Below are 139,672 nucleotides of genomic sequence, written 5' to 3'. Positions count from 1 at the left end.
TCACTCCTCTCTCCTTTCTTTTTCCCCTCTCTACACATCCTTTTTGGCATTCTCTTACTTTCAAGCCTCCTCCCCTCCTCTCTCCTTTGCTCTCCGGCTTGCTGCCACTGCTGATTTGAATAATTCAGCACAAGCCGGTATTCTCCAGGGCCCCATTGTCTGTGCACGGCAGGAGAATGAGAAGGAGAGATAGGGGGAGAGAGGAGAGAGAGGTGCGGGTGAGGGGTGGAGGTGGTGTGGGGGTCGGTCCTGCTTGCCTTCACCTAGCTGTGGCGTAAATCAGTGCTAATGAGGCAGAGGAGGAATACCTAGGCCCCAGTACAAAAGCTTTGACTTGCACACAGGTAGACATGCACATTAGCAGTCGGCACACGCACGGCACCTTTATAACCTTCAGTGCACGCCAGTGTTTTGGTTATTGACTTGTTGCTAACCCTGACTCCCAAGTGTGCCTGCAACCAAGCGTATGTTCAATGTCATTGGAAAGAGGAAGAGGGATATTGGCAAAAAGAGCAACAAATACAGGAAAACAATCAGTGTAGCTAATCGATAATGTTGTGGCTAAGGTCACAGCGAATGGTCAGTATGCATATGCAATGGATTTACACTCAAAGAGTGTGTTATTAAAAGAACTTGGAGCTAGAAGCTACTGCATGTATGTACGTATTTACGATTTGGAATAACAACAAAACATGCATGAGGGTCCTAATAGAAAATCCCCAGTGTACTGTAGTATGCAGTCTGCAGTCAAGAGGACATAACAAGTCTGAAAGTTACAGTCCGACACCTGACGCTGTTGCTGACTAAACTTTACTATTTATCTGGGCTTGGGACCAGCACACAAACAGTGAATTGCTATCACGTGAATTGATTTTTTTATATTCATGGTTTCCTCCAAAATCTCTTCTCTAAAACATCCATAAGCACAACCAGCCTTTGCCTCTTTCAGACGAGAAACTACAACATGTCCTGTCCTCACACTATGGGAATCTCCTGAAACAACAAACTGGACGGTGATCAGCTGTTGTGACTAAATTCCCAGGACTCCGCAGTCCCACTCGCCCCGCCGGTGATTTGTTCCCATAAGAAAAGGTGTCAGTAAAAACTACACCTTCATGAATATGGACCAATGCCAGAGCTTTGTACTGTCTTCAGTGTGACTTCAGTCAAGTAGCTCTCTCTTAGGAGATGACATACTAGGCCGTCAGATCTGGGCTCTTTACTTTCTCGTACCAAAAAAGAAACATACAATGTCTAGACATCAAAGGAATGATGCAAATGTTGTGAAAGGACGTTCTTTTGTGCGTCTTGTGAACTGGCTGTCAGGCATGGGTAAAATGCCTTTTAAATCGTTTGGAAGTGGAGACTCAGAACTAACTATTGCAGATTATTTCGATCAGCGCTGCCTGAGTTCTATATTTGGCTCCAGTGGGTGAAGAACTCAATAAAAAAAACAATGAGTACGGGGGAGGCAAGAGTTCTTATAGAGAAAGCGTTTCCCTGGGCACATTTTACAACTGTAATAATGTAATCGAGGGAACGTTTATTGGGTTGTTTATATGAAATAACAAGCTAATAACCTGTTAGACGGGCTCAATTAAGCAGCAAATCATTGCAAACCCATGGAATGTCGAGGCCTTCTCTTTATTTGCTTAGTTTTTTGGTCTTTGCCTCTTATTACCAGCTTTTCAAATATACAATTGGGGACTCCTTGAACTGAGAAATGATGTAGAACTAGAAGTATGTACAAAGATATTTGAACTTGTGTACTTTGGAACTTATAACCACATTAGGAAAAGATACCGCCGCCTGATACCTGGTACGAGAGAGCAATGAGAGAAACATAGAAATCTGACATCTGTTTTGCAGCTGAGAAGAATTATGGAGGGTGCTTTTAGACTTACACACAGGTAGCCAGTAAAGGTTTGATGTCTGAAGAGAGGATAACTATGAATTCAAAATGGCTGGAGTGGACTAAAGGAAGAACATCAAAGAATTAACCATCGGAAATCTGTAGTCAATTTAATCACTGAGGCTAAGTTAATACAATGGTGAAAGAGACTACATACACCTAGTAAGAGACATAATAATAATAGTAACAAAAGTGCTAATAAAAGTAGTTATTGATCAAATATCTTTATAATCTCAACTAGTTAGATAATTTATTTGTCTGAGGATAGGAGACAGTTCTTTGAAAGTGGGAAGTTGCTCAAAACATCACGACATACAACCATTTCAATGATTTCGCAATCACCAACCAAAACACCAGGCCAGGTCATAGTGAAACACTGAAATGTTCAAAACTCATAAACACAGCAATTATCTTCTCCTCAGTTTGATCTCCAGTTCATCGTTTATAAATTTCACCAAAACAGGAACAAACACATTAGTTATCTGTGTGCCCCAACATAAGTCATTATCCACATGCACTCTGACATATTTAAAACATGTGGCTTGTTGGTAATGGTCACCGGGCGGCAGTTTCAGACAGAACCCGGGTAAATAAACATTTACTTTTGTTGACTAATCAAATCCAGTCAGAAATTGGCCATAAGCCAATATTCTGTGTGTGCTAGACCCAAGCTTAAAGGTATGCACAAAACGATAATCTGTGGTGAGTATAAAGCCTCGGGACACATGTGTCTACATGCAAAGTGAATGAATAATTAAACAAATGACACATTTCAGAATAGCACTGATAAAAGATTATGAGTGTTAATAAATACTTGGTTAAAATATTTTAACATGTAGCATACAAAGAAACACATGTTCTAACTATGTTCTATAAAACCTATATACTTATAAATGAAAATGAAATTTCCATCTTTTAACATTTACTTTCTAAATTTGATCTGAATTTAAACAGAATAACGAGTTTTGTCACCACCAGAGCAGCTCCAAACATTGAGTCAAGCCTCAGCTGCGTGGCAACTGCATTTTCCAATTAGACGTATCACCTCTTGTTACTGTAAAGGTGAGACACGGATTTGCACCTTGTATAGATTTGAAGGAGCAGATTTACACCATGTCAGGGTTAATGTAACAGCAATCAGCAGCTGCAGAATCGGGTGCAATCAAAGTCCTCCTCCTTATCCTGCTCCTGGTTACAACTCCGAGCAGCTGTGGCAGAGAGGGCCCGCACACAGGGGTGATGTGGACCGTGCCAATGTGAGCTTGTCCCAACTGTATAACTGCTACTGGCCTGACAGTAATCAGCCACACAAGTGAGTGTGAGGAAGTGTCACCAGAAACAAGCCCCTGTGCTTTGTTTAGGCCCAGACTGAACTGATAGCTCATTGCTGGTGACATAATTTAGATGAATAGGGGGGCAATCCATCAGAGAGGTACGGCTGGAGCTGGAGAGAAAGAGGGAAGGGGGTCCAAACCTCTGTGTGTGTACTGCCAATAGGGATCCCATTACCCCACACCTGTTAACAACACCAATCCCCTTGTATAAATAGTAAAGTGAGCTTACCGCAAGACACTGCAATGGAGAGAGACAGATGCAAAGCTACTGAGAACGTAAGAGGGAAAAAGCAAAGAGAAGAGTGAGGCTAGACAAATAAAGAAATGTTTGTTGTTTGGTTTTAGGAGGACTTGCACCTCTGGACATGATGGATGAACCTGGAGACCGAGGAGACAGAGCACGGACAGTCGGAGGGAAGACGCTTCAGCCACGACACTGAGCCTGACTGACGCAAGAGAGGCATCTAGTGGTGAGAACGACTTCCCCTCAGAGCCACTGGGAACATTTTGACACTATGAAGAATTAACAGAAAAACAAGCTCATCTAGGTCTTAGTAAATGAAGCAAACGTTTTTCTGAAAAAAGTGACGTGCTGTAACTTTTACTTAATTTCTTTTACTTTTTCAGTTAAAGCACAGGTTAAATTACACATGACTTGTTAAGTTCCATCAATTCTCCCTTATAGATTTGACTAGATTTTATTATGTATCAGAACAGATACACTATTATGTTGCTAATTGTGGGGGGAAAAAAATGTTATATATGTTCAAAACCATTATAATATCAATAATAAAATAGCCAATATTCATAGGCTCCATGAGAATCAATGGCCAAAATGAACAGATTTATATTCTCAAAATTTAAATGCTGTAATTTGCTAATGTTTATAATAATCTTGTTCATTTCATGCTGTGCTAAATGGTGCAGTCCACCTCCACACATCTACAGAAAGCCTGTCTGATTCCTCCCTCCCATTTCTGCCCACTTGCCTGATTTTTTTTTTTTTTTCGTATTATGTCTGTGACGTCCATCCAGCAATTATTATGAAATTAAAGCTATTTTCCATGGCCCGGTGTTTGCCCTGGTAATAACCACCACACGAGATAGGCTGCTTCATTCATTTAACATTTTAGTTCGGCTCAATTCCTGTCGCATTAGCCAAAGGAGTCAAAATCACAGTGTCACTCAGATATTCTGCTTAATGGTTCGGTGATGGCCTGGCGCTTTTTTCCCTCGTCTTCCTTTCGTGATCCTCCTAACCCTATCTCGCTGCCAATTACGCTGTTTAATCTATATGTAGATAATGGTGTCCGGGACCTCCCTGTTGAAATGTCAGGTGTGAAGAGGTTATTAGCTAACTTTTAATTACTGTCCATCATTCAGGAGGCGCTTGGACAGATTGGCCCTCCACAACTGTCTGCTTATCTGGACCTAAACGCTGGAGAGAGGAGGAGGAGGGACAGAAAGACATTTGGAGACTCTACAGGTCTGAAGACTCAATTTTGTAATTTTCACACCATTAATCTAGATGAAGACAATTTGAGAAGAGAATGGTTTAATTAAGGAGAGATGTATGAGAAGTACTCCAAATTTGAGAAAATATTATAAGGAGGGAAATGTAAAGCGGAATGCAAAACTTTTTATTAAACTCCTATTTATGGCATTTACAGTCAATGTATTTATTTTTTTTATTTACTACAGCAAAGTGGGCTGTTTAAATGCTAGATAATGTCAAAACAAAACTTTTATTTTGTTGTTTAGGTCATTAAAAAGTCCAAGTATTATGACTACTGTTACTAAAAGTTGCAATTTCACTACAACTATTGCTTGTACAGTTCCAAATGCGGATATGACTATTCTTTTTTTTTTATTTCAGATTCAAATATATGTTATTATTTTCTTCAAATATTACTGCTACCATTACTTTTACTTAGCAACAAGCTGATTTAGAAATCTCTAGAAATCTAAAGCGAAACGTTTCCTACAAATTTTTCACAAGTTAAGTAAAGAACATTTATAGGTGATAGAGGACTGGCTCTTGTCCCACAACAATTAAGTTTAAAAACTGCATGGAAAATAGTTGGGCATATTAAATGTGGAAGCAGAAGGCCAGAGATGATGTTTTTCCTGCATTGTGGTCTTAAATGTTGCTTCAGACAGACACGCAGACTGTTAGGGCGGATTAGCTTAGATTTTCCCCTCTCCACAAATGTTTTAAAAGTCTGCAAACCATTTCAGTGAACTCCCCCTGCCCTGGAGTTAAAGCCCCTATTGTACCATTTTTAAAGAGTTGCACCCCTCACCCCAATCCTGCCGCAGGAACAAGGCTCTCCTCACTTGTACTGGGGCCCACAAAAACACACGTCCTGGCCTCAGTCCCCCGGTCCGGCATCTGCAATGAAATAAAATACACTTAAACAAAACAAAAGAAATAAAGATGATCAAGACAGTGAAATTCTGTTTCTCAAAGTTTAGTATAGTTTAAATATTGCAAAACTTAAAAAATATTGTTGCTGCTTAATAAAAACTAAAACCTACACCGCAGATTTAAGAGCAGAATGAGTGGACTGCTGCTTTCTTCCCTCTGATGGGACTTTAGATTACATTTACTATATCTAATGTTGCACTGAATTTATGGTTTGTCTTTATATAACACAAACATGGGAAATAAACTCATCTCATTTAGCCTTGAAAAAGCATGCACAAATCAAATGAGCAATTAGTTTATGAAGAATCACTCATAATCATCATGTTCCACACAGAAACATAGGCAGGATTGTGCTGCAGCTTTATGTTTCATTCAGCAGTTTGTTACGACCACTGATTAAACCTTTTATTCTATTGATATTACTTAAATATTTGTAATCTGTAACATTTGCTTTATTCACTCAGTGTGTTAACAAATCTGACATTTTACAGAATTGACTGAAATGAATTAAGAAATTATCCTTGTTTCATAAAAAAAAAAAACTTTATTAAAATGTATTGTGTGCGTGTGTGTGTGGGGGGGGGGGGTGCGTGGGTGTGTGTGTGGGGGGGTGTATGTATGTGTGTGTGTATGTGTGTGCATGTGTGTATAAACAAAACTAAAAACTGTGGATTTGTTCATTTCCCTCTGTATTGGTAGAACATGGTGTGCTTTTGCAGGAGGGGTGAGAGGCTCTGGTTACAGGCGCTGCTCCTACAGGTCACGCACACATTCCTTATTTTACTCTCAAATAGATAATTGCTCAAAATGACCAGAAATGCTACAACCATGAGATAATGGAACTTCTCCTCAACGGCCTTGTTTGTCTTTTGCCTCCTCTCTGCACTATTCAAACACCTTGTTTTTACAAAGTAACCACTCAGTTGAGGACATCATTAAACCGATTAATGTTTTTTTTCATTCAATGTGCCTTTGAACTGCAGTTTGTGTGATATTTAAGACGTTAAGTGGAGTGCGGCTGTTCTGTGAGGGGTAGTGTGTGTTAAGACTAGGACTCTGTGGTGAATTAGACCTGACCCATGGAGACCCTGGGCCCCTGCCGCTCCTACCTTTGCAAACCCCTGTCATCTGGATCACATCGGAGTCTTAAGGGGGGTGGGAGCAAGAGTATACCCAGGCCACGAGTCCATGCAGGGGGCTTTGAGTGTATGTGTGTGTATGTGTGTGTCTGTGTGTGTGTGCGTCTCCCAGACAGATGACACCAAACATTATGACTTCCATTACAAGTTACTGCAGACTACATCACCAGGTGTTTTTGTTTTGGGGGTTGAAGAGAAAAAAAAAAAAAAAAAAAAGATTGGTGAGTCTTGGTAGAATTTTGTATCACGTTTATTGTTGTTTCAGTGTTCCATAATTGAGAACAAATTACAAAAAAATAAATAATAGTATGTAAAATAGCCTATGTATAAAAAGTTACATGCCAAGTAGCACTTAAGAAATCAAATTTTAGGCTACATTAATATCAGCTGTGAAATCTGCTCAAATAAGAATAAGTAGACCTGATTTAGACAAACTGTGAGGGGAAACAACGTGGAAGCACTGCCCCCTGCTGTCCAACTGTGGCTATAGCAGTCAAGGGAAATTAAATTGAATATAAACCTAACAAATGTCAATGTAAATAGGTTTATATTAGAAACAGAAAATATCAGTGTGTGTTTTGTTTTTGTTTGTTTGTTTTTTTCTTATGGGCTACGCTGTGGAGTCCCAGAATATGGCAGCACTGATAATATATATAATAAATAATGATAGAGAAAGAATTTGTTAATTTGCATTTATGGTAAGTTAAATTATTGTTAGTAAATTTTGTTTAAAAAAATTCAGCAGATGGGTTAGTCGGTCGTTAGTGGGTTAGTGAATTAGTTTTTTGTGTTAGATTTTTTTTTTTTTTTTTTTTTTTTTATTAAAAAATGTATATAAAAAAAAAAGTTAAAAATAAAAGTAAAAAATAAATAAATAAAACAGAAACCTGTAGCTTCCGAGTCTTTGCCAGTGCTATGCTTCAGTGGTTCTAAACTGGTTCAAAAGTGGTTAACAGTTTTATCAAAAAGGTTTCTATCCATTGTGCCATTAAATGTAATCAAAATATTACAAAAAAATGACATTTGACACCAGTTGAAAATCACTATTAGCATGGCATTCAGTGCTCGTAAGGCTTTGTTGTGGGTAAGATAATTGTCAGTATTTCTCATATTAAAATGTTGCATAGGACAAAACACAGACAATACATATGAAGTATTGGCAAGAAGAACATCAGAACATGTTAGTTTTCTGGGCAGTGGTTGACTACTCAGCAAGCACAAGCCAGGCACTATTTAGCACAGGCTGACCACACAGTGCTTTTTTTTATTTTTTTTACAATAGACTGAGAAGGTCAGTGTGGTTTCTGGATAAATATCATTTTAAAAGTGTTAAAGATAAAAGTCATTTTCACTGATTAAATGCAACATGTGGTCATCCTGTAATTTTACATAGCTTTGGTGGCTTATATCCCAATCCTGCAACCATTTCACTGTCATTGCTTATTCAATACATCTTATTTTAACTTTATCTTTACTCTACAGTAATTTGAAGACAGACGTTTAATGAGCTGTAGGATGCTGGGAGAGCAGAAAAAACTGGTTAGACAGCAGCTGATAGCGTTGAAGCGTTGAATCATGTTAGTGTCACTGTTAGGGAGCATTAGTAATTTTGTTAGATATTAGTAAGATTCAGTTAGTATCTTCCAGGCAAGGGCAAAGGGGCTAATTGTAAAGGTACATTCGTTTTTTTAAAGAAGTCTAAAATCTTATGAAATATCACCAGTATAATCAAGCATAGAATCAAACCTAAATGAGGCTAAAAGATGGAAATGGATATAATGACAACAACAAAAAACCTTTTCAAATAGCCGGTCCTTTTGCTGGTACCTTTAAACTCGGAAGAAACAGCTTCAGGCATTTTAATATTTGTGAGGCAGGTTATGGCTCAGGATCATTGTAAAACATGCACACACAAATGTAGCATAAACCCATACCATGCACTTCAGACGCACAAAAAACACTGGACAAATGTTAAAAGTTTGTTACTTTGAGACATAATTCACTGACTGTGGTGGTGAACAACCAGTACAGCCCAGTGTTCTCCTTGTGCCAGTCTTAAACATGGACAAATCAAGGGTTTCAGAAAGTGTTAGTGTTAGAAAGTTGTTAGAAAATCTGTTGTTAAATCAAACAAGGCGGTGGTATTGATCTAGCAACACCAAAGTAAATGAAGTATGCCAATAAGGTTGACTCCAAAAGTATGCAATTATCACTGTTTTTTCATATAAACTGTGTCAAATTTGGATATTATTTTTTGTGACACTGTAAATCCTCAATCTGTGTATGTAAAAAGATTACCATATATTTTGTTAGTCATGTGGAAAATAATGGCAGCATGTGTGTTGTCTCTAAATCATTGGACCTTATTCCACATTGACTATTGTGACCTGATAAACAGGCCAATACAAGCCTGGAAACCTGTGGGGTTTTGCCATGCAAAATATATAACTTCAGTAAGAGGATTATTTTGAACTGTGTGTCTTCTATTTATGTGCGAAGTAACATAAAAGTGTGAAGAGTAAACGGCCTATAGGAGACACATGGGGGATGCATGCGTCACACCTGCTAACTTGGAAAGCAAAGGAGTTGATGCAGCTACTTCTCACAGAGAGCACACATCTGTTTAGAAATCTATGCTTTAAATTATTCTCATCTCAAAACAACACCTGCTAGAAACAAGCTTTACAGCTGCTGCTCACTAAATCACTAAATCTCAGTGTTTTCTCAGTCAAAGTGGATGTTCTTCCCGGTCTTCATCTGGATTCATGGCCTCAACCTGCAAGGAAAATAATATGTAGATTAGAAAAAGCTTCTTGTCTGTGTAGTGCTCAGTAGACTGCAATAAATTATTATAACATATAATACTGGTTCACATAGTGCATCAACACATGCATAAGAAAACACAATAGCTATAAAAAATAAATAAATAAATAAATAATCTATTCAAAATTCAAAGTTGTTGAAGTGAAGACATTTCACTGCTCATCCAATCCGCTTCTTCACTTCAGGTCAGATTACTGGTGGACACTGCCTTATATCTATCTGACAGGAGGACTAAAACTGTACGCTAAAACTGTATTGAACTACACTCATATATTTAGCATAATCATTCAGGCCCCTAATGGCTACTCTCACACCTATTAGCATACTGGCTAGCACTATTGTTTTCCTTGTTTAGATTTAGGTCTGAGGATGGAGTTATAGATGAGGGAAAGATGATGTCTAAGGCCTCCATTCCTGTTCAAAGAAGGATTGTCTTTCCTAACAAAAATGGCCTCTTTAACTCCCCTCTCAAACCATTTATTTTCTCTGGCTTGGATCTGCACCTCACTATCTTCAAAGAAGTGCTTAGTGGCTTTGAGATGGAGATAAATAAAATAGCTATAAAACATAAAAATACAATGTTAATATGTTGTGTAATAAAGTGGGGGAAACTACCTGAATTAAGTGTTTCAATGAAATAAAAAAAAATACATAAAAAAAGAAAATGACACTGTTGTTCATTAATGCCATTGTAATTCTGGTGACCAAAAACCTGGAGACTAGAGCTCTTATCTCTCCAGAATTCTCTCATGTTACATATTTGCACAGCCTGTGAAAATGTGGAAATTCATCCAGGTTGTTGGCAATAAGCTTCTATACTGACAAGTGTGTAAACTGAATATGAGGAGCATAAAAGTCTTGTGCAGTGTAAATCATCAGAGAGAGAGGGGGTGTACCATTCTGAGAGCAGCAGGAGCAGCAGCACAGGGGAGGGCGAGGTGGCCAGGAGTACAATGAGGTCCACTCTGAGCCTGTTCATCAGTGAAACTGGAGAAGAAGGCACAAGACAAAGAAGGCAGAATGGGGAAGCTAGCTCACTGTACCAACACTTCTTTTTGATTATTTAGGTCATGATCGACTAAATCTCATCATTTTCTTTTTGATATTATGTGATGAAGACATAATTAAAAACATTATAATTTAAAAAAAGACTCCACATGACCTGTTTTGTTGGCCTCCGAGGGCATCCTTGGTATCCCACTTTCCAGAGCAAAGGACATAATAATCCATTGACTCAATAGACTAATAACCTACAAAATAAAACATTTCACTTGTTTTAGTGTCATGTTTATCAGTTCATTAGCAATTAACACACAATGCTGCAACTTGCCTCCATGTGTGTGTGTAAAATGATACAGGCCTACTAGCTTATATAAATAATATAATAGGCCTATATAAAACTAAAATAACTAACAGAATAGACTAAATGTTTGGAGGAAACACTGGACGTATAGCAGTTTACTGTAAATGTGTTGTATTTTCAGACAGATTGAGATGTGAGCTTGAGATCCATATTTACCTGTCCTCTCGCAGTATCAGAATCTGTGTCGTCGTCCTAATTGTTTCTTTTCCACCAAAAAATCTGCTGTTTCACGTGACGAAACCAACCTGGCGTGGTAATAAAGCAAATCCACGGGCGCGCTGGTGTGGACTCACGGGAGAGATGCGCGTAAACACCGTCTTTTATGGCTCTAGACCTGAGACCGCAGATGTGGGAGTGTTCACCACAGCTGCGCAAAAAAAAAACTGGGATCCGGTCCGAGGACTACAGGACGTCGATACAACCCTTTACACAAAGAATGGAGCAGCGGTATTAACAAAACGGTGGTGTTTAGAGCAGACGTGCGCTAATGGGCGTCTCGGTCTCCAGCTGCTGCCACAGGTTTGCGCTCTTTTGTGCGCGCTTCGTCCACCATCTGTGTTTCCAAGGCAACCCTCAGCCTGCGGGCATCAGCACCGGCCCCTGCCCCTCCAATCTCTCCATCTCTCCACTGGCCTTTAACAACAGCTTTAACATTTTATTATTCCATTTTCTACCTTTTGAATTGAAAACAGATTTATCCCCCCCCCCCCCCCCCCCAAAAAAAAAAATCAGATTATGTTCCTTGCTTTTTTATTCAAGCCCCAACGTTTCTTGTGTTCCGTTTGAAATATGCAAATAAAAGTGAATGTCTCAATAGACCAGGCATGCCCAAACTGTGGCCCAGGGGCTAAATGCAGCCCTCAGACCAATTTTTCTTGGCCCTCAAGCTTCCAGGTGAATTGGCCCATATTACTTTTTACTATACATTTTTGAAAATCTACTTAAACAAGCCCATATCAAATATTTAACGTGTCCCATCGAGGATGTAAGCATGAATAAAGGTCAAGTGGTTCAGTCTAACTTGTAATAATAACGCAGATTTGAAGTATTCACTGTATTCGCGACCAGTCTATGGCCCTCAATCGGCCCTTAGCTTTGTCTGTGTTTTTATATGTGGCCCTCAAGGAGAAAAGTTTGATTGTTCCATTGATATGATGTGTATATATACAATGAACACTCCCACATTACATACAATAAAACCCTTCATTGTTATAGAATAATAAGCACAGGGATCAGTAATGGCCCTAGAATATTGGACCTAGACTGGACTGGCTCTAAACATGAGCTTAAACAGGTTTTAAAGAATAGTCAGACATATAATCAATGATAAACCATCAGTGAGTGTATAGAACAGAACCCCAGAACATATTTTACTTCACTCCGCTCATTGTAGTTCCATCTCCTGGCAATGTAATACTCCAAACACCAGGGGGCGCTGGTGTTTAAGCCTTTTTTCCTCTATGCTGTGGACGTGGTTGGTTTGAAACAGGAAACAAGAGGAATTCGTTGCAAAAGACTTTTTCTTGCTAAAGCTTTTTACCTGAAATGCATAAATCCGGTTCCTTTGGTCTTTCTGGTCTTTGTCAAATTACGGAGAACCTTTTCCTCAGTAATGCAGCCGCAGCTAATGACGCCTGCCAGGTGTCCAAGAACAACATCACGTGTATCATCAATGTTTCGGAGACAAAACACAGGACAACCCCGCCTATATGTGTGGAATATATTCACATCCCCATTCCGGACTCACCCACATCTCCCCTGAGCGAGTTTTTTGATAAAGTGGCTGATAAAATACAGTTTTACGCGAGCCACAATGGGCGCACTCTGGTACATTGTAATGCAGGTGTGAGTCGCTCCACTGCTTTGTGCATGGTGTACCTCATGAAATATCACGATGTCACTCTGCTGGAGGCGCACACATGGATTAAGAAATGTCGACCTTTGACGAGACCAAACTCTGGCTTTTGGCAACAGTTAATCTGGTACGAGACGGAGCTTCGTGGGAGTGCCTCTGTCCAAATGGTGTCTTCATCCATAGGAGACATACCAGACATTTACGAAGACGAAACCAGAAACATGACACCACTGTGAAAAAAAACAGACAAAAGAAAACAAAGAAAGACAGTTTTGTATCGGAAATAAATTGATTATTTTATTCATGACTTCTGTCAGTCAGACAAAAATAAACAGGCTTCTGAGATTACACACACACCGACGCAGGCTTTGACGTGCATCTATGGTACACAAAACAATGACCGTTTATCAAAAAGCTTTAATTTTGAGACAGTAGCGTACTAAAACTTAAACAGTCCAAGTCACAGTATGGTACATATTACATCATGCACAATTTACAGAACATGTATCAGCATAAATGGTTTATCTAAGGTAATGTGAACATTCACACCTCTTATTACCCCTCCTATTTTATTGACATACTGGTGCATCTTAGTTCAGAATGTTTAAAAGCATTTGGCAATCACTAAAAGTGAGGCTACACCAATACATTCTTTGGGCAGTATGGAGCAAATAGAAACAACAGCAACAGAAATTGGAATATCGCTGAAGTTAAAATAATTTATATTCTAAACATATCATTACAGATACACTACACATCATCCAAATATTTACATTTTAAATGGCTTATTTAAGGAACAGTGCAAACACACTGCTCCAAAGTCTGTATACAAAGGCAGGGCTCCAAACAGACTTTTCCTTTCTTAAACAAATATCCTGAGTCAGGACCTTTGACAGGCCAGTTATAGAAGATTGCCAAAAGGTGATCAACACTAGTGCAAAATATGCATGCTTTCTTCAAATGAACTGCATTTCACTTAAAGCCCAATAAGGCAAGAGTGTCATATGCATAGTTATCCATAAAGCATCTAAAAAGAAAATTTAAACATTTATTTAACACCTGCTAAACACGAACCAAAATCCACAGTGCACTGGGCTTCCAGAAAGAATGGGGTCATTGTCACGGCTGTAAACAGCACATAAATTTCAACAAATTAATAAAAGTATACATTTAAATCAATAATGATGTGTAATATGTTAATTTGGCTAACCTGCTGTTCCAGTCTTTGGTATTCTGCAGATGTGGGTCGACGTGTGGATCTTGTTCTCTTCCCTTCCAAAACAAATGCAATGATCTAAAATACATTAAACATATGCTTTAATGTCTCTTACATAAAGAGTAACGGAGCTAATTAAATTGAGAATCTTGGTCAATTACAAGAAGTGCAATTGCACAAAAACAAAACCAATAAAATGGGTCACTAGAGTCATGACAGGAAGCATGAAATTACCTTGCGTTTGTTGTGGTAAGTGATGTATAGCACAGCCACAAGCACTGCAGTGGAAACTAGGTAGGCAAAGAAGTGGCTGCTTTCCGCTGCATGCTTTAAACCAGACAGGTCAAGCATCACTTTTTCTTTTTCAACAGTTTTCTTTTCCACTGTCTGATCCACATCCTCCGGTTTAGCGTCAGACTCCTCTGGTGCAGGGGTAGTCTTAGCCTGGTTCTCATCTAATGTTTGCACATTTTCTTTATTTTGATCTGCATTGTCTGTGTTGGGCTCAGACTTCTTCCTATCACCCAAATCCACTGCTACATTCGTGTCAGCTTGGTTTAGTTTAGGTACTTTGGGCTGTGTTCCTATATTTTGATTTTTTGTTTCAACATCACTAACATCATCCTGTGAATTTCTATTACTTTTCAAGATAGGTTTGGCCAGTTGGGGCTTATCAAGTTCCTTAGTTACTGGTTTGGCAGTCGTCTTTGTAGTGGTTGCCTTCCCATGGCTAGGTTTAGCTCTAGTAATTTGTTTTTGTTCTGAGTCTGACAGGCTTCCTGCAAATAAAAACAGAATGAAATGTAATATATGGACCATAACTTTTTTTTTTTTTTTTTTTTTTTTTTTAGAATTTACTGCAACTTGAACATATTTAGGAGCTATAAGACACGAAGATAGTACACACTATCACATTAGTGTTCCATCAAACCATTCTTAATCTTTTAGAAATCTGATAGTAAAGTGCCAAATTGGGGCTGTAAAAAGGAAGGAAAAGTTAAGATGAGGAAGCAGCATGATGGGAGCCCATCTCTAACATCTCAGACAGCATCGGCTTTTTTGTTTGTCTTGCATAAGATGTTTATCCGGCAACAAGGTCAGAATAAACAATATAAGAGTATGAAATTGAAACGGAGAGCTTCATACCTTTGAACAAGAAGCAAAGCACACACAGGGTCAGCAGGACAAACGTGGTCCTCATGGTGGTAACTCGTATAAAAACAATGTGTCTTTATTAATGGGAGATAAGTAGCTTGTTTGTCCTCACGATTATCCGCTGGGTTAACAAACACTTTGGTCAGATAGATGCATATTTGCAGTGTCTGAAGAGAGTTGTCAAACCAACTTCCGCATTTGTTCTTACTCTGCCCAAGTAAGTAACAAGCCCCGTTTTGCTCTCTACTGCCGCGCACTGGTCGAGCAAATACACTACACCAATCCTGGAGCTTTGAAAGAACACACGTAAACACAGCACATGCAGTAAACTGGTAAATAAAAATACAAGTACTGCTGTTTTGTTTGTTGGGTTTTTTTTGTTGTTTTTTTTGTTTGTTTTTGTTTTTTACAGAGAGAGCTACAGTATCACCTGACACAAATGGGCAAGCTGGTTACAATGTAAAGTGAGCTATTAGTTTCGCTCGACAGCAGGTGGCAGCATTGATGTATTTGTTGTATTTATCCTGTCAAACGATGGCCTGGTCCTTCACACAAGGATCACTCTATATAACACCCTACATAACACCCTTTAAGCACGCAAACAGGCCTACGTGTAGTAGTATTGGGGGCCAGTTTTTTAATCAAATCATTTAATGACATTTTTAACATTTAGACTCTTGTTATTCTTGACACCCATCTGCATTTCCACCAGGTCCAGGTCAAATGAGGATGAATAATAGATGGAGGGGGTTCTTAAAGCGCACAGCCCGTTGTACCTGCCTCCAGAAAGGCACCAGCTGAGTTTAAGATAAGCTCAGCCCCATCTCCTCTAAACATTCAATTAATATCACACTGGGCAAACCATATGTCAAGAGGTCAGCATGTGAAAAGTCATGCATCAGATGTGCAAATATGCAGGCTTTGTCTAAATGGTTGCACTCCTCACTTGTTTTTGCACAAAATATTAAAATGTGATGATCAGGAGTATCACAGGTGCTATTTGGGTCAGCTCATGTAGCTGAATGTGTACACATGAGGAGAATCAAAGGGTTAACCTGGAATACATTCAGGATCAAAGACCTGCGGAAGAAGCCTAGCAAGAGACAGGAGTGATTTAATGAGCAAAATGAACATGATTAACTCTGACCTTGTGCTTATCACAGAAGAAGAAAAAAACTAACACAAATCACAAGCGCACTGGCCTACTAGGCCATGCAATACCAAAACCTTGTTACTGACAACTATATGACAGCTATACCAGGAAATAGTATTACTAATAATAATAATTTAAAAACTAATGCAGCTGCAGCTGCCCTGTGTTAGGGTAAAAATATTTGTATATTCTATGTGTTAAATGTGTATGCACATTTGAAAAATAGGCTAGTAAATAATTATATGAGTAAAAAAGTTGCTTTGCACCTCTTGCCTACATGGCAGATTTTGAGTTAAGAGTTGTGACAGTAATGTCTTCATCCAATTTAAACTTTCAAAACCTCTTTCGTGGTAAAAGATAAAATTATGTACAAGAAAGAGCTTCTGATTTAAAAAGGTACAAAAACAAAACAGTTTTTAAAAAGTCATACAATTACCTATTATAAGTAGCACATTTAAGTGACTGGCTAGAAGGTTGAGTTTTATAATAATGCACTGTCTGTTGGAAAGGTGAACATTGCTCAGGATGTATGGCCTTGAGGAGACAGATTTGCTGGCTGTTTTGACAACTCATTACCTGTAATTTCTGTGACGGATCGGTGAGGTGGCTGTGAGTAGGCAGGCCACTGTGGTTTGTGTCTCAAATGATGTAAGGTAAAACAACGAGGAACGAAAAAAATGACTTATTATTGCTAATGATAGCTTAAATTCAGAGAGAAGGAGAGTGACATTTCTGCTTCCTTGCTGAAGGGCAAAAATGTAAATACATTCTCAGTCCATCCCATTTTTAGACCACTGCTTGAAAGACAAGCAAGGTTTTTACTTTGATTTCCAGTTTTCCAGGTTCTATGGTCAATAATAAACAGCCCCAATTCAATATGCACTATTATGAGTTTAATAATGGGAGTAATAAGGATCTTGGTAATATAAAAGTAGCAGTATCCTCAACTGTGAAAAGTGAGATGCCCATACTCCTGGTTCTCCAGTTTGTTTGTAATTGGTCCTTCTCTTTCAGTTCCTTCACTCCTCCAAAGCCACCAAAAATTGTAACCTATCTTGTGTATTTTCCGCTAATTGAAATGCCTAATGAGGTCCCATGGGCTCCATCCCATTACCTCTCAGTTAATTAAACCCTGAGCCGTTTGCCAAATGGTGAATCCAAATGCACTAAAACCAAACGCTGCACAGAACCTGTGCCGCGAAGGGTCTGACCTGCTTTTTGTCATTGTAATGGGACTCTCTTTACAATGAAGTGGCAGATGTCTATTGTTTTATTTGTATTTATTTTGAGCATACAGATTTGTGGTCTTGGTTGGTGCAAGCTCATATTTTCCAGTGTGGGTAGCCTAACTCCTTTTTATTAAGCATTAAATTCCTGTCTCCCATCAGCAAAGTTTTATGAAGATGTGGAATTACTGAGTTTAAGAGGTAGAAATAAAATGACTTTTGTATGTCACTGGAGTGTAGTATAAATATCTACATAAAATCAAACAAAGAATGTTACATTTATATAAAAAAGAAGACATTTTAAGAAACAATTTCAAATGTTTATTTAACATGTCAAAGAAGGGGCACACACTTGAATTAAAAAGAGGGCAGCAATTATTGGCCTAGGACTTCAACTTAATACTAACATTAATTCAGTTTTGGCTAAAAAGAAAAACATGTTTTTCTTCCTTTTTGTTTTTATAAAGAAATGTTATGTACATTGGATATTTTATACAAGAGAGTCATTGGATAAATGCATCAAAAAGAAACCAGTTCTGCAGTAAAACTTTACAAAAAATACATTTGTTTCATTGAGAGATGTAGAAAAGGAAACAGTCAAATATTGACCAATAATATTCCTTCCTTTTCTATTATTAAAAACAGTTGTTCTAAAACTATTTAAAAGAAAAGCAATATACAACACAATAAATGGGACAGATTTACTCAGTTGGTTTAGTGACCAGCGAGAGGGGCTGCGACTGGAACAGGGCATGATGGGAGTGCAGGGCAGCCTGGTGGAAGGGAGAGGGGGGAGAGAGCATGGAGTGGGGAAGAGAGGTGAACGGGATAGGCCTGGTGAGGATGGGTGTCGTGGGCTGGCTGCTACCTGAAGAACCAGTGGAGTGAGCGAGTTGGGACGAGGAGGAGCCCGACGCCTTCCCCGGGAGAGAGAAGTGATGCTGCATGCGCCCCTCTGGTTTGGTGGTTAGTGACAGCGGTTGGGCCTGCTCTGAGTGGGTGGCAGCGGGGGCAGCGGGGGAGGCCAGAGCAGCCGAAGGGGTGGCAGGAGAGTCCAACATGCTGCCGTGGGATGAGGCTGGACTGTCGCACATCTTCTCCGATGGCAGGTACTGAACACACTGCTTCTTGTTTCTTATGGAGAAGTCTGGGGTACACACAAACACAACAAGACAGTGAATTATAAATGTGGCGCTAAGTTAAAATCTGGTCCATGTCCCCCAGTGATGTTAGTGACAGAAGTGAGAAGATGGATAGAGAACAATGAAGCCCTCAGACACAACTTGAAACAGATTGAAACCACTACACAATTCAACCAAAGCAACACACCTAGATGCTAGACAGATCTGATGTTTAATGCAAAATAATAAACTCTGAATCAATGAGCCACAGATGTATTGCAGACAAATGTCATTGTTTTTCTATGTATTGATGTACAGCAGACATACCTGCCCCTACTAGCACTGAACTTCATAGGCTGGTTATTAGAGCATCGTGGGAAAAGATGTTAATAATGTTAGAGAATGACTTAAGCAAAGGATAATTAATATATTTAGAAAGAGAATGTTGAGTCTTTAAGTAAATAAAATCTTCCACATCGTAAGAACCGTTACCTTCTGGTTTGGAATCAGGTTTATTGTCTCTCTTCCTCTTTTTCCTCTTTCCCTGCAAGGATAAAAATATTGTATTCAACAAAATATGAAATACTATGATGGCTTAAAATAGGTCACTGAATTTTTAGGCAGCTGGGAAAACATTTGGCAACCAACAACAAATAAATATACAAAAATCTTACATTAAACATTGCATTAAATGTAGGTAACTAAGCTAATTTCAATTAAAAAACATAATTATAAGATTGCTCAAATGACAAAAGTGAAGCATTATTTTGTTCCCTTTCTACTAAACATTTCTTGTCCCGTTGTACTCTACTGAAACATTTAGTGGTGTCTCATTTCCATGACAGAAGCAATGAACTTACATAGTTATCTCGTGCTGACCATCCCGGGTAAAGCTGAGAGTGGAGCTGCCTCTCTTTTCTGGCCAGCTCATAGTATTTGGCTTGCTCCTCTCTGGACAGGGAATGCCACTGTGGACAAAGGTAGAAGATGTATCAAAGCACTGATAAAAAGCTTTCACACAAATGCAGGTGGATAGTAGCTGAGATGTATTTTTGTGCACTATTTACCCGACGTCCAAGGATCTGGTTGATAGCAGCGCTCTCTTTTAGGGTGCACTCTGCCACTACTTTGGCTCTCATCTCCTTCATATACAGCATGAAAGCATTCAGGGGCTTTTTGATATGTGGTTTCTTGTCCTCTTCTTTCTTAGGCGGCACAGGCGATTTTCTGCTAATCCAAAATATTTAAAAGATGTTGTTAACAAATTGTGACCAGCACACTAACACTGGAAAACAATAGCAGTGTTGTGTTGCTATTAACATGGTTTAAAGCTATTTTAATTGAGCTTACGCATGCATTGAAGGGCTGATGTTGTCGCTACTTGGTTCTTGTTTTATGGCGGGTGAGACGATTGCGGGATGGGGAATGCCGGTCTGGTGCAGACTGTGCGGAGGTGGGGTCACCATGTGAGGGGAGAATCGACTGGACACCAAACTGAGAGCACACAGGATGTAACACTTTAATCTATGTAATGAACAAACCAAAACTAACCTCAAACTTTAGTTACTATGAATCAGACTGAGATCATCTGAGAGATTACACAGACATCTGCAGGAACTGGCTCGTGATGAAAAAGAGCTGGTCATGGTTCAAAATTTATCAAGTTATTCACTGATAGGCTGAGATCACATAGGTCCAAGTTGTAGAGTCTTTGTAGACTTAATTAAGTGGCACAATAAGGTACCTGTTTATTTTTAGGGCAAATAAAGACTTTTGAAAATTTTCCCTGAGCATGTCTGTAACACACATTTTCAAAATATCTTGACCAGAATGCTCTGATTCATGTAATAGAGGGTTAAGACTCACTTTCAGTAGTATAGCATATGCTATTGACTTTTGAAAGACAAAAATATGTGAGCTTCAAAGTACTTGGGTCATATTGTAAATTCTTATTAGTATTAGATAATTTAAATGCCTGTGGATCACAAATTATAATATTTCACACTTTTTGTCACCTTTAATTTTTGTTAACTTTAAGTGTTGTGTTTTAAAGTAAAAATTGTTTATTTGAATTCAGATAATTAGGGCTTCGTCTTGCGGCAGACTGTGTCTATTATTGATCAGAAAGGACCTTGTGAATATTTGATTTCATACCAGCACCGGAAAGCTTAATACAAATCTGTACGGTTCTTACAGGGGTCAGAGTTTAGAGTGAAGTGCTGATGCTTTGATTGGTCATAATCGATTCTCAAGTCTTTAATCTTCATGCACTATGCACTTACAATGTGAATGTGGGCATTTAAGTTAAAGTTTTTTTTCTCTTTCATATCACAAGTTAGCGTGACTAGAAAAAATACCCTCTTAAAGATATATGCTATGGGTTTTTTTCATAAACTGTGTTGCACAAACGTCTCAACAAAGCGCACAATAGGCCTCTAAAACTGCACACCAGCTATTTGTTTAACCTATTGTTTAAGAAGGAGAGTGAAGAAAAGCTGGGGAAATGTGATTACAGCTTGTCATAGAAGCAGCAGATATTAAATGACCCCCTTTGGGAAGATGGGGGTGTTGTTGAACATGATCCCCTCACCTGGACATAGAGGCATTCATGGCGAGTGCTGGATACGGGTGACGAAACCCTCCCGGAGGGATGGAGTACATGTGCTGGCCCTGCCTGAAACACAAGAGCACAAAGTCAGGAACAAAACACAGTCACAGGGGTAAACACTGCTAACTCATCAACTCAACAGGCAGCTCAACCAGTGGGGTTATGTTTATGGGTAATCACTTAAAATAACTCAAATTAGGTAATAGGCATGTAACGTTCTTTTGTATTCTCACTTATTTTTGGAACCTAGTAACTTCCAGATACAAATACAGACATTATTATGATGTAAATTATTATATTGTTCAAAACCAACATGCTAATTAGGACATGCAACATCACACATTTACAATGCAACTCCACATTGTACAAGAGCAGAGAGGGCTCTTCCTGGTTGGTGGATACTTACTGTGGCATGAGCCATCCTAGCGGGTGTGCTATAGAGCCAACAGCCCCAGGCGACAGAGGGTAATACGGGGAGAGCTCCGATGGGTGCGGGGTCCGGGGGATACCTTCAAGAGACAAAGACACACTTTGAAAAAAAGAAAAGACGGTCACTGCAAAAGTGTGTGTTTTCATTATGAGCATAACAGAACATTTATGATCTTTCTCAGTGTAAAAGATACTATTCTTGTTTTTTTGAGTTGTTTTCTTTAAGATGTTAATTAGCCCTGCTTTAATAACCTACATCCTACAATTTAAGTTCTTTATGTCGCAGTCGACTGTGGTCAGTTAAAAGTGCTGCATAGTTGCAGAGTAACCGGTTTTCACGGTGGAAAAATAGAAACCTCTAAAACCAAACAAGCTCCACTCAGCCATACACTCAGTATATTTTTAGTGGTTGGACTTTAAATTATGGCTGAACACATTTCCTATGGCTTCATACTTGACTCGTAAGAAAAGAGTGAGACCAGGGTACAGTTATACAGTGATGATTCATAACAGTCTTTCTAGTATTGCTAAAAACAATAGTAACCTATATATATATAATAGTGGTTTTACCTGTTTTGGGGTCTAGTATTTCTGGTGAGAGGTGGGAAGGTGGTGTGCCGGGTGAGAAGTGTTCGTTGCTGTAGGTGATAAGTGGCGTCAGAGGATGGACGTGGTGGGCATGCTGGACCACTGGGACTTTATTGGACTGAAAAATAAAACAAGAAAAAAAAAAATACATTAAAATCTAATGTTATCGGTATAGACTTCCTTCATTTGAACAAGACTGGATACACGGTCCAATGTCGGCCATTGTTCCAGAGATCTGCATTTAGTAAACAGGAGTCGTCATGTGTGAGTGGCCTGCATGGTAAACATCGTGTGACTAGCCCTGTGATGCAATCTGGAAGAGCACCAAGGAACACTAAAAAGCCTTGCAGACACATGCCAAGTGCATTACGGCTATTTAGCGGAGGAGAGAACTGTTTGTTCAGTCCAAACCAGAAAAACAGCAGTTGCATCAAGTCCAAAAAGTCACATCTATGACCCACATACACAAAGATTAAGGCACATCAAAAGTGGAGGGACTATTTTATAACATTATATGACAAACAATTTGACATCCTCTAACACAAGAATGTACATAATTAGCCCAAAACATTATGATTATGAAAAAGCTCTAGATCAAACATGATATTAATAGTAAAATAAACCTGCAAAAGGGTTGAAAACTACTTTAATGTGAATAGAGTAGAGCCAATATGTATACAAACACGCACATACCTATGAACAAAACAGTGATCCAGCCAGGCATAATGTCCTAAAGGCAAACACAAAAAAGTACACAACACTACACACTGCAAAACTTGTTCATTTAAAGTCTATTCATTTCTATTAAGAGTGTGATTCATTTGTCCAATCTGTGTTACATTACGATTATGAAGGAACGCTGAAGACAATCATAATAATAGGCAGCGTCTCTACTTTCATTAGCAGCACTTCGTTCAGCAGTAATTTCCCCTGACTGCCTGGCTGAATGGGGCACTTGTTGGCTCAACTTGTCACATGGGAGGGTCGAGGGATGAGGGGGGAGAAAGGAGTCTTGTTCCTCTAGGCTAACCTTTCTTCAATATCCCCTTCCCCACCCCCCAGTCCAAACCTCTCCAGCGTGGTCTGCAGTGAAACAAGGTTCGCTTTCAGACTTCTGTACACTCTCCTGCTGCACCACTCTGAGGATTGTTCCAAATTTTAGCAATGGTCTTTTTCTGATACTTGTTTAAAAAGGGTGCAGTCTTTTCCTCTTTTAAATGTCGGGGAAAATTGGTCCTAAGCACTCTTTGATTCAGGGCAAGAGAAGAAAATATTTACTTGTGTTAAACATGGACACATGGACAAACACTTTGCTTAAGATATGTTAGATATGTTGGCATAGGACCACAAGTAATCAGACAAATGAAAATACGCATTTATTGTGCAATAATGTATTTTTGTAGTAAATATTTCCTGGTGTACCTACTGTAATACGCTTGATTATACAAAGGTCCAACAAGGGAGAATAACAGCGATAGCTTCTTTAAATAGTGTATGTGTAAGTAGCAGTGCATTTGTAGTGTAGGTCTGTCTAAGATTTGATCATAACGTTAAAATAACAAATGACATAAAAAATATTAGGTCTCTCATCAAACTGTCTAAATTATTTGATGTTCTCATGAGGTCATTGTAAAAGATGTGCATATTTCACATAAACAAGAATGCTTTGTGTCACTGCCATAATTGTTCATACCAGAGAACAAACCCCTCTACCACACGCCATGTATATTTAAACATCTGTGGATTTGTTGTCCTACTTCATGTGCAATATGCATGATTTTCATGACTTTGAAGGCTGCTGGAGACCTTCCGACCTTGGCCAACACATTTTGGAAAACATTTCTGTGAGAATTGAAAATGATGTATTTTCATAATTCATGCATTGGAATACAATAATACAAACAGCGAAGAGGCATTTACTGCACAGCAAGTTTGAGATCAGAACCTTGCATTTTAAGAACCCAAAGTCAATATTTAACCCACACAGAAACACAAATTGGTCTAAGAGTAAAAATATAATGTCAAATCTAACCAGGACTAATGGCCTGATCATGTTGAAAACCAAACATGAGCGAATCAATTCTACCATTCACATGCTCCACGTGCAGCAGTTATATTTCTGCTCAGCCCTGGACAGCTTCATACGACTGGTGCAATGAGGAAAACCACTCAGAACATGAGCTGTGTTTTAAACATAAACAACATTTACTAGGGATGGAGCGAGATCTTGTGCCACAAGATCCTGCAAGATCAAATTGCTACGAGACTGTGCACATATGAGAAAAACGATCAAGTGAGATTTTATCCTCCGTCTTTACATTTGACTGGGGCATGAAAGAGTTACGCCTTTCTCAACCTCTGGAAAGTTGCAGATCTTTGAGCAGCTGTAGCTAAAAGACTCCACATAAAGACTTCTAGTTCACATATTCGGACAATACTTTAAACTCCGTCCCAGTTTATTTCTAAGTGATAGGACCTATATTGACAAAAATAATCAGTGCTAAAGTTAAAAAAAATTAATATAATATAATCAAATATATCTGCATCTAAATCACCTACGAACACCGCGGAACATGCAATGTTTTCCACACTTAAACATTGTTTGAAAAAGATCAACAAAGAGATATTTAGGCATTCTTCAGCCATAACTTAACTTAAAGTAGGAAAGGAGAGAGCAGTGCTCCTCCTCCTCTGTGTCTTTCACAGCAACAGAGGGGGAGAGGGGGGAGGCGCTAGAGCGACAGAGAGAACACAAGAGCAGATCCAGTTTTAGTCTAATCATTTAAATAATAAAAATGAAGTGTAACAGACATATTGGAGATTGACTATATTGTAATAATCAGTAGTGATGCATGTGGGGATTTACACTGCAAAATGGATGTTTAAAGCATAAAGGCTAATAAGAGTATATGATGAAAATGATTTAATTTGGTCATTCTTATAACTCCATCAACACATAATGAAACCGATTCACAAGAAAATGTATTAAAAAAATTAACTAATAAAAAATCATGTGACCAAAATTGTGAATTGATCCGATTATTGTAAATTAGTTCAAAATCTCTTCTCATGCTCATGGACCCTATCTCGTATTTGGTTGCGTGAAATTCTGGTCCCATCTCTAACATGTATGTGATGGGACAGATAAAGAAACACTTTGCTGTACGCACAGACATTAAGATTAATATAATAATGGACAGAGGTGTTATTTGGGAAACAAAATAATATTAAAAGGATCATTAATGTAATGAAATAATTCAGTGAACATTATTACTATTTATTTTAGTTGCTCATTGCATCATATTTCATCTTCAGAAATGTGCATATATTTTCAAAGTTTTTGTTCATATTCCAACAAAACAGAGTCAGTATACAACTTCCAAACACCAAAAGATTCTCCCCTGAAACCACTTATGAATACATCAGTGATGTAACTGACTAAAAACTCACAGAGAATTAAAAAACTGCAGAGCCATGGGCAGAGGAGGTGTATATAATGACAAACTAAAAAAGCAGAGGTGGCAGTACCTCGACTGTCCAACTTGGAACACAGCTAAGAAAAGCACAGTGCTTGGTCAAAGTGGGTGGAGGGGTGGATTTCATTCAAGCAAACATGTTTTTGGATCCTGCACATCTGAATTGAATTACTAGGCAAACAGCCGATGGGGAAGAGAGCTTAGAACAAACTGAATAACCCCACAGCTTTGTGTGTCTTTATGCCTGGCCATTCTGGGTGGGAGGCTCAGAGGTCTTTCAAAACTTCAGGAAAGACAGGCAGAAAAGAATGCCCGGCATGCTGCGAAATCCAAGCCTTGTTTGTCAACGCCAACAGGAAGCGGACGTGAGAGGGTACTGACCGTGTCCTATGCTTTTTAAATGGGCCGCGTTCAACAACTGTCATTCATCACAAAGGACAGCATGGCCACTTTTACAAAAAGTCAATAACTGAAATAATCTACGTTGAAATGATATTTTAGTTACAATAGAGAAAAAACCTTGGGACTGAAACAACACATTATAACTTCACAGTGTGGTTTAATATTCAGAATACTACCTCCAGTAGTATTTTAAACATCAAACCACATTACATAAATATGTCAGAATTTGTGCTATTTTGCTCATTTAAAGCCTTACTATCCTAGTACGATTATGCATGAGGCGACAGTGGCTCAGTGGTTAGAGTGTTGGTCCCCCAACCCGAAGGTCGTTGTGTCCTTAGGCAAGACACTTCACCCACATTGCCTAGTATGAAAGTGGTGTGTGCTCGAATGATAGGTGGTGGTTGGAGGGGCCGATGGCGCAGATCCGTCAGTCTGCCCCAGGGCAGCTGTGGCTACAATAGTAGCTTACCATCACCAAGTGTGGAAATGAATGAATAATGACTATAGTGTAGCGCTTTGAGGGGCTTTGAAAAAGCGCATTACAAGTGTAAGCCATTATTATAATGAGAAAGAGAAATTATTTATTTTCAAAATAATTCAATATAAATGGAAAAAATAAAAAAAAATCATATGACTAAAATTGTAGATTGATCTATTTGTTTATTTTCAGAGCTTGAGCAAGGCATAACCATTTCAAGCACCTGCCAAATGTTAAGACTGAGGAGAAAATCTTGTTTTTCCATGTTTTCCCTTGTACGCACAGTCTCGAGGCAATTTGAGTTCATGAGATCTCGTGGCGCAAGATTTCATCCCATCCCTACAAATACTACATAATGATGCTTTATTGAATAATGAAGTAATAATCTTCAGAGGGTAAATCTCAAAATGGTATACATGAAATTATTCTAAAAAGAATATTTTAGCTTGACATATTTTTGTCACATTTTTGTTACAATTTCTGTATGGGCTGATCCAATCGACATTGTACCGTGGTCTTATTTCTTTATTCAGTACAGAAGAGGAACCTCTGCATTGGCCCAGCGGGGCTACAGCCCGTAAGATCAGTATTCACTTCAGACTTCCCAAAGCCTTTGATTTCATGATGGATCTCACTTGTTCAATGATGCCTGGCGTAAAACGTGAAAATCTCACTGGACTAAGACCAGTCAGAGATCTGGAGAAAAAATTTAAGTGTACACACCACTTTGAACCAAAAAGCCCACAGTCTCATTTAACTACTAAGCCAAGTTAAAGAGTCATTGTTAAACCAGGCACCAGACAAAAGGCATGTGTGGAATGCCTCTCCAGCTCCTGTCACTTCAATTCACTTAAACAATTTGGTGACTAAGTGACTTATGACATGCTGACAAGGCCCAGTCTCAAGCTCACTTCATGACTTGAGATGCTAACACAATATTAGCACAAAGAGGTTACATAGTGTGTCTCTGTCAAGCGCACACCAGCCCATATTTGAGCAATGAATAAGTAGTCTTTGAGCGATGACCAGTTGCTCCTTGTTAAAGATTCAGTCTTCATCTAATGCAGTGGTTCTCTACTGGAGGCTCAGGGCTTAAATGTGGACCACTGGCAGGATGCATTGAATGTCGTGTTATACTTATGACAAGTACTTATTTACTTATTTCACAAAATACAAAAATGCAATACAAAATAATATGCGTATGTAAAAGTGGGTCAACTGTGAGAGCAGATGAAGAACACTGCCTTAACAGTGCAGCATTCCATGTGAGTGAGTGCATGTCAAAGTCTTATGAGCAGGTCATATTGCAAGTCACACGATGACCTCAGTGTGGGGGGTCTACACAGTGCTAATGATGTGCTACAGAAATACAAAGCTGAAAAGTAGCTCTCTTCCCTTTAAAAGATCTAAACCCAACAAGAGTATGTGTGTGTGTCCAGCTTGGCCACTCGTGATGCTCTGACAGGTCCACCATCCTGCTCACCTGGCCTGCAGCATCTTTGATGTATAATTCATAGCGAAGCTGCACTCTGAACACCCAGATGAAATCAGGGTTTTGGGGTGCTGCATATTTGTGTGTTAGTAGGGTACGGTGTGCTACCACTCCTCCCATCACATCAGCAGCATCATATCACTACCAAAACCCATACCAAGTGAATGCTAAACAAACCTGTCTGCTGAATAATTGAAGATCTCAGGCCAGAGTAAGCTGTGATTAGCATACAGGCCTTATGGGCCCAATCTGCACTGTGGCAGGCTGCTGCTCTACCCCAATTTCTCTTATGTGCCTCAGACTTACAGAGACTCAACACTCCTCACACTTGTTCTACATAGTACAGCGTAATCAAAAACAGACAGTTAAAAATATACTATTGACAAAAATAAAAGCAGAAAGCTTGTGATTATATATTTCAGTATTGTTTATATGTAAGTAAAATATTGAAATGATTGGGGATATAATATTTGAATATTGAGTATAATACAAATATGTTTAAAAGCTGCATAACACGCTGCAAATTATAAATAAAGCAAACTTGCAATGTAATTTTCAAGAATATAAGTTATATTTCTACTCTCATGTTTATGTTTACTAATCATTCATTATTTGTGGGGTACTTGAACCTCATAAACCTACATAAACAAGCGCACTGTAGCAATTTTTGAATTGATTGCTAAATAGTGATATCAATAAATATGATTGTGATTAAAATACTATGATACTGCCGTACACTAATTACTAAGAACTCATTTAAGGATCTACAAATCATTATCTGGAAGATATGCAGACTCTTTCATGTGAGAGTTACTATTTTTTTTTAAATCAAGTCAATAATCATTACTTGCATCCCTCCTCGTCAGTGCCTCCCTTATTTGTCCCTAGTTGTGTAGGCCCTGGGCAGTAATCCTTGGCCCCACATGTGCACCCCTCTCCCCCTGCTCTCATTAGTGCAGTGTGGGCTCTGGGAGGAGGCAGACCTGGGGAGGCAGCCTGCTGCTCGCTCACTCCCACTGCACTGGGCTGGAGTAATGAGCACATAATCAGGCTGGCTCCCTGTCAGCAGCCCGCACAGAGGACCAGTGGGCGCCCAGCCCGGAGTGGGGGTAAGGGCACAGCGGGCACACACTCTCACTCCTCTGTCTACCTCATATTAAAGCTCTTCTCGTCACATGACCTTTTGAATGCAGGTCAACAGATCAAGCACTCGCTGTGTGGCTTCCTCCTTAGTTCACTTGAGTAAAGTGATATTTAATAGTACTAATAGTACTAATAGTATGTGTTAATCACGTTCACATTTTCTTTTTCTTTAAGAATATTAGTGATTGTGCAGCTTGTACTAACAAGAATCTGACTACTAACATCTAATGTAGAATAAAAGCACAATAATTTTATTTAATCTTTAAATTCTACTTTGACTTAAAGTGATGAAGGCAATAAGTGGAAACAATAGACTGTAGTCTTTATACACATTAAATGCTTGATACAGCTGTTTTATATTGTTTCTTGCAGGTCAATAGATGTATAATAATTCCTGTCTGCAGCAGTCTCAGACAATGCATTGTGTGGCCCCATCCGTATAAATGGGCAAGGTCACATTGAGTTCAGCTTATTTTCTTATAAAATGTGTAATTGGTTCTCATTGAGACAGAAGTCAGCCTTACATTCCCACGAGCAAACTCTATTGCCTTCACAACAGCTTCCCTTTGACTGTGGTCAATGAGCACTTTGTCATGTGCATCACAGCGATTATGAGATCCAGCGGATCTGCCACAGGCTCAACAAGCGTGTCTGTCATGTCAGGTCAGGAGGCTGAGCCCGAATGACTCCTTTAGCTAAAGTAAGGGACAGTTGCTCCACACTTCTTGTGTGACTTAACACCATAACAACCAGGAAGTGCCCTCAATAAACCCAACAAATGAAATAGACTCCTCAGAAAGTACAACACCATGACTAGATCTTATCTGAACACACCTCTCAGAAAACCACAAGCCAAACAGGTCTGTGAGGTCCTGCATGGACTAACTCCAGTGAGACGCCAACAGGACAAGTTCACACCTGAGTCTGAACAGCTACACAAATGCTCCTCGCAGTGGACTGTATACAAACGGTCAGACATGCACAGACTGTGACACTGGGACTTGTGGGAAAAGCTGGATGGAAACACGAACTTTTAAATGCACACTATAATGTTGTTATTGTGAATAACCACATTACACTGATAGTTTGATTACAGCATGATGCTTTGCAGTAAATGGATTCCCCAAAATAAGCAAGATTTCTTGATAATTAGGTTAATGCCTTGATGCCTGAAGGAAACATCCCATTAGCTGGTAAGTACTATAATGGTTCCATTCACAAATGCAAACCCACCAGTATATTATTGCTGCCTGCTTTATGTATGAAAAATGAAATGTAACTACATATATGTATATATCTAAATGTTCATTTTATATATATATATATATATATATATATATATATATATATATATATATATATATATATATATATATATATATATATATATATATATATATATATATATATATACATATATACATATATACATACATACATACATACATACATACACACACACACCCCCACACGCACACACACACACACCCCCACACCCCTACACACACATATATACACAACAATTTTTGTTTACTTACTAAATGTCCAGGAGTTGGTGACCGAGAGTCTTTTAAGGCTGCAGATCCAGGGACATCTAAAAGAGGCCATTTCATCTGCAAATACTGTGGAGGAGAAATTAAGGAAACATTTGAGATTATAGAATAAGCAATGTTGTACTGAAAATTAAAAAACAAGTATTAGTAATGCGATTTACACTGAATGTAAATATTAATGGTGTAGAGATCTGTAGTTGAAGCTGAACAGAGCTGGGTCTGACACCTGTATGAGTGTCCTCTGTAAACTGGGATGTGACTCTGGTCTGAGTGTGAACACAGAGCAGCGGTGGACGAATGTGAAACTGCCGTTTGTCAGAGAAAAACAAGAGGCCAGCTGTGGGCGCCTGTCGAGGGCCAGGGAACAGACAGCTGGGAGGAAGCCCCATTTCCAGAACAGCCAAGGAAGAGACGCAAGCGATTGTTTTCACCTTTTGACCTGGAGTTAAATCATTCTAATGAATATTAAATAAATAAACATTTAGACAGAATTTGTGGTAATTGTCTTTTATTTCCTCTTTTTTTTTTAGTTCTGTGGATATATTGTAAAAAAGACCCAAAACAAGCTTAGCCTCTACTTTTTGCTGTAGAGCATTCCTGTGGTCCAAAAGCATGGCGAAGGTATCTTTTTTGTCAGTCATTTGGGAAATTTTCACATTACGTCTTCTTCTGGACAGAAGAATACGGAATTACATGTTTAGTCAAAAATGTGTTTACCATTTTGGCTGGTTAAAACATTACAAGAGAGAGTTGATGTCCAAGTGAGTCAATTTTTAAACGACATCACTAAGAGTTTGTAAAGAGGAAGGAAGCTTGGATGGTCTGTGGGTTAAAAATGGAAAAGACATTATAGGAGGAGGGAAAGGGAGAGAAGCAGGAATGAGTTTGTGGAGCAGACCGAGGTATTGTTTCCTGACAGCTGGGGTCCAACAGAGCAGCGACGCAGGGGGAAGGGGACCCTTTCCCTTCCAAAAGGGGAAATTCTTGGAGTTGACATCAGCCCTCTTCATTTTCACTACAGGCCCACTGCTCAAGGCTGAATCGTATGGTTCCAACTAATGGGCCCAAGTCCATACAACTGTCAGGAGGCAGTTGCTTTTAGAGGCTGCTAGGCCCTATTGAAACTTTACTGAGCTGTGTGCATGGCGCCTAATGAATGCTACTCTCTGGAGAGAAACCCAAAACAATGCAGTTTCCTCTGTCTAATCTATGTCAATCATGAGTTCTTCCACAAATGAAACAAGCCCCATTGTGAGCGCTTGGTGCAGGGTGGCTATGCCCACCTTAGCTCTCCCACCACATCCATCCCACATTTGACAGCTTCTGCCAGGACGAGGAACATGCCCCAGGCTCTTCTCTGAGCACCTACTTTTCTTTTAATTACAGCGCTCTGAGCCACACACACACACACACACACACACACACACACACACACAGAAATATCCAGGTAAAGCACTGTCACAAGTTTCCTACATTCACACTGATACAGCACCCTTACACACAAGAGGCATGGGGGGCTGTAAGCTTCAAGAAACAAAAGCAAGGGATAGTGGGTCAACAGTAACTTTGAGCTTTAAAAGCGTAGCACATATTATTTAAACAATAAAAAAACACCACAAACTGAAATAATTGTCTAACTGAGAAAAGTTTGTGTGGTCCAGTTTCACAGTTCTTTAAGTGTCTTCCAGCCTTCCTAGCAGTTTCCAGCTCTCAGAATAAACATCACAGAATGTGCTACTTTTACAGGAAGCAGATGCGACAAAGGTGGCAATGTTGCCACTAAAATATTCCAAAAAGCTACACTGGAGCCCTTTGGTTTTTGAAGTGAAGAATACAGCATATGCTCTGGGGCTCATGTCCTGCCAGAGCTGCTTCTAATTGTTACATGGCCCTCACAGAAACAAGAAAACACAGCCAACTGTCTTTGTCACTGTGAAGTGTCTGGTGCCACACTGCATGCCAACATCAGAGCGCACAGAGGAGACAGATGTCCGGACATTTGCTGTCAAACTAAGTCACACTGACTGCCAGAAATACAGAAATATCCCAAACTTTGGTACCAAGTATATCAATATGTCTATTTCTAAGCAAACATGTACCCAGCACAAGATCACTGCTGTTACAGAGAGTACAAGAAACTCAACCAACTTTGATCGACTCAAAGTAGTTAATCATAGTTTTCAACTTGAACTTTGTGGAATAGCAGTAAACACAGTGTCAGTGCTGAAGTCTGTGGTGAAAGCAGCAAGAGGAATGCCTGCATGGATTACTGCTACAGATAATGTCAATCACCTACTGAGTGGAGGACCCCTCCCCATTGTTTTCTTTTACCCCCAACAGAAAACAAATGGGCCACACAGCGTGCTGGTGGCAGAGGTGTTAATTATGCTCTCCTGCCCCGTATGGACAGCAGCCTCAGACAATAGGCCTGTCAGAACGATACAAACTCACACTGCTCTGCCACAATCACCTGCTCAGGCCAGTGACACCTAACCCCATCCATGCATGCAACACAACTAATGCCTCACACACAAAGGCCTGATAAGAAAACCCCACCCTCAGGCAAAGTTTGCATTAACTCTCATTGTTTGGCGACATTAGAGGCAATTACAGTAACAACTCTAAAGCAAAGCTCTGCAGTCATTGTGCTAATTACTGTGTAATTGACGGGGAAATAACAAGCCCCCAGCAAACAGTGGGCCAATGTCACAGTAGAAAACGTGATTTAACGTGATTTAAGAGGCCATAGTGAAAACAAATAGTTACCAGATACAGATTTTTAAACTTTTTTTTAATGAGTGCACTCAAACATGTTATATTTCAAGATATTTTATCAAGGAGTGTATTTTTATGAGCAATGAGAATTTGTGAGACCAGACCTTAGCAGGCTGGATGTTAACCCTGAGAGCGCCGTGCCGCTGCAGTGGAGATAGTGCCACTAATGGCTGCACATTTGAAGTGTCCATTAGTCCATAGAGGAATGAAGTTAAGTGACTATGACAGGGCACTCCCTGAGTTTGCTGGGCCTCCATTGTGACCTGGTTGGTCGTCCTGCACTCTTATTCATAGCCAGTAAAAAAATGGGTCAAAGGTCAGACATCCAGAGTGCTGTGGTTTCTATGGCAACGTGGCCTATTAAGGCCAGGCTCATTGGCCTCTTAACATGCTCTTGTACACAAAAGAACTATTAGTGCAAAGAGAGAGGGGAACCCGCACCAGGGGGGTCTCACAACACCACACAAGATTTAAGTAACATTTTCAAGTTGGCTACACTTGTTTGCAGCAGTAACTACTATACCCCAAATCTGATGCACACCTCACATAGTTCAGGAGATAGCCTTAGTATCTATATTAATATGTTTGGAACTATACCTGTGCAAACTCATGACAACAAAGAACCACTGACTAAAAGTTTTCTCATTTAATTTTAGGAATTCTTTGAACATGTTCCTGAATGTCAACATTAAGTGTGGAGTGGCTTCAGTTGAGGATATCCCCAACTCTGTCTCTAATACCAAATAACAAAATCCATGACCATAAAACATAATTAATAGACATTTTAACTTTCTGTCCAAGTGGCTGCGCCACCACTTTAGCAGTAGCTTAAATATTTGCAACTCAGGGTCGAGTTTGCATGACACAAGCCTAAGTTATTACTTCCTGTGTGCAGACAGTGTTGAACGTTTAAAAAAAGCCATTGTCCCTGTTGACTTTCAGGTAATTTTAATCAGAGGTAGTTAAAACAGAGGTCTGGCCCGAGGTTAAAGTTATAGGAATAAGTGAGTAGCTCAGATCATATAAACTTACTGTATAATTACCCACAGCAGAGAATGATTACGCATCTGGGAGAGAGAGGCCATCCCATAAAGACGAGGGAGGAGGGTGTGAGGCTATTCAAGTCAATTATGTGAAGTGAAGTTTGTGGTTTTCTTTACCTGCAAGTAAGAGAGCTACTGCTAATTGTCACAGAGTGCTCCACTTAATGTCAATGTGGTCTTATGTCAAGACAGACTTCATCTTTCTATGTCAAGGTCACCATATTTTAACTCCCCTGCTGTTTGTCACTCCACATGCACTTTTACTGTTAAGGGAGTGGCCTGTTATTGCATTGAAATTCAGTCATAAAAGTCAGTATAATTAAGTCCAGAATTCAGAATGGTTGCCATCACTGGTTTATAGTAAATCTCAGCTTAGTAAGATGATGTGTGATTCATGCTTATACAAACCATACACAAACATCAATTTATTTACAAAGTGAGCACACAGGAAGCTATAGTAAGTCACCATTCTATCTTCTGACCTATCTCTAAACAACTCAGATATGAAATAAATACAACAGCAAATATTTACCCCTAACCCCAAGAGTAAATCTACTCCATCTGCTAAAAGTGCCTCTTAGGCTGGGGCACAGAGGGCGATTGTTTCTTTTTTTGAGCTCACTGCAGCTGACTGAGGCAAAAAAGGCAGTGAAGGAGGATCTTGAAGGAAAAAGTCAGTTCTTCAAATCTGAGGTGGGCATAAGTGGGTGTAGTGGAGAGATGAGGAGGGGAGAGAAAGAAAAAAAGGCCCTAAATTAAACACATTTGTTTCTGCTCTCACATACCACAAGTCTTATGAAAACAGAGGGCTGATTGTGTTCACTCTAGGACTTCCCCCCTCCCTCACCACCCAACACCACCCAACTCCACACCCCTCGCCCCCCGCCTGCCTGGCCCCTCCCCCCGCACACAGCTGCCTGCAGATGCCTCCTGTGTTTGCCTGCTCCGTGTGTGAGCCCAAATGTCCAGGCCCTGTCTCATCTCACTTTTTACTACCTGACATGGCTATCACCTCAACGCTAACCCGACGCCCTGTCCCGCCACTGACGGCCCCCAGCTCTGCCCTATACAAACTCATATGCACCACAGGTATGCAGGGCAAAGCATATCTGCTGATGCAAGCAATTTGACCTGGTACACACGTTAATACATTTCTCAAGAAAAAGCTTGATATTACGGTAGTTTGTTGATTTTCCCTAAAATGTGTGTTTTACAGTCCACAGTGGATACCATGTCAGTCTCCTTACATTCGTTCTACTCTGTCTCCAGTCTGCAGGGAGGTCTGGACTCCAGCCAAAAACTTTATACCTAAAACATATGTAAAAGTCATTTCCTGCTATCTAGAGCCTGCACATGGTCCTGCTCAGCTCTTAAGGACCAACATTTATGGATCCAACATTCACATCCTGAGCTTAAAACTTTATAGTGTGTCAATTAATCAATACAGCATTGAAAAATATTTTTTAACGGTCACAAGGAGACTAAAGCATTTCAGGAGGACAACATTCAGGTTGAGTGTGTTTCCTAAAAGTGATACAATGATATTTTTGTGAAGATTAAGTCAAAAAGCTTTATGAATGACTGACTCAACTACATTTATATTTTTCTGAAAAGATCTTCCAGACATTAAGCAGAGCAGTCATGGTTATACATGCTTTTAAATAAATACAACATGCAGCTGCTGCTATCTTTCAGTTCCAATACAATCTAATGAGAATGGCAAGGTGATTACGATCAGGAGCTGCTGTAAATATCAGATTCCCAGGGACAAGGTTTAGGAGAGGCCCCTTACAATTACACAGTATTCAGGAATGCAGAGCATGAACTACAGTAGACAAATGCTCTGTGCTGCGTTTGGGATGTTTTCGGCACAACACAAGTTAGGTATACAACAAAGTAAAGCCAGTTTATCTTCCACAACTAGCTGTTTGCCCAACCAAACTGGGACCGCAACTCAACAAACTTTTATTCAATTTGAACTGCACACTACTGCAAACAATTAGTGTTAACCCAAGAACTGTAAGCTGCTCAGCGTATAAAGAGGGAGGTGGGGAGCGAGTGGAGAAAGAGAGGGCCTGCTTGTGCACAATTACAGCAGGGATTTATGGCCTGAGAAACAATTTATAAATCACAGCGCCTGGGCTAATGTGCTCCAGATTGTTCTCCATGCAGCTGCAATTTTGGTCTGCGTGAAACGGCATAATAAACCTGGCCATGGGACATGTTTGGGTGGTGGTGGGGCAGAGGAGAGTTGGAGGTTCAGGGTGTAGGCTGTCAAGGGGTCTAGAAAGTTTTTTCTAGAAGGTTTTTAGAGGTGTTTCAAACAATGAAACAGAGCTTTTTCAACAGCTAAGAGGCTGTTTGTTGTATAGTGAACAACAAAAATGGTGCAGGCAAACCAAATAGCCGGACAATATGGCGGCTGTGCCAAAACAAAAGCTGTAACCATGTAATTGCACAAGTTTCCACTGAAGTAATAAAGTGAAAGCTGGCAGCCAAACTCTAAGCCACTTTAGCTCATTGTGAAACATTTGATAATTTGAAACATTGGTACAATTATAACCTTGACATGAGAGAATATTAATGTTAGCTAGCAAGGCAATCTGTTAAATAAGAGATAAACATTACAATCTGAACTGATGTTGTCATTGTGGCCTGCGGGCTAGTGTGGACGAATGGATCGGATGTGCTGAGGGAACCCTGGGCTTTTGTGACCACTCAGCCAACTGGCCCTGAACCTTGACCTCTAACCCTTCACCCTGGGGGGCAAACAAAGCTCTGAGTGACATTCTGAAACTAGACACTCTGTGGGGAGAGAGTGTCTGGACTGGACTCCAATAACCCCATTAACTCTGCAGCAAAGATTTATGGCTTTTTTTCTGACACCGCAAATCTGAAACTGAAGAGTAGCATGGATATTTCAGACATAATTGATTGACCTGAAGTGAGATGGGTGCAGCAATTACAGCTTGATAACATGTTCTTTCTGCAGGGAAACTCAGAAAGTTCTGTATTTTTCAATTATGTATGCTTAGTGAAAGGTGTATCAATAGAAATTCAACTTAATCTTGAGTGATGATCATTGTCCAGTTTTAGAGTGATTTATACAATGCAAAGTTTTGTGTGAATTAAAAGAGACAGAAAAGTCAATACCAAAAGCTAAGTTGTGAACGCGAGACTAGGTGATCAGAACGCTGAAAGCCACTGTAGTATTTAAATGAGTGAAGGAGGGAAGAAGACTGGGCCAAGCATTCTGTAGCTCAGCTGTGAGGCTCTAAGCCGTGGCCCTGGGGTCTTTGTCCTGCCTTTCAGGGCAAGTCTGAGGTAGTCAAAGACCCTATTCATGACCGCCGCTCCCCCTGCCAACACACCCATACAGCCTCAGTCAAGTCAGCCCAGAGCTATAGAGCCTGCCCATTTCACACGAGAATCAGACCTGCCCCTAAAGCCTGCTTCAGGGATTTCCAATAGGCAGCCCCTCCGACCCATGTACCAATCACACAAAAGGCTTCCCCGGCCCACTCTCTGTCATATACAGGACTGATTAGATCCTGCTTTCTAATGTAGCTACTCCAAATTTGTCGCAAATAAGCCAGTGACATTTGTCAGGATTTGGTATCCAGCCATGTAAAAGGATGATGGATTATGTCAGGAGAGGTGTGGAGTTGCCACGCACTCCTCCCATATCTGTCATTATTAACCAAGACAGGGTCAAACCCATGCTAATGCTCATTTTATTCAATGGGAAAAAAAACTAAAACACAACTTGTCAACTTGAGTATATCAAATGAAAAAGTAACAAAGAAAGATCTCAAAAGAAGAATGTGCACATAAATATCCCACAAGAAGTAAGAACTGTCTTATGTCTGCTAGCACAAGGCGCAGTATACCATGGCCATTACTCATAACTAATCAGGAACATTACCTCATCATTTTAAATTGGACAGACGAGGTCGCCACACAGTGACATCCTGTGGACCGAGCTCATAAAAATATCAACTCATCAAAAGTTTCTGCAGTTTATTTTAACAGGATCCACAAGTCTGGTTGGAGATAAGGAGGCTACACATTTTAGATGACTTAGGCCTTTGCTTCAGCTTTAATTCGATTTGAGACTCTGTGGAACATTGTGACTCTTTAACAAGAGTAATTGGTTTATGAGAGTAACAAGGGGAAGTAAGGGGCACCTAGGGGTGAAATTATGACCATTATTAGGCAATAAATTAAATATCATGAGAATATGGAGACGAAAATATTGATTTATGTCATATTCTATGATTCAGCAGGGACATAACTCAACAGGCTACAAATATGAGTAACACCACGCACACATTGAAACTTTTCATCTTAGCATGTGGATTTTAATTTGGCAATAACTTTAAACCAAATACCTTCCTGACAACTCTCTCCTTTTTACCACACTTGCTGGCAGAGTTCCCTGTCTTGTGACACCAGGAGACTGGAATAAACAGACTGTGGTAAAATATCATTTATGTCCCATAGCTATTACTGCCATCCATACGAGGCCTGACCTTTTGACCTATAGCTCAATCCTCTTTGCAGATGGCTCTTCCTTCTTGTTTACAGGTTGATGTGATAATATGACATGGGTCTGCCCGGGCTTAAACGGCGTGTACCAGCAGGAAACATCTATGTCCCCTTTCCGTTGGTGGGACAGACTCAGTGGGGGCCAACCAAACTGATTTATTACTCTACCATGAGGAACAGCTGCTCTGCTCACTGTCAACTAACCTCCTCCTGAAGCTCCATGCACTTCTTAATTTAGTTTGACCAAGACAAATCCACTAGGTCTTCTTCTTTTCAATGGCCTTTCCATCAGGGGTACTTTTAGTAGCTGAGTTAGATTATGTTTTAGGATAGAGTGGTTTATGACAACTCCCTCTGCTCTGGGACAGACGCACAGACTTATGATCCCTTGTGGCTAGATGTGCAAGTTCGCTAACACTACTGTATGAGCTATTCTCTGGGAAGACATTCCACTGCCCCCTGCATGAACTGGAGCAAATCTGATATAAACTGTAGTCATATTGATGCTACATGCTCATGATCTGATAGCCTCCTGCTGCTGGCTGATTGGGCTGTGAATTTTAAGGGAGACTGCAAAGCATAGTGGTCTAGTGTAAAGATGCTGTGCACCCTGGGAGACAGAATCCCCTCAGATAAGTCAGAGCCTCAAGGTCTGGAAGCTGTCCCACCGCGGGATAACAGGCGCGAGGAATAGTAGGGCCCATATCTGCTCCAGTTTATGCTCCCACAACCACATCTCATCAACAATCTCTGCACTCTCTCCCTCCTTGCTGCCTGCAGAGCTCAAACTGAAAACAGCTGCTTGAAATACCAGACTGATGAAACCCGGTTTAGAGCATTTTGAGTTTCCTCCTGCCGTACAATCATGTTTTATTTGCTCTGAGAGGTGTTTAAGGTACAATTACAGAGGAAAACATTTCGTTATGTGACTTAAACAGTAGTGCTCATGCTCACACATACTCTTACCTATATCCTCATTAAGTTTTTACACAAATGCAGTATATAATCCTATGATGAAGTGTGCATTTAGGGGCTCAGGCTAAATGGTATGATGGCTTTTCACTAATAATTGACTATTATGTGTTATTAAGCAATTTACTGGACAATTTAGTTCAAGTCATGAAATATGGCTTTTTCATGGTGATGCAATGGTTTATAATTAACATGATCATTTAATAAATCAGCAACTGGCAACATTGGATGACCAGTATAGGGTAAATACACTTATACATTAATTCCTGACAGCTAAGAGACAATCCTGATGGGTTTTCAAACTATATATACTACCAATCAAAAGTTTGAACACATCATCTAATTCAGTGTTTATTTTTTTCTTTGTGTTTAAGACGCTCTACATTTTAAATACATACTGATATATGAAGTAAGATATATGTTGTAAAGAAAAAAAGGTAAATAACTCTACTATTTTTTTTAATATTTATATTCAAAAGTAGTCGCCCTTTGCTTTGTCAAAAAAAACAAAAAACAGTTGAGTTATTTAACTTTTTTTCTTCACTACATAATTCCATATATCTTGCTTCATATATTACATAAATATTTGATGTCTTCCGTATGTATCTATGTAGAGCTGAAATGGTTCATTGGTGTAATCGATGAAGTCGACTAGGAAAATATGGCGACACATTTAGACCCATGTCTTTAATTAATGTGGCACTCTGAACATCTGCACTGTTTTCCACACACAGAAGACCATCGTCAGAGAGTTTTGAGGAGCGATAATGTTAAGAGTGTGGCTGAATAGAAAGTGTTGTAAAAGAGAGGCAGGCTTCACATCGCTGCATGTGCCATGCTGTCCATACTATCTGTGTTTGCGTATCTAAAACTTTTGTCCAAACATAAATTGTCCTTCAGGAAGACTCTGTTTCTCAGTGGAGTGCTATGCAGGTGCTGTTAACGTGGACTGTAGAGGCGCGCGGCACACAGGCGTGTACCTGTACAGTCCACTGCACTGTGCGTCTCTACAGACCGCGCGCCTGTATAGTCAGCGGTGTTGCGTGTTGCATGCCTGTGCAGTCTGCTGTCTTCTGTATGTATATAAAAAGTAGAAAGTAGTCAAAATAAAGAAAAAGAGATGACGAATATGAAAATGAATAAGATGAAAGAATATTTTCAAGTCCAGACTTTTAATTGATAGTGTTACAAAATTATTATTTAGTATTATATAGTATTGTATGACAAAATGTTGCTTACAACACCATGTCAAAATCAGGATCATTACTGCATTTCATATGTCAACCATCTAACAGTCTAATGTTTATAAGCTTTAAATCCAGTTTGTCTGGATTTAACCAGGGAAATGTGTTGCAGAAATTCCAATGAGCTTCTGTTGCTGCGGCCAAACACCGTCAATGAGAAAAACACATAAATTGATGAAAACACATTTGCACTCATATTCATGCTGGCACATCAAAAGGACTCATTGATGTCACTGAGGATGGGCGTCCGCGGCTGGAGAGGGGAGCTGCTGCTGCTTATCCTTCCCTCAAAGGGTGCAGCGATTCTCCTGATGGGCCCCGTGCAAGAGCAGCCAGAGAGGGCTATAAACAGAATCACTAATGTCAGGCGGGCCGGGTGGGCTGGGTTGTTAGGTAGTGAACCAGCGAGGCAATGGGGTAGCAGCAAGGAATTGACACCAACTCATGCTTTCCACAGAGACCAGAATGGGAAGGATGTAGAGTAGGGCTGACACAATTTAACACAAAGTTTTACACAAGTGCTGTCAAGAAGTGCAGCATTTCGGGTTGGAGCATGTGAGACAATGCTAAACTTGCGATTGTTCCAGGAAAAGTGTGAGCAAGGTGGGACAGTGCAGCCTGAAGACATGAAACCTCCTGGTTAAGAGCCATCTCAGCATGTAACTTTAACACACAACAGTAATTACCACTATAAAATGCACTGGGTTGTGCTAATTAGACCTGACCTGAATTAGACCTGTAGAATATAATCACTTCTCCTCAGCACTTATTATCTGAACTACTCATCTAATGTAATCCGCAGCACTTAATACAGTGTTGTGCATGTGCAAAAGGATTTATAAGGTGTAAGAAATACCTTGTTACTATTAAAATGTTCATGACATTTTCAAGTACTGTAATGGACATAAAGATTCTAATTTTATGTTGAAAAATCTAGTGAATATTTTTAAATCCATAATGAAAAGACTGCATTTTATTTATTAAAAAAAGAACAATAGTTTGACAATATATCTGTAAAAGTGTGTGATGGACTGTCATTTTAGCACGACTACGCTCACGTACCCTTTCTTTAAAACCTAAAAAAGTTGCAGTACATTTATACCAATTAGGATGAGATTGTCCTAAACATATAATAATTACACATGCATAGCCCTAGGCAGGTGCTCAGTGCCAGCTATGCTATTTCTGTGGTCGCTCGCAATCTGCTGCTAATTGAACAGTGCTACCAAAATGATGTTGATGTGTTTGCCTTAAAGAGAAAAAAATGTTTAGAAACTATAAACCTAGTCAAAAATGCTAGCTGCTGTTGACACAGTGCTTGGCTGAAAAAATATTTGTGCGCTCACATTCAGATTACCTGCAGCAAATACAACACTGAAGGTTGTCAGTGTGCAAGCCTGGTACACTGTGGCTCTGTTGCAGCGGAGCCTCACCTCAACCTCTCCACCCAACTCTGAAATCTCACAGAAAAGCATGCCGCATGCCTGAGCGCAAGTGTGCAAATGCATAGACACACAGTAGAGGTGAGTGACAAGCTAAGTGCTAACCTGCTGAAAAGACACCTCCACACAAACAGTGTTTGCTTGTGCAGGGTGAGGTGCCTTTATACACCAGGACAATGTGTATGTTGACTTGTCTTTGTCCATGTGTTTTAAGGACTCAACTCTGAAAAAGGAATAAAACATCTGAAAGGTGTGCTATTTTAGCTACTGGCATGTCCAGACTTATTCAAAGATCCTATTCACTTCTCACTAGGGCTAAAATGTGATTAATATGTTAAATGACATGATACAACAGTACTGTTATAATCAGATACTTTCCAGCTTACAAGTTTTGGGGAAACTAAAAACCAGCTCAGCTGTTGAGGATTGTGATAATTCAGTGTCATTTTATGACAGTGTTGAGTTTTGTAAAATGGAATGGCATAGAATATGGCAATCTAAAGTACTTACTTTCTTAGAAACACAGTTTTGAATTTGTCAATGCTGTGATGAATCTAAAAATGTGCAGCCCTCTACCAACATTTGAGGTAATTTGAGCATGTAGATTTCTCAGTCATAGAACACTCAAAACAAGTATTTTGCTCTTTTTCTTGCAGTTTTTTTTTTCACTAAATTTTCTTCAGCAGCCTTTGGCTTTATACTGTGGAATTGATGAAGATATATTACAGTGGCTAACCTGTGTCTCACCCAGGCGCTACCTCTCACACACAAGAGGCATTTGGCCCTTCAGTGATGATGATGATGTACTAACAGAGTTATCTAAAGTGCTGATGAGGCAGACAGGAGGTGGTGTCAAACACACTGTGTCCTCCAACCAATTAGATCTGGCATCAGTCTGTCACTATAGACAGGAACAATGTGCTGATAATCTCATCAATGCACAGACAAATAATGCATTGAGTGACTTTAGAACAGCCTTCTGCAACATCTCTTGAACAGAACCCTCCTCCTCTCAGTGGATTACAGGGGAATGTCATCCCAGAGCAGGCTCTAAATCAGTTATATCTAGCCCTCAGGGGAACTGCGTGCTGATCGCATGTAGGCCTGTCTCTTGTTGCTCATGATAGGGTTGCCACATCCAAATTTAAAAGTCAGGCCTCAAATCCTGTGTAGTACATTGCATTGATGTTTAAGCAATGAATCCTCATGCATGTTCTTAACAAAACTGATGTGTACAGACAGCATAGTTGTAAAGTAATACATATGTTAAAAAATGTCTTCTCACACCAGACACATTGTTGTAACTGTAATGACAAAAATATGTACGTTCACCTCAAGCTATGAAAATGAGCTCTGCACCTGGAAGTGGAAGCTGCACATTCTGTTGCTTGGTGTTAGTCACATGATTTGTTTGAGAGACATAGCATCAATATGTCCCAGGCAGCGAAACTACATACCACACTTATAAAACTAATCTATCATCATTCCCTGCGCAGCTTACCAAAAGGATAGCACCAAGAACAGATCAAATCTCAATATTTTGGAAGTAGAGAAGATTCTAAGCGTGTTTGATGGATTAAAACTAAACACAGGGTTCTTGCAGTATGATACAAATTTACCAGTAACTACAATATCTACAAGGCAAACAAAGTAACTGCAGTAACTTTTTGTTTAATTGGTCTGGTGTAGCACAAGGGTTAAGTGCCTTCACTTCTTTACTATCTAAATTATCGTTCTTTAACATAAAACAGCAACAGATAAGGCCTTTTAAAACAATGCAGGCTTAATAAAATAATGTTAAAATAAATAACAAGATAAGGCAGGAGCATTATTTATTAATATCTGCTACTAGCCCCACATATGCTGCATGTTCTCAGCCTTATCCACAGGTGTAAACAAGACAAACTACCAAGGCATAAAAAGCCAAACAGTCCATCAATCAAAGCTATTACTGACACTAAGCTGAGAGCAGTGCGCAATATGCAGCAGACCTTAAGACATGTCCTAAGTATGCCAGCTATTGTCCTCCTGCTTGTTTGCTGCCACGGTACTGATTGACGCAGGCAGCGCACCGTGTCCCATTGACCTCATTATTTTTTCCTTAAATATAGGGATTAACCACTTGCTAAAATTTTAAACCTTTGCATTCATTATTCCGCAACTATGCCTCCAGCAAAAGTGTCGAGTGTTTCAATTTTAAACTTTACTTTGCACAAGACAAAAAAGGACGCATAAGAGGCTTTCCTATTCAGTGGCATAAAGCAGCAGGCAAAACAATGCTGTACAAGATAATGCGCTGCCAAGAGCCTCTTTTTTTTTTACTGTGGATGAAGAAAAATAAACAGCTACATGTTAAGGACTATGGAGAGGTGCATATAATCGTATTGTCTTCTGACCTCAAAATGATTTCAGCCTATATTTAACAAAAATGTGCAATTGTAAAATAAGAAATAATTAACTTCATTTCTGGGACGTGCACAATGTTGCAGATGTATTATGAATGTGCATTTCCATACATTTTGAGTTGTTTTTTCTGTCTATGTGAAATGGCTCATATAATAATTCTGATGTGGCAATTACTGCTACTACTTTATTTTCTCTGTTATTGGAAATTGCTTTTATTTGTTTTTTTTTATGTGCTTCTGGTTGCAAGTACACAGAATTTCCTTGTGGATCAATAAAGTTTTTCTAATAGCAAATGTTCTTAGGCCAGTGTCATAGTCTTATATTACATAATTATTATGTATTATATTACTGTTTGGTTTATGAAAATATCCAGCTACATTACCGCACATCAGATGAGTACCTACCGGTATATTACAACACCTTGCGTGAGTAAAGCAACCTTTTAGTTAATGAGACCCAATGGAGACCTCCAATGAAGCCATCAAGACTGCTCAGAATAACAATGGCCAACTAACGCCTTTCTAATTGAATGGAAGGTAGAGAGGAGGTAGAGCGGGGAGTGGGTCCAGGGCTGTGAAAGGAGGACAGAAAAGCAGAGAGGTGGGGCAGTGGTGGTGAGGAGGGGGGGTTTTCAGTGGGATGCTTGCCAGGCCCTAACGAAAGTCCTTGTTTTGGGGGGATGTGACACAGATTGGGGGATGGACTAACTCCGGGTAACACAGCTCTCCTGCAGGGATTATTTTAAGGAAGTTTACTCAGTCCTATTTAAAGACTGTAGAAGACTTTGGGGGCATAACAATGGAGTTTGCTTTACATAAAATTCAGAACTAAAAACATTATAGGGATTAAATTATGCAAAATCACACACATTTAAAACAAACATTGCAATGCAATGATCATCACCAGTATTACATTGCAAAAAAATTTCACGGACAAAGTTTCCCTTGTATGTCAAACAAGGTATTACAATGCTGTTGTTGTCCTGCATCAACAGCTGTAACTAAACATAAAAATCATTAGTCAAATGCAGATTATCGATGGATCTTAACTTACTAACTATATCTTGAAGTTTTCAGCCTTGAGCAAAAAGAGTGACATGTCATAAATAATCCTAAGTGAAAAAAATGAGTGAATGTGTGAACTTTCAGACAAAGCAGAAGTTGTCAAATGTGGTCCTCTATAGTGTGGGTGATAGAAAGAAATTTATATCTCCAAAAAAGAACAAAGAAGTAGTTAGTACTTCTAGGCCACTTGGGGGGAATAAGGCTGCCAGTCGCTTGCACAAGGAACTTTTACGCATGGCCCAAACTTTTAAATGCAAAAAGCTAAAACCTAATGCACAAAGAATAAGTAATGTCATGCAGAATAAGGCACTTACTGTTCGTGCGCCGGGAGAGAGGGAGCCATTGGATAGGTAAGGGTTGGTGAGGTCTGGTATCATAAGAAACGGGTAGCCTGGGTAGTGGTGTGGACTCTTGAAAAAGCCACCATCTTGTTGTCGTCTTAGTGCTGCACGCAATAAATACACAAATTCAAAACATGCACAAACAAAAGTCTGTTCAGCGGGCAACTGTTTACCTTCACTGAAGTAGTCCCTCGTCCTTTCGTAAGCGTCAGAGTCGGGTCGTGTTCGGGGGCGCCTTTCTGCCTGCTAATAACATCAACAAAAGTCAAGGAACAAACTTTTTCAAGCGCGAGCGCCATTCAAAACAAGACAACAACTTTGCACGTGTTGCGCCTACCTCAGAGTCCGACGAGCTGCTGTTGTTTTCCGATTCGTTTACGAGGGAAGACTTCACATCATCCAAGTCCCTTTCCGCTGAGACGTTTTCCGATATCTTTTCCTCTTGCTCTCCTTCATCTTTGAAAGAAATCATCTCATCATTAGCCCCCAAATCATCCCCACCGCCTCCGTTTAATTGCGGCATTTTGCACCGGCTTTATAAGTTTCTACTTGGGTACGATTGAAAACGCGCAAAGTCGCCTAAGTATAAGGCAGAGTAGTCCAGTGGAGTCGAGGGTGAAAACTTGCTACAAGAAGCTCGGCATGGTTCTCAAAACTCCATGTTCATCCTCTGTAAATGTCTCCAAGTCCCATGGTGAGTTGTCTGAGAGTAATCCACACGAAAAGTTGGACGGGCTGCGCGTAAACGTATGGAGACGCGGTGACCGGATGAGCAAATAAGAAAAAAAAAAAACTTGGCCAAGAAGTTACGCTGTGTCCCCCTGCTGCTGCTGCTTGTGGACAACTTGTGGCCACTTCGAGCGCCTGTCTCTCTCCTCGATTAGCGCTGCTCAGGAATCTCCCCAACAGCAAACCATGAGACAACATGAACTACAGTCCAAAGCATAACGAGTGGCTAAGCAAAACCAAGAAATACATCCGATTTCACGTCCTTAAATCCATGTGCGCGCAAAAGAAGGATGCAAAACAATGCGTCTTCCAGAAGTTTGACTGTAAAAAATAAAAACCTAGTCTAACAAAATCAAACGGAAATGAAAAGATAACTTAAATGCTCAGCTGAAAGTCGCGGTGACTCGTTCCCTCCACATTGCTGCCGGGAATGTGCCCAGAAAACTACTTGGTTGTTCGAGTGGAAGAAAATGCACGGCCCGTCCGTAGAGGAGGAGTCAACGCTGAAAACCGACACTTCATTCAGCGCCACCAATGATCGGCTATTCTTAACCCTGAAGCCACCACACACTGACAACAGCGAGCAGACAGGGTGACCCGCAGCGTGAGACAGTAACTACAGGGGCAGCTACAGGGGCAACTACAGGGGCAGCTCCAGGGGCAGCTACAGGGGCACACGTGTGGAAATGCAACAGGCTACACAATAGGAGCAATTAGACTAACTATTGATTCATAACAAACTAAGGTAAGCCCATTGCCTGACTTTATTGATGCACAGGGGAAATTACAATACAATAACAAAGAGCAAAAAAAAAAAAAAAAAAAAAAAAAAGGAAATAATAAATATAAACAAATAAATATAAAATACATAATTATAATAATAATAATAATAATAATAATAATAATAATAATAATAATAATAATAATAATATATGAATTACTTTATTTTAACCATAGATTTTTTTTAACTTTATGCATGCCCTTATTTGTACTTATTCAGAGTTTTTATATTGCAGAGAGTTCCTAGTTTGTGAGTTGTGTTCACTGGCAATGGCAATAAAAAAAGTCTTCTGATTCTGTTGTTGTTTTTTCACTAGCCCAATGTTTAAATAAATACATAAAGGAAGATGAAAGAAAGAATATGGCAGGTCTTCTTCCGGCTTGCAGAGTTTTGAGGGGTACTGAAACTTTAGGTGTGCAAATATAGTATAATATAAAGTAGCTGGTTTGATTGGGTGGACAATGCCTAGCCTTGTCTGGCAGTGTAAGAGAGCCAGTAGAGGACATGTTATGACTTGTGTAGCCGAGTAGTTAACAATCACTCAATTTAGGTATTTTCAAAACTTGTATCTAGTTGCCACAATGTTTTAGCCATTAATCGTTATATATAATATTGTACATTAGATTAGACCTTCTTTCAATTACATTTTACTCCTATCCAACATAGCCACCAAGTACAACTCTGCACAAAGTTGTTTCAAGCATGACTCTAGACAGCTGTGCTCATAAAAGCCCCTTCTATACTTCACAAGTGTAAAATTATGAATTGCCTCTGTAAGTAGTAGGCCGTCTGTCCATCTGATTTATAGAAAACCGCAGAAGTACACTGCCTACCAATGTGTTAAAATGGCAGCCTGGTTTTACTGAGAAACACTTAATTGCATACTACCAGCAGTTAAATTATACGTCTGGAACAATAGTTTTAGAAAGACAAAGCGTGGCTACACCTGGGATAAGCGCCGTGCATTACGGTACACCTCCTGGCAAGTGAACGGAGCGGCCTGTGACACATTACACTCAAAGACACTGTGATTACTGTTGACTTGAAGGATATGATTGAAGGCAGAGTTTTGCAATAGGAGTTGGAAAAACAGGAAGTGCGTCAGTTTGTAATTTCTTCTGTATGCATCTGCTTCAGCACAGAAGGGAACTCTGGAGTATCTCATGTTTTAGATTTCATATTAATTATCTAACTATTGGAATCTATTAAGCTACTCTTTAGTGTTAGATGGACTCCAGACTGATCAGGCTGACAGTCACAGTCACAAATCTGCATGAAGGAAGTGGCCAACGCAAATGTATTTATAGAAACAATATTGCCATAATAATTTGCAAATCACTAGGCTTCAAATGACAGGAAAACCAAAAAGGGTGAATCAAAAGAGAAATAACAATATTTGAACTACTTAAATTGGGAACACTAACTCAGCAATAAAGTTTTTTTTAGATAATGCAATAGCTTGTGTGGCTCACCATTCTTAGCCCAAGCTTGTGGACCTTTCTTTACCTCTGATGCAATTTGACAGGCTTCCCCTGTTTGAGCTAGAAGTCATTGATGTGTTGCTGTGCATGTCAGCAGGCTGAGGCCTGACTGACAATCCTGCAGTGTCTCTGTGGGCCTCATTAGATCCTCACTCCTGGGTATGTGTGTGTTTGTATGCAGTTAAATGTACCACACTTACAGTGCATCCCTGTGCATGGTCCACATTTCTGGACAGTAGGGCTCTGTTCACAATTGCATGCATGATCATACTGGTGAAGATTTGCCCTCCAGGCTACACATCATTGTTATCTTAGCTGGAGTATGCAGACAATGTCAACAGCGTATAATTTCCATGTTTTTTCTGTAACATGTTTAAATTGACAATACATACTCCTCAGCATACCTCAGCATTTAAAGACAATATATTGGTTCTACAGGAATATAAAAATGAATGATAAAGACAAACATATTGAGTAATATCTCAATCTGTCCATGTTTTCAAGTTTTGGATCAGCACTGCCTTGTGCCCTTCTGGCTTGAGTCATGGTGTACAACAAATGACATATTAAACACAGAAAAAATAATGAGCATTTGTCAAACATGGCTGTCTCTTAAACAGACACTTCTCACACACACATCACTTTCAGCAGTGTGCTATCAGGCACCACTGGCATGTTGTGAGCCCACAGTGTTTCACAGCGAGCTATAGCAGCACAGTGAGATATGACACTTATGCTACGAATAAAAAGATCATTTTGCAAACAAGCATTTATTTATTTATTTTTTACTTTAAAATTATGTCAGTGGGTGGGTAAAAGTTGTTTCTGATGCAAAAATAAGTCAAGCTCATTATGAATTTGAAATGATTGACCGATTTAAGAGAGAAATGGCTCAGTCAGAGGATGTAAAACTATGGTTTGCTATGATCAGTACATTGTGGTCAAGGGAAGAAATAGTAGTGTACCTTGTTGCTGGATGTGGTGCAAATGTTGCTATTTTTGTACGTTACTATAAAGTTGTTAGAATGCACAGGTAATCACACATGGGGTGGCATATTAGGTTGGGGATAACAACATACCAATATGACCACCAAAAATGTGATGTCTTGCCTCTACAATATATGAACTTTAATCACCTACTTATTAGTGTGAAAACTGAAGCACTGTGACATTTACAAGTCTAAATGTGCTCCACCAGCATATTTCTACATTCTCCCTTCCTACTTCCCTGCCTTGTTAGAGCAGGACTGGCTTTAACTGAGAGTTGATGACGGGTCAGACTCAGGAGAGATGCGAACAGCCACAATCTTAGCCTGGAGGCAGATCGACTGGTGGCCAGAAAATGTATTCACACAGAGCTGTCCCTGCATCTGCCTTACTTTGAAGTTGCTCTCTCTCAGTGCGGCTTGTCCTACGTGACTGTGTGTTCATTTCTCTGCACACTAAAGAGGTGCTGCTGAATCAGACATGAGTTACACACACACCAATACATGTATGAGTTGTGTGCTGGTTGAGCAAGTGTGGGTTAGATTCAGGGTGAGGGAAAAGGGAGGGGTGGGAGATACACTGTGCCAATCCATACTTGCTTTGGAGAATTCAAGGTCATTCTTTCATGTTTAGCCAAGCACCGGTCAGTCCATTTCCAATCAAAGTGATGCCTAATTCAGCATTAATTTCTTCTTCTCATCTCATTTATGGCCTGTTTTGGAGACATTCTGGACTTTCCTGTCACATACTCTAATCCGCTGTAGTCTGCTGTAGTCGTTAACATATGTATGAATGTGGTGTGTGGTTGGTAGTGGTCTGAAAGGCCGATGGCTCAGATTGGCAGCCTTGCTGCTGTCAGTCTTCCCTGGGGCAGCTGTGGCTAAAGTATCTTATCCCCCACTGATTGAATAATGCATTGTAAAGCGCTTTGGGGTATCTCGAAAGGTGCTATATAAATTCAAGGCATTGGATTTATACAGCGCCATTTTCTTTTTACTTAATTTACCACATCAACAAACATGCCTTGGAGTCACAGTAACTTGAAGTTTGTGCAGTAGCAGTCGTCTATGCAGTAATAGTCTTTTATATTTTAGGTCAAAGTATTTGTGGTAATACAGTAGAAGTACAAATAGTAAAAGTAAAAACAAATCCCTGTGCATTCTATGTTTTTACTTTTGTGCAGATTTCATCTAAGCAACCATACTCAAAGTTAATGTGAAAGTTCTTGCCTGCACAATGTAGAGTATTGGCCTATATTTTTCAAATGTACACAATATTTGCCTCATCTCTGCAGTAGATTAGCTCAGTCCCTCAGTCATCACACTAAGTCAGATGGGAGTGTCCCATGCAATCGTGGATCTCACCAAAATAAGCTCATATCCGCTTTAATCCAGAAAGGTCCTGTTTCCAGGCTGGTATGGGCGTATGTGGCATTTAAAACTGTGAGGATATGATTAGATGACAGTTTTTACAGCCTACAGGGTGTAACTGAAACACTAAACTGGAAAATAAAAGTCTATGTTGCAAAGTCTGATCCTTGCCTTTTCTGTTTTCTTTGGCATTTTGTTGCAGTTGTAGCTTTCCTTTTCAAGACCAAGACAAAAGTGTTTACCTCTTGAAACCTCACAGAATTTTACATTTCTTTTTAATCAACTCTTTAGAAATGGCAAAGCTGTATGGTGAAGGCATTATAAATGTGTACACATCAAACACTTGCAGGTGCATATGTAGAACTGGTTGCAATGAAGTGCTCACTCATTGCTCTTGACTGACATATGTGTGTGTGTTGTTCCCTTTTGCAGGAGGATGCTTTTAAGGAGCATTATTTTTGAGAACTTCAAAGCCTGTGCCAAAAGCACTCTCCCTTTTGGAGTGTGCCACAGATTGAAAATGGACTTGTATTTTCCAAATGGACAGGAAGAGGCCAAGGCTGGTTCTAAGCTGATGCTGTGGATTCAGTTTTCTTTGTAATATTTTTGCAGCAGGAGTGTGCATTTTTGTATGCAATATAATTAATGATTTATAGGCATTCTGTGAAAGGATAAAGAAAACTTACACAAGCTTTGTGAAAAGGGGTATTATCAGCATGTGGACAATGGGCAACATTCGTTCTGAAAAGAGAAATCCAAACATTAGCATTTTTATCCTTGCTACCACGGCATTGAATACTGTTGTTGTGTCCTTGGGCAAGACACTTCCAACCTCACTAATGTTAACTAATGTAACTTCTCTTGAAAAATGTATCTACGTACATCTCAATCAGTCTAGCCTGGTTATTTAAATCCTAATAAAATAAATACTCAAGTATTCCTACAAATAGCTTTGTATTTCTTTCTATTACAACTATCGTGAAATTAGGGGACATTTTTTATGCCATTTTTGATCATTTATGAAACATAAAAAACATTAAAGAACAATTTCTTATTTTAACTCAAGTTTGCAATTGAGTTTTACAAGTACTAAGTTTCTAAATATGTGAATGGGTGAACATCTACCATTATTAGCCATTAATTATTTTCGAGGGAAATACAGGGCCCCTTGGTTCACTGTGTACACTACTGAGCATGTGGCTTCATAAAAGTCCATTCAGTGTGATCTCAGGTCCTGCAGGTTTTACTGATCCAATGAACATTTTCTAAAAGCCTGTGTTTTCTCACCTGACGCTATATGACTGTTTGGAGGATCACAAACTATGATGCAAACCCCTCGCCTATTCAAAAGCCTGTTGACTTTACTTAATCCATGCACCAGATTTTTATGAGCATTACGCAAATGACATAGTTTGCATTAAGTGTGAAGCGTACAGTTCCCCCGCGGAGGCATGCACGGCTGCGGACAGCTGGAGTAACTCGAGCCCCTCAGTCACTTATCAGCACTGGCATCCACACCATTTCCCATAGCCATCTTCAGACTGGAAGAATCCCACCATTGTTTTCATGTCTGTGGGCCCAGTGTTAACTCAGCAAGACCCTGATTGTTGCAGAGATATTAAAGAAAATGGTAGATTTGTCATTGTCCATATAACTCTTCTTGTGTCTTGTGACATCCAAGCTCTGCACTGTGAGGAGGCCAATAGGCTTGTTTTTTATTATTTTAATATAAGACGTATGATTATTTTAACTATTTCTTCTTATTCAGGATTGGGCCTGTTTTAAATTATGGGATTAAGTTGATCGTGTGCCCTGTGTTATGCCTTCGTGTATAGATAAACCTGATAAATACTGATTTAGAAGTGGGTTATTAAGTGTCCTTTATGTGTGTGATCAACCAATGTGTGATAACTTGATTTTTGCGAATAACAAAAATAAACCACAAAACCACAAAATAAAAGCTTTCTTTGAAGTTCCATTGTTCCACTGCAGATTATTGTTGTGGGCTGCTGTATTCCTCTGCATTAATGGAAAACACTAAGTCAACTTGAGCGACTGCACCTGCCTTATATGTCAACAACAGGCTCTAGCACACACTTAAGAAAAGACGTGGCTTTCACACCAATGACCAATGGCTGAATCTGCTTTACTTTCTAACTCACAACAATGAGCCGGTTAGCCCTCTTTAGACTCTATAGGCTGTGGCGCCTGGTCTGTGTGGCCGTCAGATTATCTCCTGACTGCCTCTTTACATACAAGCTTATAGGACTTCCTCACGTCCTCCTGTTTTTGAGCCATGGGTTTCCAGGATGCTTTGGGCCAGTCTGTTTTACACATAGAGGCAAGATTCTCCCGTGGGGGCTGTTACGAGGTTACAGGGGGGTAGTAAAAGGGTCAGGGAGAAACTGTCAGTCTATTTCCTTTCTCTGGCCTTGGGAAACTGCACCACAAGTCTTTTGCATATTTTTAGTGTCCTTGCTGTTTTTTGTCGTATAAGATTGAACTTGTTCCGAGTTCTCAGAGGAGTTTTATTTTTCACATGCCCCATTTACATGTTACTGTGTATCACTTCCTCCATCATTATCTATATCTCTAGCACACAAGAGTAATGCAGAGGTCTGGAAACCATCATGCTTAAGTGTTAGACTGAGTGTACTGCTGATGGTGACCCCCTGTGTCTGCAGCTGCCAAAGAGTACAACAGTTCAGTTACGGCCTAACACGATAGTTACAGGCCAAATGGGCAATGTGAATCATAAGTTCTAATGACATCAGAAGTGGAGCATTAAAACATTATCCATAAACCTGTGAGGGAAATGTTGTTGTTATTTTTCCATAATATATAATGCAAGTCAACAATAATCACTTAAGTTCAAGGAAAAGTAAAAATGTGTGCGTATGAGCGCCAGCATTATCAAAACATTATAACTGTCAGTGAATGTGTTACTGGAGCACTTAAATTGCCAGTGCTTTCCCAGACAGTTTTTTTGCTTTCACATTCAACAATACACTTATAAGTCTGTGAATGGATGGAGATGGGCCAACAAAAATAAGTCATTTCTGTTTTGTTTTGGCCCACTCCTCTGTAATGCCTGAGCTTGCAGCTGCAGAACACTGTGGAAAACAAACAGTTGTGCAGCTGGGCTCCTCAAGAAGACGGGAGCAAAACAGGGAATTTTAATCCACTGTTCCTCTGGCACCTTTTACATTTATTTGGTCGTAAAGAGAAGGAAAGCACAGTGCAATCTGAGAAGGACCAGTAGAATGTAAATTTAGGTTGAATAAAAACACCTGGACACCTGCCTCATATGTACATGTCCACACTTTAGAATATTAGATACCAAAGGCTGTTTACCTAATTGATTCAAATTTTAATATATATATATATTATTTTACAGGCAGGGTTGTGACGAAATACACATCAATGACTAATACAGATATGCAAAAGAACTGCTGTTGTAATGATGGAGTTAAACAATGTGCTGCCTCATCAATTTGGGAATGTGTGTGTTTTATATCTGATGCCCTCCCCTTTCAGTTTGTCTCTTTAACTTTAGATTCCTAGTGGATTACTACTACTGGATCACTTTTCGATAGTATTCTTATTTATAATTATCCACATTGTAACAGGGTTAGTATTGTCCCAGTTGTATCCTCATCTCCACTGTACTAATCCGGCACATGTCTCTCATTCGTTCCCTCCAGTGTGGTTGAAAAACAAACTATAGGGAGAGCCTCAAACCATCTCCAGCTGTCACATCCCTGCTCCAATCCCAGTCTAACCTGATATGACGAGGCGCAGCGAGGTGAGGGTCAGGCCTGGAGGAGGGTTAGGAACATGTAACTCAAACTCAGGGCTTTATATTCATAATTGCCTTTGGTTGAAAGGTGAAGATTGCCATGTGCAGCACCCATTGTCTCTCATGTTACCTGTATTAACTTCTAACTTTACACAATACTCCAGTTTACTCTGATTCATAGAACTATCAGCTACACTGCTACATAATCTCTGGCATGCATTTTGAAACCTACATTATGGAGGTGAATAAGGTAAACACATTTGGATTTGGGATAGTGCTCAGAATTTGAATAACAAAATGAGAGAAAGAGAAAATACTATAAATATCTGCAGCTATTGACTCTGCTTTAACTTAACTTTATCTTTTTTGCCAACTAATCCTAATCTACTTTTGCTACAAATTCAACAAATGTTCAAGTATTTCCCCCCTTCTTTTCATTATACTGAATAATGTAAACCTTGTAGTATAAAGTGTCATTGTCTATTAAAAAATAAACAAGCTTCATGCATGTCTGGAGAACTGATTTTGTTCAGGCCTGAGAGAAGGCAACAGGCTTTAAGTTGTGCTGGTCATGACGCTATAAAAATAATAACCCAAGAGAAATGGATTTTCCCACAAAAAAAGTCATTTTATTTTGGAGAAATATTATTTATATTATTATGTAGACTACAGCTTCCAGCTCTGAAAAACATCTGGATACTTAAATGAAATATTAATGTTATTTGTACATCACCTACTTAACGTAATGAGTCATTCTGAAGTTGAATTGTGGGGGTGCTTCAATTCCAACCTCTTGCGTCCTTTTTTGGGGCATTCAGGAGCATCCTGTGACCTTTGACCTTTCGGACAATGGAGGCCAGGACGTTTCCCTGTCAATGGTGATGGAGCCAACAACAGGAACATGAGGGTGCTCATGGGAAACAAACTGTTTATTGTGTGGCAGGATGGACGCCCCCTGTGCCCCACTCACTCATTTTCACACAAATACACACGCATCAGCCACACTTACATGCCTGCAGATAGAGCTGCAACAGGTGTCCACGTTTTTAGCATCTGTCTCCAGGGATACAACTGATTCTGTTACCTTCAGATATAAACCACTAATGTCACACAAGAGACATCATATTTTTAATGTCTATTATATGAATATTAACCCATGTTAACTTTGTGCCTCCTGTGATCTGCACATGAATGAAACACAGAGACATGGGCTGTAATTTTAAAGGCTTCATTGAAAAAGTATTTGAATAGCAAAATTTGTTATAGTAGTAGCACTGTACATGATCACTTTGCTGCTTTATCGCTCCTTTTGCTTGTGCTGCCTAAGAGGTTTATATTTAGTAAGACTTTCTATTTGATAAGAGTACCAAGCCATTTGTTAGCGCTGCCACTATGTCTGTTTAGAAGGAAATCCCTCTTTTGTCTTTTAAGGAAGCTCAACAAACTGGGAAAACCTGAATTTGTCATCAGAACTACAACAGCTGGAACGCATTGCATTTGAAAAGTCACACTATTAGTCAACGTTGCAAACTGGTTATTACCAACGCTCAGGAGACCGCTCATTGCAAGAACAGCACAATAAAAGTGTTTGCAAACTTGTCAATCACCAAGTCACAAGTATGATGTAACACAGACAGAGGGCTTGTGGGATTGCTCTTGAAGTGATTAACCGCTTAGGATTTGTGGTTCTCTATGACTACACATTTGTGTGAATCTTTGCTCTTAACTCAATGCACATCTGATAAGGGTGGATCATGAGCAGTTTTACAGGCCCTACTATGACTAATACCGCTATAGAGAACAAATAAGCCAAAGACACTCAAAGTTTGACCATAGTCTGCTATGACAATTACACTACAAGCCAAAGTAATGTGCATCTGTTAATAAAAAATATTATGGAGGATTTGAGATATTCCAGAGATTTTACATTCCCAAAGGCCACCTCACAACCAGAGTGAAAGCAATGCTAATGACCCATGAAAAACTGATTGCCCATACACAATTTCCCCCATGTTGCTTAGCACTCTATTAGGCCTATTTAATTGAGCAGAGTGCTGACTTCACTGCAGCTGAGCCCTGCTTGCATATTGCCCGAGTCAATAATCAAATCAAGGCCATTTATAAAGATGGAACAAATATGTTTTAGTATGGGAACAATTTTAAAAGAAAAAAAATCTGGGATTGTGAGCCCAACCAAGATCAGCAATCTGTGGATTTATTGAATAATTTAGACATTATACGTTAATTTGGAAAGCATTTGTCATGATGACCATGGGAAAAATGCCCCAGTTGTTTAGAATGACATAGGCCTATGAGACACAATGCGGGCAATGCTAACTATTAAACACCAGTGAACAATAATCATCAGTGAAGACAGCTGAGTAGGCCCTACAGAGTTTCAAATGAAAAGTAGAAGCTCTATGTACCTTGTGAGACAAGCCAGCCACGTTCCACACCCATTCATGTCCTGACATCTTGGCTCATCCATCAGTTTGGGTCTTGGGGCACTGTCCTGTAACAAAAACTTCTGGTGGAAAGTCCCCATTCTATGCTTATGGTGCATGTCACCTAAGTATAATGCAACTGTTGGTCAACCACGAACACAAGTCAATTTTATCAAGAAGCAAAAGGTAAGATTTGAAATTTAAAAAATGAGAGCTTTGTGAATAGAGGTTTTAAGGGAATGTCTTGTGGGCTTGCCCATAGCGTATGTCATAAAATTTCACGTTGATAAATGGCCTTTCGAAGAAGACAAATTTTCAACACAAGGTCCCGTTGCAGAGCATCCAAGTGCTACCTCTGCTGCTGCCTGAATCTGATTACAACCAGGCCCGGAGGACAGGCAGGTCATTCAGAGCACAGAGATGAACAAACAATAAGATATTATCTAAAGGAATCTTCAGCTTTCCAAAGGAAAATGGTTCCTCTTAGTGTCACTCTGACGATAGGATCCTCAACCTGACACTGAATCAGCCATTTAAGAAGAATGAACACTGCAGCCCATTCATACACACTCAGTGAAATAATGAGAGCTCCTTTTTCACTCTTGTTTAAAACATATAAAGAGAAGAGGCTTTTCTGGACAGGGCTGTGCATAAACTGGAGCATGCAACTGACTCAAATGATAGGCCTGTCTTACCATACTGTTGTTGAAGCAACTTCTTGAATCTAGTTAAATTATTTATAATTTGGATAGATCTCAATAGGCTACAATTGTTAGGCAACAAGTTTATCCAGATAGCAGTTCTGTTGATGAGTGCCAGAATGCCGTTAACTAGTCTACTGCCTACCTGACCAAATAGTGACATCTTGTGGTCAAAGGTGGTAAGTGATTTAGCTCCACTCACTGCTTCTCCTGCTATTTATTATTTATTCTAAGTATGTTAAGAAAACAGGGTAAGCCGTTATTATATACTGATAACATGTCATATACCTTTATGTAATAGGCGGTCTGTGACAAAAAGTATTTTGATTGATTTCTGTGGGCGATGGTTGTTCTGTTTATTATGGTTGACATTTGAATCTCGCGATGTTTCCGCGACACTCTCCAGGCACAAGAAGGTAACCGTAGAGATCGCAGAGTTGTCTACCTATGCGCTAGCGACAGGAAACACTAAAACACTAGCAGGCTCTACTACTTTGTAACAACCTCTAGAAAGTCAAGCCTTTTGAAAAATAGGTGACACAGGGTCTTTATGGTGTGTATGCCAGTAGTCTTTTAGAAAAAAAAACAAAAACTAAAGTCTGAGATAAATTGTATGAGTGAGGCACTAACTGTTAGCTGACAGGCTAACTAGCATAGCTGCACTAGCAATGGCGTTGAAGAGAATTCAGAAGGTGAGTGTTAATCATATTACTAGACAAACGTAAACATATTCCTAATGCCTTTGTGGCTGAGACGGTTTGATAAAGCCGTGTATATTGTGGAAGAGTGTGACCCTTTGCTATAGCTTTTCTTCTCGACTCTTCGTGTTCGTTTTCAATACAAATCATAGACAAAGAGGAGCTAACATTGCTATTTGGCCCTGTTGGTGCATTGCTACAAAAATGACTGCTATAAATAACCCAAAGCTATTATGTCCTTCTCACAAATGATGTGTGAACATAGGCACGATCAGTGTTAGTCTAGGGTCTTTTAAATGGGAGGCTAGACAGCGTAACTGTATCAGATTAGCCTTTATTTAGTTCGCTGCCATTTAGCTGACAGGTTTACTGTTATTTAATGTTGCCGCATTCTGTTAGCGTTCAATCAGGGATGAACTCCCCTTTTACTTGTACATCATCACTTTTTATTATAATGTGATACAAAGCGAAGTGACAGGTTTTGGTGAGTGAGTGACAGCTGGTGGCCAAATTTGAACTCTGGTATCAGTGTTCCCATATAAGGAATGGCAAATGGGGCACTGAACCAGGCCGCGGTGTGTATTTATATAACAGAATAGATAGTCTGCGTTGTTGGATAACATTGCAGGTTTATTTAGGTATATTTTGTTGTTTTATGTTTTATTTTTAGCAAATTAAATAACAACTAATCAAACTGCCTATTTGAGCACACATGTAACCTGCCTTTGAAAGTAATTCCAAATGAAATAATTTGACAGATCTAAGCGTAATCATCATTTCTGAGACTTGTTGCACCTAAAATCTATCTCTGCTTGTAGGAGTTGTCAGACCTTGAGAGGGATCCTCCTGCTCAGTGTTCTGCTGGCCCAGTAGGAGATGACTGTGAGTTCACAGAAAGTGCTTTGTTTTAACTTGAACTAAGCACATGTTTTACCATGTTTTTATTTGTTTTTGTTAGTGTTTCACTGGCAGGCAACAATTATGGGCCCAGTAAGTTTTTTTTATTTCTATGAGCATTTTGACTGTTTACCATAAACCTGACTGTGTGTTTTTTTATTTACAGAGTGACAGCCCCTATCAAAATGGAGTGTTTTTTCTTACTATTCACTTCCCCACAGATTATCCTTTCAAACCACCTAAAGTGCGTGCTTGTATAACTGTCTATTTATAAACACGATTATCTGTTTAACCATAATTTCACTTTCTCCAAAGGTTGCATTCACAACTAAAATTTACCACCCAAATATCAACAGCAATGGGAGTATTTGTCTTGATATTCTAAGGTCGCAATGGTCACCCGCACTTACAGTATCTAAAGGTGAGTGGCCACTTTGGTGTTTTATGAATCCGCACAATGTAGTGTCTATTCCACACAAGTAAAGAAGTAAAGTTTAAAATAATACAGAAAATACTACTTGAATGTAAAAAAAATTTCTATGTATTTTATTTATATAGAAATATATACATTTCTATCTGTGCATGTGTTTGTATGTGTGTGTGTGTGTGTGTGTATATATATATATGTATATATGTATGTGTGTGTATGTAATTTAAAAAACCCTTTTTTGTCATTACTTTTCCACAGTATTATTGTCTATCTGCTCTCTGTTGTGTGATCCAAATCCGGATGATCCTCTGGTACCGGAGATTGCTCACACATACAAATCTGACAGAGAAAAGTGAGTATGTTGCTGCAAATTTCAATCCATTTGTTAATTAAATTGAGGATTAAACAAGTTTTGCAAAAATGTATTTTTTAGGTACAACAAACTAGCCAGAGAATGGACACAGAAGTATGCAATGTCATAAAACATGGGAGATAAGTAGAAGAACACGTACAACTCACGTCAGAAAGGCAACAACAGTGGATTAGAATAAACTAACTTTGTGAAGGAAGCATTACAATGAGGTTCAGTGATACAATGCCACTGGCTTTCCATGTGCTGAGCTGCTCCCATGTGCTGTCCTTCATGACACGTTTGGATCGGCTGAGCGGGAAGTGACGGGCTTCTATAAGCACTCCTTTATGGAAAACCGGAAACTCACAACAGTCTATACAACGACACTCAGACTTAAACTGTTACTTACTCTTGCTGTTGTTACATCACTCTCATTGTTACTAGTCATTAAGAACATATCATCGCTACTTAAAATGTTTGGTTGGTTTCGGAGGTTTTATTTCTGAGGTACTGTTTCTGTCCCACTGGATGTCTTGTTTTACTGTATCTCCATGTATTTAGTGGCCTTTCTGTGTTATTTTGAAGCGGTATGTGCAATTGAGACAGAATGTTCCCTGATGTACACCACTGTGCAGTGCCATTACCAGCAGCTCATCTGTTGGCACATTATGTCTCCACCCAAATCAATGTGACAAAAGATTGGTTTACTTTCAGTAGTAACCACTGCATTCAAAATCTTTAGTTTTTCTATTAGATGGGTTAAACGATAGTTCATTTTCTCACACATGCTGTTATTGAAGTAATGTATGGTCCTAAAATGTATTGATTTAATCTAAAGCGGCTACATTTATGCTGGCAGTTTTATTGTGTGCCACTTCCTCAATACTGTTACTCAGGTATCTAGCCAATCAACCCAAACAGTGACTCTTTGTGAGGAAAATGTGGACTTAAAAGCTTTTTAAATTTAAAATCATCCCAAATTGGGTGATCCAAACTATTCTGATTTGTTCTTTCACAGGTGCAGAAGACCTGCCTTTTTGCACAAAAAATATGAACTAAACTTTTGTCAAAAAAGGCACCTCTTTCCTTTTATCCTCCTAATTCTTTACTATTTCAATAATTGTTCAGAACACTCAAGATGTGAAGTAGCTTGAAACAACAGTGTTAGAAGTTTACTTGCTACAGTTGGAAATGGTGTTCATTTACAGTGGGTGTCAAAACAAACTTGACGTAAGTGTCGGTCATTTTAAGTCATGTGCATCAACTTGAGTTTAATGAATGCAGCTGCCATGACACTTTGATTTGCTTTAAGAGACAGTGATGTAAAGCTTTAGTTCAGCTTTTTCATTTCTTTATTTATGATTGGGTCTGCTCAGCTTCATTTGTACCTGAAACGGTAAATAATTTGTATGTAACCTTTGCTATTGTATATTGAAAGACTTTAGTTTGGGGCTATTTTTTTTCTTTCACACTTGAGATATGATTGTGGTGTAATAGTTTAAATAATACATGGTAACTGTTGGATTAAATTGTTAGGATATACCATTTATTACATCATAATGTGCTGATGCTGCCAATATTGAAAAAAGGGAAATAGTTCATTGTTATTGAGGCATTTTAAATTGGGAGTTATCCTAAAAGGTTAACACTAAGCATGTACACTTGAAGCTTTGATTACAAAACTAACATAGTTTTAGCACCAATACATATGTGTTACTAGTTGTATGACAGTTCACTATATACAGGATAACAAAATATTTCAGAAATACAGAGATCTGTCAGACAATGAAATCTGAAATGGTTTTTGGTTCTGTGCATTGTTCATTTAAAAGAAAAATATCTTCCGGATGTGTGGTTGAGAGCAGCCAGAGTGTATCACCAGTGGTGTTACCCTGACTGTGTACTCTAGAGTTTATATAGGCAGCTTAGCATGCTTTGCACTCCCAAGAATCCTCTCTGCCATTTGCCAGATATCAGGGATTTCGTTACACTTCATCTGCCTAACACCTCTAACTAAAATAATAGCCTTAACCCTCATTTTCTACATTTAACTGTCATAAAGAAAACTGTAAACTTGCTATATCAGGGCTGTATCCTCTTGGGTAACTCATCTCTTAATAAATGGAACGTGCAGCTTGAACAAAACTAATATATTTCTAATTGAGCCTAGCCTTGTCTGAATGCAGGACCAGCCATGTGCATCTTTCTGATCTGGAATGTCTGCTTAAAATGTCAACATCCACATTTCACACTCCACATACAAGATATCTATGGACATGTCATGAAATATGATTAAAGTTAATCTTCGATTTCTGTGTGTGTTCATCTATCTAGAATATAACAAGCCTAATGACCTATACAATGAATTACACGTTAGGCTATACTCCATAAAAGTACTGATCCATGTTATACCCATTGAACTTTGGCTTCCCAAAAATGGGGACGTCGAGATTTACTACATGTTTAGCGATGGGTGTATTACAGCGGGGCGGCTTGTGTCAAACAGATAAGCTCCGCTCTCCCGGGCTGTAAAGAAATGTAAATGAAGCAAACCTCGCAGTGGCCACAAGCTTTTCTCTACTCCCATTGAGTAGCATCGACGCTCCTCCCGCCCATCAGAAAGAGCTCTTCCCTAAGCTAGCTGGCTAGCTGCACATAACGCAAAAATGTCCGTAAACCTCAGTAAAAATGGCCCAACATTGACAGCTGCTTATAAAGAAGTTGTTGATGAAAAATCCGACACGAACTGGTAAGATGCCTTGTTTTGTAAACATTACATGAAAGATGTGAAATACGTTCTAGCCACAGCCTTTAGCTAAGTGACACTCCTGAGTAATTAGAAGTAAAGAGTAATGTTTGTGATCCACTAGTCCGATGCTGTAAATGACATCTAATACGTTATTTAGCCCTCACAGTTATTAATTAATGTGTTGGCTGAACACGCTGTTATCTTTTCTAAAATGCATTTAATGTAACCATGTCCATTTCCTGGTTGGCGAAATTTGGTGTGGGGCCACCAAAGACTGTGTGGGTGCCTCCCCAAACGGAGTTAGCTCATTATACCATCCGTATGACTAAAATGTAACTACATAACAGCTGTATTTGATTCTGCAGTGAGTTAATTAACAAGACATTAGGGAGTTGTGCTATTCATTAAGGAAGTACCACTCTGCTGTCTATAAATATCTGCTGTAATCAGGCCACCCTTTATTACACATGTGAGCTATATTTTCGTCAAAGTACAATCAAAAGTCACCAAGATTATCTACATCAACTATTATTAAAACTATTGAAACTATTGTACCCCTTAGGGCTCTGTTCACATATGAAGGGAATACTGATGACATTCGCTTGGCAGCAAAAGGAGGTAAGTGAAATCTGTATTATTAAACTGGGATTTCACAGTCAGCAAAATTGAATTTACCCAAACAAAGATACGCGGCCTTGGCTTTTTCAACTTATTGTTATAATGGGAAACTATCCAAGAAGCAACAGTGTATTTTTTGTTGGTCAGATGGAGGGCTGGAAGAAATGATTGAGGATCTGAACAGTGGAAAAGTCATGTATGCCTTCTGCAGAGTGCAAGATCCAAATTCAGGTCTGCCCAAATACGTCCTCATCAACTGGGTCAGTCATCGACACATTTAACAGAGTTTCGTCTTTGTCTTCTGTGTCATAATGCATGCGATTGTTTGTAGACTGGTGAAGGGGTGAAAGATGCTAGGAAAGGAATTTGTGCAAACCATGTCAGCACAATGGCAAAGTTCCTAAAGGTAACATTTCTTTTTATTATTATCATTATTCTTATTTTAAGTTTATCTAATATTACTTGTAAATTAATTTAATTTTCAAATATAGGGAGCACATGTTACAATAAATGCCAGAGCAGATGAAGATGTAGAACCGGAGGTTATAATGGAGAAAGTGGCTAAGGCATCAGGAGCAAACTACAGCTTTCATAAAGAAACTTCCAACCGCTTCAGAGACACTGGTCCTCAAGGTCCCGTGGTAAGCGCTTCAGGAATTGTTTAGATCTTTTTGTGTTATCCTTAAGATAGTGGGTTTTTTATGTGTTGTGTCTGTCTAACATAAACATTTCCATTAGGGTTCTGTGTACCAAAAGACAAATGCCGTGTCAGAAATAAAGAAGACCAATAAAGATAGCTTCTGGGCACAGGCAGAGGTAAGCTACATTTTATCAGTCAGTAATAAAGTCAATAAGTTAATACCTTCATTTGTGTGCACTAAGTAGGCCTCAGCAATATGGCAAATATTTATTTCGTATATATCAATTACAATTTTTGGATTTGATTTTATCTTTTTTTGACTTGTCGATTAAAGGAAAAAATGTGAAACAATTGGATCTCAATTTGAGTAAAATGTAATTAATTGCATAGCCTCAAAACTAAGTAATATTTTTTACTACCAAAATTAACTGTCAAACTATTCCTTGCACATACATAATTTAAGAAATACACTTTTTATAATCCTCTTGTATCCTTTCATATCTAGTCTTTTGTTATAATTAGTTTAAATCTTATATTAATGACTTGAATGACAATTAGAAAGAAGAAGAGAAACGGCGTCAGGAGGAGCGACGCAGGGCAAACGAGGAGCGCCAGCTGCTGGAAAACGAGAGGAAAGACCGCGAGGCCAAAGAAGCGGCGCTGCGTGAGAAGAGAGACAAAGAGAGGGCACAACAAATCGACCAACAGAAGTATGGGGCATAGCACTTCATAACATACTTCAAAAATATCCTGTGGTGGCAGTAGTGTAATTGTTCCCTCTTTATTGCTGATAGAAAATACCAACAGCAAGTGGAAGCAGAGAATAAAGAGCAAGAAAAGAAGCGTTATGTAAGTCTAAAAATTCCCAGCCCTCATGTTGTCACAAATATTGGCTAAGCCAGTGCATGAAGAGCCTTTTTGGTGTTTTGGTTTGTGGAATGGTTCATATACACATTTTAGTTAAAGAAAAGCTAACTGATAATAACTGATAATAGGAGGAGCAGGAACAAACGGATGCAGCCCAAAGAAAGGCAGTGAGGAGAGGGGAATCAGTGGAAAAGGCCAATGTGAGTTTTTCTTTAACAAGGGCTGACCTCTGGCTCAACTACCGTCACTTCCTCTTTCAAAGCACTACTCCTAACCAATCTCCATTTCCTTTTCCGGTTCTGCAGGAGAAATCTTTAAATTTTCTCTGTTAGTCAGAATGTAACTGTGTAATACACATCTGATTATTTTTGGCTTTTGGTTTTCAGGAGGCAGCTTCTCTCATCTCTCAGCGTGCTGTAAACCCCAGAGAGATGTTCAAACAGAGGGAGCGAGGAATCACTCCTAGTGACTCTGATTTGCCCTCTGCTGCCCCCCCCAGTCCACAGCCAGGTACTGCCTGTGCATGTCCCGCTATGCCAAGATACTTAAGCCTTTTAACTCATTGTCTCATCATGGTCAACTCTTTTCCATACAATCTTTTTAAATGTGGCCTATTTCATCCGTCTTGCATGCTTCCCGGGGTCTGTGTCTTTAACAGGGCGCCTGCAAAGCCCTTTTCTGTCTAAACCAGTCTATGAGCCTGAGCCGCCCCGCTCACCTCTGCGCCAAGCTTCTCCTGTGCCAGCAAGCTCCGCCTCTCCTGTCCAGGCTACAGGTGTGAGCAAACACACTCTTGTTCACATGTCTATTGTTATTTGGGGTTGCACAGCATGTTCCAAATGTGTCAATAATATTTGTAATCTAAGTAATGTAATTGTATAATTAAATTACATTTAGCCTCTGCAAGTTTAATATGGTAACTATTCCTGGTTGGAACTCTTTAACTGTGCAGTCCTAAATTTACAGTGAAAAATCAATTTTGTTTGTCATTGTTATTGTCACTTTTATTAGTAATTCATTCATTCAGTGTGTCCTCATTATTTTCCTTTTGTTGGTTATAAAACATTCCTGTTAAAAGTGCATTGGTGGTGGAGTTTACTTGTGTGGGCTTGTGGGTGGTTTGCCGTGTATATGCATGTCTGTGCTTGTGTTTTGGGTGATAAGAGCCTGAAGTGGGTGATGGACAGTCCAGGTGTGAGTATGAGGAGCAGAAGGAGGAGCCTCAGGAGCAGCCGAAAGGTGGGGTTTACTCAGACTGAGAAATCGTCTTTAAGGCGCACACATTTTTCAGTATTTAAGAATTACTCAATTAACAGCACCATATTATGTTTTTACACATATTGCAATAACATATCAATGCATGCTTATATTAAAAGTGCTTTATGTGCTACAGTTGTTTTTCTTATTTTGAAATTCACCAAGATCATCCATTTCTTTTCCTCAAAGTTTGCACTTAACTGATACAACAATTGTAGTGCCACCTGCAGTAAGATCGCAGTTTTCACTGTAAACTGTAAACATTGTTTTTTTGTTTTGTTTTTTTCACAGAAGAACCTGTAGCTGTTAATTCATATGTCCAAGAGGAAGACTGTGAGGAGCCAGCCCAGGTTGTCGCTTCTGTATGTTTATGTGTTTATATGTAAATCCTCTCAATAATAGTAACAGATCTTAAAACTAAACATCCCTGTGTTTCCTTCATTATCCCATAGGAGGACCTGTATGAAGTTTGTCCTGAAGAGACCTCAGAAAGAGGCATTTGTGCAAAAGCCCTGTATGATTATCAGGCTGGTAAGTTCTTCAGTACAATGGTAACAAGAACAATATTATATATGTATTTATTTGAATCATTGTTAATCACAATGTGATGAAATAGGATTCATAAATATTTTATTGCCATGTCATTAATGAAATTAATTCAACTAAAATACTTAACTGTATCAAACATTTTCTTTATTTACAGCTGATGATACAGAGATTTCTTTTGACCCGGATGAGATTATCACAGGCATTGAGATGATTGACGAGGGCTGGTGGAGAGGCCACGGTCCAGACGGTCACTTTGGCATGTTCCCAGCTAATTATGTGGAGCTTATCTAGTCCCTGCACCGCCAGGACCCCTACTCCTTCTCCAAACATCAACAAGGACTGACTTAGAGCGGAGCCAGTCCTTGTGATGAAATGATCTTATTTTAAAAAAGAAAAAATGGACCAGTGATAAATAAATATATGGTTATTGTGGGCCAGTCGGGTTTGCACAAAATTTAAGTAATAATTTCCATTATGTTGAGTTGGTGGTGTAGGTGGTGTATTTAGGGATTTGTGAATGACCAAAACTCCTTTCCACCACCTCCCTAAAAATATATAATTGTGATGCAGTATCCGCCTACATTATTTTTTCAACATTCCCGCACATTCCTTAAAAAGTGTGTTTGCAAATATATTTTATCGCTTGTAGCATTTGTTCCTTTTCATTTCAGGAAAACATATATATGAAAGATAGTGGTACCAACCGCAGTACAATCTTTTGCCTTGTTTTTTGCCTTTTAGTTACCGGAAGACTGAATTTTCAATTTTTGTCTGTGATTGAACCTGAATCCTGTGTGAATTTCAAACCATATAGATAAAGCAAGTATTTACTAAAACTGTGCACTGAACGGTTGATTTTAGCAGGCAAAGATTTCGCCTTTTACTGTGACTATAACTGGTTTGCTATATATACCAAATCATTTCAACATATTTAACATTTCAGGAACAATACATTTTAATCTCGCTGGTCTGAGGTTGAGTTTCTGGTGCCATACAGAGGGGTCGACAATGCAAGAAACCCCTATGTATTATTTTATTGAATCATTTGGAAAGTGTAACAGCAGCGGTTATGCAAAATATTTTTCTTGATGAAAAAATAAATCATGAATAAATTAAAAGGGCATCATGTATTTCTGCATTATCATGTTGTTTTCAGATTGTAAGCGCCTACATTTCTTCATAATAAAATGAACTAAATACCTACTTTGTCTCTGGGGTTTTAACTCTATATGAAATATGTGCATTACAATAGGTTTCTTGGAATGAGTACAGAGTAGGGGATTTCATGAAGTCATTTTCCTTTTTTTTCTTTTTTTTTCTTTTTACTTTGATAACTAGTACTAGAAGGAATCTTTAAAGCCACAGAAAAGATTGTTGAGTATACTTGAAACTGAAAAAACATATCTTTTAGTATTGCCTGTTAATCTTTAGTCTTAATATTTTCTCATAAAACAGACTGCACTCAATTCAACCTCACATGTTTATGTCAGTGAAAGTGTGAAATGAATCGCTGGGGACTTTCTGAATCTTACTCTTTTTGATCTGAACCTCAAATTTCAGTGGAATCCTTCCACTCATTACAGCCACCTACTTTGTTATTATCTTGCATACATCAAATAATATGTGAGAATATGACAGTTTGGTAAATTTCTGTTTTTCTGACCTTTAGATCTGAATTATTAAGCAAATGTCAATGTACAGACATTATGTCCACGAACTGGTATGTGATTATCATCTCTTGGGGTTCATTGTATTATTTATTGGGTTTGGTGTAAGTAAGCATTTAACCATCAGAGTATAACATAAATAAATGAAAAAAAAAAAAAAAAACTATCAAAAGTATGCAGCTCGAATTGTAATAAAATCTTTGTGTATGATTAGAAGGGGCACAATGGTAAAAATGGTAGCTATAATATAGTTACGATGATATAGTAATGTTAATATGTTATAACTGGATCTTAAAGGGGGGTTCCAGTCTGAAGTTGTCAGTATTAAAAGAAGGAACTTTAGCAAAAAAACGCATATGGACAGTGAAGCGCTTTCCGGGAGAGTTTGTTGTGGATATTAGGCATATTAGGCTGGTGCACAAATTCAAAACAGGACCACTATTTGTCCATATGACCGCTAATAACAGGAATAGCTTTAGACTACACCCTTTGACTCATGTAACGGAAAGAAACTAAACAGCTGAGCTGTTTTCTCTGTAAATTTAGGAGAATTAGTTCCTCATTGCTTTAGATTTAATTTTGTCCTCAAATAAGGGTGATCTTTGAAGCAGTGCTGCTTTATCACAGTACTTCCTTAAACATAATTCTGACAAAAATAAATTTTGAACAAAATATTCAAATATTTGTAATATTTTATGTTGACTACATTTGGAATATTATGATGTGATTTGATGCTTTTCTCACTTCCTAAAGTGAAGCTATTAAAATATAAGATAAAAAACAAAAACAAATTGATAACAAACACCATTAGTGATATAACTGTGTCAGATCTGTCTATAAAATATGATTTTTCTTACATCAAATGAAGATTATATTACACAATCACATGTTAATATGCAAAGCTCAGCCTCCCTGAGTAGTTTGTGTGGTGTAACCAATGAAACATTTGTGGAGACAGCTTCCTGTTTGGTGGTGTCAGTCTGAAGAGGACACTCAATGAAAAGCTCCCACAGACAAGAGACTAGAGGACAACAAACAGCAGATGGGTAAGAATACTTTTATAGTTTCAATTTGAATGTACTCAGTTTTTTAGCAATCAAACTAAAATGTATGGATATATATATAGCTATATTCTATGTTATAAAAATGTTAGACTATTAAACCTCTACTATCTATTCTAAAGTATAATGTATATACAGAAGCCTTATAGTTATTTTACAATTGTAAATGTAGATTTAGGTCTTAGATTTTACTGCATTAACTTTACTGTATAACTCCATTGGGATAAGTGTTTATATACATTTCCATAACAATAAATTATTTAAATGTCTGACAACAATATGATCAGAAAGCAGAAATGAAAAACAGAAGTATCCAGACTTTTTACACCAATAAGGTCATTTTAGGTATGGGCCAAAAAAGGCAAAAGAACGACATTCTCATATATTACACATAACACCACATCTTCCTGTGAATTTGAACGATATGTTTCAAAACCTAAACTAGTATGTGCCTGTATTAAAAGAAGAAACCAATGTTAGTTATTTGATTTACAATATATTTTGTAATAACTAATTCATACTATTACAGGATTATATTATAATATGACACCAATGAGGCCCTTGTGTTCATGAGCAGGATGTGGTTTGCACTTGTGGTGTGATATCAGACAGTTTACATTATACTCAGCTAAATTCCCTAAAGTTCATTATAATTGAGTAAATTAGGGGAAAAAAACGCATTAAAAAAAAAGATTCACAGTTCTTTGTATTTATATATATATACTTTTTTTTTTTTTTTATCAAAGCTGAAGAGGACACAACTGAGACTCAACAGCGATCAGATGACAAGGGAGAGTCCGTTTGCCAGGTAATGCAAACATTGCTGAGAAACTGTTAATTTCTAGCAACAGTTACAGTTATTGGTATGACTCTTCTAAGTGTTGACTTTCACTTCCCCTTTTTATGAAGTTTAAACTAAACGCTGATTCCTAATACGGTGCCTGTCTTTGAGAGTAAGGAACGTCTTGAATTCAAAGAAGAAAGTGCAGGTGTTTCTCAGTGGTATGATATTAGGAGCTGTTCTGGTAAAAGGTACAATATGAAAAACACAATTTGGCTCATCAAATTTCCAGTGCTGATGTAAATTGAAAGCCTGGTGGTTTGTGTGGTGAGTGAAGACGTCGATAACATCAGGCAAATAGGCTGCGGACATTCAGAGTGAGACTCACATATCCAGACACTCACATCAAAGTCACCCACGTGGCCTTCCAGATATTTCTCATCAAATGGAAAGGTAATATTGCATCTAGATTGTACAATCAAATGAGATTTGTGTGGGAAAATATCAATTGAGACAAATCAAGATAAAAAGGTTACATTAAAAACAGGAGTCAGACAAGGGAGATAAACTTTACCCAGTACCCAATGGAAAGGAAAGAGGCCCTCATAAAATCTGTAATGTGTAATTTTCATTTCCAGAACATGTAGTGAGGGCCCACCGAGATGTAAACCCCTGTTAAAAACATAAAAAAATGTAGTTTGTTAATTTTCTTAGGCTCTTTCTTCTGAATCAATATCATTTAAAATAAATGTATATAAAATATCAAAGCAATTAGTTTACTGTACACAACTTAGATTAAATGAATGCAGGTTTCTTTTCTCACAAACACATTTCAGTATTTAATCTGCCCCACTAAATTAGCATTAATGAATATGTCTTTTCAGTTGTCATGTGTCTCTGATTTTCAGTGAGGGCCCTGTACCTTCACTATTACTCATTGTTGAGGCTTCACTTCTTGGAACCAGGAACCACATAGAGGAACCAAATTCAATATGAAACCATGCTGTTTAAAAGTCTGACGCGTACAGATTAAAACAACAATTCTACTAGCCCTAAAATGACCTTGTAATATGCCAAATGTACTGAAATTTACTTGACAGATTTCACCCTGTGGGCCCTAATAGAGTGCACAAAGAGTCTATGTATAGCATGTGTTACATGTTTTTTCACTTGGTTTACAGATGGGAAACACAGTGCCTTTAAAAAATTGTGCTTTGTTTGTTTCACTTCTTCATAGCTAACCACAAACAGTGACATTTTCAGGTTTTCTTTTAAGTGTAGTTTTGATCAGCTTTTTAACTGTGCATGTGAATTTAATGAGATACAGTATGCTGAGGACAGTGAGTTATTAAGTTGAACACAACACCTGCCTTTGACACTTGCAATACCTGTGACAGTCAGATCAAGACCAAAAACCCCACAACCGTGATGCTTTCCCTGCAGACAGGATGCACAGCGGTTATCTATTGAAAGTAGTGGTGAAGCCTTTGCCTCTATTTTGTTTCATTTCTACTTTTTGTGTCCCATGAGATTTCCTTTAACATATTAAACTCTTAAACAAACAATAACATTTCATGCATAATCTTTTGCAGACCCCTATCTCTGTGATTGAGATCCGTGACTCATCAAATGATTTTGATGAAGAGACCAGTGCTCAAATGGAGAAGTCCTTCATCTCTGGACTGCACTCCTATATGAGGGTCAGAGGGACACCCATAGAGAGGATTCCACATTTGGGCTTTAAACAAAGTGAGTTAAATAGTATTTAAAAAATGAAACAAAAGTATTTAAAATGTACTTTTAAATAACTAGATTCTTCATGTTATTCCCAGTTAACCTTTGGATGATCTACAAAGCTGTAGAGAAACTTGGGGGCTATGATTCAGTAAGTACAATTTAAACCAGACATTTGACTGTAACATAAGGACAGTGTAATGCAAACTGTTTTACAGTACAGCATAGTTTTGCAGCATCCCTCATTACATTCCTAAATGTTTTATTACAGGTAACAACAAAACGTCTTTGGAAGAGAGTATACGATGAGCTGGGAGGAAGTCCAGGTAGCACCAGTGCAGCCACCTGTACTCGCAAGCATTATGAAAGGTTTGGACAGAACCATTCTGCCTCAGTGTGCACATTTTACCATTACCAGTGTAGCAGAAGTGTTAATAGTGTCAATGCATTGTGGATCAGGCTGGTCCTACCGTATGAGAGACACCTCAAAGGAGAGGAGGACAAACCTCTGCCTCCCACCAAGCCACGAAAACCTTACAAGAGGAATGCAGATGGAAAAGTGGACAAGGCAGAGGGGAAAAAGAAAAGGAGTCACCTAGATAGAGACACGGACTCTCAGGTAATCATACTTGTTTAGAAGAGGTAAAAACTAAATGTAGTTCTCATTAACAAATGTGCATATGTCACTGCTTTGCAGCTGAGAATACAGAGAAATGATCTGGTACTGCACCCTCTCCCCTCTATGTGGACAATTGCCTCTGACAAAGTAGACTCTAAGCCAAGCTCGGATCTGAGTATATATGGCCTGTCTCATGTCCTACCAGTGCCTTCAACATGTACCTGGACACCCCCTGTCCCTCCTGGAGCAGGGATCTCCCCTCTGGAGAAGAAGAAACGAATGGCTCAGGCCAGTCTCCACCTGCGGCTCAACCCACAGGGCGAGGAGTACCAGCGGCCGTCTGTCATCCTGTGCTCCTCTCCAGGCCCAGCCTCTTCGGCCCGGGCCTCTTCTGATGGTTCTCCACAGCCTCAGTCCTCCTCCTCCTCACGCAGCTCATCTCCTCTGTCTGTTTCTTCAGAAGACAGTTCAGTCACTCATCAGGACAAAACTTCACCAAGTTTACACTTACAACTAAACCGCTCGAGGGTCAAAAGTGTATGTACAGATGACAGAGAGAACCAGGAATCTAAAGAAATCACTGATAAAACAGAGGGTAACTCACAACCAGTGATCAAGCATTTTGCAAAGGATTTTGAAAAAGATAAAATTACTAACTGGATGCCAGTTTACAAAGGAACACATTTCACACCTTCTTTACACTCATCATCATCCTTCCACGCTAAATATGATTTAGCTGCTGCACCTAGCTCCAGTTTCTCCAAAGTGGTCCCAAAAACTGTACAGCCCCTGAGACCTGCTCCAATTCGCTATAAAATTCACCAAACACGGCAAGTTCAAGATGATTCAGTGGCAAAGAAACTCAACGGCACATCTCAGAGAACTAATCAGACTGAAAAATGGGAAAACTCCCAATCAAGGCTCTGCAAGGTTCCACTATCTCAGCATAGTCTTCTGCATAATTTGCCTACATCATGTGTGGTGCCCAGTTACAACAAATCAGAACGGGGCCACACTCGGCCTCACACATCATTTCACCCTGCATTTCTCTCAAACAGAATGAGACTGCCACATGCTCAGCTAATGTATCGACAGGTACCAGGAAATCCAGGACATCCTGCTTTCATTGGCCCTGTGTCTTATCCATTCTCCTATCCCATGTGTCACCCTGGATATACTCTACCTAATGTGATGCCTATTTATCCACATAAACTTTGATTTTTTTTTTTCTTCCTCATAACAGTATTACCCATCATTAAACATATAATATGTTGGAGGGAAGTGAAATTTATGTGGTGTTGACCTGAGAAAAAATATGTGAAGTGAAACAGCTTGATAGTGTGATAATATTGGCAATCTAAGCAAAATTAACTGTTTGTATTTAAATAAACCTGGGGGCATGATAAAGCCTGTTATTATCACTGTGGCCACTTAAATTATAATTATATAGGTGTATGTGTTTTTGTTTTTAACGCCTTGCACATTTGTACCATCTTGCATGTACTGTATTTTGATGACTAAAATAAAGATGGACGTGTAATATATTTATTGTTAAATATATTTGTGTAATTTAATATAAACAAATGAAAAAAATACCACACCTTTCCCATAGAAAAGGAAAAGGAAAAGAAAAGTTAAAGGAACATATTTTGCTCTTTTTGAAGTTTCTTTTACATATTTTGGACTGAGTCATTAAACAGTATAAATATAATTATGATGTGACATGAAACCTTCCATTTACCTCAAAACTTTTATCCGTGTATAGCGGCCATGGATCTATTAAAATAACGACAATACCTTACAGACTTGACTCTGGGAAAAACAAATTACTCACGTGTTTTGTCGCGAGATTTGGGTCTGGCGCGAATCAAGGAGGAACTGTAAATACGGCGTTTGTAGGCTGTAGTTGATAAAACACACACTGAAATACTTAAATGTTATAATCTTTGTCCGAGTTGTTCGAAACTTACTTTGGCGACAGTATTTTAGGTTCGGGAAACATGTCGGACGGTTTATCTGAAGACGGCAGCGACATCAACCAAGAAGATGAGGACGTGATGACTCCCGCGGAGCTCATCGCAAAACTAGAAGAAGTGAGAATACATTGATTATTCTGTAACGTGAGGGTACATTGATTATTCTGTAATAGTATGCACCAACAAGAATCACACTTACTGTTATTTTGTGTTGTCAAGGCCTGGCTCAATGAGAAGTTTTCCCCGGAGCTCCTGGAGAACAAGTCCGAGGTGGTGGAGTGTGTGATGGAGCAGCTGACGCACATGGTAAAATACATAGCTTGTTTTGCTGTAATTTACATTCTGTGCATTTGCTGTATGTTTAAACAATAAACTACAGTTTCTCTGAGGAATATTTGTCCAGTTAGCTATCAACCTCAATCAATCCGTATATTATAGAAATTAGGTAGGTAATTTTAAAGTCTGGCTCATGCCCTTAAATAAACATTACTGGTTATTTATATTAGGGCTTTATTGTGGTATTTTGTGGAGATGCAGTGTAAACAAGCATCACAACTGAAAGCATGATTCCACATAAATAGTAAGTTAAAATAAATCTTTGGTAAATTCTTCAGAGATAAATATGTTTATGTCATACTGTTATATATCAAACCCAAAGGCACTACTCCAGGCCAAATAAGAGTCAGGTTTGTGGATATGTAAGCCCGATCAGTGTGAGGACATGTGTTTTTCAGTGTAATAAATAAAACAAAAATAAAAATAAACAAAACATAACAAATATGCTTTTATTTTAGTCTCTTTTTTTTTTTTGCTAAAAAATTACATACTTTGGTTTTAACATTGCCTTTTCCCAACAGGAAGCCAACTTGCAGCGTGTGAAGAAAGGAGACGCCAAAGCCAGCATCCACCGCATGGAGATTGATAGGATTCGTTATGTACTCAGCAGCTACTTGCGTTCTCGTTTGCAAAAGGTATAAATATGCAAATTCTATTTATTTATTTTTTCATTAAGATAACTTTTCATTTCTTTCTAGATTGAAAAGTACTTTCCACATGTCCTGGAGAAAGAAAAGTCTCGAGAAATGGGTGATGCATCATTGCTCTCACCGGAAGAGTTTGCCTTTGCTAAAGAGTAAGTCAAGTAGTAAAATAAATGTATTAATGTTTAAAGGTTCTCATATTTTTCATATGTTTTGTATTGTTTTTTAGATACTATGCCAATACAGAGACATATCTGAAAGCAATGGCACTAAAGCGTATGCCCCCTAATCTGCAGACAATAGACATGCTTAAAGCAGGTAATATATATCCAGGTTTTGTTATTGAGATATTGAGGATCCATAAATATTAAATGTGTAGCATTTATGAAATTTCAGTCCCTGAGCCTTGTTTGGACTCCTTTGTGTTTTTGAGAGTAAAAGAGAGACAGGAAAACATTTTGGTGGAACCTGAAACTGACGACCAGAGGTGAGTTAGATCTGCTCTTTCTGTCAATGTCCAGTTGATGTCACACTTACTGTAGAAATTTGTACATTTGGCTAGATGCCACCTAATATTTACACATTGTACTAAAATCAACCAGGGAATATGTTGTGGATCTTGAAGAGGGCTCCCAACATTTGATGCGATACCGAACCATAGCCCCACTTGTCTCAACTGGAGCTGTGCAGTTAATTTAGCTGCAGGGGTGAGTAACTATCTGTTTGATCTGCTCATATAGGTCTGATATATCATGCCTTCTGCATCTTGTAATTTGTTTCCTCACATCTTGCATAATCACTTTGCCCTGACTACCGCATTTATTTTTAGCGTTTTTGTTGAGCTTGGGTTCTCTGTTGGCAATGGATAATGAACTACAACACGACTGGACTGTCTTTTCTTAATCAATTTCAAGTAATATTTTTCTAATTATATCACATTGCAGGTTCATGGTTTTGAAGTCCATGAGATAGGAAAAGTCATCTATTTCTGAACCATCAGTAATAATGAAGAAGGACAGGTCCCGTCACAGCTGACAGGATTATGTGCTACTGTGTGAGGCCATGACAGCTGTGATGACTGGGGTGCAAAATGGCAGCTACTCTTAAAATTATGTTGACAGTTTATGCTGATGACCTGTATATTCAGCCTTAACTCTGCCCCCGTCTGGATAACTGAGCGCTTGGCAACATCGGACTCATGAATGTGCGCATGTGGGGATGTACATTTTTCATATGTTTTGCTTAATTGTAATTGTATTTTATTTTTAAACATAAATTGTCCATGTTGTAATTATTATTCACATTTGTCAGTTTGCTAAGTAGTTTCTCATGGGAAAAGATGTCTGGGCTATAATAATTTGTAATGGGAGCATTATATAAGCATTTTAAAGTGAGCTGTTTTTGTCTGTCTCAGATTGATGCAGAATTTGGAACTAATATGGTCTGAAAAAAACTTGTTATTCTGTTGCTAAAATGCATAATTACATGGTAAGTAGTGTACATAGGACTGTGCAGACCAAAACACTTATAAAAACATTTCCAAAACAATTAGAATCAGGCATAATATTATTACTTGCAGGCACATTTAACAGCTAGTGTACAAACATTTGACAGAAACACTCAAAAGAAGTGTTTGTGTCTGTTGCATGTTTCTAGTTTGCTGTTATACTGTCTAAGCTATTAAAGGTGCCCATAATCCAAAACCACTATTTGTCATTTATCTTTCATTAATTTCAAGTCTGGCATGTATGACGATTAAAATAAAAAGCCACAAATAATTTCATTACAACATTAAATAATTTTATTTTCTTATATGCACCACTACATGTGTATAAATATCTTTTTTTGTATGTTGGCACATGTTGGAAATTTGTGCGTAGCTTGAATTTGATTTACTCCTACTCATTTTTGCCAGCTGTAACACAGTAACCTTTGAGTGTGAATAGCACTCACTACTGGTGAAGCTGCCAGGAGTTGTTTGTAATCCTGCACTCACCAGCGTCACACATACCATCAGCCTGATCCCTTAGGACACCAGCCAACCAGTTCAAAGTTCTCCATGATCAGGAATGTTTAAATTGTTCCCATAATATACTTGGTACAGATATTCCTGACATTGTTATAACATTGTTTATAAATAGGAATATAAATAATACAGTACTGCGTATATTATTGCAGCTGATTGGTTGAAGGATTGAGAGGGTGGGGTATACAATGTGACATCTGAACTGAGGTAGTATAAATAGGATATTGTGCTACATTTTCCTGGCTGAGATATGGGATAACTGGGACCACTAGAAACATTGCCGTTGTAGGTAAAACTTAAAATACTTGACAACTAAAAATGTACACCAAATTATACAAAAAGAAGTTTGATTTTATCTCTTTTTCTCTATGCAGAGATCTGAAGATTTGAATGCAGTGGTGGAAAACCATTACAGCAAGATGGAGGTGACCGGCTCAAGGTAAGAGTGACTTTAACATAAGTTTCATTGCCATACTGTGCAAAGATTTTTTCTTTTTACTGCTTTATATGAAAGAGTTTGGACTAGACCTGTGCTATTTTGTTGGTATGGTGACATCTTTCTTTGTTGAAAAAAACCTTTGTCTTGTTCTGTAGAGCACCATGAATCCAGTATATTATTGTATTTGTCTTTGTGCATGCACCATCCCATAAGACAGCTCCCACTATAGTATATTTAGAAAGAATTAGTGTCCTAACAGTCTTTTTTATGTGTTCCAGTATCCTCCCAGAGGTGGGCATTGGCTCTATGGCACACTCTGCTGGACTGTTGGAAATTGCAGTTCGCCTGTGCCTAAACCAACGTAAACAACTTTGTCCTCACGTTTGGGTCCCCATCCTGAAGCCCTTGCGCCCCTGCATTCGAGTTCAAGTTCCCCCAGAGACTTTCAGCCAGTCGTTTCTGTCCTTCTGGGATGAGTTTGACGATGATGATTTTGAAGAAATTCCACTAAAGAACAAGCATGTCATGTTTGCAGACACCAAGGGTTTGTCTTTGACTGATGTCCGGATGTTCTCTGATAGAGAAGAGCCTTCAGATTTAGCCATACTGCCATCTTTTCAAGGTTTAGGCCTAACAGAGGATAGCTACAGCTGCACAGTCAGCACTTGTTGTCCTGGCACACAACTCAAATTGGGTTTTCCGCAGCCCTCTGCCGACTTCCAGGTGTTTCGTGCCAAACTGGAAAAAAGTATGGTCATCCTGGAAAACTGCAGTGTCACTGAACAGGCTTTGCACGGGACCCTTCGGGTCAAAAACATTTGCTTTCAGAAAGATGTGTGCGTACGCATCACTTTTGATTCCTGGTACACTTTTAGAGATGTCCCATGTATGTATTTGCCAGAACGATTTGGTGGGCCACAGACTGACATCTTTGAATTTGAAGTCCCAATTCCCAAAATACTTGATGCAAAGAGGAAGATAGAGTTTTGTTTAAAATATTTACCAGGAGGCCATAGTGAGTCTTTCTGGGACAATAATAATGGACAGAATTACAGCATTCTTGTGTGTGTAAATTCACACCTCTGTCAGGGAATGTATCCAAAGTAATTGGCATAAAATTATTATTGTTCATTTACAACCATATCCCTTCATTGTTAAATTGTCTAATAAACCATGCCTCCCATTATGTATTCTGTCCACTTTGATCACTCGTAAACTGTTGACAAAAGGCATGTGTGACCTTGTTCAGAAGAGAGGAGAGGAGGAGGAGGAGAGAATTTCAGTCTGACCTTATGGTACAGGCAGGTGAGATGTGAGGGGAACAACAGATACTCACAACATATGAACCTAATCAGAGTTAAGTATATGGCCATATGTCATACATTATTGTCCTCTTCTCCATAGGGCAAGTAACAAACAGTCCATAGTAAACACATTGAAACTGAATTGAAAAAAGTAAACACTTGACATTTGAGCTTTACTGGGGTGTTGTCTGTGAGCAAGTAGAAGGTAATTTGGAAATTGTAAAGTTGCTGATTCCAAACCTGGTTGAGAGTTAGGATTGAAGGTGGACCTTTATGCCAAACGTATGCTAATGTTATGCAAATTTATCACTGTGACGATCTTGAAGAAAGGGGGGAGCGATATTGGACCATACTGCATGTTGATTATACAATATGTGGACTCAACATATTCACCCACAACTTGGACCAACATCGTCAAATTCCAAAGACACCAAAAGTCAGGTGTCATTTCATCATCACTGAAGGCTGGTAATGTATGAAATCAGAGTGCAGTGATATTGCACAGTGAATCAACGTCCCACACTAATGTTGCACACTTTGCAGCTGGGGTCCTTCTTGGCATTGGCTGTGGTCAGACTCATGAGCTGGTGACCGCTGATCTGGTCCACTGTCCCTTGGTCCAAATGTACTGGTTCAGTAAAAAGCACCTCGAGGATAACGTCACTGGCGTGGCAGAACAGAGGCTCCTCTCCTGGTCTCTGGGGGGCAGTATACGTCAGGAACAGGTTGGAGGCCAAGTCCAACATGGGGAGCCGGGTTCGACAAAAGTTATCCCCCTCTGAGCCAACGGGAGCCAGCACCAGTACGACATAGTGGTAAGCTGTGTACATACAGTAAAAGTCTGCAAAATATAGACTTGTGTTGTGATTGAGCAGGTGTCCCGCAGGGATCTGGAAGCGCAGTGGCCCATAAGGGGAGTCTTTAGGGGGGAGGCCGGTGTCAAACTCAGTGTTGCAGCTGAAGAAGACCCCATGTAATTTCCCACTGACAGGAGAGCCATGGCTTCCACTGTTGTCTTTAAGAGCAGGGAGCATCCATCCACCACACTCCTTTCTGGAAAAAAAAATCACATTACACATTACAAAATGGAGAGATATAATTTAAAACTTGATTTGCAATGTTTATTTGACCAAAAACAGATGGTTAAATGGCTCAGTTATTGCTTTATTCGAAGATGTATGTGAAGATGTGTGATGTTTCTTACAACTTTTTCAATAAATATAAAGTGCTATAAATATAAAGTGCTGACCTGACATGGTTGAAATACTCTGGGTGCTGATTACGGTAGAACACAGAAAATTTAAGTAGCCTCCCAGCTGAGCCCTTTGCCTTATCCTGGAGTTGCTGCAGGTGCTCGATGGCATAGTCTGCAAAAATAAGAAGAGATTCATGAATTTTCCTACTATTTGTCCGACTGCTATTATAACAACCATTGCAATATAATACTACTACTACATGATGGGTGCTTTTTAAAATGGCTTACCTCCAGTGCAGAACTCGACCACCTGACTCCACTCAGAGACCAGATAATCCCCATCTGCTTGTCGGACTGCAGTCTGCACGGCAACACAATAGTCCGTGCGGGGGCTGAGGAACCAGTGCCCCCTGACTGCCATGGGCAGTGGGACAGCTTTGGCCACAAGCTTAGTCGGTACATCCTGGACACAAACAAAGGACTGCTGGTGTCACTTTCAGAGAAAAAGAAATAATTGTAGGGGTGCAAATAATGTCAGAACAAATAAGATACTGTTAAGTTTCAGATGCTGCACATCGACTCATTTATATACAACATTACTGTGGCTTTAGGTAAGAATTCAACATAAAAGCCAAGTTTTTGTATCATTTTGTTGGACGTCCATCAGTAAAACACTTGTTCTTATTTTTCTTATCATTTATGACAAAAAATGTGACCAGAATATGCATTAAGTAGATCATTATAACAAAACTGTAGGTCATTTTTAGCTGCCCTTTAAGAAAACTACATTGCACAGTCGAGCTAAGTGTCGGTCATGGGTCCCTTACCTAATGTTATGGCCCTATGTCGCTATATGCCCAGCTATATGCCCACAAATTAGTGACTTTGTTTTGGCATTGGCCTTTAAGAAGCATGTTTAATTACCTAAAGCTCAAAGGCCCATATCCATGGCGACTTTGCTGATGTAAGTGTGTCTGGGCTCCTTAGAGAGAGCGTATCCTGTATCAGAGGAGAACAGCCTCTTCAGCCATGACGTGGCTTCCCAAATTAACCTTGTTTGAATTTACGGCAATGAATTACTAATTACTGCAAGGATGGTGCCTTTGAATACTGGCAAGGGAAATGGAACTGAACTAACCCTGCAGGTGCTGATAAAAATGAAAAGACTGAAAATAGCCAATGGCAAAATTAGCACAATTCTTCTGCAGCATGTTGATTTGTTGCATGGTTACTATATGGTAGGTTGTTTATTTTGTTTTATGCAATGTCTTTTACCATTTGGTGTTTTGTATTATTTGGTGAATGTAGTATTTATTTCAGAACTTGTGTGTGTTGCGATAGGGCCTGTGTGTCAGATTGTGTCCACTTTGAGTTAAAAACATGTCTAAGTGAGTCACTGGCCTGAAGCTGTTGACTGCATTTGTTTTCCATGTTTAGCCCAAACTGATAGTGACTGAAAGGGCACAACCACCATTCACTGTGGCACGGCACCATGAAGCAATAAGACTCAATATGACCTAAGGGTTAACCTCACTAAACCCTGTTCAAATTAGGATGTCATTACTCATTACTCAGCTCACTATAATCCTAACACAAAATCACTGTCCACCTCAGTCTGTAGACAAACCTGGAAGGGATACAGAGGAACACTGTGCAGACTTTTGACTTTTATCAATGATCTGTTGTTGCATTTAGTAAATACATTATACTAATCGTCAAAGGGCATATTAATTCAGGGAGAGAGCTGAGGAAGTTGATGCATACATTTTATTATATCATTGCTACCCCCTATTATAATCTGGACTAGTTTAAGATATTTATCCAACTATTAAATACAATATACAAGTTTTAGTTAGATAACATACTCGGTGTTTGAAGCGATTGGGATCACGGTTATCTTTCCGGCTCAGGTCAATAAAGAAGTGTGTTGCCTTGGCAGTGTCCTCGGGGGTCATATCCCACATGATGCGGAAAGAATCGCAGGTCACCTCACAAATTTGGATGTTGCACGGCGTACACAGACCAACCTCCATTTTGTTATCTACTGGGGCATAAAAGAAGAGAGTTAAAATACAAAAGGAAGTAATTTGGCAGTTTGAGCAGTTACAATAATAGTGTTTTGCAAATCATGATTGAATTCACCTTGGACAGGATCCAATTAACCTTTGCAGTTGGATGTGTGATTGTCCCCTTTCAATTCTTTTTTTTTATGCACTAACCTGCTCTTTCTTCTTACCCTTAGCAACTGACCTTACGTAGTTCTCGACTTGTATGTTTTAAATATAACAGTTCTGGAGCTTATCAGTCAATCAGCTAACAGCATTTGAAGAGCATCAAAATGAAGAATAATGTGACTTTATGGTTAAGGAATAGGCTGGACTTTCGAAAACCGATTTGGATTTGAACACACAACCATATGGCATCCCGTTGTGAAAATGCCCAGTTGATCCAGAGGTCGGGGAATGGTTGGTTCTAGTAAAGTGTCATGTCATGTGGGCAGCTAGTGTGTTTCATAATCCACCTACAACAGTCGCCCAGCAACTGTACTCCAGCAAATTCACTTTTATGTTGTCATTTTTCCAAGAAATCACACCAAACAAAAAACAGTAATGTAAGAAGCCTCTCTTTTTTTTACAGCTGCAAGGTAAAATCAGTTATGGGAAATAAACAGGGTGCATTTTGTTCTGAAATACATGAGACATCAGGATCATGTGATGTACAACCATAATTCTTTAGCCTCTATTAGCAGTTTGATCCAGTCCGATGCCCACAGCCTTGAGAGACGAGCCGGAGCCAATCTGTTGGTCAGCCGCAGGACGCTTTGATTAACTGTCCTTTACTCTGAACAACACACAAGCATAGAAGACAATGTTCTTCCCTTCATACTTTAAAGTGATGTTTTCTCACATACCTATAAGTTTTGTGTTAACAAGTTCTATAAATATGCTAGTTTATTTAGAAGCTTCTTAAAAACAGAATGGACTTACACAACTAACATACCTGTCTAACCATCCACTGTAAGGGTGCAGTTCATTAGTCTGGTCCCGCTCTGAGCCCAGTTTTGTCCAGATTTGTTTTCGTCCTGTTTTATCCCTGGTTTAGTCTTGGTGTATGGTCAAGGTTTTGTTTCAGGTTTAGTTTAGTCCTGGGAATACAACCTTAAGCAATGAAAGCTCACAGTAGAGGATTTATTTGACTAAAATATAGTGTATGTGAAGTGTGGCTGGTTGAAAGTGATTGTTGTATTGGCCTACTACACTGCTCTACTAGTCTTCTTCCTTGTTTCTTGTAGTTGCTCTTCCAGTCTTTGATTCTTGATCTCATTTTCACAGCACATGGCATCATCCCTTTTATCAAACGTCTCCCTGTGCTGTGCGTATTCTAAATGGTAGATAAAAATAGCCTTCTTGCACTTAGAAAGAAATAAACTATCTTTCTGGTGCAGCTCATACTGAGGTCTCACACACAGACTATTGCCTATAAAACCCGTGCTGGGTCACTGCGCTGTCTATTCAGGATGATGGACAGACAACACTGGCTCGTTAAATCTTGTGGACTGTGAAATTTGGAGAGGCACTATCCTTTCCTTACGCACATATAGCCCTGATGGGACGGTGCCATAGCTTCTCACACGTGCGTCTAGTTTTCCAGCTGCTGCTCTAAATTCATACCGAATCTCGGAGATGGAAAGTGGGGCAAGAGTCTCCCAGGACAACCATCAAAGCTCTGTATCTCCGCGTGCTCCACTTTAGGATCGAAGACTTGCGAGCACAGTTCAAACCCAGGTTTCTATATCACCATTCCCGATGCCCTCGTTTATTAATGAGCCAACGCAGCGGCGCATGTGAGCGACAGATGTGTGTAATCACGCAACTGGGTCTATGACTAATTATTCTGACACGTAAGGCTCATAATTACGTTTATCCCTAATTTCCTCATTTGCCCCGCGCGCACCAGACTGTGCACAATCCCCCAGAACGGCACAGACCCGCGCGCCACAGCCACGCGCGCGCTCACACAGATTGTTATCTCTGTCAGACGATGAAAGGAGCTGCTGCATTTATTCATAGAGTCCCAGTTCAAAGTCAATTACTTCTTCCCAGAGACAGTGCAGTAAGATGCTTCACAACTGGGAGAAAGGAGGCAAAAAAAATGTAACTGCTACTCTTATGCAATGAGCAATCTTGAATAATTAAACATGCATGATCAATCCACAAATGTTAAGCAAATCATCTCGTTACGTAAATTCTATGCTTCTGTTTGTTTCCTTCAGGATTTGTCCTTGTGTTGCAGCAGTAATTAATCTGCCCATATTCATTGGTTTTACACCAGATGCCCTTCCAGTGTCTGCTTACCATTTACATGTCAGGCATTAGATTGGCACAAAGACAGAAAAACAACAAAAACACTAATCTTGATGCTGGTTGTGTTACAAAATTATTCAGTAACACATTTCTAATAATTACATTTTTAGATATTGATAATGACAAACATGCATGTCTTAGCATCTATAAACATCTATTTTCATTTTACCAGGTTTGTGACTGGCACAATAACTGCACTCTGGTTTGTGATCCATAATCTGTGGGATTGTTGTCTCCTTTTGCATTTGGATACAGTATAAAATTCAGTTACATTTACAAACACAATCACAACCTCAACACTGTACTACAGATTAGAGCATCACTGAGCATCCAAAAGCAAATGTAAAACAGCACTTACTTGAAGTTAGACGAGGAGAGGAGCCAAATGTAGGTCTTTATTTTCCACTTCACACGAAAACTGATTTTCAAGCTGAACCAAACACTAACTTATCCTCTCTTCTCACTTCTCACTGCTGCCCAGTTGCTGCTCTCTCCCTCTGTGGTACACACACAAATGCTCCACCATCCCTCCTCCCCCTCCCAATCCAGTTTAGCTTTGGGCTCTGTGGATAATGTTTACTTTGCTCGACGCATCTGCACGGGATGTATTAAACCCTAAAAGAGGCAGTGCGCGGCTGGCCAAGGGAAGTGCATGCAGGGTGAGATAGTCATTCAACCTTCTCAGCATCACGCTTTCTCCAGCCAACCATGACACGCAGAGGTTTACCCTAAGGCACCAATCTAGAAACACACTTTGAAATATAACCTGCTGCTTATGAATGACACTTAGATATAGTCACAAATGCCACTTGTATGTGAATAAACATTTGATTCACATTGCACTGACAGGCAGGAATTATGCTACTAGTGGTATCCCAGTAAAATCCACACAAACACAAAAATATACATGTGCCAACTGTTATGCCATATGGACTGACCCCACAGGGCATCCCTCCAGGGCTTCCACAAGCAAGAGAAGCCTAGATCCTCCATGTAAGCAGATTTTCACAAGGGATGTTTTTACTGGTTTGAAATGGGGCATCTTCATTTGGGATGTTATACAGATTAAATTTTTTCACTATCCCCTTGTAGGATTAGTGTAATCTGGGGCACAAACAGCAACCAAGGGAATAACATAAAACAAAATTAAATAAACCCCATGAACTGCACTCTGAAGAATTTATAATAGTGCACAGCGATGACAGTGATGTATTGTTGTAATTCGACTGACAGTGTGTGGTATGAAAAGCATCATTTATTTGAAGCCGGCCACAGATAACTAATACCAGGTAGTGTGGCCTATAAGACTTTGTTCATCCATCAAAAGTGTGTGCAATCTCAGTTTTATATTGTTTTAGTTTCTGTATATAATTAATGTATAACCAAAATAGATGTTACGGTTTAATACTTTAGATGTGTATACATGGGGATTTTTTCTTGCACTTTTTGTCATCACCACGTGGGGCGCAAATACTTCTATAAACGTTCAGTTGTTCATAATTTAGTTTTTGTTTGATTTAATGTAGTATTATAAGTACGTCGATGTAGATCATATACAGTTTATGATGTGGATGGACATTTTAAACATATTATCGTTTATTTTCTCAGAAGACAAGCGTGAAGTGAGTCCGTTTGCTGATTGGCTCCAAGCTCAGTCACGTGATAATCACAAACGATAACCCGGAAGTGTCATGGCGTTGCGATCCATGCTGAAAGAAAAATAGAGCACGTTTCTTGCATGTTTTGATTTGAGTCTTTAATTTGGGGTGTTTTCTAGCATCAGAAGATCCGGAATATCAAAGGTATTTCACTTTTTATGAACGGCAGATTACAAAACCTTTATTTACATGATGATGCTACTTTGGTTAGCATTGCATCAACAAATATGATGTAATTTGGCCACGTGGCCAAATTATTGCTTTATACTTTCTTGGCAATAAAGCAAATAAAGAAGAACATGTTTATAATACTAAATATTAAATGTAATTTGAGTGTTGATGAAATAACCTGGATTAATCCACTGACTAAACTGGAAGTATGTACTTTATGGTGTAAGACAATTTTGTTTTTTCCCCCTATCGTTGGACAAAAACAACACTCAACTAAAGAAATCTAGAAAAACAAAGTGCCACAGAGTCTTACCCAAAACTCACCTAAACTGATATTTTCCCCCATTGTCTTTATTCTTGGGACTACTTTATTTGTCTGATTCAGGATGGCTGACTCAGGGTCGGGGGAATCCAGTGGTCAAAGACTCCCAAACGCCAGTGGAAGCGGGATGGGGCTGCTAGCGGGCCGAAGAACATCTGCTGGCCTCTCCCCTGGAAGGATCCCATCTATACGTTCTAGGGACCTGACTTTGGGGGGTGTTAAAAAGGTACTTAAATATAAACTGTTAGGAATTCTTAAATAATGTGTTTATTCTCTATTTTTGCAATATTTTGTAGAAAACATTTACGCCCAACATTATTGGACGAAAAATCAAAGAAGAGTAAGTACCACCATAATCATTTTCAGATATAGCATGTTATATTGCAGTAGAATCACAATTTCTATTTTGACAGACCCAAAGGAGCTGAGGGAGGACAGCGGAGAGAGAGGAGGGAAGACCGAGGCAGAGGCCAAAGGGATCGAGGCAGGGGCAGGGGCCGAGGAGAGGTCATTCAGTCTCACTCTATTTTTGAGCAAGGACCTGCTGAGATGATGCTAAAGAAGAAAGGTGCAATTATTTCTCTAGATTTCTTACAACTACCACCTCATGCATGGTTTATGATTATAAAATGCGCAAGGGATTATATTCAATTAAAGTTTGTTTCTTACAGGTGTTTATGAGAGTGAAAGAGATGCCCCAAGCATGGGACCTTCACCCATTATCAATATAAAAAAAGAGTACAGGGAGACAGAGGAGGAAACTAAAGAGATTCTACGCAAACTCGAGCGAGATAATGTAAGTCTAATTATAAATGATACACTTGTAACAGTAATTATACATTTACTTTTAACAGTCAATAGCTAAGAAAATCCCCCCGTTTTGCAGTTTATAGATGATCCCTTTCTAAGAAGTGACCGTCGGAGTTGCCCAGTACAACTGCCCCTTGCTGTATCAGGGTGGGGATTTAAAGAGGAGTTTAATGTTAAAATTGAGAAAGTAGAAGAGGAGATAGAACCAATGGACACATTACCTGACGGTAAAATATCTCAATTTGTACGTATATCCAGAGAGTTTTACCTAAAATGTAATACAAAAATTCTAAAACATTTTTTTTAAATGTAATGCCAAAAAAAAAAATCATGCAATGTATTTTCACATTTAATTGTCATTCTCCCTTTTGCAAACTAGAAAAACAGGAGAAAGTCAAGAAGACTGAGGAAACCTTTCGACCCCCTCCTCTCCCTGAGCCTGAGGTTTTGCCTGATCTGATGCATAAATGGAGTTTGAGCAAAGGAGAGGAGCTTTTCTTCATGCAGCTTCCAGACTCTCTGCCCGGACAACCTCCCACCAAAGAGAACAAGCCAGTGAAAACAGAAGTGGAATCAGAAACAGGACAGTCAATGCTACTCAAAACAGAAACACAGGTATAAAGACTGAAGCATGAACAAAGAAATATAATGTTTATATTGTAGGTTTTTGAAAAAAAAAATTTTATTTGCCAATCAACAGGAAGATGAGATTGATGAGAATTGCTGTAGTTTGAAGGATCTACGTGAGGGTCTTGTTGGAAAGATGCTGGTGAGGAAGTCTGGGCGAGTGCAGCTTATACTGGGACAAGTGACGTTTGATGTGTCTTTAGGAACAACTTGCTCATTTCTACAGGTTGGTACATTCACGTTCATTTAACCTTAAGTTCATTTCTTAAATGTATGTTTGTCTCGTCCTTTCTTCTGTAACATTTTAACAGGAACTGGTCTCAGTTGGAACTGAAGGAAAAGGGGGAGACATGACTGTTTTGGGACACATCAAACATAAAATGGTTTGCTCTCCAGATTTTGAAGCTCTTCTGCAATCTAGTGCTTGATGATGGAGAAACACTGTCCCAAACTTCATATCAATTATGCAAAGGGAATCAGTGAAACTAATACTATTAATATTTAAACTAAATAAAGCTGCCTTTAAGTTGTTATAATAACTACTTTATTTTATCGCAGCAACTGTAAAATATTGTAAAATTGTGAATAAATTAATGTTATCACAAAAATCCACAAGACTATGATTGATTTTAATTGTTTCTTTTTAAAATCTAGATAATCCATTGGTAAACCAACATCAACAAGACACTGTCTATGCAAAAAAGTTTTACATGTAGTCAACATTTTCACAGCTAGTCCAGTTGCCTAGTTGTGCCTCAAGGGGGCACTATTTTTCGATTTTCATATTTCTGAAATCTATTCTAGAAATTATTACCATTATGTTGTTGTAAAATAGATGTTAAGGAATCTATTTATGTTTATAAATATGGTTTGTTAACTGGCATTTTCTACTGGGGTTTAATGTCTGTAGCACATACACATGTTTGATTGGTCTGAGATAGGCTACTCCAATGGTAATCGAATTACAGATCTACTAGTGAATGTAACTGTACAATTTGTTAATACATTTATTAAATTGAGTCCCATTTAATGGCTCATTTAAAAAAAAATCTTAGAAAGTGCAGTACCTTCTAATCGCAGACAGGGGGCAGGCTACAGATGGCGTGTTCAAAACATAATACGGCCGCCGCTGCTGCTGCTGCTGCTGGTGGAGGCCAGGCGGAGTTTGGCTACGGTCCGTAGACAAAGGCGAGAGATGGGCTATGAAGCCTCACGACCCTGGCGCTGGACACATTACAAGAGGTCAGTCAACGATTTACTGACGGAGAAAAGTTGCTCTCATCTCTGATTTAAAGGCACTATTGTTTAGCCGGTGCTAGTCCTAAAGCAGCAGTGAGTCCGCCAGAAGCACCAAGATAAAATGTAGCAGCGTGGAGGAGGCCACAAGCTAAGTTTAGCATGGGGTTAAATTCTCTTTAAGCTCTCCCCTAGCCCACTCTCCACGTGGTTTAAAATAAATTGGCCAAGACTTACTATTTATTCCTAGAAAGTACCAGTTAAAGGCTTAATCTAGAGCTAAAGAGCGAGCCGTGCTAAGTGTCTGTTGCTGGTCGGTCGGATGGAGGATGGCTGCATCATCACAGCAGGGTAAAGGGAGGGCCTCAGATTAGCTCTTATCTTTCCATTAACGCTTTTTGTGATCGTTTGTAAACATTAGAAACGTTTGTGTGCCTTCTGTTTCTCAGTTTATTAGTGTAAACTGTGTATATTACCTTGCTATTATCATTAGCCTATGTAATCCATATGGACAGCTACCATAGGTCATTATTGGTGTAAATGGTAAATGTATCATCGTTGCCTAGTTGACACAATTTTGCTTTTTGCAGGTTTGTTCCACGTTAAACTATAAGCCTATCCGTTCTCCCCATCAGCGAAAAAGTGCTCCTGCTGTGGCCAGTTGTTTCATTGTTTACATCTTCACACCACTGGGAGATCAAATACCAAGGGACATCTGCTGCAAACAGGACTAAAAAGCACTGAATGTTCAAGTTTTCACGTTAAAAGGGAGCTGTTGCAAAGAAGAATGGCATGATTTGGATATAAAAACCACCTCAAGATGTTGGTTGAATTAGTATTTTTTCGTAAAAGCAAGTCCATGTCAAACAAATGGCGATGATCTTTTGACAGAAAGGGCATGCTGAGGACTGGGGTTTGACGGTGCTCCTTCTTTTGTTGTAGTGGTTAATAAATGCTTAATGGACTTTGGCTCCCTACTTCAAGATGGAGTTTTTTTTCAACCCCTTTGACAATTTGTTGTGTATCCTCCTTGGGATATCTTTCACTGTCTGGGTCACCCTGCTCCTGGTTTTCATCATTGTTCCTGCCATTCTTGGGGTTTCATTTGGCATCCGAAGACTATATATGAAAACTTTGCTTAAAATTTTTGAGGTAAGGATTTCATTTGCATTTGAAATGATAGAAAATGGAAAAATAGCACAAAGTAATGGATTTTGTTCTTTTTGGGAGCAAAAACATTGGATCGCCAAGGTTTTTAAATGAAACACGTAACACTTTCTCAATGCCACAAGTGTTGAGCTAGAGCCAGAAAAAATTGGACTGGAGCGAGATATTTGAGATGTTCTATGCACAGGAGAAAAGTTCACAGGGCAAATACAGCACAGGCTGTGCGGTCAAATTATGATCTCCCATGAACCTACTGTTTGCTTTGGCCTGTCTCATGTGTTTGTTTTTAAATATTTGTCTATAATATAGCCTACTGTCATTCACATCCTTCTATCCAGATTCATATTTTATTTCAAGAACAAGTCTATAACATGTGGTGGCTTGTTATGATAGCTAGTGAGTAAGTTTTGTGTCACCTTCTATTTATTGTAAGTAACCTCCTTTTAGTTACTGTAGTTGGAGAGTGTCCGTATCGGTAAAAGTCCCATTATCTTTTTTCACATGTATATCTGAGTAAAAGAAATCTGGGTATTTACTCTCAGAATGACTGAACTGTTAAGGAGACTTAACCCGGGGCTAATTCTTTAGTTTCAGTTTTCTACCTCATGACACCTCATGTTGACGAACTCAGCTGTGTATTCACCTTTCAAGTCTCACTACTCTTGTGGTTTATATTTGCTCAATTTAAACAATCACATTTGTTCTACAATCTCTACCTTTTCCAGAAGAAATATACCTTCTCTTATTGCAACATTGCTTTGATATTTTTCTGTTTCAGTGGGCCACTCTAAGATTAGAAAGAGGTGCAAAAGAGAAGAATCACCCCCTTTACAAACCATACTCAAATGGTGAGTCTTATAATTACCTATAGAACTATAATGTTTCATATAAATGTGTAATAACTTTGTAATCAATTTGTTATTCTACAGCACTCATTGCGAAGGAGCCAACCTCTCTGGAGGAAGAGATTAAGGAGATACGGCGCAGTGGCAGCAACAAAGACTTAGATTCAGCCACTGAGTTTGAAATGTCAGACATCTTTTATTTTGCTCGCCGAGGAGTGGAGAGCATCATGGACGATGAGGTGACCAAGAGGTTCTCTGCAGAGGAACTGGAATCCTGGAACCTGCTCACTCGGAGCAACTACAACTTCCATTACATCAGCCTCAGATTGACTGTTCTATGGGGGCTGGGCCTTCTCATCCGCTATGGGCTTCTGCTGCCACTCAGGTATCTGCCATGACTGACTGTAACACTTTTTGTTTATCTTGCATCTTGCCACAAATGGGAATGATCAGGTTCAACATTTTTGATTTTACCTTTTGGATATTTCAAGATAAAATACAATATAATCAATAGGGAAAACTGGCTCTTGCCTCCTGTCTGAAAGTATGACTTTATCACATTATAAAATCTGAAAACAACCGATATTCAGAAACGACAAAATTAATCTAAAAGAAAAAAAAAAACCTTTTTGTAGAATAATGTAATAAGTACTCTTAATTCTCCTGCAGCAAAGGTTTTATAATTTTGTTTGCAGAGGAGACAGTCACTTTGTTATAACTGGCTGTACTCCAGCTGTCAGTGGGGAGTTGGACCAGGTCACTACCGAACACAGGCACTCCTCACATAATTTTGTTCACCTTCAATGGAATAAAGCACACATTTCGGGTTCTACAAAAACTACTCATCTTAATCATACAATTTAACACAAACACACACACAAAACAAAATCACAAATGACCTAGTAAACTAAACATAAGGGTATTGGCACCTAAATGCAACTCCCTACATGCAATGGTGATCAACATGATTAACATTCAAGCTATTGCCTGGGTTAACTACAGAGTGTTGTGTTCTTTTATAGGGTAACTCTTGCCTTCACTGGTGTGGGCCTCCTTGTGTTTCTCACCTCATTGATTGGATTATTACCAAATGGAAGGTAATAAGAAAAAAAAAATCACTTTTACACTCATTATTGGCAATTAATTCTCAAAATAAACTTCTGTTTCTGTAGGATGAAAAACCTCTTGAGTGAGAAAGTGCATTTGATGTGTTATAGAATATGTGTCAGAGCATTGACTGCGATCATCACTTACCATGACAGGTGAGCAGGATCTTTTTGTTTACACGACTAAGGTTTTAAAGGCCATTAAGAACTTAAGCAAATTCTGAAACGCATTTGATCTTTCATTATTATAATAGATATATTTTTTTATTTTGTTTAAAATGTGCACTGTAAACTGAATGCTAATTTTGAATATAAATGACCTCAGTACTTGCCATAAATATCTCTACGTTCACACGCATACCACAGCATAACAGAGACAAAACTGAAACTAAACCTGCCCTAGACCGGGACTAAACCCAGACTTGATCAGGACAAAACCAAGTCTACATTCAGACTATACTTGGCTCAAACCAGGTCTAATCCAGGACGAATTGTGAAGGCACCCTTAGTCTCCTTCAGATTCACTTAGATCAATAAAAGTCTAAAATAAGAACGACTCTCCACAAGAGTTGCAATTTACAGCAGAATAATGCGTGTTGTGGCAAGGCTAGAAAAGTCAGACATTACATAACTGTGGATATGTTCTGAATGTTACAGCTGAACACTTGCTGCCTGAGGCTTCTCCAGACGTGTCACTTGTACTCAAAGGCTGCCCATTATAAGCCAAAGCAAAACTGTAGTTGAGCTATTTTAACTAAGTTATTATGAAGCCTAAATATTTTTTTTCTAATTAGAGAAAAGGGTACCATGTCACTTCTATTTTAAGACGGGATGGAAGTCTGCGGCCATTAGTTTATTATATCTAGTTATAATGTAAGCTTTCCTTTGGCCCTCTTATATCGTGTTGCATGTTCCTTGTGTGCTGGTTCTCCCTACTCTAATAATACACATGACTGAGAATATGTTTAGCTCATCTTTTTTTTAGATTGTAATTTGATCTCTGGATTGAGGTAGGCGTCAGACCTTAACCATTGGTTGCTTTGTTTTACCTCAAGTAATAATTTGATTGTATACATATTTGGCATGTTATAATTTACATTTTGCAATTCAAAGTTGCTTTTGATACTTGTAGTGAGATATTATAGTTTGAGATTGCTTGACTAATGAGCTGATGTTTTTCTAGTGAGAACAAACCCAAGAATGGAGGAATCTGCGTCGCCAACCATACCTCACCTATTGATGTTATCATCCTGGCTAGCGATGGCTGCTATGCAATGGTAAGAACAGTACTCGTCTCACAATGGCTGTCAGTCTTTCACTATGTACTTTCAAAATGGGTGTTAATTACTATATCTGTATTTGTTTTGGATATAAGGTTGGTCAAATTCACGGTGGTTTGATGGGGGTCATTCAGAGATCTATGGTCAAGGCCTGCCCACATATTTGGTTTGAACGCTCAGAAGTCAAAGATAGACATCTAGTGGCCAAAAGGTGACACTGCAACCAGCAACCTGATGCTTGTTTTTATCCTCTGTGTTGTTCATGTTAACTAAAGCAAATGTATTCTTTCACAGGCTAAGTGACCATGTGGAAGACAAAACCAAACTCCCAATTCTTATTTTTCCAGAAGGTATATGACAAAGAAATGCACATGTTCTGCATTTTGTAGCTTTAGAAAGGCAAGATTTTTATTTTTTATTTATTGATTTTTTTCAGGTACTTGCATCAATAACACATCTGTCATGATGTTTAAAAAGGGAAGCTTTGAGATTGGAGGAACTGTGTACCCAGTTGCTATTAAGGTAATTTGTCATGTTTGTATTTTTTTTTTACTATTGCATATTGTAATGTAAATATAATTACAAGAATAATTAAAGTGAGGTGTGAAATAGGCCATGCTATAGAAATAAATTAAAGATATTAAATTAGCAGAGGATGACAACTGAGGGTCTATTAAATAAAAACTTTTACAATTTTGATTGATAATAGTGGATTATCTTAAAAGTATACTTTCATATATATTCTTCTTGACAGTATGATCCACGATTTGGAGATGCTTTTTGGAACAGTAGCAAATTTGGGATGGTCAACTACCTGCTGCGCATGATGAGCAGCTGGGCCATCGTTTGTAGTGTGTGGTACCTTCCACCAATGTCACGTGAGGTGAGTTCAACCAGACCAGCCAGAAAAGTCATACAATAACATACCTAAATGCATTTACAATACATTTGTCCTACAGGAAGGGGAAGATGCTGTCCAGTTTGCCAATCGTGTGAAGGCAGCCATTGCCAGGCAGGGTGGATTGGTTGACCTTCTGTGGTATGATCATCATTTTAAAGAGCCATTGTTTATTAAGATGAAAAGAAGCGCTTTAGGTTCTTTACTCTTAAAAACAAACTATGTACAATTGTGAGACATTGAAGGAGTGCTTGTGAAACAGTTGTGATTTGATTCTAGGGATGGGGGTCTGAAGCGAGATAAGGTAAAAGATACCTTCAAAGAAGAGCAACAGAAGTTGTACAGCAAAATGCTGGTGGGTACTCAAGAGAACCGCAGTCGCTCGTGAGGGAACTATGGATGTATTCCTGGGAACCATTGGCCAGTGAATGGTCAGCTCTGCTCCTGTCTGTTGACGCATGTGAACTGGAGAAGATCCTTTTCTCATGTCAACAGAACTCCATTTGGCTTCCTCAGTCACTGCCACTGTCTGGCACGTTTCAGTTTGCATTGCTCTTTGGGGTTGCTCTGAGTCTGCTACATTTTGTTGGAAGAACAAATTGATGCACTCAGGCAGTGTTGTCTTCCTTTAGTAGAAAAAGCCAATTTTCCTATTTTTGTTTTAGTTTGGGATTTTAGAGGTTACTATAATTTTTTTATCACAGTATTTAAGTTGCATTTACTTAATATTGGGGCACTAGAGAGACCTCTTGACAGGGGGAGTCCTTTACTTGAACTGACTCGAGTCCATTGGAAATGCCTTTCTTGGTTTAAGGCAGAATTACATTTCATTGCATTTTTTGAGGAGAAAAATGTTATTCATTGTTCAGGGAGACTGAAAGATGGATGTTTAGTTACACATTTGGTTGTTACATTGGGTCTTTTCCATTGAGTGTGTAATTTTACATTATGATATGGAATTTGAAACCCAAAGTTAAACTCATTTTCAAAAATGGAACTAAAACATTATTTAATAACTTTATTTATTCTAATTTTATTATGGTCTTAAAGATTTTTTTTTCATTCCCATTTACTTGCTAAAATGCTAAAATAGCAGGTATCAGAAATGACTGCACTGATCCTGTATTGTCCATTTCATTTCAACTTTTCAACGAGTGTTTTGGTTTGTTTCTTTTAACCAGGAATGGTCTGAGTTGTAGCCAATCCTCAGCAAATGAATGTGAATTTGCAATTAAAAATTATAACGGATTTTGAATACAAAAAAGGGACATTGAATTATTTTTTTTTCTCCTGATCAATCAATGATCGCTCTTCTGTGACTCTGAGGAGAGAGTGAAAGATTGCATATTTTTTAACTGATATGTTGCAGCAGGTAGCCAATCAAAGTGGCCATGAGTAAATAAATGTTCAATGTTTGCATGGGGCTTCTCTTGTCTTACTTCACTAACAGGGGAACTGTACTGCAAAAATACTACTGAAATTCCACTTTGCTTTATCATAAATGCGTTGATATTGCTGAGCCAGTATTGTTTTGAAATTTATAGCTTAGTTATGTAAGGCCCCTGCACCCAAAGAGGACTGTTAAAAGTAAAAAAAGAAAAAAGGCATTTCTGGCAAGCTTTTTGTTTGTAACTCGGGCCTCCTTTTATAAGCACTTTGCCTTTTAAGCACCTTTGTTCCTACACCAGTGATGGACAGCATTTGTTTGTACTGGTGTGGAAATAGTTTAAAATAGGTTTATTGAGGATGGGGAACAAAACACACAGTAATAGAAGGAGGAGTTGGAGGAAACGGGACGAAGTGCGAAAAAGGGTGGCTGTATAAACAATACCATGGTTGAGCAGCTCCCTGACTGCACTATGGTGAGCAGGAGTAGGGCCCCAGCAGTCTCAGTCAAGAGGGTCGGATGAGCCCTTATAGGCACAGGGCCATAAAAAGAGCAACTGGATCACAACTATAGAACTTTAAGTTTGTTTTTAACCATTATGTTTAGTGTATATTTAAAAGTAAGCTTTGTAATGCTAAACGACTCTTATAACAACACATGAAAAAAGATAAATTCAAAATAAGAGTGGTTTGGTATAGGCTTGCACCCCAAAATTGTACCCATAGCTTGTTTAAAAATCTGTTAAACGGCGTTCTCCTACTCCACAAAGCTGGTATTTCAAAACAAAAGGATTTTATTGAAAAAGGAGAGGTGAGCGCAGTCTAACTTCCTGTTTACGCACGAGAGTATTCATTACAAGTAAAAGACAGTGAGCTGCATTGAACGCGTCTTGTAGTCTACTTAAACGTCTTAAGATGTTTTAAAACCCAACTTTAAATGAAATGAGTTGTGGAAAGTGTTGCACATTGAGTTTAAACCAGGAAGACATTGCCGTGACAGCTTTTATGGGCGGAGCGCAGACCTGTCAACATAGCGCTGCGCCAGAGTCTTTGAACGAGGCTGGAGCGGCCCCTGAACGCGGCGGATGCTCTGTCCAGTCTGTCTAAGTCCTCTAAGAAGATACTAGTCCAATTAGGGCGAGTGGAGACGGAAATCCACACACACACATGCCAGATCTCACGCTTTTTCGCCTAAACATGGACATGGACACTGCTGTTGCGTGCGACTTGCTGCAAGTTCAACCTGACGTCCCAAGAAACGCTGTTGTGAAACGCCGCGGGGTTTGTGAGCGCTTGTAAGTTGCGGTCGGGCTCTCACACAGCAGCAGCCTAAAGCCTCTATAAGCCCCTGCAACAAGAGGACAACAAGGCCTGGAAGCGAAGTTTTGATTTGACAGTATTTGTTGAAGGCCATGGAGAGCTACACTGATGTGCTCCTCGTCACCGCCAACGTGGGCTCGCTCTTTGATAACGTGAGTACCGCTACAACTTCACAAACACCGCCGCCGTCTCGCGCCAGGGTCACGCGAGCCAACGAGCCTCTCAGAGGGTTATACAACGGGCTGCTCTGGGTTTACCTTTTCAGATTTACGGAGCTTTTCCTGTACGTCTACGCGCGTTTTACGACTAGTTGCTAAGTTACAGTGTGGTAAACGTGCCTGCTTAAAAAAAAAAAGCCTGCCTACTGCCATATTTCATGTGTCACCTGTCAGGGCCGTGCGTGTCAAAGTTTGAATGTCACGTGACTACCATTCTCAGGCTTTATTAAAGTGCACTATGTAACTTTTCTAGTGGAGGGTCCATCTACTATCTGCTTGTGCTCGTCTCCATGGAGAATAGTTTTTGCTTTGCTTGGAATGTTCCTCCACAGGACTTCATTTATTGCACAGTGTATATAACCTGTAGCTTGCCACCAAGGAGTCTCATAAGTTACTCTGGGCAAATACTGGTCATATTTGAATTTATTTACTTAGTACTACAGTACACGCAAAAACATATAAAAAAGAAAATATGTCATGTACCAGGTCTTTAGCAAAAATGCAATAGTACACAGGTTGATTTCCCAAATGATCACATATTATTAGGCCTGTTTATTTTTGTTCATAGGACATTTAACCCTACTTTCAGCTGCCATAGGTTAAAGTTTCTAATCAGTGTAAGTGTGAACTATCAGTTACTCAGTTACAATGCATAATATATGGTGTCCTCCTTTGTCTTGACTCATCATGGTGTCCCTGAAAGTCTCACAGCTCTCGTCTTACTACTCTACTTTCAGTGTGCTTTTAGTCGCTAAGGAATGATTGTGTGTGTAATATCAAAATACAGCACTTTTTTTTATGTTGAAATGTGTAATCAGTCCACCTCATTGATATGGTGTTGTGTTGTGGTAAAGATGACCAAGGGTCAGACCAGATTCAAATGCAAATACAAATGTCACAAAATGCTGTGAGTATGAGGGGTCCAACATGTATCCTCTCAGAGAAAGTTGCACAACACTTATATTCTAAATATGTGTGATTTCAGAATAACAATACACGACATTCAATATATGACTGATTCAAATGTAAATGCATTTCATTTGCAGATGAACTACATTTAACTGGTGCACATTTCTAACAGTTACATATACAATACAAATACAATAGATCAAAAAATATCATACCTGTTTAACAAATACAAATGGCACAAAGTGCTGTGAGTACAAGGAATCCAACATGTATCCTCTGGCAAAGAATAATACACACCATAAAGTAATTTAGTAAAAAGGAAAAAGTCATTTAAGACTTTGATAAATTTAATTAGCAAAGTGGCTGAGACTATGATTGTCATTACAGTTAACCTATTTAAATGTTGTCTGATGAAGACATTAGATAATCATTTACAAAAGGAATAGACTATTTACAAAACCTTGATTAGCAAAAAACATACTTTTATCTGGACCCAAAAGCTCTGAGAGCACATTGATTGTCAACAAAAAACAAACTCTCACAGCATCGCAAATAAACAAATCAGATGATAACAACAAAATCACTTGTTTGGTGGAATTCAATAATATATAATGATTGAAAAAGAATGAATTTATACCAACCTGTTACACATGTTGTTCATACAACTGGAGATGTTGCCTGGGGGATGACGGTTTATTGAGTCATGGAAATTTGGCTGAGTTTCAGCTCCATTTTTGACTAGGTCCCTTTGTGGCTGAAATGTAAGCAGATTAATATCTCTCTGGCCTGTGGACCTGGGCCTGTACTGACTCACACTATTTCTGTAAATAAACAGACTTCAACATTTGCCCTGCCCCTGAAATGAGAAAGGACCTCACGTACAGCACAGGATAAGTCTATGGGAGCCATCTGCCATGGTGCATCCAGTAACCCTTTGAGGGTGGGCTCGCACTAACCCAGTCGGACCGAGCCCTAAAGCACTGTCCAGTGTGAGTGCAAACGACCCGTGCCCGGTTAGAGGAGGTCAGAGGAGGAGGAGGGCCAGTAAAACATCCTGAGCAGATGCCCGAGCCACCTCAGCTGGCTCCTCTCAATGTGTAGGAGCAGCGGCTCTACTCCGAGCTCCTCCCGTGTGACTGAGCTCCTCACCCTATCCCTAAGGTCCCTAAGGGTGCGCCCAGCCACTCTGTGGAGGAAACCCATTTCGGCCGCTTGTATCCGCGATCTTGTCCTTTCGGTCATTACCCAGAGCTCATGACCATAGGTGAGGGTAGGAACGTAGATTGACCGGTAAATCGGTAAATTCTTCACCACAACGGACCAATACAACGACCGCATCACTGCAGACGCTGCACCGATCCGCCTGTCAATCTCCCGCTCCATCCTTCCCTCACTCGTGAACAAGACCCCGAGATACTTGAACTCACCACCCACCCGGAGAGGGCAAACCACCTTTTTCCGGCCTCGGATTTAGAGGAGCTGATTCTCATCCCAGCCACTTCACACTCGGCTGCAAACTGCCCCAGTGCCTGCTGCAGGTCCTGGCTCGATGAAGCCATCAGGACAACATCATCCGCAAACAGCAGAGATGAAATCCTGTGGTTCCCGAATCAGACCCCCTCTGGCCCCTGGCTGCACCTAGAAATTCTGTCCATAAATATAATGAACAGAACCGGTGACAAAGGGCAGCCCTGGCGGAGTCCAACATGCACCGGGAACAGGTCTGACTTACTGCCGGCAATGGGAACACAGCTCCTGCTCCGGTCATACAGGGACCGGACAGCCCTTAGCAAAGGGCCCTGGACCCCATACTCCCAGAGCACCCCCCAAAGGAGAACCACGAGGGACACGGTCGAATGCCTTCTCCAAATCCACAAAACACATGTGGACTGGTTGGGCATACTCCCATGAACCCTCGAGGACCCGATGGAGAGTATAGAGCTGGTCCAGTGTTCCATGACCGGGACGAAAACCACACTGCTCCTCCTGAATCCGAGGTTCGACTATCGGTCGGATTCTCCTCTCCAGTACCCTGGAGTAGACCTTACCGGGAAGGCTGAGGAGTGTGATTCCCCTGTAATTGAAACACACCCTCTGGGCCCCCTTCTTATACAGAGGGACCACCACCCCGGTCTGCCACTCCAGTGGTACTGTCCCCGACGGCCACGCGATGTTGCAGAGACGTGTCAGCCAAGACAGTCCCACAACATCCAGAGACTTGAGGTACTTGGGACAGATCTCATCCACCCCTGGAGCCTTGCCACCGAGGAGCTTGCTAACCACCTCGGTGACTTCCAGGGTGATGGACGAGTCCCCCCCAGTCTCTGCTTCCTCCACGGAAGGCATGACGGGGGGATTGAGGAGATCCTCAAAGTATTCCTTCCACCGCCCGACAACATCCCCAGTTGAGGTCAGCAGCTCTCCACCCGCACTGTAAACAGTGTTGGTGAAGCACTGCTTCCCCCTCCTGAGGCGTCGGACGGTTTGCCAGAATTTCTTTGAGGCCGTCCGATAGTCCTCCTCCATGGCCTCCCCGAACTCCTCCCAACCGCGAGTTTTTGCCTCTGCAACCGCACGAGCCGCGGCACGCTTGGCCCGCCTGTACTCATCGGCTGCCTCAGGAGTCTCATGAGCCAACAAGGCTCGATAGGACTCCTTTTTCAGCTTGACGGCATCCCTTACTTCCGATGTCCACCACCGGGTTCGGGGATTGCCGCCGCAACAAGCACCACAGACCTTACGACCACAGCTACGAGCGGCCGCAACGACAATAGAGGTGGAGAACATGGCCCGCTCGGAGTCCATGTCTCCAGCCTCCCCCGGGATCAGGGAGAAGTTCTCCCGGAGGTGTGAGTTGAAGACCCCTCTGACAGAAGGCTCTGCCAGGCGTTCCCAACAGACCCTTACAATACGCTTGGGTCTGCCAGGTCTGTCCGGCTTCCTCCTCCGCCAGCGCATCCAACTCACCACCAGGTGGTGATTGGTTGACAGCTCAGCCCCTCTCTTCACCCGAGTGTCCAAGACACGCGGTCGGAGATCAGATGACACGACAACAAAGTCAATCATCGACCTCCGACCTAGAGTGTCCTGGTGCCACGTGCACCGATGGACACCCTTGTGCTCGAGCATGGTGTTCGTTATGGACAAACTGTGACTAGCACAGAAGTCCAATAACAAAACACCACTCGGGTTCAGATCGGGGAGGCCATTCCTCCCAATCACGGCCCTCCAGGTGTCACTCACTGTCGTTACCCACATGGGCGTTGAAGTCCCCCAGGAGAACAACGGAGTCCCCAGGTGGTGCACTGTCTAGTACCCCTCCCAGGGACTCCAAGAAGGTCGGGTACTCTGCACTGCTGTTTGGCCCATAGGCTGACACAACAGTGAGAGACCTGTCCCTGACCCAAAGGTGCAGGGACGCGACCCTCTCGTTCACCGGAGTGAACCCCAACACGAAGCGGCTGAGCTGTGGGGCAATGAGCAAGCCGCCACCAGCTCGCCGCCTCTCCCCGCGGGCAACGCCAGAGAAATGGAGAGCCCAGCCCCTCTCAAGAAGTTGGGTTCCAGAGCCCAAACTGTGCGTGGAAGCAAGGCCGACTATATCTAGTCGGTAACGTTCAACCTCCTGCACAAGCTCCGGCTCCTTCCCCCCCCAGCGAGGTGACATTCCATGTCCCCAAAGCTAGTCTCCATGTCCAGAGATCCGGTCGTCGAGGCCCCTGCCTTCGACTGCCGCCCAGATCATCAAGCACCGGCCCCTTACGGATTCTCTTGCAGGTGGTGGGTCCACATGAGGACGGCCCCAAGTCACTCCTTCGGGCTGAGCCCGGCCGGGCCCCGTGGGGAAAGGCCCGGCCACCAGGCGATCGCTGTCGAGCACCCACCCCAGGCCTGGCTCCAGGGTGGGGCCCCGGTAACGCCAGTCCGTGCGGCGTAGCTTGCCTTGTTTTTACACTCTTCATAAGGGGCTTCTGAACCACTCTTCGTCTGACCCGTCCCCCTGGATCTGTTTGCCATGGGTGATCCTACCAGGGGCCATGAAGCCCCCGACAACATAGCTCCCAGGATCATTCGGGCACTCAAACCTCAAACATAGGACAATCTCACTCAGTGCACAGCAAAAGCTTCACACAATGGCTTATACTCATAATACAAGTCAGAGCTTTATCATAAAAATATTAAGTGTGTTTTCAACATTGGAGTTTACAGTTGTCTTGGTTTGGTTGGAAGCTCATGTTTTGCCATAGTTAAAATGAAATATTTATACTTCCAATAGCATTAACATACTACACAGGTCATGAGCAAGATTTTTGTCATTTTCATTGTATAAGTGGGCTAAAGCACTTAATTAAAAGTCTTATAACAGGAATGTAAATGCGGTAATTTGATTCTTTTAATAAACCATTTAACTTGGATGGATGCGATGCAGTATGACCACAGTGCACACGTCTGATGTTGCTCACAATGGTCCATGGGACCGCTCAGGGAGTTTGTGTGTTTGCTCAGACTCGTGAAAAATTAGAGGGAACATTGGCACCCAGCCACCCTGCGGAGGAAACCCATTTCAGCCGTTTGTATCCGCGATCTCGTCCTTTCGGTCATTACCCAGAGCTCATGGCCATATTTGATGGTTGACCGGTAAATCGAGAGCTTCACCTTTCAACTCAGCTTCTTTACCACAACAGTCCGATACAGCGACCGCATCACTGCAGATGCTGCACCGTTCCACCTGTCAATCTCATGCTCCATCTTTTTCTCACCTGTGAAGACCCCGAGATACTTGAACTCCTCGACTTGAGGCAGAGACTCCCCACCCACCTGGAGAGGGCTTTTTCTGGTCGAGAACCATGGCCTCAGATTTGGAGGAGCTGATTCTCATCCCAGCCGGTTCACACTCGACTGCAGGTCCTGGCTTGAAGAAGCCATCAGGACAACATCATCTGCAAACAGCAGCGATGAGATCCCGTGGTTCCCGAACCAGACTCCCTCTGGCCCCTGAATCCGAGGTTCGAGTTTCAGATGAACCTTGGCTGTGGTTCCTGTAGTATAAACTATTGTGTTTTACAAGAATTGTGATCTATATTGTATAAAGCACTTGGTACTGAAAAGACTTTTACAAGTGAGTGCACTCTACTGCTGCACAAATACTATGAAACATTCATGGTCATTTTTGATGTGGACATTTTTACAGATGATTGACCACTGTCTGGACACCTCCATGATGGGTACTGGTTTACAGTAAACGGCCAAGTGTGTAAAATGAACCCTGAAATATAATCCAGGACAAAAGAAAAACATTGTAATCCTTTTATATTAGCTTTTATTGTTTTCTGCGTGTCAAAAATGTAATCTTACCAGAGTAGAGCAGTAACACAATAACTACAAGCACAAAAACATAAATCAGCGTGTTTTAAATGTATAGCTTTTTGTTATAAATATATTTATTATTATCATTATAGGTGAGTGAGATTCAAAGTCAATGGTTAAAGGAGCTGTACAAGGTAAGTATTTGTTTTGTTAATTATGAGACATTTCCTCATTTCTTGTGTCACAGTTGTTTTTTGTTTTTTATTCCTTTTGTAGACAATCCACAAGTACAGGCCACGGTTTGTTGCGTTACACTTTCAAGAGGTCGGAGGAAAAGACTACATGGCTAACATGGGCTATGCTGAGAACTTCTTCAGGTAAAACATAGTCTGTTTATTTATATTGTCCTAACACAGGCCTGAGTGCCTCTGGTGACAGGAGCAAATCACTGTATGCAACAATGAAAATGATTTGCTGTGTTGCTAGTTGGAAAGAAGCTATGAGCCATGTTTCACCTGGTACATGAGTCTCAATTATTGATACTTAGCAGCTGATGTCTTCAACATTCCCTGGGGGTGTGATGCTAACTAGAGGCTCTGCTCCGTTTTACGCTCTGTTAGACTTTAATCTGGACTTTATTTTAACACAATCTGATTTAAAAACCCGATTAGCTCAACAGGTGAGCTAATTTGTGCTATTAAACAAGTTATAAGCTTGTTAGCATTAGCCAACATTTTTTTAGTTAGTGACTCTCACCTTTTTTTGAAAATCAAACAGGACCATGAATGCTCGTACTGAAGATGTGCTGCTTAAATCCATTGTATATTTGTGAATTTTCAGATGATCTTAAAACTTTTTTGACAGTGTTTACAAATGTGTGCATTGTGTCTCCATGGTAACCTCTGAACATTCTGCCATAGAGATACCCCCAGCGTTATGTCACTGCAAAGTATCAATAGGCTTTGCAGAAACCTATTGATTGAGTTGAACACTAAATAATGCATTTTATGACTTATGTTTCATTGATCATACAAATATATATTTATTTGATTTTGTGATCCATGTAAATTGGGATGTACAACATGCCACAAGCCACTAGATGGAAACGTTGACTCAGCTCAGCTCTGACCGTTAGACATGAAAGTTTTGTTTTTACCTTAATACTTTGTCTTCTCTGAAAAAAATCAACATAATTTCTAAACCAGAATATCCTGACCTAATATGCGACGTATTGAACAGTACTCAAATGTTGTATACCTTCTCCTCTTATACATTTAATTATCTTAATGTGTTGTGTGTAATGTTGTTACAGGAGCATAGAGACAAGTGAAGAGATGCGTGATTTTGATCGGGCCTGTATCTACGTAGACAACCGCTTTCAAGTTGAGGACAGCTTCACGGTGAGAAATGAACTCTGAAAAAAGTCTTGCCATTTGTGATGCTTCCACTAGAGTGCGCCCTTCTCTACATAACTGTTCTCACTTCTCAGGCGCTCTTGTTCTCCTCATCTCTAGTATACCATACAAATCAGTCATTTTAAATGGGTTCCAATATATTATCCTAAATGCTATTTTATTGTGCATGTTATGTTATTTCCAAATTGAAAGGTAAAGACATTTGAAGAGTGGCTGGAGCCCACCATGGATACAGCCATATAGTAGATCTTTATCATTAGTATTTGTAGACTTTATTAGCCGAGTAGTTGGAAATTTATGTCAAATTTGTAGATTGTCTGTAAGCCCTGCAGGTTCACATGGTCTTGAGTACCAAATCTCAAGGAGGACTGGTCTACAGTGTAAATTGTGGTTGATGTTGATAGGGAAAACCAGAGTGCCCAGAGTAAACACATCTAGACAGAAAAGTTAACACAAAACGTGCCACCTGTTTGTTTATAAATCATTCCTAGTTCCTTATCAGTTAGTTTGTCCACTAAAACCTACAAAGAAACCTATTCTTGGTCTGCCTTGACTGGTTATGGGTGGAGTGTTGTTAAAACTGTAACCTTAAATAGATATAGATCACTAAGATTTAATACGAAACTATGTTGCGGTGACAGTGTTTTGGCTTGGACAGAAGTGTTGTTTTCAAAAACAGGTTTATTAAGTCATGCATTTCGCTGATAACATTTTTTATCTTCATCTTTTGTTAAATTCAAGCTCCACTGGATTTTACAGGTGCAAGGACAATTTTTGGGTCATTGGTTCATACTGTCATCTGGTGCTATGAAATTCAGCTCTTTATTTGACCTCTTCAATTACGTCTGGGTGACTCAAGCTATAGCTGTAATTGTCTGTACAGCAGCCCTAATACTGTATATGAGCGAAGTACTATTAACCCTTACTCCTCCCAGGTGATACTTTTACACTGGATATTTGACAGTAGGGGTCAATTTGCGCAACAGAGGAAGGTAAGAGCCAAAAGTCAATGGCCAGGTGTACAGAGACAGGCCAAAGTCAATGCATTAAACTCTAGATTAAAACTATTGATCCTGGCCTATTTGTGCACAATAAATAAGCCATGAGGGCTTCGACGGACAGCTGGGAGTTAAGTTTCCCTGCTCTCAAGTCTTCTGCACCCTGCTCCAGTGGTCGCCCTGAGAGGTTTGCAGTGAGCAGAAGCCCCCACCAGCCCCACAATGTCTCATTCTCATTTGGTCTGTGCCACCCGCATTGATTTTCAATTTGTTTCCTGTTGGCGGGGGATCATCAGTTATAAGGGCTAAGAGTCGGTTTGGGGAGTTCTCCTTTCACATTCGCTCGCAGAGGCAGAGGGGGCAGACTTGCGTATACATTCCCAGTACAAATGGTGTTTTGATAAAAAATCACTTGTAAGTCAATATTTTTTTATTAAACTGTGCACAAACCTGATTGATGAAGACCGTTGTTTGGCTGAGTATGTGAAGGGGAATGTGTTTGGACTGTTCGCATGTGCACTTTCTCTGTTTGTAAAAAGACCAATATGTCCCAATAAACTTATCTAACCTATCTACTACCATAGTATGAGTAACTTAACATCCGACCATGTGTGAGTTACACTACACAGTGTGGTAAGCATGAGCCGTATTTCCTAGAACAAAGAACCAAATTTGAACTTTGGAATTTATAGCATCTGTACATTTATTAAACACTCAACATGGGGTGATGGTGGTGTTGTAATGTTTCCTAGCCTTTTTTGTTTTGTTCACCTCCTAAGCTGTGTCACCCTCTGAGAACACACTATTAATGGTACTGAGTTTCAGATCCACTTCAATCCAATCCACTTTATTTATATAGCACATTTCATAAACAAATTGTTTCCAAAGTGCTGCACAGAGACAAAGTGACATAAAAAAAAATAAAATCAATAAAATCAATAAAACACATAAAAATAAATAAAAGAAATAAAAGAAAAGAAAAACACAGAGGACCACACAACTCACGCGGTGTTAAAAGCCAGAGCATAAAAGTGGGTCTTAAGACGAGACTTAAAACACTCTACAGTGGGAGCTGTTTGAACGTGGGGGGGCAGGGCGTTCCACAGTTTAGGTCCAACCACAGAAAAGGCCCTGTCCCCTCTGGTTTTAAGTCTGGTCTTAGGGACCAGATGTAATTATACATATAGTATATTGCTAATTTTAACAATTACATTTTATTGTTTTCATAAAATTTGTACAAAATAACAAAACAAACAAACAAAAACATTCTTAAAGATGTAAAATGTACTGCACATAATATTTTACATTCAAATACCATTAAATTCCACCTTTATTTAAAATCTGAAATCATTCCAAGTACCGCTGGCACGCACTCGCTTAACCCCAGGGATCACCGTTCTCCTGGGTGAGAAACACTGGTGTAGGGGGTTATGTTTTGGCCCAATAACGGGAGAGGCACTGGTTCCAACCTCACCTAAAACAGGTTGAAATTATTAGCTCTTTTCCATAGCACACATATAATAACTTTGCAACGAGCTTAATTACCCAGTGACTATTTGTAACTGTACAATTAGTTTTAGTTTTGTTTTTTAGTTATTACTTCTTCTCAAATTAAAATGCCTTTCTTGGTGCTCATATTAGTCAGAACATTTTGGTCACTAATTACCGTTCACTGGAGCTGATCAAAGAGGCACTTCAGTTTTATTAAATAAGGATTATTTTGACAGCACAGATAGATGTTGTCGTCAGGGACAGGTCTCTCGTGTTTGTGTGGGACGGTCACGCCCTTCGCCCCTCTCTGCACCCGCTGATTTTTCTTGTGCCCCTGCTCGTTCAGGCAGCATTGGCAGACAGCAGGCCCACTGCTTAATACCTTTTAAATTGTTTTAATTTTCTGTTTTTATTGATCTCAAGGGGAATGATTAATCAGATCAGTGGAGCAGGCAGTTAGTACATTAAAAATTGTCAGGCCATGTCAAGGATGATTTGGTGCAGAAGTGTGTGGAGAGAGTGTGTGTTATGTGCTCAGTGTGAGGAGACGTCTTGTATTTGCTATTGTCCAGGTTTACAATATCATTTGAAAAAAATATAATTCCTTCAGTTGAGTAAGTATCTTAATTTGAGCATTAGTTTTATAAGTGGTTTTGTGATTGTGAAATGTTTTATTGCATATTTTTTTATTGTATTTTCAGTTTTGTTTTGTTTTTTGTTGCAGGCTTTGGGCAGCATGTATTTCATCCACAAGACACTGAAAAACATCTTACAATATGATTTTAATGGTAAGAATTATCCCATAAAATGACAATGTTTGTGATTTGATGTTTGAACCTAAACATATCCTGAACAATTCTTTATTTTATTTTATTGTTTTGTTTTTTTTAAACATTGCTGCATATCTCTCTTGATCAAAATGTGAACTTAATAGTATTTAAGCACAAACACTGTTTGCCTAAATTGAAAGGGAACAGTTTAGAGTTTAAACCTTAGACATCTCTGCTGCATAAGTCCAATCACGTTATCCATGAAAAAGCTGCTCACAAACACTTATGGAAGAACCATAAAGAAGTGGAGCTGCCAGTATCTGTGCTGCTGTCTGCCTCAGCACGCCTAATGTCTCTGTTATAGATCCTCTCATCGCGTATGCCGCTCTGATGAGGTTAACACCAGTTTATTGATTGCTGTTTGCATGTTTTCTCACTCTTTTACATGTCACCGCTCTCACCTCCCCTTTCCCTCTTCTGCCTCTCACAGTGAAGGATTTTAGACCTGTCTCGGGGCAGAACAAGTACATGGACATTCTGGATGGTGTCGCCACAGTGGAGAAAGAAAAATTCCCAAAGAATTTCTGGCCTGACGTAAGTATATACAGATGATGGTGAGTTTGCGCATGCATTGATTTGTTTGTTGGTAGTGTGTATGTCGGTAATGGGAGGGGTACTCTGGGACCAAGGGGAGATGCGGGGACAAATGAGTCTTCTGGGGCAGAGCGCTGTCTGCTGCTTCTGACAGGGAGATGAGACAAATTATGTGAAAGAATCAATAATTATCAGTTTGGCCCCTGAAAGCTCACTGCTGTTTAGTGACTCGCACTCATCCGTCTGTGTTGCAGTTTAAATGGTCCAGAAAAGGCTTCATGAGGACACGTTGGATTATACACAACCAGTATGTACCCCGCACTCACACACACAAACACACACACACACATACATCCTGAAACTCATTTAATAGTTTTTAGATTTTAGAAGGACTTGATACATTTGATAAATAATAACCTTTGATAGAAGTTATTAATGGTTTAGATGGAAAACAGGATTAAGAGGTGCACTCAGTGTCATTCATGTGGATAAATCATATGGCACAAGTGGACAAAAACACAGTATGTTGGAGGAAAAGTAATATATTTTGTGATTTTTTTTCTAGAATTATTTTGCTGTAACCTTATAATTTTGTTTTTCACAGCTTATAGGATAACACCTACCACATTTACCAAGATTTATAACCTAAGATAGTTTTCTTTACTTCGGAGGCCTTAACTATAGAGACCGCCCGTGGTCCGCTGTAAATCAGGATATCAGTCAACAGATTAGTTAGTTTCACATTAACTGTTGTCCAGTGACAGCCTAAAAAATGACCCAAAGTGTAAGAGCGAAGGAATGACAGAAGACAGTCTGTTTGAGAAAATGCACAAAGCCTCTGTATTACAGACTCTTATCACATGATTTCCTGTTTTATCCTGCCACCTGCCACTATTGTTTGTGTGTGTACAGAGACAGCAGCAAACTGTGTAGTGTATTAAACAGACACTGCATTGTCATCTATTGTAATGCACATGGATAAATAACTGTGTATTTGTAACAGGGGCTTGGACCTGGTGAACATCCACCTCTTCCATGATGCCTCTAACCTGATTGCCTGCACCTCAAGTCCCTCTATTTACTCTGCAAACCGCAAAAACGCTCTCCGATATGTCATTAACAGGTGAGATATGAAATTGCATGAAGAACTTAGACATGAGACTGTTGCCCAACTCTTTCGTATGCGTGAAATGAGTTCCTGTAGTTACAAGTCATGCTGTTCCTTGTATTTGAACTGATTAACCCAATGATTGTTTATTTGTCTTTCAGGATATCAGACAATCAGCACACTCCCATGCCTTTTTTCCTTTTTGGAGATTTTAACTTCCGTCTCGATGCACTCAGTCTTGTTCAGGTATGATTAGAATTTTAGCGCAATGTCTCTTAATAAAGTTTACACTCATTTTTAAAAGTAAATCTGTTTTTTTTGGGGGGCGCAGCACCTGTCCACATCGGCCGAGGTGCAAACTGTAAAGAAGGACAGCAGTAATGAAGTCCAGAAGATAATTTGTGAGGAGAAAGATAATGACCACAAGGTAACTTATTATATTATGTTTAATTAAACTAGTAATTAGTTAAGGTGATTTGTTTAGTTTCATGCCTTAACCAGTGACCATTTGACCTGCAGGTATTGCTTCACATTGAGGAGAAATTGTTTACCTATCTACATCAGGCCGTTTTCAGAGAGGACAATGGCAGAGCGGTAAGACTTGCTGATCACTAAACTGGATAATATGTCCACCCAGTGCACTTGAAGACATTTTGATGTGATTGTGATGATTAGGTAGATAACAGCTAATAACATAATATGGGTGTGAGTCACACAAAGGATAAACAAAAGATAGTAAACTGAATAACCTCATGCATACATCTGTAATAACCCTAATAACCCATGCATTTTTCTTTTATAGCTTTTAACATACGACAAAGAGGTTTCAGAGTTTCATGACATTATAAGGGAAGAAGATATCAAGTTTCCACCAAGGTAAAGCACAATTTAATTTAGACAGCTAAATGTGGCATGTCAAATGCATAGTTATGAGTACACACGGAGGGAAATTACTTGTAAATTCACTGTAGGACAATCAGGCAATTAAACGAATGATGTCATGAATATTTTGCATTTTCAAGTTTTTAATCATATGCTTTTCCCAGCCTTTGTTTTTGACATTACATTTATTCTAATAAAGAGTATTTCCTCTGTCTCAGCTATCCCTACAGTGAAGACTACACTAAACCAACCCAGTACATGAACACCCGCTGTCCCGCCTGGTGTGACCGCGTTCTCATGTCCCACAGTGTCCAGGACCTCCTCTTATACTCAGTCAGTCCAACGCACAGTACCTATCACAGTCCTTATACAGTATTTTCTATATTACAGCACATAGTTACATATTCTAATATTATTTCAGAACGAGGACAGTGAGCACAGCTTGGTCTACAACACTGTGGGTCCCAATGTGTGCATGGGAGACCATAAGGTATAAATAATGTTTGATGTTTACTCATTTATTAGTGATTAATGTCAGTGTAATTCAAACATGTTAAGTCTTATTCAAATATTAAAATCTTTTTCACAAACCATAAAACTATCCAACACAACTGTATAATTTCTATCTTTTTGTAGCCTGTTTTCTTGTTCTTTGCACTGAAGACAAACGACCACTGACCCTGCTCCATCTCATGGTAATAACACTATTAGTACACTTAACACAATGCATAGCCACTGTCTTTAAGTCTGTTTTAGCGCGATGCTTAGTTCCATGTATGGAGTGATCACGTCCTATTTGTCCTATTCATCCCTGGAGAGCCATAACAGGCGTGGGCCCGGTGGAGTTTGGATATGAACTAAGATGAAGTGTTGGCCCAACACAAGCACTCCTATGTGTCTGTTGTCACTAAAGCAAAGGCTATCAGCACCTTCCCCTGATCTATGTTTGTTGAATCCTGTCCACTGACACCGCTGCCATGCTAACTGCATCTCTGAGTGTCTTTTCAATAATTACCACCCTGATGGCCGGCCCGAGACACATATATTGTGCTGGACGGGGTATTGGCACTTTTACGGTCATGATTTTGTTTTCTCTGCCATTTAAATTTATTTTCTACCAAATCTATAGCTTTTTAACAAGCACACCACTTGAGAAGCTTGCAGAATGATTAGAGGCACGAAAACAATGGAGAGGCCTATTGGGGCTTTAAATTATTTGTGTGACAGATTGAGCCGTGTTAGCCTATGCCTCGGTGACTTTAGTTTTAAGGCTACAAACAAGGCAGCCCCCCAAATATACTGTATAACGTGTTTGTACAATACTCTATTTTTATAGGTATTTCAAATAATAATCCTCTAAGTAAGAATTATTTTTTATAGTTAAATTAAAAATGGCACTTTAATATTTGATTTAATGTTGTGTAATGTTTTGTTAAATAAATGCTAGCCACTTTTGAAACAATGTTTATACATCTAAAGACGTGTAGCATTTGTAGAACTGCCTCTTTTGTACTGAAAACGTGAAATGCTTTTTTTTTTTTTCAGTTTCCGCCATAGCCCCTTAATCTTTCTTTGTACTTTTCCCACGAGATAACAAAGTAGTGGAGTTTCCCTGCTTTTCAGTGCAATAGTCAAACTGTGCCACTGTTTATAATGTAACATAACATATTTTATTTTATTTTCATGTTGTTTGTTGTTACATGTGTTCATTGTGTGTGTTTTTACAAATGTTTGACAGGATACAAGAGATGTTGTTAAAGAACGGCTTCTAACCATAAGCAGCAGGAAGACGCCACACCAAGACCTCTCTTATACTTTGTAAGAACAAAAAATTTGATTTTCTTTTAAATATTCAATACAATCTTTTACTTAGTGGACCGGGAATGAAGGACTTGAGTTGCAAAAACAGATGGGCTTTCATGTGTATGAAAATTATCCTTTCCAATTTATGTTTTGTGTTTTATGTGTGTAAATGTTTAACCCGAAGGATTGCAGTGACACATTCAGTTATTACCATGTTTTGTTTTGTTTTGTTTTTTAACGCTTCTGATTTTAGATATTTATTTCATTGTTGTAAGTAAACGGGTATGAAAACAGCCATGTGGGTACACACAGTGGCAGATGTTATTAATATAGATATTTTGAATGTAGCTGAAACTGCCTGTAAATGTGAGCTGTAAACAAGTGAGAGGACGTCACATCTGATGTCTGGGCACGTGATTGTAAAACTGATGACACACACGATGTATTTTATCTTTGTACACAAATCTAATAAGGAAACTACTAGGAACTGTAAAATTGTGTAAAAAAAACTAAACAAAACAAAACTGACCTTTAGTTCAGCACTTAATCTGATTCCTTACATTTTTATATTGTTTTTCATCTTTTCACATTTTACAAAAACATTTGTTCAGTGATGTAATAACAATGCATGACTTGATACTAGCAGTGACTAAAGTAAGGTATATTATTTATGTGTGTTTGTATTATATGGTGTTTATTAGTTAAAGGAATGTGAAAGTTCTTTATTCTGTAGCTCAGAGTGATGACACATTTTCATTGCCAAAATACATTTTCTATAGACCTCACTTGTTTGTACAATGCTGCTCCCAAAAATGCTAAAAGTATGTTCTGGCTCATCATGTCTTGTATTTGGATTGTGTTTAGCATTCCAGCTATGTCCTCATACCTGGAATGCTATATGCAACTTTTGTTCCGTCTTTTGTGGTTTTATATGCAATCTTAGACAATTGCCTCATAGTGTTGCTCAATCGGACGGCACAACACAGACGGAGCATTTTTCATCATGCATATAATACATATACACACATATAAAAAGTCCAAAACATTGTAAGATGAAAATAGTTTGTGTATGTAGTGTAATTAAGTCGGTGTTCCATTTCCTTTTGCAGGCACACTACAATGTAAAAACTTTTGTAAATATTACATATTAACTCTTCTATGTTGTTGTTGTGTTCATTTCTGTCCAGTATTAATGCATTAGTTGATAAACCTGTTTCTGTCCTGATGAGACAGCCCCACCTTCTTTTCATTCCAATACTAGTGTATGACAGGAGTGTAGTAGACGGGCTCGTGCGCTGGATGCAGTACAAACATACATTAAGAAGTATGCCACTTATTCTAACATACATTTGGCCTGGAAATACCCACATATCTGATGCAGGTACCATTAAACGTATGCAAAATAAACTATGTAAGGAGATGTCAATACATGAAAAATTCACATTTTTACAAATATTAAAAAAGCGTATTCGTAAGATCATTTAAAGTTATTACCTCATCATTAATTGCATGTATTTATTTAATGTGAACAAAATATGTACCAATATTTGTCAGTATGCAAACTATAACTAGGCTCTTTAGTTGTCTGTGGAAACAGGAGTTACGTTGTGGCAGGTCTGGTCCATGGTCTGAACCATATGGAGCGGTCTCAGTGGTGAAAGCTCGTCTGTTGATATTGATTTTATGTTAAATGGCTTCTCGGGGTCATTGTCTTCAATTAGGACAGACATCCAAGTAAATCATTACAGATTTTACCTTTTCTGCTCTCTTTAGTTTTTACTTACAGTTTCATTTTTACTACTTAGATGATTATATTGTAAATCATTTACAAATTAACCGATTACCTGGCTTTGTGTGAAAGCTCAGAATTTCCTGTAAATGGAAAAACTTGGTGCTGGGTTGTTCATTTAAATAATAATGCCTTGTATTTTTGTTCATTTGGACTTTGGACCTCTCACACATTTTTGTACATGAAAACTGCAGAAATATACACTAATATGTCAATATTTTATTACAGTTTTTAAAAAATAAATCTTGATCTAGTGCCATACATAAAAAAAATAAATAAAATAACATACTTGCTTGATAATGAAAACCTAATATTTTTTTATTAAAGTTATCTTGTAAGAACATTAACTATGAAATTTCTTCATATGTTATTTATTTGTAAAGTAACAGCACATATTCATGAATAATTAAAATGTAAATATATAAAGATTAAAGCCAGCGCGGCTCCATCTTCAGTCCCTCGGCGGGCTGGTGTCAAACAGTCTACAGAACAGGCAAAAAATATCTTCGTGATCAAAGTAATAAGTCCCAATTACCAAATCGAGGTCTAATGATTTTTGGGCTTTTTAATAAAATGTCAGATTAAACTAGACAAAATAAACCAGAAAAATTGTGACATCTTAAAATACCAGTTGTAGCTCATCTCTCTTTTCATTGACCGTCTGGACTTAGAATGAGATGGGAAATTACATTTACATTTCTTATAATAGTTAGTAGTATAAATGTTTCCAAAAGTATGTAAAAAATGCTTGGAGCAAATTCACATTATCTTTATATTAGATGGTAATTTTGCTGTTACTTGATGTGTAAGAGGTTAAGATATAAATCTCTTATTCACATCTCCTCACATCACTATTTGTTGTTATTTTGTTTTTTAATCATATCAAATGTAACATCTTTTTCCCCATTCCCATTCATTTGATCTGACAGGGTCATCTCACCCCTTTACATATTTCTTAAGAGGTTAAGACCCAAATATAATGCTACATCACATCAATTATTTTATTTTATTTTTTAATGAATGAAACAGTTTATAATTACTTTTTTATTTTCAATTGCTTCATGCATATTTATTTTTTTCCAATATTATTCTTTTTATAGAAAACATTCATGTACAACTCTTTTATACAATATAGGCTACAGTAGTAATATTCTCTCCAGTGTTTGCTACAGCGGACAGGCTTTATACAATAGAGAAGGACACATCAATAAATGAGATTATTGTTATGATTATGGAGTTAACTCAATTTTATGACAAACAGGATTCAGTTTACTTATAAATTGTAATTGTATTATTCACCTCAGTGTAGTAAATAAACAGTGTACTACTTTAAATTGAACTTTAAAACTTTAAAATATTCATTTATTGATGTGTGTAAATGTGTTTTGCATCTAGGGCTTGGACACCGACAGGGTATTTTAATGAGTTAAATATATTACAGCTCTATGGTAAGATTGCAGCATGCATGTCTGTGGAGCAGCCGTGTCTGTACAGGATAAGTCTGTACAGGATAAGTGTACAGTGGATCAGACATGGTGTGGTCCGAGGCGCAGCACAGAGAATGCTCTCCGGTGTTTCCGTAGTAACAGGCGTATTTTATCATCATCAGAGTCTGGGTCTAAGGGTTTGTTGTACTCCTCATCTTCCACCTCATTCTCTGAGCCCTCTCCACTCTGCCCTGTGTGGGACATTTGCGTGGAGCTAGGCTCTGACGCACTTTTCTTCCTCCACTTGGTACGTCGATTCTGAAACCACACCTAAAACACAGACGTGACATGAAGCATATGAGCAGTAACATATGTAACTGTGTACCACATGAACTCGACCTGACTTTACCTTCACTTGTGATTCTGTCATCCCCAGAGAGTAGGCCAGCCGGGCGCGCTCAGGGCCAGCCAGGTACTTGGTCTGTTCAAAAGTCTTCTCCAGAGCAAAGATCTGGTGTCCACTGAATGTCGGCCTAGTGTGCTTTTTTCTGCTGGGCATCTCTCCAAGAGGGCCACTATCTAGAAAAGAACTCAAATGTTTAAAATTTGGAACAAATTTTTAATTGTGAAACCATGCCTCTGCCATTAGACACTGTACATAAGTATATATTTTTAGGACAATGCATATTAATTGACTTCAATTCAATTTAGCTTTATAAATATAACTTATATTTAGTACTTGACCCATTAACATTAATAATGTTTTGTGTCTGTAACCATGACTGAGAGTAAGTAAATAGACTGTATTTAACATACATCTGCAGTTTAACACTAGAGCAGCCCTTCTCCTATATTCACATGTGTTAAAATGGGCCTGTGCCCTGTGTGACTGAGAGACACTCACTGTTGGAGCACTGCTGTCGCCCCGTCCTCCACTCACAGCTGCTGTCGGCCCAGCAGCCCACACTGCGCCCCTTCATGGCGCACTCTGAGGCCGGCTTGTTAAAACTGTTCAGCGAGGAGTTGTAGTCTCGGTTGTAGTACACGGGCGTGTTGGAGATAGAGGGACCAAAGCTGCCCATGGGAGAGTATCCGGACAGCAGGGTGCCTGTGCCCGTGGAGCCCACTCCCATCATAGAGCGGCTCAGGATGTCACTGATGCCGTGGGGCGTCCCGGCTGGCAGCTGGCTGTTGAGACTCGGGTTGAGCTTGTAAAAAGAGTTGGGTACTGAATACTGGCACACAGGAGCCTTCAGGTCAGAAGAAAACTGGTTGAGGCTGTTGTTGAAAAGGAAGGAACCCTGAATGTTTGGATCCATGGGAACTGCTCTACTCCAAGTCTTAGTGCGACAGAAACGCAGTGTGGTCCAGAGCGAGGCCCAAACAGTGTCCTCAGTGATGTCTGCAGTCACATTCGCTTTAACCAGTTCAACGTCAAAGCTCAAGCTCCTCAGTTTGTGATGAACCCTCTGCAACCTTAAATTTAAATAAACTAAACAAGTCAACTCAAAGCGCAGACAAACTCTCAGTGTGGTCCTTCAGTGCAGCCCCCTGACCCCATGCCGTACGCCCCCTGGTTTGCAGTGTTCTCCTCACACAGATATCATAAATACACTGGATGTGGATTTGGACTGGAACCTTGATAAAGACAAGCTACATTTGAATGCAGCTTGGGATTGGCCTGGGTCTGGGGGGTTCGATGCATTTCCATTGGTCGTCGAGCGAAGCCAAGCCTTGTATTGGATGAGAGCAGATTAATAGTTTTTTGAACAGGTGGAGTGGGAACAGGTTGATGCGTTGATTGCCTGCCATATCTGACCCAGCAGTGGAGCACAAACAGCTGAGCACCGAGCAATACAATTTAGTGCTATGAATTATTTTCTACACAAATAATAACCTTTCATTTTTATTCATTTCCAATTTAGTATGTATGTGTTTTTTAATGTTCACCAGGTATGCTTCCACTAAAAAGGACAGTTAAGTTATTTGCTCTTTTCCTTGTTGTACTGGAGGTATTTCTGAAGATTGGCTCATGCTGATGAATATCGACTAAGGGAACGATGCCCCTGAACCTTATCACTTGTCTGTACTGTATGATTCTAGTTCTGCTCATTGTAAAAAATATTATAAAAATAGTTATAAATATAAGCTTGTGATATAGAGCTTTAAATAAGTAATTTTAAGTGAATAAATAATTAAAATATTGAGTTTATATTTATATAAAATTTATTGCACAAATTTTATTCTTATTTAAATGACTTTTTATTTTTATTCTTAATTCTGTCCTGTGGTTGTGGCATCTGTTAACAAAGAGAATTTCCCTTCGGGGATCAATAAAAGTGATTCTGATTCTGATTCTGATATAAAGGAGGGCAATATTGACAAAAGGAATATTTCAAAATTTCTTTGAATTATCTAATTAACAATATTCAGGACATATTTTATCAATGCATCAGGCTAAAATGTGATTGTAAATGTCTTTGTTAAGGTTCAAGTATCAATCAAAGACTTTCTGAAGGCATCATAATTGTTTACAGATGACGTACTCAATATTCTAATTTTGAATCTCTCAAAAAAAACATATTATTCATGTTTCAATATAGTATTTGCCACTTCTCTAACTATTCTTAATGTGTTCATACAGAGAGTTAATAGCCTAATTGCTGCATTATTCTGACTTAAGCCTTGCTCAGCCTTATCTTATTTTTGATCCACTCTTCCCACTGTATTCTGGTTAAATTAAAGCTATCTGTAGTTGCTCTTTTGTCCTTTTCAATATATTTCAATTATTGAAACCATCAGATTTCAATATAAACCATCAGATTTGCATTAGTCACATACACAGACGGGTCCCAGTAACTTTCCAGCGCTGATGACATCACCCTGAACTTCCCCAACATCCTGGCTTCTTGTCTTCATCACATGACTTTAGAGGAGTAAGAGAGGAAAACACAGTCACATGTTGAAGTGAGCGATAAGCAAACTGTCCACAGTTGTTTTATTCAATTGTAGTTTTATTTGAAAAAAAATACCTAGAATTTTCTTGGAAATTTCCATTGTCTATCAACAGGTCAATGTGATATAAGTGTGTGTATATGTGGCTGTTAATGGTAATGGCCAACCTTACAGAGCAAAAGCCATTGTGGTGAACAATATCAAGTAAAGGCAACCAGCAGCTCAGAGGAGAGCTGCGGGAGCTCTGGAGAGCAGCAGATCCTTTGACTCGGATCCAGTATATACACTTCAATGCTTTATGAAGATGTGAGTCATGTGAATCTCCCCGTTTTCAGATAGGCGTGATTAACGGATGGATTAGGTGATTGGGACACACATGGTCTGTTGGTATCAGAAAAAACAATCACATCACAAAGAACTGAAAAACATTGTGGTTTTCTGCAGAATCAATGAGCGAAGGTGAAGTGAGATAAAAGAGATTTTATTTGTAAATCATAGGGTGACCAATGAGCTCCTTCATTTCACACGTGTCACTGAAAAATAAACCTCTGATTGCACGATCACGTTTGAGCGGGCTTGAGACGCAGCAGAGGGCATGAAGACCAGACTGACATCAATCTGTATAAAAACACAGTGAGATATTGTTCTGGATTTGCCAGGAAAACAGATCACAGGAAAATATACGAAAGTGCACTTCTAGAAAGAGCAGATTAGTACCTGAATTTATATATGTTTAATTTTCATTTTTATTTATTGGATTTTTAAGCATCCTAATTTTGCTGTTCAAACCATTTACAATGATATCCATACTATGTAAACAAGTAGGAAAAATACAACCATGTCACATGTCAGAGATTACTCATTTGGAAACTGAAAGCACTAAAAGTAGTTGTTTTTTGTTACAGTAACCTGCATAGTTTGAGATTCCTTTCATTTTAATGAATCATAATTTTTGACAAACGGAAACCTGTATGGCTGTTGTAGGTACTTTTCCAAATGCTGTGACTCCTCTTTTGATTTGACTCCTCCCAGAGAGGTATTTTTGTTTTGGCTTGCACATGCACATGCACTCATATAATGAAGACATCAGCCACAAGAGCAACAATCTCTCACATTGACACAGCCACTAACCTACACCAAGACGATATGGTGAGGAAAAGCAGCCCCAGCACTTCTGGTAAGATCAAATTTATCATTTTATGTTTATATTTTATACGCGGGCTTATTAGTGGTATTTTATTATTTTTAAAAGAGGAAATTTATGGGAACAAATATTTTTTGCACCAAAATTCAAACTGACTTTTTTCATTGTTGATGACAAAGTTTAAATCATTTTATGTAGTCTTGACTGGATTGACATTCAATGACCAAATAATTAATAATACTAATTAAAAGTACACATTCATATTTATATCTAGTATTTACCAGTGTTTATTATTATACAGAGATTTTTTTTTTTTTTTTTTTTATTAAAACATGTCCAAGGTTTCCCTCATCTTGGAAATCTAAGAAATTTAACAGTATTGGCACTCAGGAGATATGGGACTGTTCGGTGACTAAGTGGTTTATGTGACGTGCTGCTACACGCTGTGTGTGGAGCACATGCAAGATAAGACTTGTCAACAAAGCTCCTCTGGCTGCAATCATTCTTTTAATATACTAGTTTGATATCACTAAATTACTTTTGGTATTTATTATAGCAAACTTATAATACAAGTTTTTAAATGGTCCTTCTGAACTAGTATAATCCGTAACTACTGTACCAAGGACACCTCCAGCTTAGTCCCATAGTTGAGTGCACTATCTGAGTCATCAGAGGATATAATACACCCTACAACGAAGGCATGGTCAGACTTGAATACACAATACTACTACAATGTGTGGTGTCTGTGGGTCTTGTACTGATGGAAATTTAACTTCTCCTGCAATACAATGATCAACTGTAATAGTAGCTGTTTAAAGCCACTTGACTGACTCTGAGTAACTCTATGTGCTGCAGAAGTGCACCAGTGCAGTGTAAAGTGCCTGGGACCCCTGGCCTTCCATGCTCAGACTAAAGGTGAGAGCATTCACCTGTCTGACCATGGGAGAAGTGCACAGCGGAACTCAGACACCTTTAAGAATGGCCTGGTCTTCAGCTGCCGCTCCATCAGGTTGCAGGAGAGGGTGCAACTCAGGATAGATAAACACAAGACCAACTGGACAGGAGCTCTCAGAGTGGGCTTCACTACTGTGCCTCCCTCGACCCGCACTGGAGACCTGCCCTGCATGGCCATCCCCTGTCTCACAAAGCTCCCAGGACACTGGGCTGCAACAGTGAATGAGTCCCTGGTCAGGGCAGGGACACTGCTGGAGTTTTGGGTGTCATACAGCGGCGGTTTAAATGTGTCTATCAATAACAGTATTCAGCTTCAACTACTGACAGGTGTTTCCACCATCCGACCACTATGGGCCATGATCGATGTATACGGTCAAACATGTGGTATTACATTATTAGGTAAAACAACTATTATGTCATCTCAAATGAATAATTCAACTTGTATTACCTAATTTCTGTGCTAACTATAATTCACTTTATATGTTAACTGCAGGATCAGTGAAGAAAGAATTGTTTCACACAAGAAGGTCTTGTCTTCCTCCTCAATATGAAATACCCTCTGCCCCAAGTTTTGAATCATGTGGAGACATCACATCATTGATCCCACAGGCTTCAGCAGGTACGACTATGTGAAACATTGAACTTTTAATGCCTATCTACACAAATTATTTCTAAATTGTTTTTGTATTTTGCTTATTCTGCAGATAAAGATAACTGCGAGGAGTGTGTTGTGTGTTTGGGAAAAGAGGCCAGGATAATAGTGAAACCCTGTGGACACAAGTGCTTGTGTTCAAACTGTGCAATACGAATTCTGGAGGAGTTTGGCACGTGTCCACTGTGCCGACAATTGATATGTGGTGGGGCCGTAGCTGCTCTGTAAACTCAGCTAAGAAAGAAAATATGAATAATGTAAATGTGTGATGTAAATAGATGTATATATGATGTTGTAACTGATATTTATTTAAACATAAAACACTTATTTTAAAGATTTGTGATATTTTATATTATTTTTGAGTTGATGTTTTTATGTTTTGATATGAAATAAAACATGATAAGCCTATTTGCTAAACAAAAAAACAAAAAATACATATGTGTCTGTATGTTTGTGTGTTGGGGTGTGTGTGTGTGTGTGTGTGTGTATATATACATGCGCGCGCTCACCCCCCCCCCCCCCCACACACACACACACACATATTTATATGGATTACGCATGTACAGTTTGCAAACTCGTAATATTCCATTGATTTGAATGACAACCATTTTAAATACAGATTATGATCAATGAATGACGACAGTCAGAGGATAGAATCACATAAGTCACACAAGGTCTCTCTTCCACACGATCACATCCGGCCACTCCTCTTTTCCTATGCAAAATTTGTTATAACATTTTATAAACCATGCCACCTCAGAATACTGTGTTTGTTTGTTTGTTTTATTACTTTCATCCAAAATGTACTACCATTTTGAAATTTTCTCTATTTCTTATGATCTTGTCCCTCTAATTGAGTAATTGTTTTAACTCTTAACATACCTGCTGTGGTACTTTGAGATTTCTTTCCAATGTAAAGGGAAATATAAATAAAATGTATTACTTCTGGCATTATTACCCTGTGGAGGGGGCAGTGTGGGCTTCAGCTGTGGAGACCTTTGAGACTTGGCGACATCTGGCTGCACATTTTGTAAATAATTCCTCCACACACAGTTCACCTGAGAACCACTGAGGGGCAGTGCTGTGCAACTGTTGTGAAAGTCCACTCTCCAAGTCCCATTCTCCTGAGATATGTATACAAATCACTATGGATATGCAACAATATACTTTATTATATCATATACATTTTGTTGTCACCGAAGTTTTTGCAATGTGTGTTTTCTGAGGATTCTACATAAAGCCTGTAGATCCAGAAATAAGAGATATGACCTTTGGCACGAGGGCTGTTAAATATTTATCTTGTGTCAGAGCTGAGAGCTAGGATTCACACAGAGGATACAACATGAGTCAGTGTGTTTATACAGAGATGGACACTGAAAAACACTATATCACCTTTAGTCAAATACAGTGTCCCAAATAAACCTTTAAAATCAAAAAGCAGCTTCAGAACTATTATAATTTATTGAGTAAACTGGAACTGAAAGTGATTAGTTTGGCCCATGTGTTAAAACTCTACAAATTGGAATATGATAAACGTCTAATTTTCACATATTTTGGTTAACTTGATGTTAATTTGACATTTACACGATTGTAGTGACATCCTTGCTTGACTGGGGTCCGTCGCTTACAGCAGACTATGACTCCATCTAGTGGTGTCTTGACAAAACTCAACTATTAGAAAACATCTGCCCCTTTCATTATCCTGAGCACACTTCTATGTATTAGTCAAGTCTATTATAGAGTCAGCGTTGGTTAGTTTATTTGTTAAGATTCCTTTTGAAAATTGCTTCCTTTACCCTCCAGAGTAAAACACTGGGGGGCGGTACTGATGTCAGGATTGTGCCTGTATGGGAATCTCTATTATTTCCAGCTGTGGATGGAAACTATTACTGAGCTCCTTCTCCCTGATGAGATTTCAAGAGCATGCTCACACACACATGCAAACACATGCCACACACTGCAGCACAGAGTCTCACATTGAGGAGACCCGCGCTGAATCATTCAGTGCTGATAAAAGGCAGCCTGTTTGCCAGAGACACAGAGAGAACAGCAGTGGGAGGAGGACAGAGCAGCAGTGGAGCCTCCTTTATTTTCATTCACTTCCTCTGTTGTGTGCACTGACGGCAGCTCTGCGCAGCCTGTAAGTATTGCACTCTGCTCACACTGCACTTTCACACAACATATTCAACTTTATACTCATTACAATTACTTTATCAAAACAGTGTACTGCTTCTGTGATCACATTCTTTAAAATTATATTCTAATTTTCCTAAGTGTGGAAATGTAACATAGAAACACAAAGTGTTTCTGTTGATGTGATTTAGATTTTTATCATCAGCCTGAGCTATCACATGTTTTTTTTCTGAGATATCACATGTTTTTTATCTTATGGTTAATATTTCAAATGTGTAGAAATGGGGTATTTTTCACACATCAACTCCCTAAAGCTGTTCCTCTTTTGGATGACCTAAACTTTAGGACAAAATGGTGTTTACAGCTGGAATAAACCATGGTGCTTTATGTTTATTTTCCGTGACATTCCACAGACGTGACTTCAGTACCTGCAGAAAACTTGTCATCTTTGTACATTTAAGTCTAGTTGTAGATGATCTGTTTACATTTAAAACAACACGCTGTTTCATGTTTCACCCAAATCCAGCCAAGTTAGATGGTGGAAAAACAGGGTCTGGTCATTAAATGATGTAGTTTGAGATGATGTCACAGATTTCTGTCATTGGCCGGTGACTCACGGAGCCTTTTACATGAGCACAACATACTGGTTCATGGAGCGTTGTACAGCGGGACAGAGGCTGACCTTTACAGTCTGCTGGAGCTGCTCCATCTCTGGGACAAAGGCCCCCAGTTTCTCTGTTGTATTATGTCTGTGTTACAGAAAAGATGAAGTCTTGTGTTTGTTTAGTGAGGTAAAAGACAAAACTTGGATGCAGCATGGGAGAGGTGTCGTACTAATCGCCTCTTGTGTGATGACCTCATTTATCGACAGAGTGACAGAGTGTCAGCACTGGTCCCAGCAGGGTGAAAGTCTGCTCCACATGCACAGCCCTGGAGCTGCCCCTTAAAACATTTGGCAAATCGGCCCTGTGTGAAAGAACAGGCCTGGTTAAAGAATATCTGCTGTACCTTGCCAGACCGCTGAATTATTAAAAAGAGCTGACTCTTTGTTTTTCCACTAGAGCTGCTAGTGCTTAAAGTAGCACACACATAAAACACATGTAGTGGACTCTGGTACTTCAGCTGATTAATTTACTCTGTCAGAGAGATTAACAGGACTGGAGTCACCTGCAACAAACTGTAGAAACCATCCAGATGCTGTTCAATGAGCTGTGCTGTTTGTCCTGAATTTAAATGAACTGTCTGTTTTGAACAATAATCTATATGCAAACACTCAAAAAATACTCAGAAACTTAACCTATGTGTGTTTTATGGTGAGAGGAGGTCCATTGCATAACAGTAGGGCTCTGAACCTCTTATTGTGAATAGCGGCTGTTAAAGTTCACAAAGCAGCAGGAGTCTAGGGACAGATAAAGTTCAGGAGGGTGCCATGGAGTCACTGCAGTGTCTGAGCAGAGATAAACTATTCCCCTTTGGTTAACCCTGCACTGTGAATTATCACCTTATCACAACAATAGGGCCGCTTCACTTAAGGAGGTGCCCCAAACTCGGACCAGAGAGCGGTACCTTTTAAACTGGCCTGGAGAGGTTGCTATGGCGATGCCTGTCAACCGGGAAGTGTGTGGAGATCTGGGTCTGAGCAAGAGAGAGAGGGAGTGATTGTGTGTCCTGGCAAGTTTAGAGAGCAGAACCAAAGAAAGGGCTACTACGTGGTTTACGTGCACAACTGACTAATAGAGGTGTGAGTTCACTTTCCAAGGTACGTAAAGCCTCTCCTTTTGTTTGGGACATTCACATAACAGATATTTGTGTTGGTACATAAATCATTTCGATGCCAAAATCCTTCCAAGTTGTTTTTCAAGGCTGGGTAACCTGTTTTACTGCTCACAGGTCTTAGTAAGGATTAGTGCCACACACCTGTCTGGGATTGAGTCTTACAGAAAAGAGGGATGCTTTTAAGTACACCTGAATGACCCATGTGCTCAGTGTGGGAACATGTTATTAGCAGTGGTTATGAGTAATAGGGCGGCATGATTTTGGGAAAAAAAAATATAATTGGTTGGGTGGTTTTTATGGCAATTATTGAGATGAGATTTGATATATTTAAAAAGTAGGATTCTGTTCAGACCAGACTGAATAATGAACTGAAAAACTACCGGTAATCTAAGAATCCCCTGCATTTCAGAACATGTTTGGTCTAAACTAGACTAGAAAGACAGGGTATTTTGTTATTTGCAGAGGGCATTCTATTGCGTAAATAATTGCAGCCTGTGCGATTTGATAATTACGGGCAATGAAATTCTGGTTTTGATAACTTGTGCAGCCCTAATGAGCAAGAGCTTAACTTATGTGGACAAAGTTCACAACATGCCATCCTTCATCTTGTTTTCAATATGGTTTGCACACAATTGCCAGTGTCTGGTTAGCACTGGCAATTTAATTATGTGAGGTACAGTTTTTGAGCTGTCAGAACTGTTTTGTGTTGTACTTATTCCTAGGACCGTCCACTGCCCACTTAGTGCCTCCCCTGTTTTCTGTCACTTTGATTTCCACAGTCAACTATAATTCCCTTTGTGATATTACAAAGGCTTGAGCTGCCACTTCTTATACTCACAAGTTCACTCAGCTTTGAACATGTGCTGCGACAGGCATGGGGATTTGCTACATTTTCACATGTTACTGTTTCTCATGCTTTGGCCTGCAGTCACACTTAATAGCCCGTGCATGTTTGAGTATATAATTTGTTCTCTATCAGATGCAACTTCATGGTTCCTACAAGCTTCATGAGAAAGAGGGTGTGATTTAATGACTTGCAGTTCCTGTCTATTGACAAGAAGCACACCAACCATGTCTCCTCCTGTAGCTTAGGACTTGAGGGAGCACCATACATGGAGGGAAAGTACTTCTCCCCTGATAAATGTGTGTATCCCCCAATAACTGCATATCATAAACTCTCCGCTCCACGTCCTTGTAAGGGCTCTGTCTGCATTCGCACATCTGCCGCACTGCAGAAAGGCCGCACTGGGGTTTTGGGATTAACGTCAGCGGCAGGAATTCTAACATCGACACATAACAACACCATGACTCAATACATGTTTGGACAAAAATGCCAGCTCTGTTTGTCAAAGAAAGGCTGACACACACAATTACCTTCTTACAGCTTACTTAGATATGAATTCTTTGGCTTTACTGCAGTGTTGTGTAATTTTTAGTGGACAAATTGATAAGGTGGTATTGTAAAAGCAATAATATAGAGGATGATTTGACAACATAGGCTACACTGGGTACTTCTATGGCTTATGAAGTAAAAGTTAAAACTTGTTGACATTACTTAAGGTAATTTTTTAGCATGCAAGTATTATTTTCACCATTGAGTTTCTAATGATGAAATATACAGAATGGATGAAGGGATTTATAATTTAAAAAAAGATCACGGCTAAATGAAATGACTAAATTACTGACATAACATGACGCGACATCTAAATATATTTGGCTATCAGTAAAAATAGAGTTTGTACTTGTAACTATACTCCTAGGATCCAGCAGTCCGCAAATGTGTGCAGTAGTTCCCATGTAGAGTCATTGGTAAGTCAATTATTAACAGCTCACCACAAAGCACACAGAGGTACAAGAGTGGAGATTGGTTTGCTTTTTGATTAATTAAGGTCTTAGGATGTGGTCAGGGCAAACAAAAAAATCTATTGTCCACTTATTTGTGTACTCCATCCTACTGACACTGGGAATCCTCAGGTCAACACAGTGGAGGTTATTTTTAGTCCATGTGCCATCACCATAACGGTCAATGATAAAAGGCTACTTGGAGAGAAAGGTCAGATTAGGTTGGGTGCTGTAGCTCGTTTCTATTGGTTGTTGCGTAATTGTTTAAAAATGCAAGTATTAAAGTACCAGATAAGTCGTATGAATCAATTTTCAGGAAAGCTATTTTGATCCTTAGAAATGTGTGAACATATCATGAAATACAGGGATGTGGTATGGTTCACTGACCTGCTGCCAAGTCGAGCTGTTCTGGCTCACAAACTCCTGATAATACAGACTCCTCTTTTTAAAGGAAAGGGAGGTAGTAGTCCCTCTGTAAGTACACTCTTTTTACTGTGTTTGTGTACCATGGGTTTACAGACAAAGTTTACAGAACAACATCTGGCCTGAGGCATTCTGGGACCAGATCCACTTCCTTGACGCAGAAGAATTTATTTACATAGCAGTCTAGTAGAACCTGTTTCTCAGCTGCATCTCATGTGGATATAGAACGTAACATTTAACAAGGAGTGAATAGTTTTCTTTTAAACACATTTTGAGATAGTGGTGTCAAGACTCCTCAGATGTAGGCTGGACCATTTATGGACCGTTCCCTCTCTCTAGCCCAAAGACATCTCTGGCCAAATGTGGTTTAAGAACAGCTTGTGAAACACATGGGCTATAAAGTTCACATATTTGAGTGAGGTAGTATCAAGGTTTTCTCACCAGACAGAAGTCCTCTTTGTACAAACGCCACATCTACTGGACAGTTTAGTTTAGATAAGCCTGGATGTTTGGAGAAGACCTGAAGAGACACAGACTTATTTGAGTTTTCCTTATTAGGTAGATTTTTTGTTTGTTGCAGACTACCCTACTTCACTGCCAGCACTTTTCAATACTGGATGAAGCTCCGCGGAAACATGACTTACAGACTCAATATTTTGACAGTTGCTTACTCATCTGAGACACGGATGCTGTGACACACACAAAACATCACAAAACATGTTACATAAGTCACTACTGTCACGAAGTGTATCAAATCATCAGTTACTAACAAACAGTGATAGACAGGCTCTACATACATCCTGTAAGATTTGATTAACAGTCCATAGTGTTTTTAATTAGACCGTTTTCACATGGCCTGTATGGTGGCATGACATTCTATGAACAATGCCTTATTTACCTGTTTCATTGCCACAGTATACTAAACATATATCCGTATACTAAACATATATCGTTGAATTAACTATGGTAACATGGAACTGACAAACGTGCATTAAACATTTTCAGAGATTTTTTTGTTATTACTTTATTACTTTTTTGTAAAACATTATCATTACAGTTTTTTTACAATGTCAGTTTCTTGTTTTAATGTGAACATATTAAGCTCATTTCCAATCCACTGAATCGAGGTTAGTCACTTTAAGCAGGTCCAAGTGCACAATCTGCATCTTCCCCAGCAATGCACAGGGGAAGATCCTGTGCACAACCAAAGGCACAGACAGACACCCTTTGGGTACTCTCTGGATGCACATGGACGAGCCCTATCCCTGCCCACCTTACTCATTATTTGGCAGCACCAATCACAACATATAAAGTCCATGTGCACGTCTGTGTTTGTCTGGATATGTGCACTCTGGGTACGTGCTCTGGACATGTGCTCTGATCTTCATGAGCATTGGCATATCTAAAAGGCAGTTACAGGCCTACAAAGCGGTGGAGTCGGAGTGCTGTGCAGTCTGTCCTATCATTAGACATAAGTAAAATGATAAGCCCTTTACTGCAGATCATACAGGTCACGCTCTTGGACCTGCTTTAAGTGACTGGCCTCTATTCAGTGCATTCAATATGAGCTTAATATGTTCATGTTAAAACAAGAAACTGATGGTCTTCAAACGTGAAACTTTTTACACTGTTCAAACGATGTTAAAATATGAAACTGAAGTTGTTAAAATCTTTAATAATTTCCTTTTAATGAAAACATGTTCTAGTTTTAACTTTATACTTTCTCATAATAACGAAAAAAGTTGGTACAAATGTTTAATCCACATTTGTAAGTTCTGCTCTTCCCTGTTACCATGCCTTGAGTTGCTAACATTCCCGCCTGGTGCTTGCATGTGCAGATTTCAATTAAACAGTAGTGTAGTTAGCAATTTGGGGTCCCTAGATGAATTTGGGATTAGGACCCTCCCTATAATGTACTTTTTTTGGTGTATTTTTCAAATATTTATTGTCTGTTTTTTCCCCATTGTTCATGAGACACAGCAGATTCAGCCTCTATAACTGCTAGCCTTGATGAGCTTCATTTGGACCCAAAAGCTATGGGTCACACTCTCTCAGTCGACTTCTTTACACAGTCAATGGAGTAGCCTCATCTGAAGTCATAGTGAACACATTTTTAAGAATGACCCAGTACCTGTAGCTGTTACCTGTAGTGTAACTGTCCGTATAATTGCACCCTCAGAATCACCACTGACCATAGCACACACCTCCATAAATATTCATGCTCCTCATAGCACAGTACATATTGGCAGTGAATTATATCTATTGAAAAGGCCATCCACCTCAACACCAATCCTGTCATGAATTAAAGCCCCCCCGAAAAAAAAACTGCTTCTCACTTGGACTTTTGTGGCCTCCATGTAAACACGGAGAGTCCAGAACAGTGATTCTATGAACAGACTTTTTGATGAGTAGCTGTTTCTTGAAAATAAAACTAGAAAAGTACAGTCAAGGGAGAACTTAACCTACCTTACCACACAGACAACCTCACGCCTCTCCAAAAAGCAAAAATAAGTCCAATTGGAATAACTCAATAGTTCATGTCTGTCCACTTTGTAAACATCTTTGAAACTACCACAGCTACAACAGGGCCCCTCCCTCTCAGTGCGCACTCTTGGACTGGTCCATTCTACCGTGAAAGGGCGGGGTGGAGGGTGCTTTGATAGTTAAAATGGATTTGACTATCAGATACTATTATAATGGTGTATTCTTGTTTAAAAGTAAACTACTTTCATTTAAATTAATATTGAGAGAATATCAAATATGTCTGAGACTTCGGCCAAAAGTGGCTCTGGGTTGGGGGCCCCTCCAGGTTAAAGCCCTAGGCTGCCTAATGGTCGCGCCGCCTCTGCTGGTAAGCAGTGACGTGCTAACTGATAAGAGATCATTAATGTTGTATTGGCAACACTGTTCCCTCTAAGCTGCGCGCGTGCGCAATTGCGCACTGCTGACACGGTCTCCTGAAAATAAAATAAACACACAACAATTCATTCTGCGCTATTTTTCAATGTGAGTCAGTGAGTATGACCGGTGACGAGCTGCTCCAGCCAATTATGTGATTCACATATGTATTTGCGCAGTTTATCAACGTCATTGACAGGCTCCTCATGCGCCGCTACCAGAATTTTAGCCGATGTGGCCGATGTGGAGTGAAAACTCGCTAATGATGCTAAGTGTTTAACCCCTTAACATTCCGACGGCCCGCCCTCGGGCGCACTGTTACACACTGTTTTGAAGCAGTTTTGTGTTTTAAACATGACGAAACGGACAAAACAAACGCGACCGAGGACACTGTGGATGTTTGTACAAATTAAACTAGAGGCATCTGGACCCGGAGCGGTTCGTGGAACCGAGTGAAGATCTCATGGTGGACTCAGGAGTAGAGGACCTTATGATTTGATGGACTGGATGCTGTTCCTGATCGGTAAGCGTGGTTTATTCTGCTATTGACTTAATTGTGGGTCAAATATATCATGTGTAATCATTAGCATTAGCTAATGCCAATCTGCGCCCCCACCACTTGGGCGAAGTGTCTTGCCTAAGGACACAATGACAGAAGTTGGTCTGAGCAGGACTCGATCCTCCAAACTCTAACCACTGAGCCACTGTCACAGAATGAGTGTCACACTGTACAATCATGTACAGTATGTTCTGAGTTTCCAGTGTGTGTTTGTTTACATTTTGAAGTGTTTGTGTTTGTTCACTGTTTGCAGTGTGTGGTTTGTAAACATATATTTATTTTGACCCATACCACTCGTTTTGACTATATTTTATGTACAAATATATATTTTATATTGTGTTTTGATATGATATATAAATGTACAGTAATAGAGCAGCTGGGTGTGCAGACACAGATTCCTCTCAGTGTGTATTGGTCATTGACTGTCACTAGTTTATGAGTTGTAAAATTCAAATGATCGTGTCATATACTGAAAAAGAGTTACCGGACTGTCTCCAAGACCACAATAGGACAATCTCACTCAGTGCACAGCAAAAGCTTCACACAATGGCTTATACTCATAATACATGTCAGAGCTTTATCATAAAAATATTAAGTGTGTTTTCAACATTGGAGTTTACAGTTGTCTTGGTTTGATTGGAAGCTCATGTTTTGCCATAGTTCAAATTAAATATTTATACTTCCAATAGTATTAACATACTACACAGGCCATGAGCAAGATTTTTGTCATTTTCATTGTAAAAGTGGGCTAAAGCACTTAATTAAAAGTCTTATAACAGAAATGTAAATGCGGTAATTTGATTCTTTTAATAAACCATTTAACTTGGATGGATGTGATGCAGCATGACCACAGTGCACACGTCTGATGTTGCTCACAGTGGTCCATGGGACCGCTCAGGGAGTTTGTGTGTTTGCTCAGACTCGTGAAAAATTAGAGGGAACATTGATTGGCAATAGCATGAAGTAAGACTTTTAGTAGGCTCTCTTTGTGTTTCTTATTTAACTAACTTGTTTTATTACATAGAAAAATATTCAACCATTCTCTTAAACACATTTGCATCATTGTGACTATTGATTGGAACTTTAATCTAATCAATGTGATTTTCTTTGATGAAAATGGGGCATCTGCTCTGGCTCAGCCTGAACAGTCTAATCGTGTTGTGGTGGACAGACTCATAGTTTCTCCATTATGTAACGCAGTTTGTTGGGGGATGATTCAGTTGTCTGACATTGCTGTCTGAAAACTAGATCGCCTCCATCTCCGGTCTCTAGGCTTTTCTGGCTCTGAGCAGTGTCCTAATGTTGTAGACACTAGACCAGCCCTCCTTATCATCATCTGTGTTGTTAGTCACTGCCACAAATAGACAAAACTCATCAGTGTCAAGAAACCCGCTGGGCAGTTCACTAGAAGCAGGCAGTACTCATTCACTTTCTTTGGAAAAGGGATGTTTGTACAAAAATGACTTGCCTATTGTATATTCTATTCTTTTCATGCTTTTTAAAATTTTAATCTAATCTAAATAAGTGAATACACTATTTAAAAATGGTCTGTGGCCTTGACTATTTATTTAGTTCCCTGCCTTGAATGGGAGCGGAAGCCTCCCCTCATTTCTCCACAGCTTTGATCTGTAACACATCCGGTTTATTTTTCCAGAGATGCACTTGGTTTCAGTAGCTGACCCTCTCCTTCATCCAGCCTCTCAAATTCAGATTACTATGGGAGAGTGCAGAAATATGGGGTAGGAATGTGAGTCGCACACATTGTTTGGGGTGGGATTTTCCTTAGCAACAGTGAAAGTGGGTGAGTTTTTCCCTTGTAGGAATATTAGAAGAGTGGGAAAATGGAACAGTTGTCCACCTGCCAGCTTGTAAGGTGTGGGTTGTTGTTGTGGAGAAAAAAAGCAACCATTAGACCCTTTGTAAAAAAAAAACACATTTTGTACACAAAATAGCATGACTTTATTTTTGTGAGCTATAAAGTTTCAAAAAAGAATATGTGTTTTCACAGGTCTTCTTGATGACCAGAGTGAATATCGAAAAGAGCGTCATCTGATCTCATGCAGTCACAGGTAAATATGTGTGTTATATTTGGAATAAAAATAGCAGCAAAGTAGTATCCAGATGCATTGCTTTGCTAAACTGCACTGATTGCGTGACCTTTTTATTTTTATACTATTATTTTAAGTACAAGGGGTTATAATTGTTGAAAAGTGACGAGAGATCTGTAATTGTAAACCTCACAATTATTACAAATGTAGCCTATTACATTTCAACAAATCCTGCCCCACCATCTGTAGTTTTCCGGAGACATATGAACTCTATTGGCACTATAAATTGGGGATTTCCCATGACCCTTTACAACTCCCTGGGAAGATGTCACCACCTGATCACAGCACCCACACTCCGGACTGTGGGTGGGGCTTATACATTATTACCATGACAACAGTGAGACTACGACTAACCCTGCAGGACTTTGAGGGGGACATGATGACCCCTCTCCAACCTTTCTATCCCTGGCTCCTCCCCCTATCTTCAAACAGGACACCCAAGTGAATAGGAAGTTAATGGGCTCATAATGACACCCTTCTATTTCCGCACCTCAGCTCTGGATTTTCAATAAGACCTTTTTTGCATTTGTAGCAAGAGAGATGATGGAGAGGGTCGGGTACAACTTCCCACTAGTTGTGCTTTAAATAAATTAGGGACAATGTCATCACAGGGCCTCCCCCCACTGGGACTGTTTATTCTCTGGACAAAAGATGGGATGCTAACAAGTTCACATGACCTTCCGTAGAAAACAGTGTTTATCCAGGGCAAATCAGGGGAAATGACATAAGCAAATGTTATTATCAATATTTTTTAAAACATATTTTTCTTATTTATTTTTAGCAACATGCAGAGGAGGGGCACAATCCAGAAGGCTCCAGGACTATATTTTCGGGGGATCGAGGGATGTCTTCTGGTGAACAAATTCTAACATCTCCAGAAATGACTCATGAAGTAGTAGTGATCTCTCCTGGCCTCCCCACTCCTCCCCTGAGCCCGTATCACTCAGCAAGGTTTCCCTCTGGAGAGTATAAGGTTAGCTCAGAGAAATCCTTAAAGCAAGTGTGCCTCCTTGTGGGGAATTTAATGTACAACATATTTTAGATATCAGTAGCTGTCTGCATTGCTGTAATTATTAAGCAAAATGTGTGTTTGTTATAGGTTTCAGATGTGAATGGAAGTGGCTCGACTACTCTCAGTTTTGGATCCTACTATGGGCCCTCAAGGACAAATGGTAAAAAATCTATATCCTTGTCTATTTATTAGCATTGTTTTTCTGATGTACCACATATTTAAAATTCTTAATGTGGTTAAACGTTCTTATCTATATGTAGGAGGCATGTCCAATGGCATCAAGAGCCCCACCACTTTACCCCGCAGTTGGACGCCCACTAGAGAGGAAAGACTGATCAAATATTCAGGAATTGGCCCTGTGGATGAGACTGGGATGCCAATCGCCTCTAGATCAGTGAGTTGAAAAGCTCTGTTGTTCAGAAAAGATTTAAATAATGACATTAGTACTGGCTCCATTACAATTTACTTTGCATAACTCTTATTTTGTTCATATGGCAGAGTGTAAACAAGCCCAGAGACTGGTACAAAAGCATGTTCAGGCAGATTCACAAGAAGCCAGAGGGTAAGAACACTCCTCTAAGTCTTCTCTCTCCCACACTCATCTGTCAACTTTGGGTCCTGGAGAGGTGATCCTGTTAAAATATTACTAAAGAGGGAGATTAAATACTGTTAAGTCAGCATCAGTTTATTTTGTACCTCAATATCGCTGTTCTTTCGGTTTACCTATTCTCTAATCATGCTCACTGGGCCATGCGATGAAATGAAAACATATTATCAAATCTGACAACCACAGAATATCAGAATTAAGACAGTAATTGCACCACCCTCCAAAAATGGCCAGGCTTGTGCAAGGAAAGACATCAACCATACAGCTAGGATAAATATGCATTTGCAATCTTGCTGATGATATTCTTTGGTCACTTTTGAAATAGCCAAATTCTCAAGCCAAGTGATAAACTAAAACTTATCTGATGCATTTTTAGAGTTGGACTTTGAAGATTCAGAGCGGTGGTCAGCTAAAGGTAAGTTAATAAACCATAAAAATGACTTTAAACACATTGTTTAAATTGTTTCATTGTAATTTGACTTGAAATAACCCTGTAATCTTCACTCCTTCATAGTAATCCAACAAGAAAACACAGAAAACAACAATGAACCGGACACTAATCTCTTCAGACTGACACCACATGGGGCCTTACCAGACTGGTGAGTGTATTATAAGGTTTTTCTATCCTGGGCTAAACATTTAATTATGTTGTCCTTGCACAAGATATTGAAGTGTAAGTGCATTTTTTATACCAGAATAAGCTTTTTTAAAGTGTGCAGTGAACTGTGCAGTAAATTAGATATTGCAAAGAGATGATCTGATCTGTTGTGAAAGGGACTGTTTAATTGCTGTTCACATATACTGTACAAATTGATCAGTGTCTTTTGTGAATACCACTTACGCTTAAGCTCACTGCTGAGGGGCGCAGACAAGTTTGGATTTGTTGTCACAGGCACTAACAATGGAGCCGTGATTAAGTTGCTGTCCACGTTTTTGTGTGTCTCGGTGTAATGTTTCAGGAGTGAGGACGTAGATAAGCTGTCAGACATAGACAAGAAGCAGCGCCAACCAAGGAGTATATTCGACTATGAGCCCGAACTGAGCACCGCCTCCAAGAACAACACGCAGGTATGCACTCCTACACATCCTCTATCTAAATTAGTGTGCATTAACTTTTATCCAATGAAATCACAGCACTGCTCTCTGTGGTTTTCTACTATTATCTTATTGTGGCATTAACAAGAACTCTTAGGATAGGCCCTTTCTTTGAGGATTAGTTCATGTATTTTGGCTTCGCACGCAATAATTTTAGAGAATGTTTGTGTAGCTACTTGTTATCGCCACCAGATGTTCAAACTTACGTATGTACTAAAGCTTCCTATCTTTGTCACACCTCGCGATAATTACAAGAGCATTTATGAGTAATTTAACGGAATCATAGGGATGGACACTCGAAACATACAGCTATTTTTCCTAAAGTGACGTAATGTCTACCTTCTGTTGTGCTCACCTACAAATTATAAAGCCATCCCTAAAGTGTTTCGGTGAAAGGTTCTTTTGTAACAATGTCCCAGATCAGTTGTATATTGTGCCCAGTGCAAGTGTGTGTGAAGAAAAGGCATCTTTGTCTCCACTCGCCCTCGGGAGTGAGAGAGGTGTCTTGTGATCCGTATTATGGTGTTAACCTCTTGTGGAGTATAATGGCACACAGCATGGAGACCATTTCATTTCTCTTTGTATGATCGCAGCCAATGTTCTAATCACAGAACATCGTTTAGCAAACTAGACCACATCAGGTGTTTTAAGCTTCCTTTCACGGATGTAAATGGTTGCAGCGAGGATGACTTCCAAATGGGGGAGGACAGGATTTTGGCTTGTATTATAACAGGCCCAGCCAAAAACATAAATTTATTGAAGTGGGGTCCTTGGCCAGACTTACCTTTTAAAGTCAGGTATTCAGACTTTAATAAAAGACGCAAGAATGTGTTTATGGTTAATTACATTTTATAACTAACAGCTGCGGGACAAACCACATTTATTTTGGTTATTTACTTGTATGATAAATGTATGCAAGGATGAATCAAGAGCTTTTTAGAGATTATTTGATGTTCTGTCCAAAATTATACTTTTACAAGAGATACAAAGGAGATACATTGTGTAGTTGTACTCTGTGTTATACTGCAGTTTATATGGGGAACACCTCAGCGACATTGTTAATCATTGAGATTTGATTTCTTTCCATGGAACGTTCTACTCTACCTACTTTGTTGTATTTAACTTGTTCTATGTAAACACAATATTTCCACTGATTTTATTATTATGTCAACTTTTAGTCAGATTCAGTTGCCCATACTGTTTTTTGTTTGTTTAGACCTATCTACCCGTATCTCCAAAGAAGGAGCCAGAACAACCCAAGTCACCTTCAATTGAGGTAGGTTCTGGGAATAGTATGTTCTGTCTCACTTTCGCCAGGACATAGTAGAAGTGGCAACAGAGTTTTATCCATCATTTAACTTGGCCCTTACACCTCTAATATAAATGCGGACACTCAGGACACTCTTGTCTCTGAGCTGAGCCAATTTGAGGCAGAGCTGGACTCGGAGATCCAGGGCCTGGAGAGGAGACTGTCCCAGAAGAGGCAGAAGCAGCAACGTCCTGCCTGGGGTGAGGTACTGAGCCCCAAACATCCCTCCTCCTCTTTCCCCCATCACCATTCCCAGTCATTCCCCCTCCTGATCCACAAGAAGTCTGCACGAATCACTGAGATCCCAGTACTTGCTTTGACAATGCGCAGTCTGTTGTTTTGTCTCTGAATGTCCTGCCTGCCTGTTGCTTGTGGCTGATCTTTTTGATATCCTGCCCGTAACCCCCCACACCTTCCCTCCTTATACTGTAGTACTTTTCT

The 139,672-nt window shown here is 39.5% G+C and overlaps 15 protein-coding genes and 2 long non-coding RNA genes across 28 annotated transcripts in view; 12 read left to right on the top strand and 5 right to left on the bottom strand.

Annotated features, from left to right (window-relative positions):
* Positions 1-3,494: 3,494 nt before the first annotated feature.
* Positions 3,495-4,755, top strand: LOC129456548 (uncharacterized). Its single transcript, XR_008648831.1, has 3 exons — positions 3,495-3,522; positions 3,592-3,716; positions 4,630-4,755. It is a non-coding gene; the product is annotated as an uncharacterized LOC129456548 (long non-coding RNA).
* A 2,290-nt stretch (positions 4,756-7,045) lies between these two features.
* On the bottom strand, positions 7,046-11,586 carry LOC129456547 (uncharacterized). The gene is made up of 3 exons (XR_008648830.1): positions 11,156-11,586; positions 10,533-10,886; positions 7,046-9,589 (listed from the first exon to the last, which is right to left on the bottom strand). It is a non-coding gene; the product is annotated as an uncharacterized LOC129456547 (long non-coding RNA).
* Positions 11,587-12,480: 894 nt separating this feature from the next.
* Positions 12,481-14,036, top strand: LOC117376543 (dual specificity protein phosphatase 18-like). The gene has a single exon (XM_033973051.2). The coding sequence runs from the start codon at positions 12,545-12,547 to the stop codon at positions 13,088-13,090; it is 546 nt and encodes a 181-aa protein (XP_033828942.1). The 5' UTR covers positions 12,481-12,544; the 3' UTR covers positions 13,091-14,036.
* On the bottom strand, positions 13,409-15,444 carry tgoln2 (trans-golgi network protein 2). The gene is made up of 4 exons (XM_033972873.2): positions 15,217-15,444; positions 14,305-14,849; positions 14,065-14,148; positions 13,409-13,979 (listed from the first exon to the last, which is right to left on the bottom strand). Exons 1-4 carry the CDS (start codon positions 15,269-15,271, stop codon positions 13,974-13,976), a joined length of 690 nt encoding a protein of 229 aa, XP_033828764.1. The 5' UTR covers positions 15,272-15,444; the 3' UTR covers positions 13,409-13,973.
* Positions 15,445-17,902: 2,458 nt separating this feature from the next.
* Positions 17,903-47,926, bottom strand: tcf7l1b (transcription factor 7 like 1b). 4 transcript variants are annotated; one of them, XM_033972898.2, is made up of 12 exons: positions 47,070-47,926; positions 46,906-46,978; positions 46,706-46,836; positions 30,883-30,966; positions 22,333-22,468; positions 21,740-21,842; positions 21,316-21,399; positions 20,076-20,219; positions 19,793-19,955; positions 19,586-19,693; positions 19,218-19,269; positions 17,903-18,751 (listed from the first exon to the last, which is right to left on the bottom strand). In XM_033972898.2, exons 1-12 carry the CDS (start codon positions 47,253-47,255, stop codon positions 18,306-18,308), a joined length of 1,710 nt encoding a protein of 569 aa, XP_033828789.1. In that variant the 5' UTR covers positions 47,256-47,926; the 3' UTR covers positions 17,903-18,305. The 4 variants fall into 4 exon arrangements, with proteins under 4 accessions (XP_033828789.1, XP_033828790.1, XP_033828791.1 ...); XM_033972899.2 differs by having other exon boundaries at positions 19,793-19,952; XM_033972900.2 differs by having other exon boundaries at positions 46,906-46,975.
* Positions 47,927-59,432: 11,506 nt separating this feature from the next.
* ube2d4 (ubiquitin-conjugating enzyme E2D 4 (putative)) lies at positions 59,433-63,710 on the top strand. Its single transcript, XM_033972365.2, has 7 exons — positions 59,433-59,716; positions 60,541-60,604; positions 60,681-60,712; positions 60,786-60,863; positions 60,935-61,040; positions 61,308-61,401; positions 61,483-63,710. Exons 1-7 carry the CDS (start codon positions 59,693-59,695, stop codon positions 61,529-61,531), a joined length of 447 nt encoding a protein of 148 aa, XP_033828256.1. The 5' UTR covers positions 59,433-59,692; the 3' UTR covers positions 61,532-63,710.
* A 281-nt stretch (positions 63,711-63,991) lies between these two features.
* Positions 63,992-69,277, top strand: dbnlb (drebrin-like b). 5 transcript variants are annotated; one of them, XM_033972357.2, is made up of 15 exons: positions 63,992-64,150; positions 64,713-64,768; positions 64,916-65,028; positions 65,100-65,174; positions 65,260-65,409; positions 65,507-65,584; positions 65,967-66,118; positions 66,203-66,257; positions 66,404-66,475; positions 66,662-66,785; positions 66,934-67,050; positions 67,440-67,514; positions 67,824-67,882; positions 67,985-68,063; positions 68,236-69,277. In XM_033972357.2, the coding sequence occupies exons 1-15, from the start codon at positions 64,068-64,070 to the stop codon at positions 68,370-68,372; spliced, it is 1,425 nt and encodes a 474-aa protein (XP_033828248.1). In that variant the 5' UTR covers positions 63,992-64,067; the 3' UTR covers positions 68,373-69,277. The 5 variants fall into 5 exon arrangements, with proteins under 5 accessions (XP_033828248.1, XP_033828247.1, XP_033828249.1 ...); XM_033972356.2 differs by having other exon boundaries at positions 67,824-67,894; XM_033972358.2 differs by lacking the exon at positions 66,934-67,050 and having other exon boundaries at positions 67,824-67,894.
* A 1,394-nt stretch (positions 69,278-70,671) lies between these two features.
* arid5a (AT rich interactive domain 5A (MRF1-like)) lies at positions 70,672-75,163 on the top strand. Its single transcript, XM_033972355.2, has 7 exons — positions 70,672-70,794; positions 71,556-71,617; positions 73,183-73,339; positions 73,423-73,475; positions 73,596-73,693; positions 73,784-73,943; positions 74,022-75,163. The coding sequence occupies exons 1-7, from the start codon at positions 70,791-70,793 to the stop codon at positions 75,159-75,161; spliced, it is 1,674 nt and encodes a 557-aa protein (XP_033828246.1). The 5' UTR covers positions 70,672-70,790; the 3' UTR covers positions 75,162-75,163.
* Positions 75,164-75,751: 588 nt separating this feature from the next.
* Positions 75,752-78,620, top strand: gins4 (GINS complex subunit 4 (Sld5 homolog)). The gene is made up of 8 exons (XM_033972364.2): positions 75,752-76,036; positions 76,139-76,225; positions 76,777-76,890; positions 76,954-77,051; positions 77,129-77,217; positions 77,296-77,386; positions 77,502-77,606; positions 77,844-78,620. Exons 1-7 carry the CDS (start codon positions 75,944-75,946, stop codon positions 77,596-77,598), a joined length of 669 nt encoding a protein of 222 aa, XP_033828255.1. The 5' UTR covers positions 75,752-75,943; the 3' UTR covers positions 77,599-77,606; positions 77,844-78,620.
* Positions 78,621-78,827: 207 nt separating this feature from the next.
* ppp1r3c2b (protein phosphatase 1 regulatory subunit 3C2, duplicate b) lies at positions 78,828-80,547 on the top strand. Of its 2 annotated transcripts, none has more exons than XM_055224318.1 (3): positions 78,828-79,210; positions 79,300-79,364; positions 79,643-80,547. In XM_055224318.1, the coding sequence occupies exons 2-3, from the start codon at positions 79,345-79,347 to the stop codon at positions 80,469-80,471; spliced, it is 849 nt and encodes a 282-aa protein (XP_055080293.1). In that variant the 5' UTR covers positions 78,828-79,210; positions 79,300-79,344; the 3' UTR covers positions 80,472-80,547. The 2 variants fall into 2 exon arrangements, with proteins under 2 accessions (XP_055080293.1, XP_055080294.1); XM_055224319.1 differs by having other exon boundaries at positions 78,828-79,214.
* LOC117375968 (phytanoyl-CoA hydroxylase-interacting protein) lies at positions 79,072-83,896 on the bottom strand. The gene is made up of 4 exons (XM_033972363.2): positions 83,729-83,896; positions 82,152-82,326; positions 81,918-82,035; positions 79,072-81,721 (listed from the first exon to the last, which is right to left on the bottom strand). The coding sequence occupies exons 1-4, from the start codon at positions 83,894-83,896 to the stop codon at positions 81,178-81,180; spliced, it is 1,005 nt and encodes a 334-aa protein (XP_033828254.1). The 3' UTR covers positions 79,072-81,177.
* A 3,995-nt stretch (positions 83,897-87,891) lies between these two features.
* On the top strand, positions 87,892-90,418 carry polr3d (polymerase (RNA) III (DNA directed) polypeptide D). Its single transcript, XM_033972362.2, has 9 exons — positions 87,892-88,029; positions 88,442-88,604; positions 88,675-88,718; positions 88,792-88,946; positions 89,050-89,174; positions 89,265-89,415; positions 89,568-89,803; positions 89,889-90,041; positions 90,127-90,418. Exons 2-9 carry the CDS (start codon positions 88,443-88,445, stop codon positions 90,241-90,243), a joined length of 1,143 nt encoding a protein of 380 aa, XP_033828253.1. The 5' UTR covers positions 87,892-88,029; position 88,442; the 3' UTR covers positions 90,244-90,418.
* Positions 90,419-90,909: 491 nt separating this feature from the next.
* Positions 90,910-97,774, top strand: LOC117375966 (glycerol-3-phosphate acyltransferase 4-like). Its single transcript, XM_033972360.2, has 13 exons — positions 90,910-91,057; positions 91,642-92,203; positions 92,997-93,066; positions 93,148-93,448; positions 94,086-94,160; positions 94,236-94,325; positions 95,353-95,446; positions 95,545-95,660; positions 95,744-95,799; positions 95,886-95,971; positions 96,204-96,332; positions 96,409-96,488; positions 96,627-97,774. Exons 2-13 carry the CDS (start codon positions 92,036-92,038, stop codon positions 96,733-96,735), a joined length of 1,374 nt encoding a protein of 457 aa, XP_033828251.1. The 5' UTR covers positions 90,910-91,057; positions 91,642-92,035; the 3' UTR covers positions 96,736-97,774.
* A 983-nt stretch (positions 97,775-98,757) lies between these two features.
* On the top strand, positions 98,758-115,569 carry inpp5l (inositol polyphosphate-5-phosphatase L). Its single transcript, XM_033973321.2, has 16 exons — positions 98,758-99,205; positions 105,640-105,681; positions 105,764-105,864; positions 106,800-106,887; positions 110,116-110,179; positions 110,652-110,755; positions 111,010-111,062; positions 111,759-111,878; positions 112,025-112,109; positions 112,195-112,290; positions 112,383-112,457; positions 112,666-112,739; positions 112,964-113,078; positions 113,167-113,235; positions 113,382-113,440; positions 114,484-115,569. Exons 1-15 carry the CDS (start codon positions 99,146-99,148, stop codon positions 113,421-113,423), a joined length of 1,188 nt encoding a protein of 395 aa, XP_033829212.1. The 5' UTR covers positions 98,758-99,145; the 3' UTR covers positions 113,424-113,440; positions 114,484-115,569.
* A 2,276-nt stretch (positions 115,570-117,845) lies between these two features.
* On the bottom strand, positions 117,846-119,143 carry nkx6.3 (NK6 homeobox 3). The gene is made up of 3 exons (XM_033973143.2): positions 118,669-119,143; positions 118,174-118,343; positions 117,846-118,094 (listed from the first exon to the last, which is right to left on the bottom strand). Exons 1-3 carry the CDS (start codon positions 119,081-119,083, stop codon positions 117,864-117,866), a joined length of 816 nt encoding a protein of 271 aa, XP_033829034.1. The 5' UTR covers positions 119,084-119,143; the 3' UTR covers positions 117,846-117,863.
* Positions 119,144-121,782: 2,639 nt separating this feature from the next.
* Positions 121,783-124,418, top strand: LOC117376534 (E3 ubiquitin-protein ligase NEURL3). Its single transcript, XM_033973040.2, has 4 exons — positions 121,783-121,896; positions 122,719-123,216; positions 123,311-123,436; positions 123,522-124,418. Exons 1-4 carry the CDS (start codon positions 121,797-121,799, stop codon positions 123,695-123,697), a joined length of 900 nt encoding a protein of 299 aa, XP_033828931.1. The 5' UTR covers positions 121,783-121,796; the 3' UTR covers positions 123,698-124,418.
* Positions 124,419-125,431: 1,013 nt separating this feature from the next.
* The window catches only part of sorbs3 (sorbin and SH3 domain containing 3), a 19,220-nt gene continuing 4,979 nt past the window's right edge, over positions 125,432-139,672 (top strand). Inside the window, exons 1-11 of one of the 4 annotated variants that reach the window (XM_055224144.1) lie at positions 125,432-125,609; positions 135,109-135,169; positions 135,990-136,181; positions 136,308-136,380; positions 136,481-136,614; positions 136,719-136,782; positions 137,204-137,242; positions 137,342-137,426; positions 137,787-137,895; positions 139,139-139,198; positions 139,320-139,436. In XM_055224144.1, coding sequence (XP_055080119.1) covers positions 135,158-135,169; positions 135,990-136,181; positions 136,308-136,380; positions 136,481-136,614; positions 136,719-136,782; positions 137,204-137,242; positions 137,342-137,426; positions 137,787-137,895; positions 139,139-139,198; positions 139,320-139,436 — 885 coding nt within the window. In that variant the 5' untranslated portion in view covers positions 125,432-125,609; positions 135,109-135,157. Of the gene's footprint in view, positions 125,610-127,246; positions 127,362-135,108; positions 135,170-135,989; positions 136,182-136,307; positions 136,381-136,480; positions 136,615-136,718; positions 136,783-137,203; positions 137,243-137,341; positions 137,427-137,786; positions 137,896-139,138; positions 139,199-139,319; positions 139,437-139,672 lie in introns of those variants that run through there. The other 3 variants (XM_033972687.2, XM_055224143.1, XM_055224145.1) reach the window with 3 other exon arrangements.

The sequence above is a fragment of the Periophthalmus magnuspinnatus genome, chromosome 9 (genome assembly GCF_009829125.3).
Source record: "Periophthalmus magnuspinnatus isolate fPerMag1 chromosome 9, fPerMag1.2.pri, whole genome shotgun sequence".
Classification (NCBI taxonomy): Eukaryota; Metazoa; Chordata; class Actinopteri; order Gobiiformes; family Gobiidae; genus Periophthalmus; species Periophthalmus magnuspinnatus.
This window is presented reverse-complemented; position numbering and strand designations above follow the sequence as displayed.

Excerpts from the sequence above, each read along its gene's own strand:
- LOC117376543 (XM_033973051.2), top strand. The coding sequence starts at position 12,545 with ATGCATAAATCCGGTTCCTTTGGTCTTTCTGGTCTTTGTCAAATTACG.
- tgoln2 (XM_033972873.2), bottom strand. The coding sequence starts at position 15,271 with ATGAGGACCACGTTTGTCCTGCTGACCCTGTGTGTGCTTTGCTTCTTG. Across the intron at positions 14,850-15,216 it reads GCTTTGCTTCTTGTTCAAAG|GAAGCCTGTCAGACTCAGAA; the intron begins GTATGAAGCTCT and ends TTTTATTTGCAG. Across the intron at positions 14,149-14,304 it reads CTTACCACAACAAACGCAAG|ATCATTGCATTTGTTTTGGA; the intron begins GTAATTTCATGC and ends AATGTATTTTAG.
- tcf7l1b (XM_033972898.2), bottom strand. The coding sequence starts at position 47,255 with ATGCCGCAATTAAACGGAGGCGGTGGGGATGATTTGGGGGCTAATGAT. Across the intron at positions 30,967-46,705 it reads TCTCTCCCGGCGCACGAACA|TATTTGCAGATGAAATGGCC; the intron begins GTAAGTGCCTTA and ends TCTCCTCCACAG. Across the intron at positions 19,270-19,585 it reads GGTCAGCACGAGATAACTAT|GGAAAGAGGAAAAAGAGGAA; the intron begins GTAAGTTCATTG and ends TTATCCTTGCAG.
- ube2d4 (XM_033972365.2), top strand. The coding sequence starts at position 59,693 with ATGGCGTTGAAGAGAATTCAGAAG. Across the intron at positions 61,041-61,307 it reads CGCACTTACAGTATCTAAAG|TATTATTGTCTATCTGCTCT; the intron begins GTGAGTGGCCAC and ends ACTTTTCCACAG. Across the intron at positions 61,402-61,482 it reads TACAAATCTGACAGAGAAAA|GTACAACAAACTAGCCAGAG; the intron begins GTGAGTATGTTG and ends TGTATTTTTTAG.
- dbnlb (XM_033972356.2), top strand. The coding sequence starts at position 64,068 with ATGTCCGTAAACCTCAGTAAAAATGGCCCAACATTGACAGCTGCTTAT. Across the intron at positions 64,769-64,915 it reads TCGCTTGGCAGCAAAAGGAG|ATGGAGGGCTGGAAGAAATG; the intron begins GTAAGTGAAATC and ends TTTGTTGGTCAG. Across the intron at positions 68,064-68,235 it reads CCTGTATGATTATCAGGCTG|CTGATGATACAGAGATTTCT; the intron begins GTAAGTTCTTCA and ends CTTTATTTACAG.
- arid5a (XM_033972355.2), top strand. Across the intron at positions 73,340-73,422 it reads ACATTTGGGCTTTAAACAAA|TTAACCTTTGGATGATCTAC; the intron begins GTGAGTTAAATA and ends TGTTATTCCCAG. Across the intron at positions 73,944-74,021 it reads ATAGAGACACGGACTCTCAG|CTGAGAATACAGAGAAATGA; the intron begins GTAATCATACTT and ends ACTGCTTTGCAG.
- gins4 (XM_033972364.2), top strand. The coding sequence starts at position 75,944 with ATGTCGGACGGTTTATCTGAAGACGGCAGCGACATCAACCAAGAAGAT. Across the intron at positions 76,226-76,776 it reads TGGAGCAGCTGACGCACATG|GAAGCCAACTTGCAGCGTGT; the intron begins GTAAAATACATA and ends TTTTCCCAACAG. Across the intron at positions 77,387-77,501 it reads CCTGAAACTGACGACCAGAG|GGAATATGTTGTGGATCTTG; the intron begins GTGAGTTAGATC and ends AAAATCAACCAG.
- ppp1r3c2b (XM_055224318.1), top strand. The coding sequence starts at position 79,345 with ATGGAGGTGACCGGCTCAAG. Across the intron at positions 79,365-79,642 it reads ATGGAGGTGACCGGCTCAAG|TATCCTCCCAGAGGTGGGCA; the intron begins GTAAGAGTGACT and ends TATGTGTTCCAG.
- LOC117375968 (XM_033972363.2), bottom strand. The coding sequence starts at position 83,896 with ATGGAGGTTGGTCTGTGTACGCCGTGCAACATCCAAATTTGTGAGGTG. Across the intron at positions 82,036-82,151 it reads GGTCGAGTTCTGCACTGGAG|ACTATGCCATCGAGCACCTG; the intron begins GTAAGCCATTTT and ends TTATTTTTGCAG. Across the intron at positions 81,722-81,917 it reads GAGTATTTCAACCATGTCAG|AAAGGAGTGTGGTGGATGGA; the intron begins GTCAGCACTTTA and ends TTTTTTTTCCAG.
- polr3d (XM_033972362.2), top strand. The coding sequence starts at position 88,443 with ATGGCTGACTCAGGGTCGGGGGAATCCAGTGGTCAAAGACTCCCAAAC. Across the intron at positions 89,175-89,264 it reads GCAAACTCGAGCGAGATAAT|TTTATAGATGATCCCTTTCT; the intron begins GTAAGTCTAATT and ends CCCGTTTTGCAG. Across the intron at positions 89,416-89,567 it reads AATGGACACATTACCTGACG|AAAAACAGGAGAAAGTCAAG; the intron begins GTAAAATATCTC and ends TTTGCAAACTAG.
- LOC117375966 (XM_033972360.2), top strand. The coding sequence starts at position 92,036 with ATGGAGTTTTTTTTCAACCCCTTTGACAATTTGTTGTGTATCCTCCTT. Across the intron at positions 95,447-95,544 it reads GCGATGGCTGCTATGCAATG|GTTGGTCAAATTCACGGTGG; the intron begins GTAAGAACAGTA and ends TTTGGATATAAG. Across the intron at positions 95,661-95,743 it reads AGACATCTAGTGGCCAAAAG|GCTAAGTGACCATGTGGAAG; the intron begins GTGACACTGCAA and ends ATTCTTTCACAG.
- inpp5l (XM_033973321.2), top strand. The coding sequence starts at position 99,146 with ATGGAGAGCTACACTGATGTGCTCCTCGTCACCGCCAACGTGGGCTCG. Across the intron at positions 110,756-111,009 it reads CAAAGAATTTCTGGCCTGAC|TTTAAATGGTCCAGAAAAGG; the intron begins GTAAGTATATAC and ends TCTGTGTTGCAG. Across the intron at positions 112,110-112,194 it reads ATGCACTCAGTCTTGTTCAG|CACCTGTCCACATCGGCCGA; the intron begins GTATGATTAGAA and ends TGGGGGGCGCAG.
- nkx6.3 (XM_033973143.2), bottom strand. The coding sequence starts at position 119,083 with ATGGATCCAAACATTCAGGGTTCCTTCCTTTTCAACAACAGCCTCAAC. Across the intron at positions 118,344-118,668 it reads GCGACAGCAGTGCTCCAACA|ATAGTGGCCCTCTTGGAGAG; the intron begins GTGAGTGTCTCT and ends GTTCTTTTCTAG. Across the intron at positions 118,095-118,173 it reads TGACAGAATCACAAGTGAAG|GTGTGGTTTCAGAATCGACG; the intron begins GTAAAGTCAGGT and ends TCTGTGTTTTAG.
- LOC117376534 (XM_033973040.2), top strand. The coding sequence starts at position 121,797 with ATGAAGACATCAGCCACAAGAGCAACAATCTCTCACATTGACACAGCC. Across the intron at positions 121,897-122,718 it reads AAGCAGCCCCAGCACTTCTG|AAGTGCACCAGTGCAGTGTA; the intron begins GTAAGATCAAAT and ends TATGTGCTGCAG. Across the intron at positions 123,217-123,310 it reads ATGTGGTATTACATTATTAG|GATCAGTGAAGAAAGAATTG; the intron begins GTAAAACAACTA and ends TGTTAACTGCAG.